This window comes from Prionailurus viverrinus, chromosome D3 (assembly GCF_022837055.1).
Source record: "Prionailurus viverrinus isolate Anna chromosome D3, UM_Priviv_1.0, whole genome shotgun sequence".
Classification (NCBI taxonomy): Eukaryota; Metazoa; Chordata; class Mammalia; order Carnivora; family Felidae; genus Prionailurus; species Prionailurus viverrinus.
The window spans coordinates 28,659,194-28,803,372 of NC_062572.1; the positions used below are offsets into that span (position 1 = coordinate 28,659,194).

Below are 144,179 nucleotides of genomic sequence, written 5' to 3' on the forward strand. Positions count from 1 at the left end.
GAACCCAGTCCAGCCTTTAGTTTGTAGCCCTGGACTGCCCTCAGAGGGGAGAATCCATAGTGGTTGGTTCCCGGGAAGCGTTTAGATGCTTGGACTGTGTGTGTGCGTGTGTGTAAAGCATGCACACGCCTATGTGGGCGAGGACATGTGGCTGGGAGTGTGTGCCTCTGAGAATGTCTGTGCATCGGTCTGGATATATCCAAGTATATCTTCTTATTGCGTATACATGGGTCTGTGTGTTTATGTGTTTTCGTGAGCATGAGGTGTATCTGTGTGGTGCATGAGTCTCTGTGTACATGGGTGAGGCCGTGACCATGTATGTGTGATTGTATGCGGGTCTATCGCCTTCCTCATGTCACTTCACATCCTGGGACCCCGTCACTGCTGAGCTGCCTCACCCCTGTATCTTGAGTCCTCAGCCTGAGACCACAAATGCCCTCAGACCTTGGGGGCTGGCCTCATATCTGTGCCTGTGTATGTGTGTTGAGGGTGTTCGCATCTGGTGTCAGCACTGAGCACCAAGAAGCCCCTCCCTGCCTGGTGGCACACAGCCACCAGAGGACAGGCTTGAAGCCTGGACCTGTGCTGCCCTTCCCTGATCAGAAAGCTCGGGCATATGTCTGCCTATAGGTCTCTAGGTGTGGCATGTCCCGCGTTGTTGAAAGAATCAGCTCCAGGGCTGACTGTACATTCTAGCATTTCTTTTTTTTTTTTTTTTAAGTTTATTTAGTTTTGAGACAGAGAGGGACAGAGCATGAATGGGGGAGGGTCAGAGTGAGAGGGAGACATAGAATCTGAAGCAGGCTCCAGGCTCTGAGAAGTCAGCACAGAGCCCAACGCGAGGCTGGAACTCACAGATGGTGAGATCATGACCTGAGCCACAGTCAGATGCATAACAGACTGAGCCACCCAGGCACCCCTGAGTCTAGCATTTCTGAATAAGGTGGGATGTGTGAAATTCCTCAGGAAGGCCCAGATGTTTTCAGTTTAGCCCTCTTAGAGGCCCTGTGGGGACCTGAAGAAAGCTCTATGTAGATAGACCACCTTCCAACAAAACATACAGACCTACGGTATTCTGATGACTGTGTTAGGGGAGGGCGGGCGTCTCTAGCACCTCCCCCAAAAGCCTTCAGGATAAAAACTTGCAGACTCTTTGTTCATTGTTTAACCAAACCTAGCTGTAATATGTGCTCTGCAGATGTTTGCAACTGGAATGGCTGTGTTTTCAAGGAAATGGTTGTCTGTTCAACTGGGAGTGGGGGCCACAGGCAGAAAAATGTGTGAACAAGGCATCTGCCTCTGGGCAGGGCTCCAGCTGGGACCCTGGTCCCAGCTCTGCCAGCAGCTCCCTCGATGCCCTGGACAAGTCCTTTCCCCTCAAAAGGACTCAGTTTCCACATGTGGAGAAGGAGCGTCCTTGGAGGTCCCACCCATGTCAGTCTAGTTTGGATTATTGGCCGCGGGGTGGGGGGGTGGGGTGGGTATACTTTGCCCCTGGTGACCAGAGGTGTGGGCCTGCATCCTCTCTCCTGGGAGCAGCCGAGTTTGGGGCATGGAATGAGCTTTCTTCCTGACATGAGGCCAAGGCCATCGCCTGATCAGAGGGACCTGTGTGGCATCACCCTTGGTGCCTCAGGGGGGCAGGGACAGAACCTTGAAATTTGGGCAAGGCCTCTAGCACCCATTGACTCCGGATCTGCAGTCAGAAGGCAGGGCTTACAGTAGTGAGTTGGTGGCTGATTCTGAATTCTGTATTTCTTGGGGCACATCGTTTCAGGAATCAGAACTTCCATTTGCTGGGGGCTACTCTGTGCCGTACCCTGTGTGTACAGGTAACTTTCTGAGGTGAGTGCGATTGTCCCCACTTTACAGACAGAGAACCCGAGCTTGGAGGGGAGGCGTGAGTTGCTCAAGAGCACACAGCCGACAGGGTGCGGAGCCAGGGACTTCACCCCCAGGTCTGTCTGACATCAGAGCCAGGCTTTTACGTGTCATAACCCAAACGTGTCCATCCATGTCTACGCAGCACTGCAATGTCAGCATGTGTGGTGCCATGATTTCCATTGCACGGATCGCCTCCACTGTTGTCAACATGTTGCATGACAGTGGTCCATTTTTAGTAGTATGTATTTTTCAGTTCCTTTGTTTAGTTTTGAGCGGGAGAGCATGCACGTGTGTGAGCAGCACAGGGGCAGAGGGAGAGGGGAGAAAGAATCCTGTGCTGTCAGCACAGAGCCTGATGTAGGACTTGATCCCATGAACTGTGAGATCATGACCTGAGCTCAGATCCAGACTTGGACGCTGAACCAACTGAGCCACCCAGGCACCCTGACAACAGTGGTGCATTTTATACAGACACTAACTCATCATTTTCAGGCAAAGTTTCTAATTTGCATTAGTGTTCAGCCTTGGTGTTATACGTTCTATGAGTTTTAACAAATGTGTAATGATGTGAATCCACCTTTGTGGTATCGTGTGAAAGAGTTTCACTGCCTTAAAGGTCCTCTGTGCTGTGCCCCTTTATCCCTACATTCACCCCAACCCTTACCTCCACAGTCTTGCTCTTTCCAGAGTGTCCTATAGTTGGAATCATACAGTGGATATCTTTGTTTAGAAAATTAAATTCCCCGGTAATTGAATGTAGGCATTCAAGATATTCTTTGCCCTTTGTTTTGTTTTGTTGCTCATCAGTAGAGGATCTGATGATACATGCCTTCCATGAAAAAAAACATGATTTCTCTAGATGTGTGTCACCTAGGGGGACATCATGAACCACTACATAGCACTCACATTGGGATCCTCCTCCTCTGTGATGTACGATGGGTCTAGATAGACTCTCTAGCAATGGAAGGAGACAGTCTCAAGAGGTTAGAACTTTATCAAACTGGAATGCCAAATCCTTCTTCCTTAACTTCCCATTGGAAATAAGGCCAGGGAGAGTCTGTTTGCTATAGTTTGGCCATGCTGCAAAGTACAAAAGCTATAGAGCACACTTTGTGAGGGGGTGTTTCGTCCTAAAACTGAACAGTCTGTACCGAAGGGCTGGGGAAGTTCTGCTGTGTTACAGCAAAATTAAACATACTCTCTTTTAACTCCTCTAGTAGTGGAAGTCCAGAAAAATCATGCTAGTTTCAGTTTGACATTGTCAGCTTAGGATAAACATTCACCTAACGATACCATTTTCCTCCTGCGTCATAGAGTCGGTCAGTGATGGTCATTGTAAACATCAGTTCACCTGTAGGTGTAAAATTCTGATAAAACCCATTCTTGCTTTTGGTCAATATAGAGGAGAAAGTAAGATTTCTTAGTGCTTTAAGCCTACCAATGGTACAACTACCATTCAGTGTAGTGTGGTTTCCAGGTGGGGTCCCAAAGCAATACTTTTGAACAAATCATTGGCCATACACTTGTAATTTCCTATATTTTTCGATTGTTGATTTAACTTGTATTTTGCTTTCTTCTTTAGGAGCAGATAAGAATGCCGAGGAAGACTCTATAACCAGGTAGGATTTTTATGGATTTGTAAAAATGACATTTGTTGGGGCACCTGGGTGGCTCAGTCGGTTAAGGGTGTGACTCTTGATTTCAACTCAGGTTTGTGAGTTCAAGCCCCACGTCGGGTTTTGCGCTGACAGCCTCCTAGGGATATCTTTCCCTCTTTCTGTGTGCACTCACTCTCAAAGTATAACGGAAGGAAATGAAATGAAACGGAAAATGAAAGGAAAGGGAATGAAATGTATGAAATGAAAATTATGTGTTTCCTAAAGGAACGCAGAGAACAAAAGCAGTTGTTGAGTGTTCTACCCTGGATGAGACACTATATCCTATGCATAACATCTGTTAAGTTATATAGTCATTGCATAGCTTTGCAAAGTAGCTGTGTTATTGTAGCCTACTTTTTATTACTTTGGCAACTGTGGTTCAGGGCAATTGATTACTTGCCCCATGATTCCATAGTTAATGAGTAGCTGAGGGGTTTGCCCGTCAGCTTGTGTAGCTTCCACATCCATTCTCTGGTTCCTCAGCAGCACTGAGATGAAGACACAGATCCTAGAGCAGATCAACTCAGAATGTCAAAGGTAATGACGTCGGAACTCTAATTTAGGGTTTTCTTAAGAACCCAGGTTAGTCCAAGCATTTGCCCTTATATGTTTGACCACTAGTGCTAACAAAAGTAATTAGTGCAGTGGTAACTAGTCCCTTGGTTTTACCATCAGAGCTTTTAGGGTGGATGTCAGCTATGGCCATGGTGTCACGGCTTTTACATAATAAGCAAGATCTCGTCAGGCAGCTCCTTAGATGTGGTGATATCCCCTCTTCTTGAGACAAATGAGTTTTCTGTAAGGGAAGGATATCTAGTTGTAGACCATGTTTTGTTAATTAAATTCAGCCTTTATTTGGAGGATATTGCTATATGATTCTCTGTTGCCTAAGTTCCCAGTCTGGTTTCCCTTTGGGCCAGTACCCTTGACTTGTTCTCGGAAGCTTTTTCTTTTTTTGGAGATGTTTTTTCCCATGACTTTTCTGTACTGTGTTTTTGCCTTTTTACTTCCTTCTCTGGTTTTCTTGGTATTTCTTTTTTTTCCATTAATTTTTCCACTTCTCCCATCTAAGGACTCCTCCATTTTTCCAGAGGCCAAATCAAAAGCACTTAGAATCTCAAGATTTAGGGAACCTCAGAGATTAATTCATCATAATACCGTCTGGTACTTCAACCTATGTTTAACCTCCTTGCCCAATGGTTGTTTACATGGAGAATTTGAAACTCAAAAGAGATTGAAGTGACCTATTTGGACATGATAAGTGAACAAAATGAGATTTAAATTCGGGTTCATTTCTTCCTTTCTTTCCTTTCTTTCCTTTCTTTCCTTTCTTTGTTTTTGTCTTCACCTTGCAGGCAAATGTTTTAATAATAGAAAGCTGGGGAGCGGGTCTAAGGAATACAATGAAGGAGGGTAAGAATCGAATTAGCAGAGGAGACCAGGTTTCAAGAAGAACAACACTGAGCTGGATAGGAATAAGAGTTTTAGAAAAGATGTCAGAATATGGGGTTTTATGCCAAGTGAGATAAAGGTGAATGACAGGAATGAAAGACCCAGGATTAGGGGAGTTGCTTAGAAAGGCATATTCAAATAGAGAGTTCAAGAGGGTCCTGACCAGGTTTCTGCTTTTGTGTCTGTTGGTTTCATTGAAGGTGTGAGCATACTTCAGATTTTCTGTTGAGAGAGATTAAAAATCATTTGAGCTGCTGGGAAGAGTCTGTGTACAGCAAATAGAAGTATGATATCCTCTACTTCTATCCCCACTTAGGGAGGAAGGCTTAGATCCTCTCAAGGAATTGGGGGTTGGATGTGGAGATTCTGAACTACAGAAATGTATGGCCGAAGGCAAGCTGTCTCCTCACTCCACCTCAGTTCCTAAATCTGTGATGCCCTTCCCATGTACCTGTAGGGCTGGGCAGGGGTAGGACTGACTTGTGAAATCAGTAAGGCAGCTTCATCTGGACAGGTGATAACATGCCTATGTTGAGGTGACTGTGTGGATGACTGAGACTCCCAATTAGCTTGTTCTCCAGGAGCAGGACATGGCTCCTACCCTTGGTCATTTGACCCCATCCTTGTTGTAGGAGTCTGTGCCTTCATAGGCTAAAGATTGAAAGGTTGGAGAATGCCACTGAACCGTGCCAAAGAGTGATGTAGGAGTGGGAGCTCATAGGGAAGAAAATATTCAGGCAGCGAATAGAGAAATAGAGGCACAACTACCAGGACCATTTTGATCGCAGTCTCTCTCCTTGGGTAGCTGAATGCCCCTGAAGGCTTGGAAGGTCTTGCTAGTTCTTATGGACCTCAATAAGGCAAGACCAGTGTAAGAACAAAGTTGGCCTTGGGAACTTTTAATCTTTTAATCTCCAGTTAGTACTTCCACTCATAACATAGAAACCTTCACTTTGGTATATTTACTTAAACGGAGGTCTACCTGACACACAATGTGATAGGTGATGCAACAACTCTGGATGTTCCTCCATGCTCGCCATAAGTGTAGCTCCCATCTGTTAATGTATAATGCTATTACGATATCACTGACTAGATTCTCTATGGTGTACCTTTGAGCCTTGTGATTTATTCATTCTATGACTGGAACCCTGAACTTCCCTCTCCCCTTCACCCATTTTGTCCATCCCCCCACCTCTCCTCCCTTCTGGCAACAGTCAATTCTCTGCATTATGGGTCTGTTTCTGCTTTTTCTCTGTTTGTTCATTTGTTCCCTTTTTTAGATTCTACATAGAAGTGAAATCATATAGGATTTGTGTTTCTCTGTCTGACTTATTTCACTTAGCCTCGTACCGTCTAGGTATATCCATGATGTTGCAGATGGCAAGATCTCATTCTGGTTTATAGCTGTGTAATATTCCAGTGTGTGTGTGTGTGTGTGTGGTCTGTTCATGTATTGGTGGACACTTGGGTTGCTTCCATATCTTGTCTATTGTCAACAATGCTATAATAAAGATAGGGTTGCATATATCTTTTCAAATTAGTATTTCCATTTCCCTTGGGTAAATAAATACCCAGTAGTGGAATTAATGGATCCTATTGTATTTGTATTTTATTATTTGTTGAGGCCCCTCCATACTGGCTTTCACTGTGGCGATACCAATTTACATCCCATGACCAGTGCACAAGGGTTGTTTTTCTCCACACCCTGAGCAACCCTTGTTGTTTCCTGTGTGTTGAAACTGAGCCATTCTGACAGATGTGAGGTGAGAAGTCATTGTGGTAACTTTTATACATTTAATTTTCAACCATTTCAGAGAATTCCCTGCCTGTCACACTTGGTTATGGAAACTCAGACTGGGTCTTTCCTGGAGATTTCACGGGTTAGGAGAGGTGGAGGCAAAATAGCGAACTCAAAGCTGTTTTAAAACAGGGTCCAAATTTTGAAAGACTTGTACTCTGGAAACCGTAAAACACTGATGGAAGAAATTGAAGGTGACGGAAAGAGAAAGACATCCGATGCTCAAAGATGGGAAGAATACGTATTTTTAAAGTGTGTACACTACCCAAAGCAATCTACAGATGTAATGTAATCCCTGTCAACATACCAACAGCATTTGTCACAGAGCTAGACAAACAATCCTAACCGTTATATAGAACCACAAAAGACCTTGAATGTCCAAAGCAATATTGGAAAAGAGGAAAACTGAAGGTAGCGCAATCTCAGATTTCAAGTTTTATTCCAAAGCTGTAGTAATCCAAACAGTATGGTGGGTACTGTTGTAAAACATAGCCACACAGCTCAATGGAATTGAACCGAAAACCCAGAAAGAAATCTACAACTGTATGGGCAGTTAATTCCACAAACAGGAAAGACTATCCAGTGGGGAAAAGGCAGTCTCTTCACCAAATGGGGTTGGGAAAACCGGACAAGCCACATACCAAAGAATGAACTTGGACCAATTTCTTTACCATACACAGAAATAAACTCAAAATGAATTAAAGACTTAAGTGTGAGACCAAAACCATAAAAAATCCTTGAAGAGAGCACAGACCATCATTTCTCTGTCTTTGGCTGTAGCAGCATTTTGCTAGTTATGTTTCCTGAGCCAAGGGAAATAAAGCAAGAATAACTATGGGGACTACATCAAACTACAAAGCTTTTGCACAGTGAAGGAAACCGTCAAAACTAAAGGGAACCTCTGGAATGGGAGAACGTATTTGCAAATGTTTTGCAAAGCCAATGAAGGGTTAGTATTCACAATGTATAAAAAACTGATACAAGTCAACATCTCCCTCCCCCAAAATAGCCCAGTTTAAACATGAGCAGAAGACATAACCAGACATTTTTCCACAGACAACATACAGATGGTCAACAGACACATGAAAAGATGCTCCCGAAAACTACAACGAGATACCACGTTCACACCTGTCAGAATGGCTAAACTCCCATACAAAAGAAGCAAGTGTTTGTGAGGATGTGGAGACAGAAGAAACCTCTTGCACTGTTGGTGGAAATGCAAATGGGTGCAGCCCCTGTGGAAAACAGTATGGAGGTTCCTCAAAAAATTAAAAACAGAACTATCCTATGATCCAGTAATTGCACTCCTGGATACTACCCAAAAGAATACAAAAACACGAATTCCGTGGGACACACCCACCTCTGTGTTTATTGCAGCATTATTTCCAGTAGCCAGCGCAAGCATCCATTGACAAACGAGTGAACGAAGAAGTCCTATATGTATGTATGTATGTGTGTGTGTATATGTATATCCATACACACACACACACACACACACGCACACACACACTGGAATATTACTCATCCATAAAACAATGAAACCTTGTCTTTGCAATGACCTGGTTGAAGCCCGAGAGTAGTATGGTAAGCAAAGTCAGGGAAAGACAAATACCATGTGGTTTTACTCATGTAGCACCTAAGAAACAACAAATGAGCAAAGGGAGAAAAAAAAAGGGAGAGACAAACCAAGAAATAGGCTCTTAATTGCAGAGAACAAACAGATGGTTCCCAGGGAGGAGGTGAGTGGTGGGAGGGGTGAAAGAGGTGATGGGGATGAAGGAGTGCCCTTGTCATGATGAGCACGGGGTGAGTATGGAGTTGGTGAATCACTATATTCATAAACTAATATAACACTGGATGTTACTATTACTGGAATTAAAGTAAAACGTAATGAAAAAAACAGAGGCCAACGTTTAATTATACTAAGAAGCTTCGTTGAAGAAACAGATAGCTGACCTTTCCCTTAATTTTTGAAATTTTGTTTTTAAATAAATGAACATGTTTTTGTTGTATATTTTTGTTCTAAAGGCTTTCCGACAAACCTGGTCCTGATGATTCATGGCCTACATCAGCTAGCCAAGACTTCAATTTTGGTACCAAGGTAAAGTACCCTCCTGTGAAACTCACTTTCCTGCTCTGAATTTAGTTTTCTCCCTTATTTACTCTGAAAATTTAACGGTAGCCTGTGTATCATCATTTTATGTGTGTAATGGAAAGTTAGTAAGAACAAACCACTTTACAGATACATGACGCGTTGAATGTTTTGTTTTGTTTTGTTTTCCTTTGGTAAATCCTAGAGGTGGAGGCTGATCAAAGAATGGGCTGGAAAATATATAATGACCGTGAAATTATATTGGGAAAAGCTTTCCCATAATGGAGGAAATATGACATTTGGTTAAGGGTAAGGATTCTTACTGTGATAGTAGCATGACTGATAATACTCCTGCCTAAATGAAATCTTACTGGATCCAAGTATCTATTGTAGGTTGCCCCCGGCCCTGGGCAAGTTTTATTTTGGTGAGACACAGGATTTTCCTTTGTCTCTATCCTTTGTTCTACATTTAGACTGAAATAATATTAGAAAATGTAGAAACTTAGATGTTTACATTATTTCTCAACATTTACCTTACAAAGGTGTTCCCCTGTATTGAAATAACTCCATGAAGAGTAAGTTACAATTGTGCATCTCCCTGAGGAATACGTATTTTGCTGAAAAGAGTAGCTCTATGAGCAGAGGCTCTTCATAGCCAAGTTGTCAAATTTCTAATTTCAGAAATCTTTCCTATTCTAGCTTTTAAAACTATCTCCTCCTAGTCCTTGTGTCTGATTCTAAAATTTAAAGTTTCAGACATCTGATATTTATTTAAATATTCATTTCAAAGCCCCTAAATCATTATAAGGTACTGGAGGTTAGGAAACATACTTGTTTGACTCCTGGAGCTCCTAGAATAAAGTCTTGCTTGGAAGAAGCAATGTCATAGTTTTTGAATGTGAATAAATGAGTAGGGAAATGGAATTCCGTAGAATGGAATTTGAAAAGTAACGAAATACGCATGATATGTCACAATTAAATATGTGAATTTAAAAAGTAAGGCTTCAGTTTATAATCCGTTTTAGTGTTTAATATGTATCAACGCAAATGAATTATATTGAGGAAATCAGGAGTTACATAAGAAAGAAGGTTACAGTATGTTTTTAGTATCCTCCCATTGTGAGCTTAGAAATGCAGAGAAAAACTCCTCAGCCTTTGTTTTGTTAACCCCATCCGTGTCCCATTACATACATCCTTTGAAGGTTCACATTTCTTCCTAGAATTCTTATTCCAATTCTTTCTCCATAGTGAAAGTTGATGTGTTAGGAACCTTTCTTTTTCTGTTCTTTTGTTAGTCTAGTAATAATTTATAGCTTTTAGGAAGTGATAGATGCCAGTAAGTGAACAATTTACTTTATAGTGAAAAAAATTAAATTCTTTATTACAGTATTTATAACCAGATAACTGTAGAGTGATGCAAGTCAGTATTATTAGGGATATACTGTGAATCGAAGCCTCTGTTTTACATATAGATTTTATATATATCTTTAAAAGGTTTAAAAGAGAGTATTGTTCATAGTATATGCCCAATCCTACTTATGTACCTTTAAAAAGTGTATGTTGTTTCCACTTACCTTATTTTGCTCACATTTTTCCTTTTCTTCCTTGTCTTAAGCTCATGCTTGATTGATTGGTCATGTCTTATTTTTTTTCCTTTCTTCTTCTCCTCCCCCCATGCTTTTTAAGGTATTTTTTGATGTTTTCAAAGTTTATTTATTTTGGAGCGAGAGAGAGACAGAGTGCAAGCAGGGTAGGGACAGAGACAGAGGGAGACACAGAATCCAAAGCAGGCTCCAGGCTCCAAGCTGTCATCACAGAGCTCAGTGTGGGGCTCAAACCCACAAACTGTGAGATCATGACTCATGAGCTGAAGGTGGACGCTGAACTGACTGAGCCACCTACGTGTTCCCCCCACCATGCTCTTTTTTAATCGTTTACCCCTACCCTAATGTTTCCTTGCAGAAAACATTTCTTTAGGGTCTGTTCTGTTAGTACATCACTTTCTGTCAACTCCATTGTCAACATATTGGTTACAGAATTCTACTGTCTGTGTGTGGTTTTCATCCATGACTCATTGCCCCACAAGGTTTCTTATTCTTTTTTCATCTTTGTTGGAAGGAGCTGAGCTAAATGTTTTTGTAATGTTTGTATTTGTCTTGGAAAGGGCGGGAGAGACAGAGAGAACGAGCAAGTGCTCGTAGGGAGGGGCAGACAGAGAGGGAAGGAGGGAATCTCAAGCAGGTTCCTCGCTGTCACCACAGAGCCCGATGTGTGCCTTGAACCCCACTAACCGTGAGTTCATGACCTGAGCTGAAATCAAAAGTTGGTCACGTAACTGACTGAGCCACCCAGGCGTCCCAGAAGGAGCTACATTTAAACAGTCATATTTGACTTTAGCGTTTTGAGAAACAGAAGCAACTTAAACTGTTTGCAGTTTCAACTTACCTACATAAGATACTACTGAAGAGTAAGTTTGTACATTTTCTCTTACAAGAGATAGTTCATGCCAGTATAAATCATGCAAACATTTCACAAGATAACATATTTAAATTTCTTAGCGTTAGTGTTTTCAACATGCTTTCAATTACCTAGGGTTCAAGGTGTATCTGAGGTTACTTTGGTAAAGTATTTACCCGATATTAATCAGTTACAGGTACGGCGAGTAACATTTTGAGACTACCTATGAGATCTCTTGTGTTGCTTACCACATGAGAAAATGGAGACTGGTAATAAATAGTAAACGGCATAACTGAGATTTGAGTCTACATTTGAAAGATTCCAAAGCGTGTGTTCCTTGTGTGAGGGTGCTCATTTTGTAATGGTGAATATTACAATGATTTTATTGAATTGGATTCTCGTAATCCTTAAAGCTGTTAATTCTTTTCTAGAATGTCCCGAAACCACGCGTAGCAAAGCTACTGCATTCTTCTTGGCAATTCATGAAAAACAGTAAGTTATTGGGAGACTTGTATTATTCACTGATTCTTGTCCATTCTCGTGTTATTCACCAATTTGAAGTGACAGATATTTTCATGTCCTCTTTACTTTGTTTTCTACTAAGTGAGAGCAAAACGTGGCACTGTGACACCAGAAGGTGGAACCTTAACTGAGGACAACAGTCCTGATTCTGAAAATAAAGATATGGCTGAAACTCTTTCCAAACCACCAGCCAGAGTTTATGGCGATCCTCTTCCTGTTTTACCATCATCTAAATCTCTTCTGAAACCTTCTCTCAAGACGCTAGCTGTCCTTGGTCTTGCAAAGGTAAGTTGTTTTGTTGTATGCTCCCCCCACCCCATACCATCCTCTTGCTCCTTATAATGGTGGAAAGGATCTTAGGAAGAAATGGAAGTCCTCAAGATCATAACAGAAGTCAGTGTAATGACCACAGAGAGGAAGGTACAGGATTGAAATTTATAAAGTTTGGTGGGAGTAGACAATTCTCGGGGATGCCTTTATGGGAGCAAAGAAGGAGAAGGCAGCTGGAAAGAATAGCTAGATGCATGTGAAGATGAGGAGGGGGTGAAGGGGAAGAATTCATTTTAGAGGGGCGAGATGAACTTAAAAGTATGAAGAGTTGAGAGAAAGTATCATAAAATCACAGCAGCAATAGTGGGATTAAGGCAGAGCAGATGTTCTTTAAATTATAAAATGTGGGAGAAAATATTTTAAGTGCAAATTAAGAAAAAAAAAGCCAGGTAATAAAAAAAAAAAAAAAACCACGCTTAGATTCCTCTGAATGACTTACAGCTGATTTCTGTGAAGAACTGGAAGAAATTTTTGCCCTTACGTTTCAGTTTAATAAAGGTGATATCCTGTATTTAGTTTAGCAAAACCTGTGTTTCTAAGGAATGCAAAGTGAAATCTGTTTTAGGCCATACCAGATCGATGGCGAATTTTCAATTTTTGGCTATTGTCTTTCTTGGGGTTTCTAAGGTTACTTACTGTGTGGTATAATCTTGGTATATTTTAGGTCTTTTTGAGTAGAAAGACAGGAAAGAAACATTTATTCTTTTCATTAAATAAAGTTTCTGGTGACGTAAATAAGGTTCTTTATCCGTGTAATGAAAAACTAAATTTGAAGCTGCAACCCTGAATTTGTTTTTTTGTTTTTGAGCTTATTTATTTATTTTGAGAGAGAGAGCAAGCAGGGTAGGGACAGGGAGAGAGGGGAGAGACAGAGAGAATCCCAAACAGGCTCTTCATTGTCAGCACAGAGCTCGACGCATAGCTCAGACTCACAAACCGGCTTGTGAGATGACGACCTGAGCCCAAATCAAGATGCTTAACTGCCTGAGCCACCCAGGTGCCACTTAAGATGCCACACTCTGAAAGAAAAAATATATAAAATATGTTTTCTGCATTCTGATTTACCTTTTTTTAAAGTGTTCAACTGTTTATGTATTTTGAGAGAGACAGAGACAGAGACAGAGAATCCTAAGCAGGCTCTGTGCTGCCAGTGTCAAACCTGACACAGAGCTTGAATAACCTCAGCCAAAATCAAGTTGGACAGTTAACCAGCTGAGCCACCCAGGTGCCACTCTTTTTTTAATAGTATCTGCATAGAATAGACACATACACACGTACCAAATGAATGAACTCAAAATGTATAAATTTTTGTCTAATATGAACTCTTTGTCATGACAGAATCATAAGGCAGGAAAGGTTGCCAAGAGAGTATGCAAAATTCTTTGTAGGAGATGATTTTTACTTTTTTGAAGATTTCTGACAATAGATACATTTTTCAAACAATATTTATTTATTTTTGAGAGAGATGGAGCATGAGCGGGGGAAGGGCAGACAGAGGGAGACACAGAATCTGAAGCAGGCTTCAGGCTCTGAGCTGTCAGCACAGAGCCTGACACGTGGGGCTCAAGCTCAGGAACCATGCGATCATGACCTGAGCCAAAGTCAGATGCTTAGCCGACTGAGTCCCCTGGGCACCCCAAGATACATTTTATATTATTCAGGGGAAACGTTAGTATTCATAGTTGTTTGATTTAGCATGTAAATTCTTTCATGTCTAAAACTGAGAAAGACTGGTGAGTTTTTTTTTTTTTTTAGTCCGTTTCTTCTTTCCTCCTGAGAATGTTCAGTCCTGCTTGATAATCACACATGTATTTGAAGACTTTAAAATCTTCAAATTGGATGATCATAAATATATTAGTTGCTAATGCTAGATTCCTTCTCGGGTCCTTACCTACCTTCCTATATGGTGTAGATAGGAAATTAGAGCTCTTCATATGCTATTCCCAATAGAATAATAAAACTATATGAAGTTTAAAATCGGTTTTTATATTTTTCTTAGACATCGTGGTAGTAGTGGAAAATGGCTCAAAATTCTGTAATCCTGTATTTCTCTTCTATACTTTAAATCTTGTCCCTTAAGATTAATTTTTTTATTTGTTTTACTATTTTTTTTTAAATGTTGATTCTTGAGAGAGAGTGAGGGAGCATATGAATCGCAAGCCGACTCCATGCTTCATGTGGAAGTGATGCAGGGCTTGATCCCATGGCCTTGGGATCATGACTCGAGCTGAAACTAAGAGTTGGACGCTCAACTGACTGAGCCACCCAGGCGTCCCAAGATTGATTTTTAAAAAGGACTATTCTTATAAAATCCTGAATTAGTGTTTCACAGTTCAAACTTTTTATGACTCTTAATGCCATTCATTACAGAAATGAATATTTGTGTATATTAGTAAACGTATAGTTTGCACCCGTAAAACTAATGTTGAAATACAGACGTGTGGGGCGCCTGGGTGGCACAGTCGGTTAAGCGTCCGACTTCAGCCAGGTCATGATCTCGCGGTCCGTGAGTTCGAGCCCCGCATCAGGCTCTGGGCTGATGGCTCAGAGCCTGGAGCCTGTTTCCGATTCTGTGTCTCCCTCTCTCTCTGCCTCTCGCCCATTCTTGCTCTGTCTCTCTCTGTCCCAAAAATAAATAAAAACGTTGAAAAAAAAATTAAAAAAAAAAAAGAAATATAGACGTGAAATCTTGAATCTCATGTTTTTTTCCCCTGCTTTTGTGATTGTATTATTTTTACTCTTTAAAAATATTTTTAGTGTTTGTTTATTTTTGAGAGAGAGAACGTGAGGGAGAAGGGGAGGGGTAGGGAGAGGGGGACAGAGGATCCAAAGCAGGCTCTGTGCCGACAGCAGAGAGCCTGATGCGGGGCTCGAACTCATGAACCAAGAGCTCATGACGTGAGCCAAAGTTGGAGACTTAACTGACTGAGCCACCCAGGCGCCCCTCCCCTGTTTTCATTATTATTCTTTATTTATTCTTTATTGTTATTAGTTTACAATTTAGTGTCCAGTTAGGGAATATATAGTGTGTACAGTGTAGTCTTGGCTTCGGGAGTAGATTCCCGTGATTCATCACTTCCGGATAACCCCAGGGCTCCTTCCAACATGTGCCCTCCTCAATGCCCACCATCCCTTTTTTCCACCCCATTAACTCCCCACCCCCATCAACCCTCAGCTTGTTCTCTGTCTTTTAAGAGCATCGTTATGGTTTGCCTCCCTCTAGGTATTTGTAATATTTTTTCTTTCCCTTCCCCTATGATCTTGTGTGAAGTTTTCAAATTCCACATATGAGTGAAAACATAGGATATCTTTCTCTTGACTGACTTATTTCACTTCGCATCATACCTTCCAGTTGCTTCCACAGTGTTGCCAATGGCAAGATTCCATTCTTTTTCATGGCCGAGTCGTATTATTCCATTGTATATAGAAACCATCTCTTCTTTAGCCATTCATCAGTTGATGGACATTTGGGCTCTTTCCATAATTTGGCGATTGTTGATAGAACTGCTATCAACTCTGGGGTACATGTGGCTCTACAAATCAGCACTCCTGTATCCTTTGGATAAATGCCTAATAGTGCTGTTGCTGGGTTGTAGGGTAATTCTATTTTTAATTTTTTGAGGAACCTCCACACTGTTTTCCAGAGCGGCTGCACCAGTTTGCATTGCCACCAACAGTGCAAGAGGGTTCCCATTTCGCCACATCCTCGCCAACATCTGTTATTTCCGGAGTTGTGAATTTCACCACCGCACTCTGACCGATTGAGGTGGTATCCCAGTGGGGTTTGATTTGTATTTCCTGGATGACGCGTGATGTTGAGCATCTTTGCATGTGTCCATTGGCCATCTGGATGTCTCCTTTGGAAAAGTGTCCATTCATGTCCTCTGCCCCTTTCTTCGCTTACTTGGTTTTCAGGTGTTGAGTTTGGCAAGTTCTTTATAGACTTTTTTATCCTAACCCTTTATGTGATATGCCATTTGCGAATACATATCTTCTCCCATTCCATCGGTTGCCTTTAAGGTTTGTTGATTGTTGCCTTTGCTGTGTGGCAGCTTTGTATCTTAATGAGGTCCCAAAAGTTCACTTCTGCTTTTATTTCCCTTGCCTTTGGAGACTTGTCAAGTAAGTAATTGCTGCAGCCGAGGTCAGAGAGGTTGTTGCCTGTTTTCTCCTCTAGGATTTTGATGGTTTCCTGTCTCAGGTTAGCTTTTTCATGCATTGGAGTTTATGTTTGTGTAAGGTGTAAGAAAGTAGTCCAGTTTCACTCTTGTGCATGTGGCTGTCCAGTTCTCCCAGCACCATTAGCTAAAGAGACTGTCTTCTTTGCATTGGCTACTCTTTCCTGCTTTGTTGGAGCTTAGTTGGCCACACATCTGTGGGCCCATTTCTGGGTTCTGTATTCTATTCCATTGGCCTCTGTGCTTGTTTGGAGCTAATACCGTGCATTTGAGGAGTCCAGCTTTGTAGTACAGGTTAAGTCTGGGATTGTGATGCCTCCCCCACTCTGGTTTTCTTTTTCAACCTTACTTTGGTTCTTCTGGATGTTTTGTGGTTCTCTCCAAAGTTTAGGATTGTTCTAGTTCTTTGAAGAATGCTGCTGTTATTTTGATTGGGATTGCATTGAATGTACAGATTGCTTTGGGTAGTATTGACATTTTAACAATGTTTGTTCTTGCAACCCATGAGCATGGAATATTTTCCGGGTTCTTTGTGTCTTCTTCAGTTTCTTTCATAAGTTGTCTATAGTGTTCAGCATACAGATCTTTTACCTCTTTGGTTAGGTTTAATGCTAGATATTTTATGGTTTGGTGCAGTGGTAAATGGGATCGATTCCTTGATATCTCTTTCTAATGCTTCATGATTGGTGTATAGACATGCAACTGATTTGGGTGCATTGATTTTTTTATCCTGCAGATTTGCTGAATGTTCTAGCAGTTTTTTGGTGGAGGCTTTCAGGATGTCCACATAGAGTATCGTGTCATCTGCAAACTGTGAAAGGTTGACCTCTTCTTTGCCAACTTGGATGCCTTTTATTTCATTTTGTTGTGTGATGTCTGAGGCTAGGACTTCCATTATGTTAAACAAGAGTGGTGAGAGTAGAAATCCCTTCATGTTCCTGATCTCAGGGGAAAAGCTCTCAGTGTTTCTCCATGGAGGAGGCTATTAGCTGTGGGCCGTTCATATGTGGCTTTTATGGTTTGAAGGTCTATTCCTTCTATCCGATTTTCTTGAGGGTTGTATTAAGAAAGGGTGCTGTATTTTGTCAAATGCTTTTTCTGCATCTATTGACAGAATCATATGGTTCTTATCCTTTCTTCTGTTCATGGGACGTGTCATTTTGATTGATTTATGAATATTGAACCAGCCCTGCCACCCAGGAATGAATCGCACTTGATCCTGGCGAATCATTCTCTTAATATACCGTTGCATTACATTTGCTAGTATCTTGTTGAGAAGGTTTGCATCCATGTTCATCAGGGACATTGCCCTGTCATTCTCCTTTTTCGTGGGGTCTCTGCCTGCTTTGGATCAATGTAATGCTGGTTTCATTCTGGACTTCATTCTGAGTCCAGAAGCTTTCCTTCCGTTTCTATCTTTTGGGAACAGCTTGAGAAGAAGAAGGGTTATCTCTGCTTTAAATGTCTGGTAGAATTCCCCTGGGAAGCCATCCTGCCCAGGGCTCTTATTTGTTGGGAGATTTTTAATAACTGATTGAATGTCTTCACGGGTTATGGGTCTGTTCAAGTTTTCTATTTCTTCCCGTTTGGCTTTTGGTAGTGTGTGGGTGTCTAGGAATTTGTCCATGTCTTCCAGGTTGTCCAGGTTGTTGGCATATACTTTTTCATCGTATCCTCGGATTTCTTGTTGTATTTCTGTGGTGTTGGTTGTGATCTCTCCTCTTTCATTTGTGATTTTATCTGTTTGGGCCTCCCTTTCATCTTTTTGAGAAGTGTGGCTAGGGGGTTATCAGTTTTGTTTATTTAAAAAAAACACATCTCTTAGATTCATTGCTGTGTGCAACCTTGTTTTTGGATTCTATAGGATTTATTTCTGCTCTACTCTTTATTGTTTCTCTGCTTCTGCTGACGTTGGGCTTTCTTTGCTGCTGTGTTTCTAGTTCATTTAGGAGTGAAGTTAGTTTCTGTATTTTGGACCATCCTTGCTTCTGGAGATAGGCCTGGATTGCAGTGTATTTTCCTCTAAGGACTGCCTTTGCTGCATCCTAAAGGGTTTGGATTGCGTGTTTCCATTTTCATTTGCTTCCATATGGTTTTTAATTTCTTCCTTAATCGCCTGGTGGACCCATTCTTTCTTGAGTAGGAAGCTCTGTAACCTCCATGCATTTGGGGGCTTTCCAATTTTTGTTCTTGTGGTTGATTCCAAGTGTCTGATCGTTGTGATCTGAAAATATGCATGGTATGATCTCAGTCCTTTTATATTTGTAGAGGGCTGTTTTGTGACCCAGAATGTCATTTATTGGAGAATGTTCTATGTGCACTTAGGAAGAATGTGCATTCTACTGCTGTTAAATGAGAAGATCTCAATACATCTGTATCAATATCTATGTATATAAATGTATATATAAAGGCCAATATATATGTATGTATATCTGAATACATCTGGTCCAATGACACATTGGATCTGTGCTTCCTTACTGATTTTCTGCTTGATGATCCGCCTATTGCAATGCGTGGAGTCTTATAGTCGTCTACAATCATGGTATTTGTATGTATACATTTATTCATGTTTGTGATTAATCGATTCATCTATGTGGGCGTTTCACTTTGGGGACATAAACATTTGCAATTGTTAGCTCCTCTTGATGGACAGACCCCTTAATTATGATATAATGCCCTTCTGAATCTGTTACTACAGTCTTTGGTTTAAAATCTAGTCTGTCTGGTGGAAGTATGGCGACTCCAGCTTTCTTTTGACTTCTAGTAGCATGATAGGTGGCTCCCATTACCTTCACTTTGAATCTGGAGGTGTCCTGGGGTCTAAAATCAGTGTCTTGTTGACAGCATATAGATGGATCTTGTTCTTTGGTTTTGTTTTGTGTTTTATCCATTCTGATTCCCTGTGTCTTTTGATTGGGGCATTGAGTGCACTCACATTCAGAGTGGTTAGTTAAAGATACGGATTTAGTGTCATTGTGTTATCTGAAGGTTTCATGCTTTTGGTGAGGCCTCTGGTCCTTTGTAGTCTCTGCTGCTTTCCACTCACAGAGTGGCCCCTTAGGATCTCCTGCAGGTCTGGTTTAGTGGTCATGAACTCCATTAGGTTTTGTCTGTCTGGGAAAGCCTTTGTCTCTCTTTCTATTCTAAATGACAGCCTTGCTGGGGAAAGGATTCTTCGCTGCACATGTTCCCATTCAGCACATTGACCGTTTCCTACCCCTCCCTTCTGCCCTGCCAAGTTTCATGGGACAGGTCTGCTGCTACCCTTATGTGTCTTCCCTTGTAGATTAAGACCCGTTTGTCCCTAGCTGCTTTCAGTATTCTCTCTTTATCTTTGTATTTTTCCAGTTTTGCTTTGACATGTCGTGGTGGTGTTGACCTGGTTTTGTTGATTTTGAAGGGAATAATTCTCTGTGCCGCCAGGACTTGGATGCCTGTTTCCTTCCCCAGATGAGGGAAGTTCTCAGCTCTAAGTTGTTCAAATAAACCTTCTGCCCCTTTCTCTCACTCTTCTTCTTCTGGGACTCCTGTGATGTGGCTATTATTTCATCTCACCGAATCACTTAGGTCTCTGGTACCTGCCTCGTAGTCTAGTAATTTCCTTTCTTTCCTTTCTCTGCTTCATCTTTGTCCACAATTGTATCTTCTATTTCACCGATTTTCTCTTCTGCTTCTCCCATCCTTGATGTTACTGCATCCAGTTTATTTTGTAACTCGTTTACAACATTTCATTTTCAACATTCATCATGACGAGTCATTAGGTGCTTGATCTCTGAAGCAGTAGATTGTCTGCTGTCTTCTATGCTTGGTTTCAAGCCCAGCTATGCATCTTATGAGTTTTATTCCAAAAACTTGATCAGATATATTGTTTCTGTCTCTTTTGAGCACTTCTCTGGCTGGCCTTTCTTCCTGGAATTTTTTTTGAGGAGAATTCTTCCAATTTGTCGTTGTGGCTAGATTCCAGCCCTTTATGTGTTTTAATAGCTTGTTCTTTGTCCCACACCTGCGAGTACTACTATATTAAAAAGGGGTCCTACACTGTCCAGGGCCTGGCAGTTGAACAAATGTTTTTGGATTGTGTTGTGTGCACTCTTTTGGTACTTCTTTGGCTGCTTTTCTCACTACTTGGAATGGTGGTTTGGGCCTTCCACCAGGTGTGCTTTGATTTGTTTTTTGAAGTAATCCTGGAAAAAAGGAGAAGAGGGTGGTGAAGAATCCTTAGCCCAAACAAAGAGAGAAATGACAGGAGTGGAAAAAAAGACCAGGCAGTGACTCAAAGGAGCTGTAGGGCTTAATCCAGAAAGAGAGGGAGGAAAATGAAGAAGGAGATCTGGAAAAGTATAGAGAAAATGCCCGATCAAACAAACAAAGAACCAGAACAGAAGAACAAATGAAAAAAATTATATATATATATATATATAGCTTTGACCCAAAGTCAACTCCAGACTACTAGGCTGATTCCAAAGGGAGAAGAGGAAAGAGGAGAGTAGAAAGAGAAAAAAGGGAAAAGAGAAAAAAGGGAAAGAAAAGATAGGCTCATGGGTGGCTCAGTTGGTGAATTGTCTGACTCTTGAATTTGGTCAGGTCATATTGTCACTGTTGGTGGGTTCGAAACCCCCATCAGGCTCTGCAGTGAGAGCATGGATCCTGCTCGGATTCTCTCTGTCTCCCTCTGTCTGCACCTGTCCTGCTTGATCACTCTCTCTCTCTCTCTCTCAAAAGAAAGAAATAAACATTAAAAAAGAAAAGAAAAAAAGAATAATAATTCAAATGAAAACAAACAAACAAACAAACAAAGATAGAAAACCAGAGGAGAGTTGTCTATTGGTGCCTGGGACTGGTGGCTGTGCTGGTCTAGGGAAGGGGCTGTCTGGTCCCATCAGTGTCAGTCTCACTCCCATAGAGAAGCAGTTACCAGGCACAGAGAGCCAGGGTTTGGTGTAATGGGCCTGCCTCAACTGAGGTTCACTGTCCGTTCCCTGAAGCCCCACAATGTTGGTCATGGGGAGAGAAATGGCGACACCCCAATCTCTCCTGCCCACACGAGGTGTCTCAAAACTCACTGTCCTCACAGAATAGCCTGGGGGTCCGGCTTGCCTCTGCTGCAGAGTCTTCTGTGCTCCCAGAGCACTAAGCTGTGATTCAAAACCCTGTAGAATCCTGCTTTGCTCGGACCTGGTTCTGGAGTAGCGCCACTCTGCGCAGTGGACAAAGGGCCTCTGGCTCGTGCCTGCAGGTTCTTTTTCCCTTGGGGAGGCCAATACCTCCTCTTTCCACCATACTCAAAGTGTTCTCTCCCAGTGTAGCCCTGAGATTGCTACCAAGCCTAGGGGCGGCTCTCTCCCCACCAGGCGTGGGAGGTGGCAGCTCTGGTTTAGAGAAAATCTGACAACCTTGAAAATTGTGGTTTTTAGCCTCTAAGGCTGTTTTGCAGAGTAGAAGCTGGCTTTCTGGACATCTCCCTGGTCTACGGTCCAGACAGGTTTTCTCATATCCAAATACACTTCCCACAGCCTCTCTCTCTCTTCCTTTCCTTTCTCCACCAAAGGGCTTCCCCCACTCCATGCCTGCGCTGCCCGTTTTATTTTTCCCAATTCACATACACACCCTTCTGTCCCTCCAAGCTGTCTCTTTGCACCTGTGGAGATTTTCCTGTCCCTCTGCAGCCTGTGTTCCTGGTATTCCAAGTGTTTTGACCTCAATACTGCTGTGTTTGAGGGACAAGGGAAACGCTGATCCCCCTCCTCTGCCATCTTAACTCCTCCCGCCTCCTTTTACTTTCCTTTTCACAATTTCGCAGTTCTGTGTAGGTTTGCATTATTCTATCAGTTTAATATGTTTTATAGATATTTACAATGGGCTTTTCTTACTTGAACTTTATTGATCTGAATTTTCTGTCTTTTTCTTTCTTTAAAGTTTATTCATTTACTAATTGGAGAGAGAGACAGAGAGAGCACACGTGGGCGGGGTAGAGAGACAGAGGGTGAAAGAGAAAATCCCAAGCAGACCCTGCACTCTCGGCGCAGAACCAGACAAGGGGCTTGAACCCATGAACTGTGAGATCATGACCAGAGCAAAATCAAGAGTCAGGTGCTAACTGAATGAGGCATTCAGGCGGCCCTAACATTTTCTTCGTAAGTCCCCTGGGTACTTTAAATTTAATATGCCCTAGTTTCAAGACATTGTTTCTGACCCTTACCCTTTCCTCTTTCCTGAGTCTTTGTAATCTGTTCTGTCATTTGTGTTCCCTAGCCTAATAAATAGCAGCCCTGAAACCGGAAAAGTCCTGGACTCCGAACTTCCCTGAAATGACTGCATCCAGTCACTCACCACATTCGATATTTTGTACCTGCTGACCATTTTTCATGTTATTCCTGTAATTCACTCGCTCACCTATAATTTTGCAGTACTCTTCTGGTTTTGCTTCCTTTACGTTCATCCTACATTGCTGCCAGAGTGACCTTTCTAAAATATACTTGTGACAATGTCACTCCTCTGCTTATTCAGTGCATCCCCATTACCTGAAGGAGAAAATTCCTGTTCTAGCATAACACTGCTCCCTTTTTTTTCTTTCATCCTGATATTCCAGTAATATCTATCTATCCCATTCCCAATAACTCTGTTCCAGTTTTGCCATATTGCATAGGTGTTTTCACTTACTATATTATTTCATACTTGATCCTTTTGCTCATTCTAGAATGCCCTTCACACCCTCCCTGTGCACTTAGTCTGTCTTTTAAGATACAGCCCTATCTTCCCAGCATTTTCTGAGCTTCCCAAATGTAAGTGTTTTCTCCTTTGTGCGTTCACTGTACGTGATTCACTTCCCTTGCAGAACTAGTGGATGGTATTGTTCTGTCCTTACCTGTTTTCATGCATCTCTACCACTGCTAGCATATAGAACAGACTCTGTCCTTTATTTGTATTTCCAGCTCCTCCCTGGATCATGGCTATGACTTAACAGATACAGTATGTGCTTGTCTTTCTGAGTGGTTGAGTGCGTGACCAGATGAATTAATGTGATATTTTTCTGAAGTTGGATTTTTGTTTTGTGCTGTTTTTCTAGGAAGGAACAGCAAAGTCAGCAATGGAAGCAAAGGAAGATGGTGCTGGTATTATTTAAAATGTGCCACTGGAACAAACAGTTAATGACAGTTTGACTTCTGCTGGTGGAGTGCATAAAAATTACAGAAGTGGTAAGCTAGTGAATCTCTGTGAGTTGTTTTCCTATGATTAAATGCTAGTATGAGAAAAATCTGGGGGCGCCTGGGTGGCGCAGTCGGTTAAGCGTCCGACTTTAGCCAGGTCACGATCTCGTGGTCCGTGAGTTCGAGCCCCGCGTCGGGCTCTGGGCTGATGGCTGAGAGCCTGGAGCCTGTTTCTAATTCTGTGTCTCCCTCTCTCTCTGCCCCTCCCCCGTTCATGCTCTGTCTCTCTCTGTCCCAAAAATAAATAAACGTTGAAAAAAAATTTTTTTTAAAAAAAGAAAAATCTGAAAGTATGTAGATCCAAATATATTATCCGTTTTTCGTGAATATATTTTTCTGTTGCTATCTTTCTTTATAGGTATCCCAAGTACTACCGCCTTTTAATTCTGGAGAATCTTGAACCCCCTGAACATCTTTTCTGTTATTGCTTTTATTTTATTGAAATATTCATGGAGATAGACTTGTGTCTGTGTTTAAAATTTATAGTAACACATGTTTTCATTAATTTATCTGTGACCGTATTCTATAGATACGATGTCAGCATTAGAATTAGGAGAAGAGGAAGATGTACAATCACCTTCTCTTCCTGAGGTACTGTCTTCTTATTTTTAAATATAAGCATGGAGTGATGTTAAAACATCCAAGAGATGCTTTGACTTTACTCTCTCATCTCTGCATTTGCCCACAGAAACGATTTCCTTCTATGTTTTCCTATATGTGATAAAATAATTATGTGTTAATTATGAGCATACAGCATAGTAGAGTTCTGCTAATTTGCAGACGTAATGAAAGTTGTGTAGTATTAGTGCAGAAAATGAAGGCTTGGGGGGAATGAGTTTGGGTTTTGGAGTTAAGTTATGTGAAACACTAAAGAATTACTCTAGGTCAATCTATGGCCAAGTGTATGATCCTGTGGTGTATATGGATGTGTCAACCTCCTACTGACATCCAGAAAGAGGCTGGATGATGGTGTTTTACAACTTGAACCTTCCAAAGATAATGCCTGGGACTTGATAATAATATATTAGGATTGTCAAGTAGATCTACAAGGAGCATTGGGATTATGATGACCACAGTTTGGTTTAGTGGTGCTTCAATAAGTAAAACCCATTTTGGAGAATTAAAATAACATCACAGTCATACTTGTAGTAATAAAGTAAAGTAATGATGACCTATTCTAAGGTGACAACTAGGGAAGGAGGTAAAAAGGTCCTGATCTCTTAGGCTCAGGCAGCTGCTGCATAATGCTACAGGCACTGTATTTGAAATCAAAAGACATGCTAGCATCTTGGTTCCGTCACTTCCTAGCTGTGGGATCTTGGAAAAACTTGCTTGAATGTCAGTGACCTCATTCCTAAAAATGGCACTAATTCCCACCTCTTGGTTATGTGTAATGAACAAATGTGGCAACGTTTTGTAAACTGCAAGGGGTGCTATAGAAAGAGAAGAGAAAATGATCACAGTGGCATGTATTGACTTACTAAATATCGAGGATACTTTTTGGGTGAATGTTTGTTTATTGTTGAGAGGGGGGTGGGGGGACAGAAGATCTGAAGCAGGCTCTGCACTGAGAGCAAGGAGCCCAATGCAGGACTTGAACTCATGAACTGTGAGAACATGAGCTGAGCCAAAGTTGGGCACCTAATTGACTAAGTCACCCAGGTCCCCCAAGAATACTTGTTTTAAATGTGAAGATGTCTGAAGGCCAATAAAATGGCCATAGTGTCCAGAAAAGAATGGGAAAGTTAGAATGGGTTTTCGATTTTCTAATTTGGGGCTATGTTATGTTCCAGTAATCTCTTAGTAGAGACATCATATAGGTGGTCCTTTGTTGACCTTTGAACAAGATGGGTTTGGACTGTGGGAGTCCACTTACACACAGATTTTTTTCAATAAATACAGCACCATCCTGTAAATGTATTTTTTCTTCCTTATCATTTTCTTTTTCTTCTTGTTTTTTTAAATTATTTATATTGAGAGAGAGAAAGAGAGAGAGAGGACAGAGCACGTGAGTAGAGGAAGCGGGGGCAAAGAGACAATCTTCATCAGGCTCCACACTGCCAGCGCTGAACCTATCATGGGGCTTGAACCCAGGAAGTATAGATCATGACCTGAGCCAAAGTCAAGAGCCTGACCCTTAACTGACAGTGCCACCCAGCACCCCTTCCTTACGATCTTCTTTGTAACCTTTTCTTTAGTTTATAGTGTTAGAATACAGTATGTAATACATATAACAGAGAAAACATGCATTAATCGACTGTGTATATTGTTGGTAAGGTCAGCATTCCGTTATACTAACCCTGACCTTCCATGCTCTGTTTACAGAGTCAATGGCCAAATGAGGCCGAAATGGTAGATTAGATCTAGAGAGCATATACAAGGGCTTCTACTTTAATGTTCTGGTTTTTGAATATATATATACTTTTTGATTTTTAAGTGTAATTGCTTTTAAAGTAGGAAATTCAGTAGGAGCTTTTTTTTTTTATTTCGTTTTTGAGGATTCAAAGGATATTTGTGGATTTTGGAGTACATGGCCATCAGAGCCCGTAACCCTTGCTTTGTTCAAGGGTCAACTGTATAGAGACTTGGTACTTTTGAGATCTTCTCAGTGAGATTAGTGTAAATGTTTTGACCTTAATAAATTGGTCCTTGTATACTGAGTACATACCAAGCACTTAGATACTGAGTGTACAAGGTGAGGGGTTAAGTTGTAGCGGTCGGAGCAGAAAAGTAAGTAAACAGCAATCCATTGTAACTCAGTATAAAGGCTTCATTGAAAGAAAATGGAGCATGTTAGTTTAGAGAGTATGGGGGAGTTTGCAGTGAGGATGAGGATGACAGTGGGATTGGGTATTTTGGTAGTCAGAAAAGATCTGAGAGTGGCAAAAAGTGTCAGGTGAAAGATGAGAAGGACCAGTGGTGAAGATCTTGGAGAGGGACATTCTGGACAGAGAGAACCCTGGATCATCATTTTACTCCAATGTCTTAGGGTGACCAAGAAGTAGGAAGACCCACTCCATCATCATAATCATTATTATTGTGGTGTGTAGAAAAAATGTGCATACTGATTAAGTGCTTGGCACATTTTAGGTGATTAAGACATAAATGTTCTTATACTTGCCCTTTGAAAGCTTTCTACACACTTTGAAGAGTTTCATACCTATATCTACAATTTTTTTTCCTATTAGTTCACCATAATTTTAAGAAAAGTTTTTCTTACTAAATTGCCATTCGATCCAACCCTTCTTTCATCAAGAAAAAGGTCAAGCCTTTGTTTACCTAAACGAAGCAGCAGCTACAACAGTGTTATGTTTATACTCAACATGATATACTCCAAAGTTTCTTATCATGTGAGGTATGAATTGACACTGAAACAGATGTCTGCCATTTTATTACAAGCAGTTTAAATTTATAGCAAGGACACTTTTAAACAATTTGTGTGAACTGTTATTTCAAATGTCCTTTTATTTTGGTCGGGAATGCAAAGGAAGGTGTTTTGTTAGTTCCTTTTTGAAATCTGCATACAAGTCAGCCTTCTGCCTTTGAAAGTATTTATTCTGGCCTTCCATGTTCAGTTTACAGAGTCAGTATCCAAATGAAGATTAAAAGGTACACTGAATCAAGAGAGCATATACAAGGTTTTGGATTTAAATTTTTTGGTTTTCAATAAGTTTTCCTTATGTGTAAGTCTGATTGTTATTAAAATCGTAAATTCAGATATTTTCTTGGCAAAGGATTAGTAAGTCTTCACGCAACTCATTACTGATGCTACTTTTAACAGAGTATGTCTGAGAATCCCAACAAACATGTTCCTCGGATCTCTGGAGCTGTGGATCAGAAAGTGCAAAGTATATTAAATGGACAAGTAGAAGGTAAGAACTGTATTTTATTCAAAGGTCATTTGACAGAATGTTGATTTAAAACAGGAATACTGATATATACTAATATCTCAAGAAAACCGCCTGTTAAGTGCATAGGAAAGAGAAAGAGATGTCAAAAGGAGATGAGTTGTATATCTTATGTGGTGTCAGCAACAGATTAAATTGAGAGTGCCACCAAAGGAGCTAAATGACTAGTTCCGTTTCAAGATACTGGAAGACCTAAGGAACCTCAGGAAATAAGAAAAGAGCCAAAGAGGGAATGATGAGAACGGCAGAGAGTACAGGGAGTAAATGAAGGAAAGTAAGCCAGTGTGTATTGTGTTTCTACTGGAAGGTGGTAAAATACACTAGTTCTTTAAAAGGAAGAGCAGACTATTTGAAAGGCAGCAACACTATCAGGTGAGCTTCTAGTACCATAATTTGTCAGAGTAGTATCCCAAAATGTTCCCACTCTTACTGTTAACCTCACTGTTGGGAAGACATTAAGGACTGACCTAGCTGATGATGCAGAGTTATGTCCTAACTACCATGGATGAACATAAGCATTTGTAGTCAGCGATAAATGTATATACGTTAATACCACATAAAATTGGGATACTTCATATGGTAGTATCATTTACGGCAAAATAAGAGACCTGGAAGGAGGGTCAGATAGGGAGACATCAAGATACCTCATCTGACATTTTGGGTGCGGGATTTGTGACTTTGGATTATTTTGGCAATAAGTGCCTTTAATAGGTGAACTGTATTTTTCATTTTTTTAAGAAATTAAGGAAAAGAAACAAAAAAACTAATCAGTAGTATGTTTTTATACTCTGTCTGATAGTTCTGATTGTTCTACAGTGATCCCTGTTACTTTTTTGATTCCTATCTTCCAGAAACATGAACTGAGTCCTAGTTAGCAATCATATAGCAATATCCTCCAAATAAAGGCTGAATTTAATGAACGTAACATGGTCTACAACTAGATATCCTTCCCTTACGGAAAACTCTTTTGTCTGAAGAAGAGGGGATATCACTACATCTAAGGCACTGCCTGACGAGATCTTGCTTATTATGTAAAAGCTGTGACACCATGGCCATAGCTGATACCCACCCTAAAATCTCTGATGGTAAAAACAAGGGACTAGTTACCACTGCACTAATTGTTTTGTTAGCACTAGTGGTCAAACATATAAAGGCAAATGCTTGGACTAACCTGGGTTCTTAAGAAAACCCTAAATTAGAGTTCTGACATCATTACCTTTGACATTCTGAGTTGATCTGCCCTAGGATCTGTGTCTTCATCTCAGTGCTGCTGAGGAACCAGAGAATGGATGTGGAAGCTACACAGGCTGACAGGCAAAGCCCCTCAGCTACCCATTAACTATGGAATCATGAGTCGAGTAATCAACCTCCCTGAACCACACTTGCCAAAGTAATAAAAAGTAGGCTACAATAACACAGCTACGTTGCAAAGCTATACAATGACTATATAACTGAATAGATGTTATGCATAGGATACAGTGTCTAGTCCAGGGTAGAACACTCAACAACTGCTTTTTTTCTCTGCATTCCCTTAGGAAACCATAATTTTCAGTCCATTCATTTCATTTCCTTTCCTTTCATTTTCCATTTCATTTCATTTCATTCCTTTATACTTTGAGAGTGAGTGCACACAGAAAGAGGGAAACATATCCCTGGGAGGCTGTCAGCGCAAAACCTGACGTGGGGCTTGAACTCACAAACCTGAGTTGAAATCAAGAGTCACACCCTTAACCGAATGAGCCACCCAGGTGCCCCAGCAAATGTCATTTTTATAAATCCATAAAAATCCTACCTGGTTATAGAGTCTTCCTCAGCATTCTTATCTGCTCCTAAAGAAAAAAGCAAAATACATGTTAAATCAACAATGAAAAGCTACAGGAAATTACAAGGGTACGGCTTATGTTTTGTTAAAAAGTATTGCTTTGGGACCACACCTGGAAACCACACTACACTGAATGGTAATTGTACCATTGGTAGGCTTAAAGCACTAAGAAATGTTACTTTCTCCTCCATATTGACCAAAAGCAAGAATGGGTTTTATCAGAATTTGACACCTACAGGTGAACTGATGTTTCCAATGACCATCACTGACCGACTCTAGGACACTGGAGGAAAATGGTATCGTTAGGAGAATGATTATCATGAGCTGACAATGTCAAACTGAAACTAGCATGATTTTTCTGGACTTTCACTACTAGAGAAGTTGAAAGAGAGTACCTTTAGTTTGCTGTAACAAGGCAGAACTTCCCAGGCTCTTCAGACAGTGTTCAGTTTCAGGATGAAACACCCCCTCACAAAGTGTGCTCTGTAGCTATTGTACTTTGCAGCATGGCCAAACCATAGCAAACAGACTCTCCGTGGCCTTATTTGCAACAGCAGGGTAAGAAGATTTGGCATTCCAGTTTGATAAAGTTCTAACCTCTTGAGACTGTCTCCTTCCATTGCTAGAGCGTCTATCTAGACCCACCTTACGTCACAGAGGAGGATGATCCCAATGTGAGTGCTATGTAGTGGTTCATGATGTAATTTTTCTCAAGCCTCCCCATTAGGTGACACACATCTAGAGAAATCATGCTTTTTTTTTCACGGAAGGCATATGTCATCAGATCCTCTACTGATGAGCAACAAAACAAAACAAGGGCAAAGAATATCTTGAATGCCTACCTTCAATTACCAGGGAATTTTAACTTTCTAAACATTCAAAGATATCCACTGTATGATTCTAACTATATGACACTCTGGAAAGAGGAAGGCTATGGAGGTAAGGGTTGAGGTGAATGTAGGGATAAAGGGGAACACCACAGAGGACCTTTAAGGCAGTGAAACTCTTTCACACAATACAACAAAGGTGGATTCACATGATTACACATTTGTTAAAACTCATACTGTGTATAATGCCAAGGCTGAACACTAATGCAAATTAGAGACTGGGCCTCAAAATGAAAAGTTAGTGTCCATATAAAATGCACCACTGTTGTCAAGGTGCCTGGGTGGCTCAGTTGGTTCAGCGTCCAAGTCTGGATCTGAGCTCAGGTCATGATCTCACAGTTCATGTGATCAAGTCCTGCATCAGGCTCTGTCCTCTGACAGCACAGGATTCTTTCCCCCCTCTCCCCTTCCCCTTTGCTGCTCACACACATGCATGCTCTCTTGCTCAAAACTAAACCAAGGAACTGAAAAAAAATACTACTAAAAATGGACCACTGTCGTGCAAGATGTTGACAACAGGGGAGGCTAGGCGTGTATGGGAGCATGGTATGGTATATGGAGACTGTACTTTCTATTATATTTTGCTCTGAATTTAAAACTGCTGTAAAAAATAAGACTTATTAAATGTATAAAACACCAACAACAAAACATGGTATCCATTGAATCTACTCTTAGCATATATTAATGCATGATACAGTCACCTTGAACATTAAAGACAGAGATCAAAGTAACACAATAGGGAAACTGTCTACCATATGGAAGTATATGAAAATATATAAAGCAAAATACAAAAGTTATTTGTATACTTAGGAAAGAAAACAATTGGTGAATATGATCAAATATAACTATAAACAGGGACTCAGCACTATAGGAATCAAACCTGGGTTTTCCATATAATTAAGAGATTTTATTCTAATTTTAAATCAAAAATCATTATGTTGATCATATCTAAGAATCATAATGAAAGCTTAATCACATTAAAAAAAGATTATAATGACCTAATATTGCCCTAGTAATTTTTGTACAAATACCTACTTCATATGGATGATGAAACTGAAACCAGTACCATGGTAACCATCATATTACTTGCTAGTAAAATAAAATTTTAAGACACCACCAAATATTAAGTCAGGGCTATAATTCCTATACAGAACAGGTTTCATCCAGCAGGCCAAAGATGGTTACCCTCCGAACATCCTCCTTGAATGACTAGCCCTTGGTTGTTCCCTGGGATCTTGGATTTAAGGAGGGTTCCCACCATTCCCTACCTGGTCAAGAGTGGCTCACTATGCCTAAGTGCTGGTAAAATCAATGTGCTTAAGGCCGTACACTTGATTTCCTTCTGGAAACCTGGAACTTTGGGACATGCTAAGGAGAAGATGCCTATGTGATTAGCATTTGATGAAAACCTCGGGCACTGAGTATCCATAAGCCTCGTACTGGCAGACAACATTTCACTTGCGCTGTCCTAATTTCATGCTGGAGGAATTAAGCACATCCTGCTAACTCCATCGAGAAAGGATTCCTGGAAGCCTGCGTTTGGTCTCCTCTGGACTTCACCCCATGCACCTTTTCTCTGTGCTGATTGGCCTTCCTAGCCTGTCCCTATACCAAACCACAGGCATGAGTGCAACTATATGCTGAGTCCTGTGAGCTCTTCTAGTGAATAATCAAATCTGGGTGCTGTTGGGGTGCCTCTAACACAACTGCGTTATATGAAATTTTTATTATTTGGGTTGATGTCTTACACGTGGTTACAGTCAGAAGGTTATGTCATAGAATACCTTTCCTGGAAACTCTTTTTCTTGGTATTTGCCTGGAAAATTCCTACATTCCTATAAATCCATTTGAAGAAAGGTTTCAAAGCAATAGATGAAATCATGATGTCAGAAAGTGTGAAACAAGCAACAATCCTATTTTACTCAGAAAAAAAAAGAGAGAGAGAGAATCCTGGTGACTGCCACTATGTTCTACCATATACAAGTTCCTCTCAAATATGAAAAATAAGTTAATTTTCTCCAACTCACTAGGGCTTAGTTCATTTTTCTGGCCGATAGGAATCAAGAAGTAACAGGGATTGTTCTAGAAAAAACAGAACTATCAGACCCAGTATAAAAACATACTACTGATTACAGGGGTATTTTTTTGTTTCTTTTCCTTAATTTCTTAGAAAATTAAAAATATAGTTCACCTATTAAAGGCACTTATTGCCAAAATAATCAAAAAGTCATAATTCCTGTGTCTTCATTCCTGCTGCTCTCCTCTGTTCATCTGATAAAGTCCTACTCATTCTTCATGTCCAATTTAAATGCCAGCACACAACGTGGAGACCTCTGAATCTTCTGAGAGTTCTCTCTCACCCCCTAACTTTTTATATTCAGGAATCACAAATTCATATTAACTATACTGTTTCTGTCTCTGCTTTATCTTTCCCCTGCCACTGCCCTAGTCAAACACAAGTTCTTAACTGATGATTTTCACAGGAAAAAAAAAACCCACCAAATATTAATGTTATTTCTTAAATGAATAAAAAAATTTTCAGCAAAACAAATGAGAAAGACACAAGGCACAGGAAAAAAAATTAATGGAATATTGAACCCCCTGACGTTTTCAATCTACACAGCTGAAAGTTTCACAATGGACTAATACCAGGCTAAGAAAACAAGAGCTTCCTTTGCCTCCCAGTCTCTTTATGTGGTTTCCTATAACCTATCCTCCATATGAGGGTTCAGCAAACTGTGGCCACAGGCCAAACACAACCTGCCATCTGGTTCTGTAAATAATGTTTTATTGGGGCATAGTCCCAGGTCTTCACTTACATATTGCTACGGCTGCTTTCACACTACAAGGGCAGAGCTGAGAGACCACATCACCTAAAATATTCACTGGCTCTTTAGGGAAAAAGGCTTGGTGATCTGTATTTTATGCCATAACCAGAGTGTCCTAACTCAAATCTAATCTTCTTAGTCTTCGGCTTCAAATTCTCCAAACTCCCTGCATCAAATACTGCCGCCTCCCTCCCTAAGAGCCCTTCCATATTCTTCATTCTTGCTAGAGAATCACAATTTTATTTGGATATTACTGTCTCCATACACAAAGAAGGTGGCCTCACCCTGGCTTCAAAAAGAGAAAGGATTATTCTAAGCTAATCACAGTACCTGATTTACCAGGGACCAGTTTAGGAGTGAGTATGTGATGTAACCTAGTCTTTAAAATGCTAGAGGAAGTCTACTGCAAGCCTCTTCCTAGTGAAAAGAAACACCTAAAGAAAAGCAGTCCTTCCCACCCACTGGATGTTGCCATGTGAGAGTATGATACCTGGAGCTGTTGCTAATTAGCCACCCCGGAAAGGAGAAATAAAAACACCACCAACTCCAAAACTGAACAAGAGACGACTGGGATCCTGATGACATCACCGAACCATCAAAACATTTCTGGTTCCTACTGTTTTCCTCGCTGTTAGAAGTCACCTATTATTTGCCGCTAAAAGCATTCTACCAAAGAAACTTCCCAAGGCCTATCGGGTAAGATCTACTGCTTTCTACAGCACTGACAAACTTCCATAAGCTTGTCTTACCTAGGTATTCACCTCATTCCCAACCATTCCCATAGCACACGTTTTCTACCAGCAAAACCCAACTGCTCATAAATCCTGCTAAGTTCACTCGTACACCTTCACCTCTGCACTGTTGTGTATTCTGCCAAACAAGTAATCGTGATAGTTTACAAACATTGTCAAACATACAAATGTTGGTCCTGCCAAACATTGTCATTCTGCCTCTCTACCTGGCAAACTGAACTACTCACCCTGCATGCTTACCGTAGATTCTACCCAGTCTTTGAAAACTCTGATTCCTCACCGTGAACTTACGGTAACTGGAACAAATGCCAATACAAAATAACAATGATAATTATAAGCTCTACGAGACTCTGGCACCTAGTAAGCACTAAAGGGAGTAAGTAATATAAATGACAGGGATAACAACAAACTCCTGGGGTGCAGAGACTGGTTTTTGAATGTTTGTATTCTACAACAACAGGATAACACTTAGTAGCTAAAAGGCACTTAAGAGTGACTTGTAAAGTGAACAAATGGGCATGAATAAAAATGATTCCTTTGAAAATTATTTTTAAAAACCACAGAAACTTTTCTGTTTCAAAAACCGCAGAGACAGCTCTATTCTGTTATGAGCACCTTCATGATCCAAACGCTGTCTGCTCAATCTTTGCCTTTCCTGTAACTTCCAAAACTCACCTACAGAAGGTCTTTGGTAACAGTCTACCAAGTTAAAGCTTTCTTCCTACTTTCCAGATTGTACAGTGCAGTAGTGTCCAGCTTTGGCTCAGGTCATCATCTGACAGTTTGTGGGTTTGAGCCCCACATTGGGCTCTGTGCTGACAGCTTAGAGCCTGGAGCCTGCTTCGAATTCTGGGTCTCCGTCTCTCTCTGCTCCTCCCCCGCTCATGCTCTGTCTCTCTTTCTCCTTCAAAAATAAAGAAAAACATTAAAAATATTTTTTTAAATAGAAAAAATAAAAAGCAACTGACTGTTAAGCCAACAGTTCCAGAAAGAAGGGTGGGAGGTGTCTCTGGGCAAGGCTGTGACAGGCAGGGATGTGGTTCCTCTGAACCCAGAAAATGGGGAGAAGGAAGAGTAGACTTGACTCCTGGATTTCTAGGCAAAGAGCTTCCCTATGCCACTCCACTGGAGCCTGTCTCTCTGATACTGGGGGGAGATGCTCCCCAAAGAGTTGGGCAGAGAAAGGGAAGGAGAGAGGAAGTCGGCTTTGGTGGGACAGGGGCTTGTCGCCATGCCTCAGGGGGCACCCGTACTGAACAAAGGGCTCACAAACAGAAGACCTGAACTTGTCCTTTACTGGTTCTGTGCCCTTAGGACATCATTTATTCTCTCTGGGCCAGTTTTCACATCTGTGCGATGGAAATCATGGCACCACACGTGCTGACATTGCAGTGCTGCATAGACTTGGATGGACACGGTTGGGTTATGACAGGCAAAAGCCTGGCTCTGATGTCAGACAGACCTGGGGGTGAAGTCCCTGGCTCCGCACCCTGTCGGCTGTGTGCTCTTGAGCAACTCACGCCTCCCCTCCAAGCTCGGGTTCTCTGTCTGTAAAGTGGGGACAATCGCACTCACCTCAGAAAGTTACCTGTACACACAGGGTACGGCACAGAGTAGCCCCCAGGAAATGGAAGTTCTGATTCCTGAAACGATGTGCCCCAAGAAATACAGAATTCAGAATCAGCCACCAACTCACTACTGTAAGCCCTGCCTTCTGACTGCAGATCCGGAGTCAATGGGCGCTAGAGGCCTTTTGCCCAAATTTTCAAGGTTCTGTCCCTGCCCCACTGAGGCACCAAGGGGGATGCCACACAGGTCCCTCTGATCAGGCGATGGCCTTAGCCTCATGTCAGGCAGAAAGCTCATTCCATGCCCCAAACTCGGCTGCTCCCAGGAGAGAGGATGCAGGCCCACACCTCTGGTCACCAGGGGCAAAGTATACCCACCCCACGCCCCCACCCCGTGGCCAATAATCCAAACTAGACTGACATGGGTGGGACCTCCAAGGACACTCCTTCTCCACATGTGGAAACTGAGTCCTTGAGAGGGGAAAGGACTTGTCCAGGGCATTGAGGGAGCTGCTGGCAGAGCTGGGACCAGGGTCCCAGCTGGAGCCCTGCCCAGAGGCAGATGCCTTGTTCACACATTTTTCTGCCTGTGGCCCCCACTCCCAGTTGAACAGACAACCATTTCCTTGAAAACACAGCCATTCCAGTTGCAAACATCTGCAGAGCACATATTACAGCTAGGTTTGGTTAAACAATGAACAAAGAGTCTGCAGGTTTTTAACCTGAAGGCTTTTGGGGGAGGTGCTAGAGACACCCTCCCCTAACACAGTCATCAGAATACCATAGGTCTGTATGTTTTGTTGGAAGGTGGTCTATCTACATAGAGCTTTCTTCAGGTCCCCACAGGGCCTCTAAGAGGGCTAAACTGAAAACATCTGGGCCTTCCTGAGGAATTTCACACATCCCACCTTATTCAGAAATGCTAGAATCAGGGGTGCCTGGGTGGCTCAGTCAGTCAAGCATCCGACTTTGGCTCAGGTCATGATCTCGCAGTCTGTGAGTTCCAGCCTCGCGTTGGGCTCTGTGCTGACATCTCAGTGCCTGGAGCCTGCTTCAGATTCTATGTCTCCCTCTCGCTCTGACCCTCCCCCATTCGTGCTCTGTCCCTCTCTGTCTCAAAACGAAATAAACTTTAAAAAAAAAAAAAAAAGAAATGCTAGAATGTACAGTCAGCCCTGGAGCTGATTCTTTCAACAACGCGCGACATGCCACACCTAGAGACCTATACGCAGACATATGCCCAAGCTTTCTGAGCAGGGAGGGGCAGCAACAGGTCCAGGCTTCAAGCCTGTCCTCTGGTGGCTGTCTGCCACCAGGCGGGGAGGGGCTTCTTGGTGCTCAGTGCTGACACCAGATGCGGACACCCTCAACACACACAGGCACAGATATGAAGCCAGCCCCCACGGTCTGAGGGCATTTGTGGTCTCAGGCTGAGGACTCAAGATACAGGGGTGAGGCAGCTCAGCAGTGACGGGGTCCCAGGATGTGAAGTGACATGAGGAAGGCGATAGACACGCATACAATCACACATACACGGTCACGGCCTCACCCATGTACACAGAGACTCATGCATCACACAGATACACCTCATACTCACGAAAACACATAAAAACACAGACCCATGTACACACAATAAGAAGATATACTTGGATATCTCCAGACCGATGCACAGACATGCTCAGAGGCACACACAGCCACATGTCCTCGCCCACATAGGCGTGTGCATGCTTTACACACACGCACACATGCACACACACAGTCCTAGCATCTAAACGCTCCCCGGGAACCAACCACTATGGATTCTCCCCTCTGCGGGCAGTCCAGGGCTACAAACTAAAGGCTGGACTGGGCTCCCAGTTGGCCCCAAGGAGAGGGAAGGTGCAGAGGGACAGTTGAACCTTGCTTGCTTCCCACTCTACTGCATGTGGGGGTGGGGTAGGGGGTAAGGGAAACCCACCTGCCAAAACAGCAGGGGACAAGCCCACAAATGGAGTAACCCACTTGCCAGGGGCTTTCAGGGATGGGGGGCGGGGGGGAGTCTCTTGGCTCCTGGGGGTGGCTCCAAGCACTGAGAATTTGCGGGAAAGGGGAGATCTGGGATGAGGGACATTTTTCCACAGTGAACCTTTCCCCCCTTCCGAAGTCTGGTCTTCCTTCTGCAGCTCCATTCAGCCCCCCACCACCCAATACGCCCAGTCAGCACCCCCAGGCGCTTGCCTCACCTTACTGAGATCCAACCACCGGCTCCTCCACAAGAGGAGGTCCTACCCAGACATACCCACACCCAGGGAGGGCCCTCCCGCTGCACCCGACCCTGCACACAGCATAAAAACATCCAGAGTCCCCCTATACCCCCATCCCCAAACTCATCCGCCTCCAGTTCCCCGGGAGGTAAATACCCAGCCAGGTGAGCCCCAAACCGAAAATGGCCGTCCCCACCGCCGCTGCCACCGGCCACCTCTCCTTCGGAGACCCTTCCCCAGGTGGCTTGGAAGCCCCCTCCCCCAGGATCGCGCCCCCGCCCCCGCCTCTGGCACCCACCTCCTTCTTGATGGTGCCCAGCAGCCTCTGTCTAGTGTCCGCCTCTGTGGCACGAGACGAGGGGGCAGCCGGTCAGCCGAGCGCTGCAGCGGGGGCCCGGGGCTGCCCTCCCACCGCCCCCGCACCCTGCGCCCGCTTAGCCGCAGCGCTGGAGGCCATGGCCGCACGCGCTGCGTTCCTAGCCCAGGCGGCCTCGGTGCCGGCTCTCTGGCTCCGCAGCTGCAGCCACAGCGGGGCGGGGCCGAGCGCCTGGTGACGTGAGGCCCCGCCTCTCCGGCGAGCCGCCGCCGCCGCCTCCACAGTGCAGCCTGGCCCCTGGCGAGAAGGTCCTCTGGGCGATGCATGCTCTGGGCCCCTACCACCAGCAGCCCCGCCTCCATGGGAAGCCCCGCCTCCCGCGCCCTGCGACCCAGGTCCCACTTCCCCTCTATTGGGCAGGGCGGAAATGTATCCTTCATTCCCAGATCCGCTCCTTGCCAGGCTGCAAGTGGCCTGAGGCAGTGGGGCCTGTTATTGACAGGCTGCAAGCCTCAAGGTTCTCATCTTTAAAATGGATGTAATAGGGGCGCCTGGGTGACTCAGTCGGTTGAGTGTCCGACTTCCGCTCAGGTCATGATCTCATGATTCGTGGGTTTGAGCCCTGCGTTGGGCTCTGTGCTAACTGCTCAGAGCCTGGAACCTGTTTCCAATTCTGTCTCCCTCTTTCTCTGCCCCGACTCCGCTTGTGCTCTGTCTCTAAAATAAATAAACATTAAAATACATTTATGTGTATAAAATGGATGTAATAGGACCACCTCATCAGAATGATACCAGACATAAAAGAGATAGTGAATGTAAAGCACTTAACAGAGACCTAGGGAAAAAGACCAGCAACCATAAAAGCTGTCATTATTATTATTATTATTATTATTATTATGTCTTCCAAGATACAGTGGCTCTCCACCCAGATTGGCCAGGCCTTACGTGGCTCCCTCCCCCACACGCAGGTCAGTGGGAGAGTGACAGAATAGGATCCTTCCAGGACCCCAATAGGGCACTTGTCAGCCAGGATCTCCAAGACTCTTTGCGACCAACGCTTATTCCACCACGTTCCTGACCGCGTCCACCCAGACTGCAACTCGGGTTTACAAACGTTTATTGAGCACCTACCACATGCCAGGTTACTGTACTGAGGATACGGAAGTGAGCAAGATGGGCAAAAGCCTGCCAATGAAAGGGCGGGCCTACGACAGCCGACTCCATCTTGTTCTGTGTCCTTCACCTAGACCACGCCTCCCCCCTTTGAGTGACCTCCCGCTCACCCATTCAAGCTTCCTGATCAAAACACGCCACCAACCCAGCCAATCAGCTGCCCCTAGACCCCTATAAAACCTTTGTGCTTTTGAAACTCGCTCTAGGGGCGCCTGGGTGGCTCAGTCGGTTAAGCGTCCGACTTCAGCCAGGTCACGATCTCGCAGTCCGTGAGTTCGAGCCCCGCGTCGGGCTCCGGGCCAACGGCTCGGAGCCTGGAGCCTGTTTCCGATTCTGTGTCTCCCTCTCTCTCTGCCCCTCCCCTGTTCATGCTCTGTCTCTCTCTGTCCCAAAAATAAATAAACGTTGAAAAAAAAAAAAAAAAGAAACTCGCTCTCTTTCCCTGGTATCTCACCGCTGCGTCTGTGCAGGTAGGGGATTGAGCTCGAGCTAGCTCGAATAAAGGCTCTTTGCTTTTGCATTGGACTCGGCTCCCTAGTGGTCTTTGGGGATCACGAATTCTGGGCATAACACCCTCACAGGGCATAGGAGGTAGACAGAAAAATAAATAAGCAGATGATGTGGTAGATTGGAAGTTTCTGGAGAAAAATTAAGTAGGCAAAGGAGACAGGTGGGGTTTGTATCTTTGAAGTAGGGTGCTTGAGGGAGGTTCCATGAGGAGATTCCATTTGAGCAAAGAAGAGAAGAGTAGATTGGGGGATTTCTGGAGGAAGAGCATTCCAGGCAAAGGGAAGGGCAAGTGCAAAGGCTCTGAGGTAGGAGTGTGCCACTAGGTGTGACAAATAGCTAGGAGGCCAGTGGGGCTGGAGTGGCATGAACAAGAAGGATTGGCAGTCATTAAGGCCTTGAAGTCCACTTAAAGAGCCCCCAGGTTTCAGCCCTCCTGTCACAGCTCAGAGTACGCCCTCTTGCTGTGGGGATTCAGAGTCCCCTTTTCTCCATTTGTCAGTGTCATAAGCCAGAGAAGATGATTTTGACTAGCTTAGGGAAAAGAAAGTAAGCTGGAAGGATAATGGGCATTCCCAGAGTCCAAGGGGGGCCTGGAGGACTGGGTTGAAAGCAAGGTAGCTCCAGAAAGAGAGACCCATGGGAATAGTCGCCTGGCAAGGACAGAGTGGTTAGGGTGCCACCATTCAGGTGGAAGGAGCTCCAGCTGTTGGAGGTTCCCGTTCCAAGGAGGGAGCATCCTATTGGCCTGGCCTGAGACCTACGCCTGCTTCTTGCTGGGCAAGGGGAGTCTCAGTCACAATCCCACCACCCCACTATCTCCAGTGAGAGTCCTTGGGGAGCCCAGAGAATGTGAAATGGTTGTTTGGTAGCAACCCCCCCTCCCCCATATCTTAGAACCATATATTGATGACCTACTGTGTGCCAGCCACTGCATTAAGGGCTTTCGGGTTTGGGTTGCCTGCTTTAAACACAACACAGACATAAGTCCAAGCTTCACTTTTGGCTTCTTAATATTATCTTCTTCAATATATTACATTGTGAAAGGTGAAATGAAATGGTCACTTATGTCAACAGGTTTTCAAATGGAGCCAGAGGCCAGTAAGGAGATGGGCCTTATGCACATCCTCACCGGTAGGAGAACCACAAATGTTGGAACCGGGCCAAACTGCAACTCTTCCAAGGACTTGGCCCAAACACCTGCCACTTGCTATAGTAAGAGACCCTGCTTAGTGATAGCCTTAGACACCAGTTACGGTCACCAAGTTTAGTTTCCTGCCACCAACACCAATCCTGGTCATCAGAATTCTTAGTAAACGACATATCCAAGCATTCCCTTTTGTCTTCAAAACCCTTTTCCTTTTATTCCCTGGATGGGGGTGGGGAGGGTAGAGGCACTATTTTGGTTGCTGCCCAAATGTGTCTTTCCCAAACTGCAATTCTGAGACCCCAAATAAATAACTTTGTTTTTATTTCAGCTCTGCCTCTTCTCTCAGTTGACAGAGTTACATTGTGCTTCGCTAAGTAGGAATGCACAAATGCTTTCTTCACAGCTTCTAGGCCTCTTCATTTTGATACAATTTGAAACATGTGGGGGTGGTGGGCAGACGAATTGAAGCACAGCACAAAGCATCTTGATATATTGATCAACTGAATTCATCAGTTGTTAACTGAGATTCATCAACTGTTAACATTTGCTGCATTAACTTTATGTTCTCTGTCTCCCTCTTTTTACAACAAATTGCACACATTGATTGCATACATCTTGATGAATTTTCTCCTATGCACTCCCCTGTAATACCATCACTATAACAAAGGTACTAAACATATTCATCACGTCCAGAAATGGATGTGTGTTCTTTCGTGGTTATTTCTTTGGGTAGGAACGTGTAGCATGTGATCTATCTCCTGGAAGCAGAGGCGTGGGAACAAGGTGTGGGAGGGAAACATGAAGGAAGCAGAGAGGGAGCAATTGATGTGATTTTATGCAAGGTGGTGTAGACAACCATCCCTTTGACCCAGGTTTCTCCATTACTTTGCAGAGGCCTGCTAATTATTCCTCTTCTCATCCTTTCCTTCTCTGTGATCATTTCTTCATTATCTTTGCAAAGATTTCGGCGCTTTCTTTTTGTCTTCATTAGGCTTCTTGGTGGTTTAGCTGCTTAGCTGCTATCTTGATTTCTTAAAGAACCACCTTAGTTTTTTCACCTTCCATTTTGTCAGCCTCTTCCATTAGGTTTATTTTGGTGTGTGATTGTGTTTTCTCATTTCAGGTGTAAGTAAATGCATACATACGTAAGTTCATGCAAGAATGTGTGTGTAGGTCCAGTATATGTACAAACTGTATATCCAAATTGCATTTAATTGTCTACCACTTTTTGCCTGTGTATCCCCAGTTTTCCAACTTAAATACCACCTTCTCTCCCACTGCCCTCCTTTCCTTTTTTTTTTTTTCTTTTTTTTTTTTTTTTGCCCAGAAAGAACACTGGCAAATTCCTGCATGTCATCAGGAAGGTAATGATAATCAGATCAACTCTGTGGCATTTGGGGTTGTTTATAAGAGTTATAAGTCAGGGACGCCTGGGTGGCTCAGTCAGTTGAGCATCCGACTTCAGCTCAGGTCATGATCTCATGGTCCGTGAGTTCAAGCCCTGCATTAGGCTCTGTGCTGACAGCTTGGAGCCTGGAATCTGCTTCAGATTCTGTGTCTCCCTCTCTCTGCCCCTCCCCCACTCATGCTCTGTCTGTCTCTCTCTCTGTCTCTCTCTCTGTCAAAAATAAATAAACTTTAGGGGCGCCTGGGTGGCGCAGTCGGTTAAGCGTCCGACTTCAGCCAGGTCACGATCTCGCAGTCCGTGAGTTCGAGCCCCGCGTCGGGCTCTGGGCTGATGGCTCAGAGTCTGGAGCCTGTTTCCGATTCTGTGTCTCCCTCTCTCTCTGCCCCTCCCCCATTCATGCTCTGTCTCTCTCTGTCCCCCCCAAAAAATAAACGTTGAAAAAAAATAAAAATAAAAATTAAAAAAAAAAAAATAAATAAATAAATAAACTTTAAAGAAAAAAAAGTTATAAGTCAGTCAGATTTCCCAGGGATTCATCATTAAATGTAATCAATCATTCATGCATCCATCGATTCTCTCTTAACATATGAATTGAGTGCCTAGTCCTGGTCAGGTACTGTTATCTCTATTGGAGAAAGCAGAGAAAGAAGAGATCCTTCCCCTGAGGCCCTTCTATTCTGTTGGTGAAAGACCAGTCATAAGTAGTGATGTAGACTCTATGGAGCGCAGGAACAAATTCAGTGCATGACCCGTTAATGCCAGTGGGCAGAAAATGGTACAACTTTTCTGAAAGGCATGAGAGAAGACTTACTGGGAAGAGTCCCAAGTGCCATGAAGAGGCAGCTCCTTACTGAAGGATGCATCTCAGGTGTGCTTAATACTAAGAACCTGCTATACCCAAGGACTGGGCTGGACTCAGGGCAGGACACCAAGTCCATAAGTGATGTCTGGGAGTCTCATCCAATTTGCTATTCCAGAGTTTTCTCCTCTTCTCCCTACACCCTCTCTCAGGTTACCCTCCACCAGACAAACCAGAATCTGAAACCAGAACACTCAGTACACATGGCCCCCACCATGGGGGTACACATGCCCCCTCAGAGGGCACCTGAACCAATTTCTAGGGTGCTCTCTATACAGCAACCTGGATACCCCCAAACATCTTCCTTGGAATCACTTATGAGCACAAGGATTTTCCAGGAAAACCTTAGTGAAGACTCTGCAATTCAGAAGAACTAAATCGATGTCTAAATTCAATCCAACCTCAGAGTCACCAGGCAACAGCATTTATTATATTCTGGAACTTAATGCACTGACTCAAAAACTCATTTGAAGGAACAGCCAGGGATTTTCAAGTGCTTAGCCAATTTAGCCTTTTCTAGTCTTTAGAATACTTTCAAGGTCAAGGAACAAAACATCATGTTACTGGTACACCAGACAAAGCAGAACTGAGTTTGGAATTAGAGCCAAAGGAACACACAGGTTTCTGCAGAATTATGATGGGACTTCAAAGCAGGGGCAAGGTTAGGATTATTTTAGAAATGTTGTCAGATAACTCTCTCTGAATTAAAATGACTGTCCAGTGGAAACTAATGGAATGCTGTTATGCTAACTGGAATTAAAAAGTTAAACAATGAAATGGTGTGCATCAAGGATTTAAATGCAAGACAATGCAATTACAAAAATTAAAGAATTAGTGAATTAAAAAAACAATTTTAAGTGGCAAAGTCAAAGAATGACAGAAACTTGGAAGCAATGGACAAAAAAGCCTGATTCAACAACAACAAAAAAATTTTTGTAATTACCCCAATACTTAAAAGCTTACAAATCACTGCAAACCCACTTGTAGGGATCTAGGCCAAGGAGACGATGATGGAGGAGCCTAGATTTGGATCCAAGGATAGTCACAGTGGTTACAATGTAGTTTTATTGGGAGCCGTGGGGAACTGGTTGAAATATTAAGTGGTAAGGGCCTAAGTTTCTGGAGCTCCATGTGCACCTCATTTGGTGAAGTCACCTGGCAGGTTAATCGGGGGATGTTTGGTGGGGGAGGTAGGGTGGGGCAGGAGAGCGGGCAGAACCACCCACGCCCATCCCCCTGAGACTCAGAGCACCTTTGAAACCGCCAGGTGCACTACTAGGTAGGCCTCATTTGGGCCCGGATGGAGGCGGTGCCTGAAGGGGCTGGGCCAGCAGGGTTGAAATAGAAATGAGGGTGGGGGCTGGTCAGGCCTTGCTGACTGTGGGAGCGTTCCGCAAGGAGGCCAAGCTAGACCTACTGCCCTTCGGTGGCCAAGGCGAGGTACAGGGCCAGTCCCAGGAAAGGCTGACCCTTTCAGAGAGGGGCTTTGCCCCTCTGACCCCGCGGATGTCAGCGCTCAGGCGCTGCAGGGCTGAAAGAGGAACCCTAGGCTACAGGGCATGAAAGAAGGCAACTAACACCCCACAGATCAGACTAATACTTCAGGAGGAAGGAACGAAGGTGAATTGTGTCAGCAGAGTCAGGGAAGGGTGACCCATTCGGGTGGCGGTAGCCCTGGGTGTGTGTGCCTGTGGGTGTGGGGTGGGGTGTGGTGTGTGTGTGTGTGTGCGTGTGTGTGTGTACGCCAGGGGGATAGGCGGTAGGTGTGAACTCCGTGCGCACTGGACTCCTACAAGCAAGCAGGGTGACCCACAGTGACCTGTCACTTGGTGTGGGGGAAAAGAATCCCAGTCAATAAATTTCTGCACGTCTCTAAGAATATTTTACCAGGTTCCCTTTTACCACAGGATCCTTCTCTGACAAGTTGGCAGTTAGCAGTCTTTTTGGTGTGATTGGAAAACACGTGTAGTTAGCAACCTGATGCCTTCTTCAAAGTCCCGGTTTGTAGAAGGTGACCAGACAACTACCTAGAGAAGTCTAACATAACTGTGTCCCCTTCCAGGGTCTGTCCCCTTCAGGACAGTAATGTCAGGTCGGGCCAGGACCCGAGCCCGAGGCCGTGCGCGAGGTCGGGCGCCCTCTCAACCAGCCCCGCCCCCGGGAGCCGCCGCGCCTCCGCCGCCGGGAGCCGCCGCGCCTCCGCCGCCGGGAGCCGCCGCGCCTCCGCCGCCGGGAGCCGCCGCGCCTCCGCCGCCGGGAGCCGCCGCGCCTCCGCCGCCGGGAGCCGCCGCCCCTCCGCCGCCGGGAGCCGCCGCCCCTCCGCCGCCGGGAGCCGCCGCCCCTCCGCCGCCGGGAGCCGCCACAGCGGTGAGCACAACAGCCTGTTCACTCTCTTTGGTGCAAAAGATGCTTTATCTTCCTCAGCTACTGCTTCCTTCTCACGTGTTTTCTCATATGCAAATATGCCCTAGATTCCTCTCTCGACCCCAAACTCTTCCTGCACACCAACATCCAGGAAACACTGTCGTCTCCCAATTTTCCAAAAAATATCTGGCATCTGACAATGTGTCACCACCTCTGTTACTACCCTCTGGTCCAAGCCACCAGCATCCCTTGCTGCACGTGGCGAGTGGTCTCCAAACTGGTCTTCTTGCTTCCACCCTGGTCTTTCCTTCTGCCTGTTTCCCAGCACACAGAACCATATAAATTGGTCCATGCAGTTCCTCTGCCTGACATCCTGTAAAGGTTCCCGTTTTCTCAGTCAGAGGCACATCTGAGATGGCTTCCCTCCTGGGGTGCACCTGTGGCTCATTCCATTAAGCCCCGACTTCAGCTCAAGTCATGATCTCATGGTTTGTAGGTTTGAGCCCCAAGTGTGACCGTGCAGAGCCCGCTTTGGATCCTCTGTCTTCCTCTCTCTCTCTCTCTCTCACCCTCCCCTGCTTGTTCTCTCCCTCCCTCCCTCTCTCGAAAATAAACATTGAAAAAAATGGCCTCTCTCCCACCACCTCTCTGACCTAAGCTTCTCAACCTCGTGCTCACCTTGCAGCAATCACATCGGCCACCTTGTTCTTTCTTAAACGTTTCTACAGTAGAAATTTGCTCTTTCCTCTACCTATGGCTCGTATAACCTTGTAACTCACTCTCCTCTTTCCAGTCTTTGATTCATTGGCAACTTCTCACTGAGGGTCTTTGTCCCCCATGAATTCAACCAGCCCCCTCACATCCCACCTTCCGGTAATACCCAGTTTTCTGTACTTTGCTTGGTTCTACATTTCTTCAATTCCTTAGCAATTAACACACTAACCTAGAGAAATCATGACTTTTATTTTCTGTCACTGGCATGTGAGCCTTTACAAGGGAACATGCTTCATGCCCTGGCAGTGCCTGGCACCTGGCAGGCAAGCCATTTAGGGATGATGAACAAACACCGTTACTATCACTCTTTATTTCTATCTCCTAAAACATACAGACCCAGCAAACTGGTCAAATTCAGCCTGGCCTCCAGCCACTGGAAAGTCCAGTGGTCAAGCCTGCACGACGAAGAAGACCAAGAAGAACACCTCAGCCTCCAAGTAAAAAGAGGGAAAGAGAGGGATATGGGGGGGGAGGGAGGTGTTTAATACATGAGGGTGCACCACAGCCATAAAACTCTAGGCAGAGAACCTCAGTATGTTTTGGCAGGATGCAAAGAGTGTACAGCTTGCAACTATTTTTCATTTCTGCAATGAATTATCTGTCAATGTTTTAGTCCCCTTCTATTTTAAGTTTAAGGGAAAAGCAATGGAGACTATTATCAATCAGACTAGCCAATTGTTCAAAAGAATTGCTTTTCAGATTTAGACAGTGCATGTGTATACAATAACTCCATGTTAATTAAGAACTCTAGAAACCTTACTGTAAACCACTGTATGGAATGCTTGGGCAGCTCATTGGGCATCTCAGCATTTACCTGCATTTTATTATTTTCATAGATGAAAGATTATCATTATACAGGTGTGCATGCAGCCTAATACTGATTGCCAAGGATTTGGCTCATATAATTACACCTCAAATCTGATTCTCTGATTTGCTGCTATTTAAGTTTTAAATTCTTACTAATTATGGTGAGAATAGTTAACATGAGATCTACCCTATAACATATTTTTAAGTGTACAATACAGTACTGTGAACTAGAGGCACAATGTTACATGGCAGCTATCTAGAACTTGCATAAGGGAAATTTTCCACCTGTTGAGTAGCAACTCCTCATTCCCCTCCCCGAATTGCACCGTTCTATTCTCTGCTTCTGTGACTATTTTAGATGTCTCCTACCAGTGGAATTATGCAGGATCTGTCCTTCAAGGACTGGCTTATTTCACTTAGCATGATGTCCTCAAGATCATGCCTCCTATTGCAGGATTTCCTTTTTAAGGCTGAATCATATTCCACTATGTGTATATACTGTATTAACTTTATCCATTCAGTCGTTGATGGGCATTCAGGTTGTTTCCAAGGCTTGGCTAGTTTTAACAAGGGCTGCAGCAAACATGGCTCTTTAAGATTCTAATTTCAATCCTTTGAAAGAATCCTCCAGAAGTGGGATTGCTGGATTGGTGGTTCTACCTTTAAGTGTTTGGGGAATCTCCATACTGTTTTCCATAGCAGCTATATCATTTTGTATTCTAAGAGGGTTCAGGTTTTTTGACATCTTCACTAACACTTGCTGTCTTTTTTTTTTGGGGGGGGGGTTCTTCGTGTGTGCATGCATACTTTGTGTGCATGCATACTTTGTGTGCATGCATACTTTGTGTGCATGCATACTTTGTGTGCATGCATACTTTGTGTGCATGCATACTTTGTGTGCATGCATACTTTGTGTGCATGCATACTTTGTGTGCATGCATACTTTGTGTGCATGCATACTTTGTGTGCATGCATACTTTGTGTGCATGCATACTTTGTGTGCATGCATACTTTGTGTGTGCACGTGTGCTTTGTGTGTGTGTGTGTGATATAATAGCCATACTTACGGATGGAAAGTGATAGCTCATTGTGGTTTTGATTTGCATTTCTCTGATGAATGACCTTGAGCATCTTTTCATATATCTGTTTGCCATTTATATGTCCTCTTTGGAGAGATGCCGATTCAGGTCCTTTCCCCATTAAAAAAATATTAGGTTATTAGGTATTTGGCTATTGAGTAGCAGAAGTTCCTTAATGTATTTTAAATTAACCCCTTATCAGATACATGGTTTGCAAATACTTTCTCCCATTCCATAAGTTGCCTTTCATTCTGTTGATTGATTCATTTGCTGTACAGAAAGTATTTAGTTTGAATTCCCACTTGTCTATTTTTGCTCCTGTTGCCTCTGCTTTTGTATCCTCTGTTGTAAATACTTTTATAATAAACTGAGACAAATTCCAGACCCCATAAGATGAAGTTATAAACATGAATATACAATATTAAGACACCTATTTTTATCACCTGTCACATCTCAGGGGTTATTAATATTTTATGTATACTGTATGTAGCAAGTACTAATGAATGATGCTTGCTGTTTTCTTTCACTGAAGTTTGAATATGATAAATTTGATTGCTGGGTGTGTCAGGAATTAGTTGAGAGTTTGATAAAAATCATTTAAAAACTTATGTGTAAAATGAAATAAGTTTTTCTATTATGGAAATTCAGACTGTGTTTTTATAAGAGCATCATAAGCTGGGCATAATAGCTTCCAGAAGTAACATTTTGAAGAAAACCAGTTTGTGCAACCCAAGGCATGGACTGTATTACCCATTTATGGAGGTTTCTTTCATAATGTGTGAAAGATTGTCTTGCACTGTGCTCCAAATATTGACCTTTAAAATAGTTAGATGAATATTACAATGTGATAAAAATAACATGAGAGCCTTTCCCAGTTGCTGTTAAAAAAATCGATTAGTTTTTTTAAAAAAAATCATGAAACTGGCTTTTGATAAACAATTTTTTTTTTAGTTTGTTTATGTAGAGAGAGGGAGAGAGCCAGAGCAGGGGAGGAGCAGAGAGAGAATCCCAAGCAGACTCCATGCTGTCAGCACAGAGCTCTGATGCAGGGCTCAAATTCAGGAACTGTGAAATAATGACCTGAGCTGAAACCAAGAGTCCTCAGCTTCATCCACTGAGGTCACTCAAACACTTCTCGTGCATTTTTTTTTTTTTTTTTGAAAGGGCTGTTTATTTAGTCAGCATTTTATGATGCCCACTAGAGGGCACTCTGGTATCAGGTGATTAGCCTATAAAGAAGTTAGAGAAAGGACAAAGTTTCTGATTTGAAGAAGCTTGCACTCTGAGCAAATACCGGATGAAAGGAGGCAAACACCATAGTAGCAATGAATGTGGTGCTAGGGTAGCCACTGACATGGAATGGGGTCTTGTTGGGAAAGGCTTCTGGGTAACATTCACCTTTTCTGGTGATCATTACTGAACTACTGTTGTTTGGATCCTTTGACAACCCTGTTTTCTACCTCCAACAACCTCAACTTAAATTGTACTTAACATTGTCCTTTGTTTACGTTTCCATTTGTTTTTTATCACATAAAATTCATGGTTTTTGCATTTGTTTCTGTGCAGAGGAACTTCAGCTGGGGGCTGGATTGCAGGCATTGTCACTGAAGGGGAAAAGGGGTCTTGGAGCCATTTTTCAAGACCAGGTGGTGAATACCCGACAGTACTTGGAACATGTGAAAGACTCCACAACAGGTAGGCTGGCCTTTAACAACCTAGTGTTATGGAATTGTTCGTGTTGATCTTGTTCTGAGGTTCATTTGTGTTTGAGAGTCTTAGGGCTTCACCCCATCACTGTGAGTGGAGGTACCTTCCCACCTTCTCATGTTGTAATAACCTCCACCTTTGCAGAAATAGAGACCTATTTTGGGACCTGGGTGTACTCTCCAGTTTTCTTTTCCTTTTATAGCAACTAAAATCAAATGACCCAGTTCTTTGGTTGTGCTGAGCCTTTTGTTTTTTTTTTTATGCTAATCACTATTACAAACAATGGCTCCCCACTCGCTCTCCCCTTTTGGAAGCTTTGTGTTACAAGAGGTTTTCTTTTGATCTCTTGTTGTTGTTAATATTTTAATCTTCTATTTTAACTCTAAATGTATGTTTGTGTGAGGATCCCTTTAAAAGGCTACATATTCTGGGCATCAGGTGTGTGTAAATGTTCGTTACTTGTTCATGTCTTTGTTTGACCTAACTTAAGCTCTCAAGATCGTGGTGTCTACATTGTCAACTTGTTTCATTATTGACATGTGGCTTGGTTTTTTCAGGAACGCAAGGTAGAGTGGTAAAGCTATTCACCAACCATTTCCGAGTGACCTCTCGCCCTGAACTCCTCACGTATAAGTATAACATTGATTACATGCCAGAGATTGAAGATGGAAAAGTTCGTACAGATTTGCTTTGCCAGCATAAACATGTAATTGGAGAGTGTCACATATTTGATGGGAACTCTTTATTACTGCCTCATAAACTACAAAAGCAGGTGAAGTAATGTTATTGGATATTTTCTTTTTCTTTAAGTTTATTCACTTGTTTTGAGAGAGAGAAAGCACATGTAGGGGAGGAGCAGAGAGCAAGGGAGAGAGAATCCCAAGCAGGCTCTGCACTGACTGTGCAGAGCCACAGGGCTTGAACCCACAAACCATGAGATCATGACCTGAGCTGAAGTCAAGAGTTGGGCACTTAACCAGCTGAGCCATATAGGCATTCCTGTTAGTGGACATTTTCTTGACCTTTGTTCTTTCTTTCTCTCACATTCTCCCTGTATTATAGCAAATATACCATTTTTATACAATGGTTCATGGAGACCTCACAAAGATCTCTTGCCCATAGGATTTGTAACAAAACCCACATGCCATGTTTGGCTATCACTGATGTTCCCTCATGCCTCATTTTGGTGGTTAAAATGAATTTAGGACCAAAATATATTATTTTTACCTTTTCAATGGCAAATAGGGCTCAAATGCTGATGAAGTATTGAATAAGTTTTTATTTCTTGTTCCAAAACATCACATATGCACGCACACGCGCACACACACACACACAGAACTGGAAGGACTTAATATTCCATTTCTTTTCCTTAATTTAATATTTTTGAGAGTGAGCAATTGGGGGAGGGGCAGAGAGAAAGAATCTCAAGCAGGTTTGACACAGCACAGAGCCTGAAGTGGGGCTCAAACCCCTGAACCATGAGATCATAACCTGAGCTGAAATGAAAAGTCAGAGGCTTAACTCCTTGAGCCACCCAGGTGACCCTCTTCAATAAACTCAAAAAAATTTTTTTCAAACGTTTATTTTTGAGAGAGAGGGAGAGACAGGCAGAGACAGGCAGAGACAGGCAGAGTGTGAGCAGGGGAGGGGCAGAGAGAGAGAGAGACACAGAATCTGAAGCAGGCTCCAGGCTCTGAGCTGTCAGCACAAAGCCCGATATAGGGCTAGAGCCCACAAATTGTGAGATCATGACCTGAGCTCAAGTCAGACATTTAACCGACTGAGCCACCCAGACACCCCACTTCAATAAACTTCTATATTTATTTACCAAGTGCATAATTTACAGGAGCTTGTTTAAGTTAAAAAAAAATCATTGTAAATATTTAATTCTGACCCCCATTTGGGACTCCTAAATCCTATTTTCTACCTGAATGTGCCTCTGGGGGTTAAGATTGCTCCTGCCGGACACCCAAGTGACCTGTTGATTTGTGGTCTAGTAATGAGCATACTCTCCTTGGAAGGAGCACCAGACCTTTTTGTTTTTTCTTTACCTCAGAAAACAGAACTGGTCAGCCGATGGGGCAAAAAGATTGTGAAGGTCACCATTGAATTCTGCAGTGAACTCAAACCCACCTCACTGGACTGCTTACGTTATTACAACATTCTCTTTAGAAAGTGTGTTTGTAAGATTTCGTTTCCTTGAGATTTGGTTGCATGTTAGTGTGTCAGTGGCACTGCACATAGGTGTTTGGTCCTAGAATTTGTGTTCTCGATGTCTCCTCATGTTCTGGGAGGGCAAGCGATCTTTGAGATGAATCAGCACTTGAACCTCACCTAGATTTGAGTTTTGTTTGAGTTCTGTGGCTTATTGTTGACATTGTTCTTCCTGCCTACCCCACATCACATGCCTGCTCCCTGTCTAAGGAGGGGCAGATGTCAACTGTGCACACCGATGCCTCTTTCTCCCTGGAGTAAATGTGCATTTGTTTTCTTTTCCAAGTGTTTGTTTATTTTTGTAAGAGAGATAGAGCACAAGGGGGGAGGGGCAGAGAGAGAGACACAGAATCTGAAGCAGGATCCAGGCTCTGAGCTGTCAGCACAGAGCCCAGTGCGGGGCTTGAGCCCTCAATGCAAGATCATGCCCTGAGCCGAAGTCTGGTGCTTAACCGACTCAGCCAAGCAGGCACCCCTACATTTGTTTGGTGTTCTACCCTTACGGTGATGCACAAATAGTGAAAATGAAAATTGGAGGCACATAGTCTGCAAAAGAGGTTTCAGTTCATTTCTGGGGATGAAGGACCTTCTGATGACCTTCCCATGACCTTTTGTTGTAGATTATGTAAAGGAGGGGAAAATGGAGGTTCAAGGGGCTTTAATATCTACCTTACAATGTCATTTACTTGTTGTATCAGGCACTTCCTGTTAATTGTTTGTAAAACAAAGTCACTTGTAGATTTCTTTCCCCCAGTGTATCTCCGTGTTTGTTAGTAAATGCTTAATAATATTCACTGTGGTTTCAACGAAATCCATTCTTCCAATTTCTAGGATTTTGAAGATGATGGATTTGAAGCAAGTTGGTCGCAACTATTACAACGAGAATGAGGCCACGGAGTTCCTCAATCATAAGTACACAGTGGAAAGTTTCACATTCTACAGACCTGACCATAGAAACATTTAGAGAAAGTTACTCTCATTTGAAGCAGTAGGATTTATAAGTGATGGTCTTTTCAGTGGTACCCACTGGCCATGAACGATTAAGTTAGATTTTAATGTAAATTTGAATCGAAGTGAAAAGATTCACTCTTACAATCCTAGAGTGATAAGCATGAATCTTGAGGTATTTGGTAGTTATATAAACCTCATAAGAAGTCTAAATCTTCTAAAATTTGGATAATAAATTTCTCTTAAATACTTTCAATCATAGTAATTATAGCTACATGTATGTATGTATATATTGTGTATATGTTTATAATTTATACACCTATATCCTATATATTCTCACATACGTATGTACGTGTGTGGATATAGGTGTGTGAGCCTGTGGGTGATAACAATATGGTTTAACAAAGAGGGTGTAAGAGTTATAACTAGCACATCAGGTAAATCTCTATTGGAAAGGTCCTTCAAAAGATCAGTTCTTACTAAAAATAAGAAATTGAAACTGCTTGACTCCTAAGCACCAGTTTTAGACCCCAAGTTCCAACCCTGGGACACTTGCTTCTTTGTTCAGAGCTTGGATTTTGACCCTTACATCTAATGTATTCTGTTTGCAGGCTGGTAATCTGGCCTGGATATAGTACTTCTATTCTTGAGTATGAAACCAGCATTACCCTCTGTGCTGATGTGAACCATAAACTGCTCCGAATGCAAACTGCTTATGATCTAATAATGCATGTTGATAACAAATCCCAAAGGAAAGATGCTAAGGAAATCTCTAAAGAATTAGTTGGATCAATTGTTTTTACAAAGTAAGTGTTTTTTTAATTAATTTTTTAATGTTTGTTGTTGTTTTTTTTTTTTTTTGAGAGAGAAACAGAGTGTGGGGGAGGGTCAGAAAGAGAGAGAGACAGACAGACAGAATCCGAAGCAGATTCCAGGCTCTGCACTGTCAGCACAGAGCCTGATGTGGGGCTTGAACCCACGAACCATGAGATCATGACCTGAGCTGAAGTCGGACACTTAACCAACTGTGACACCCAGGTGTCCTGTAAGTCTGCTTTTTAAAAACCTATCCAATCACTTTGAGAACTTTTTCCCCCCATAAGAGATGGTCCTATAGTTTTCGAATCACTAAACATTAAAGGTCAGAAGCAGAAATAGCATGGAAATGGTGAGAATCCATCCATGCTTTTCTCATCTGGCTATACAGCATAAGAAAAAGATAAGTTTCAGTTGTAGATTTTGCTGTTCTTATGATTCCTGATGTTGGTCCAGTCACCTGCTCTGAACCCTCTCTCACATGTAACAGAATATGCTCCTTCCAAATTTCTTTTCTCTTGCTTTGTGTCTAACTATTCTTAAAAATCAGGGCTTAATTATAATCCATTAGCAAATTTCTGCTTGACGGAAGTGTTTTACTTTTAATCTTCCTCTAGACCAGACATTTTAAGCTGAAGAGCATGAAGATGAGGACTCATCTTAGGAGTCCTCAACTTTATTCTTGCTTCCCAATTTCAAAATTTACTGCAAAGCTCTAGGAATCAGGACAGTGGGATACTGGTATGAAGATAGACCTAAAAATCAATGGAATAGAATTGAGAATCCTGGAGTTAACCCTCACATTTATAGTCCATGATTTTTTTTCAACAAGTGTCAAGACCACTTTCTTGGGGAAGGAATACTCTTTTCCTCAAATATTGCTGGGACCACTGGATATCTACCTGGCCCTTCCTCACAGAAGATACAAAATTAACTCCAATTTATCCCCAAAATTAACTCAAAATAGACCTAAATGTAAGAGTTAAAACTATAAAATTCCTAGAAGAAAATCTAGGAGTAAATTTTCTTGACTTTGAGTTAGGCAAAACCTTATAAAATAAAATGCCAACAGAGAAGGGATGACAGAAGGAAAATATAAATTGGACTTCACCAAATTAAAAACTTTTTAAAGTAAAAAAAAGAAAAAGAAAAAGGGACAGAATGAGAGAACATTTGAAATCACATATCTCTTAAATAACTTGCATCTCCATATGTAAGAAATGTTTACAAGTCAATAATTAGAAGAGAACCTAACTTTTATTTATTTTTTCAACCCAACTTTCAAAAAATGGGCAAAGGATCTGAATAGACAGGCCTCCAAAGAAAATATACAAATGGCCAATAATCACATGAAAAGAAACTCAATATTATTGGCCATCAGGGAAATGCAAAGTCAAACCACAAGCAAATACCTGTTCATACTATGATGGCTTAATTTGAAAAGGCAGAGATTAAGTGTTGGCAACGATGTGAAAAAGTTGGAACCAACCGTCACATACTGCTGGTAAAAGTAAAAATGGTGTGGTCTCTTTGGAAAACAGGATGGTCCTTTCTCAATATGCTAAATATAATGTCACCATATGAGCCAGAAATCTATTCCTAGTTTTATACCCAAGAGAAATGAAAACCTATGTCTACCAGAATTGATACATGAATGTCCATAACCTCATTATTCATAATAGCTCAAAGGTGTTAATAACTCAAATGTTCACCAACTAATAAATGGAAAAATAAAAATGTATATCCATAAAATAGTGTGTCATTTGGCAACAAAAAGGAATGAAATACCAATACATGCTACGGCATAGACAAACCTTGAAAAATAGTACACTAAGTGAAAGAAGGCTGTCAGGAAAGGTCACATACTGTATCATTCAATTCATGTGAAATAGGGTGGGTAGGCAAATATATAGGATTTACAACTCTGTGAATATACTAAAACCATTGGATTGTACCCTTACATAGGTGAATTATATCTCATATGAATTTACTAAAGTGGATATATCCTGAAATTTCTTGTAGGATTTAAAGCTTCTCACTTCTTACATGATCCCATGCCATAAATATGTTAGGAATAATACTATATGTTGTGACCATTCCACAGGTATAACAATAGAACCTATCGGGTGGATGCTATTAATTGGGAGGAGACTCCCAGAAGTACGTTTAAGAAATCAGGTGGTGAGGAAATCACCTTTGTAGACTACTACAAGGAGGTAGGAAATCTCCTGTCTTTCCATGTATTTAAATCTCATTTTTTTCTTATTATGTAGTCAAATATGTCTCATAAAAATACATGTGCAATATAGAGTCTTATATGTTAGATTATAATAATATAACATACTCTTTTAACCTATAACATATATAATAATCTATTATAAAATTTCTCCTTAGAGGTATTGTAACTTGACAGATCTATTATCCATGCATTCGAGTGCCTCATATAGGAGGGTAATGTCACATGATTAGAATGGCTCCAATATGGCCTCTAATGTGGGCCTAAGAAGAGGCTATGGTAGTTTGAAACATGTTGATGGATCATTGGGTAGAAAATAGAATATGGCAAGACTTCATATATGAACACTTTCCTTGTATAGAAGTTTGAGCCCTATAGAATTTGGTTTGAAAAGAAGAAACAAATGACTAATTACCATCTGGAAGGATGTCAGCTGTGTGCTGAATCTCAGAACTCATGGATTCCTCAATCTTTGTTCACAAAGACATAAGTAAACTTAGCTTGGTGCACAAAGATACAGTAGTTGACGAGATTAGTCTTATAGCTTTGGCAGATGAGAGAAAGGAATTACAGATATCTGTAGCAAATGGAAAGAACTTATAAATATTTTTTAAAAAAACAGCTTGTATTTTTATACTGGAATCCAAACCATGGCTACTTGGAACCACCAAAGCTATACAGCCCTCTGGCATCCCTTCAAGGGGATGGTGCTATTACATTATCCTCACTTGTGGTTCATACTTAGTTCTTGTTCATTCAATCCAAAAAAGTACTTAATGAGTGCCCATTACACATCTTGGGTATACATTGGTAAGACCACTGAGTTGTCTGTTCTTAAGGAACTTGCATCCTTATGGCAGGAAGAGAGACAGACAAAAAGACTATTCTAAGGATTATGAGGGATATATCCAGATAATTAAAATTGAGAGGTATTATGGACAGTGTCTGGTGGTTCAGAGTAGGAAGTCATGGAAAGCTCTGAGAAGCTGGTATGAGAAAAGGCCCCACTTTCCAGATGGGCAAGATGTATCCAGATCCCAAACAAGGCTAGATTATTCTGTGAAGAAGTGCACATGGTTGCGGGGAGGACATCCTTGGGTTGTAGGATATGAAATCAGAGGATGAAGTGGGGGCCACATTGTATAAAGTTCTGTCCACGGAGACAAATCAGATATTGTGAGGTGTTATACAGATGGATGAAGTGATATATTTTATTTTACAGATATGTGTCTAATTACAAGGAATGGGCTGTATGTGGGTAAAAAGGGAGGCAGAGTCATCAGTCAGGAGGTGGCTAAGTCACTTTAGGTCAATGATAATGGTGACCGGAATTAGGGTGGGAGAGGTAGGAAGTGAGTGGATGCCAGAGTTATTTATTACAACGGGGGAGTCGGTGTGAGGAGATTAGGGATTTTTGGGTTGACTTAGGCTCTGATGGAGGTGGTAGATGGAGATACCAGGCTGATATTTGCTTGTTCATTCTCCAAATTTGACCTTAAATGTCATTGATTGAGAAGAGCCATGCTGGGTATCCAGAGTACATCCACCCCACCCCACACCAACCTGAAACCTCAGGCCTCTGTGGGGTCCCCCTGTTCTGTTGTGCCCTTGAATTTCATAGCATCTATCCCAATTTGGAATTCTGTATTTGAGTGGTTATTTTACAAATCTCTCCCCTCTCTGTAGACAGAGTTCCACCAGGGCAGGACAATGTTGGTTTTGCTCCTTGTAAATACCTCTTCTGTCTTACACCACGACTAGCACATAGAAGTTCAAATATATATAGGTTGTAGTAAATTCACACATGCTGGCATCACAGAGCAGTGGGTTTGGGAATAATTAGAGGATTTGTCACATGAAGACAAACTACCTTCTTGGCACGAGTTGATAGGCAGGAGCCTTGGATGTAAAAGAAACATAAGACTGTGGTTTCAGCAGGTTTAATTGAGAAAAAAAACAGATGGGCTGAAATATTCGAAATGATTTGAGTCGTCTTGGGATGCCCTGGTGGGAACTCAGTCTAATGACAGATGGCAATTTAGTTGTCCTGTTGTCATGAGATCTAGAAAAATCCTGGAATCCATCGATGAGCCCTTAGAAAGAAAGTACAATCCTGGCCTTCAAAAAAGATTTCATAATGCTGCAAAGAAGGACCACAGAACTCCTGTTTAGGTGCAGAAGTTGATGTTGGAGGAGGAGATCCTTCTAGGATGTTGCATGGCAGCTATGGGAAATAAGAGGCGTGTTTCCCAAAGTTTTTGACAGGAAGGCTTTCGTCCAAAGGCTTTGATAGATGAGGCCCTAAAACGATGCCATGATTCTACACACATGTAGATACTTGCACAAGCTGGGACCTTAAGACTCTAGAACTAGGAAAGTGGGGGTGAATCCCAGCTGTCTTTCAAATAACTAAAGACCACTGTAAGGTTGAAAAAAAAACATATATAGTCTGCAATGAGATCATAAGAATTAAAAGCAATAGTTCAGCTTAAGAGAAAAAGAGCCATGAACACTGGATGTGTGAAGTTTTGTCTCAGGTAGGAACTCCTTTGGAGTTCTCAGGATGTTTAGCAGGCAGATAACACCAGAATTCATGTGGCTAACTTCTTACTGATGAGGACCTTGCTGATCGGCATGGAAGGATCTTTGAAGAACCATTGCTGTGTGTTAGAGAGTAAAAGCAGTTTGTGGCATGGAAATTGCAGCCCAGGGGTAGGATGTCTTGGCAAATATCTGTTCCTCCTGGAAGCAGGGACTGAGAGTTTAGGGGAAATGATGCAGGAGGCATGTTGGGAATAGATGTGGAATTGCAACTCTAAAAAGTTGACTGGGTTTGTTTTCCACCCCTTCGTTTGGGAATCCTCTTGAAAGTTCTCAAGTATGCTTGAGGAATCTTTAAGACAGTGCTGTAGTGAGAAATACAGATCCTAAGAGACTGTCATATGTTTACATATATGTAGTGAAAGGATGGTACAATGACCCCCAATATAATGTCTGTAAGAATCCCTCTCTCCTTGGCTACGTGTGTTGATAGAGAGAAAAAAAGAGGCCATCTGTGGGACGTCTAACTAAGAGAATATTAAGAATATCTTTAATGCGTTCTTAAACCTGAGGAAACCGTATCACCAGCACACCCCCAGGCCTCTGTTGGTGACCCCAAAATGCACTTCTGTACATATTTATGTGACTTTGCTGAGGCTTCACTGATAGTTACACCAGTGTTCTTTCTTGTTTCTGTTGAGCAGCAACATGGTCTAGTGGTTACTGACCTAACTCAGCCACTTTTGGTCAGCAAAGGCAAATGGAAAAAGAGCCAACAGGACACGCCCCATGAGCCTATAATGCTGGTTCCTGAGCTATGCTACCTGACAGGTACTGTAGATTTATGCAGTCTTCAGAGAAGTCCACCCCTTTTAAGCTCCAGGTATTAGGATGTAGAAGTACCGGCTTTTCATAATACTCCATATGGCCCAGAGCTGCATTCTCTATGCTGGTTCTTCCTCTTGCAGGTACAGTGGTCCAGGCTTCTCTCATGTAAATCTATTCTTGCTTCTTTAGCTATATCGTTTCTAAACTTTTTTTTGTAAAGGTCTAACAGATGAAATGCGTAAAGACTACAGAGTGATGAGAGACTTGGCTATGCATACAAGGTTGGATCCAGAAAAAAGGCAGCATGAATTACGAAGATTCATGAATATTGTACAAAAGTAAGTGTTATTTTTCTCTCTCTCTGTGTGTGTGTGTGTGTGTGTGTGTGTGTGTGTGTGTGTGTGTCCTGAAGCGGAGACTGCGTAGAACCTCTGGCATCTCAGATTCTCCAACTAAAATGTGACAGTTGGGACGAAAATGATATCTTGGGGGAAACAACTCTATTTTTTTCTGTCAATGCAAAGTTAGGGGAAGTCTGGAGGGGGAGAATGATATAGAAAGATCCTAAGACCCTGTGCAAATGTGAGAGCGAAGACATCATGATTTCAGGGACCAGGGACCTTCTTTGTACCATGTCAGCACAGAGGACAATAGAAGACATCTTTAGATTAGAGGAGAATTTTATAAGTGGATCATTGCCTTTGCTTATTTCATTTGGATTGATTTTTAGAAATTTTAACTTTCAGAAATAAGAGTGCACAAAGGGAACTCCAACTTTGGGATTTGAAATTTGACCCCAACTTCGTGTCCTTCTCAGGAAGAATTATGAAAGAAGTAAGAATTCTTCAAGGAAGCAGAGCGGTAAGACCATTTCAAAGTGGCCATGTTTCACTTACTCATTTAGTTATTTGAGGTCAGGTGAATAATAACACAGAGGAACTCACTCAGGTCAATACCTGGGACTACTCTCTCTTCTTGGGTTACCTGTCCTTTCTCTATGAGACAGTAGGCAGATGTTCAATGAGAATGCATGTAACGTGGTTGGCATGTAGTAAACTGTGTTTTATCTTTATTAGTACTGTGGACATTGCTCATGGCAAAATTATCTTCCAAATGCATCCTTACGAGTCAACTACCTAGAACCAAAACAGCCCAGAATGACCCATGATGGAATTCCAGTATTATTCTCTATCTTAAGGAAAAAGATATCATTCAGTTATGACTGAAGTTTAAAATTGTAGTGTTTCAATAGGAAGTAGCACAAATTTACGATGGAAAGGCTCTTCGATGTATAAAACTTCATTAAAAAAATATATATGTATATATGTCTGTCTGTCTGTCTTGGAATTCTCTTCCAGTTCAACTCCCATCCACAATTTGCAGATTGGTCAAAAGAAACTAGAAGTGGACCTTTACTCAATGTGAAGTCACTAGATCATTGGCTAGTGCTATATCCTAGGAGAAATTATGGAGCAGCCTTGTCCTTGCTACAGAGCCTACGGAAAGTTACACCCACCATGGGCATAGCTATGAGAGATGCAAAAATGTAAGTACGGCAGAAATTATATCCGATTTAAAAATTAGTTGTCAGCAAGGGGTGCCTGGGTGGCTCAGTCAGTTAAGTGCCTGACTTCGGCTCAGGTCATGATCTTACAGCTTGTGAGTTTGAGCCCCACATCAGGCTCTGTGCTGACAGCTTGGAGCCTGGAGCCTGCTTCGGATTCAGTGTCTCCCTCTCTCTGCCCCTCCCCCCCCTCTCAAAAAATAAACATTAAAAAAAATTTAAAAGCAGTTATCAATCTAAAATTGGAATCAGAAGATACTAAGTTATAGGAATCAGTCACTTCATCAAAATGAAAGTTTGTAAACAAAAAAGTCTATTCTAGTCAACAGGTATTAAAATAGGCTTTTGTAATATATGGTTTGTGGCTATTGGGATACATGTTGAGGAAGCCAAAAATTGACCTTATTTTTCAGAACAAACTTTCAACTGAAGTACTTGACTTAACATAGTATCTTGTTTTATCTTATATCATGCTTCATTGGCTGCATAAAATGTTACATGTTCACTATTTGTCACCTGTTGAATATAGAGTATATATACTTATTTTCTAGGCTTGAAGTAAATGATACAGTCCAATCCTATACAACCACCTTAGAAAACCATGGGTCATCCAAAACACAGATGGTAAGTGTCTATTATATATGTATATATGCACACTACCTAGTGACTATCCTAAAACTGCATTTGTATGTATTTTTAAATTTGAAATGTTGCCAGTGGTTTCCAAAACTAGCAAACAAATATAAATTTACCCCTCTCATGTAGCTGAATACAGCCTTTTGGGTTTTAGCCACTAGGTAATGTTGGGTTTTAGCCACTAGGTAATGTTACCATGTTATAATAATTCTTTCAGGCTTGAGAACTTGGAATTATTATTTTTTAAAATCTCACAGAGGCACCTGGATGGTTCAGTCAGTTAAGTGTCTGACTCTTGGTTTTGGCTTAGATTATGATCTCACAGTTCATGGGATTGAACCCCATGTTGGGCTCTACACTGACAGCTCTGAGCCTGCTTGGGGTTCTCTCTCTTCCTCTCTCTCTCTGCCTCTCCCCCACTTGTGTGCGCGTGCGCTCTCTCGCTCTCTCTCTCTCTCTCTCTCTCTCTCTCTCTGTGTCTCTCTCTCTCTGTCTCTGTCTCAATCCTTAAAAAATGAAAAAACATCTCGCAAACTGAAAACCACCATATAAATGTAAAGTAAGGTGGATTATGGTAATCACATTCATCCTGTCTCCACCCCCAGCTGTATCCTTTGAAGTCCATGATCTCGTTCTAGTCCAGCATGTGTTCTCTACTTTGGTATTTTTCTGAGGACTTTTCCTTACCTTTTCTCCATCCAGTGTCTTAGACTAAGTTGTCATTATGTTGTATCTGAATTACTAAGGCAACTTTTTTCTTCTTCGTTCCTGGGGTTCTTTCTCCTAATCCATCTTGCATTCCTTCTTCCTCCTCCAGGATGATCTTTAAAGGGATCTTTGTTTCTTGATCATGAAACCAGGATGTTTCTCCTATTGTCCTTTACAGAAAGGGTAGACTTTTCTCTTTTTAGTTTCTACTATGGAGGCTTTTAGGCTACTCTGAAGCCTACCTTGTATGAGCCATACACATTCTTAAATGAAAGGTCTCATTTTTGAAATCCTATTGTACTTAAATTTTGTGTATTGCCTCCTGTTCCTTGTTGAGTGCTGTGTTTTGTTCTGTTCTTCAGTGTTGCAGCCTTAGATCCTCAGCTGGAAGCCTTCATTGGGAATCAGCAAAGCATAGTGTTTCCATTTGTTAGAATCAGAGTTGAAGAACCTTGGTAGTTGTTTAAATCCTCTAAACAGGAATTTCGTTGCTCATTTAGCATCTGCCTGAAAAGCTCAAGACTGCCTTTTTAATTGTGGGAATGTCTTAAAATATGTCTTTATCCCTTGAATGGGATCTTGTCCCACTTTGAGTCATTTGTCCTAACTTTGCTTTTTTGCTTTATCTTCTAGTTCACGTATTCTCTCCTCTTTTGGAACAGTATCTTCTACTCAAGGTAGCTCCTTCAATATTGTAAGGTATTCTGTCAGATGGAGTTGGGGGGAGCATGTCTACAATCCTTCTTATGCACGCCACACAATTGGGGATGACCACATAACACAAGGATTGACAATTATGTGTAAAATGGTCTTTAAGTGCAAATGGAAATCTCCATAGATCGAGTAGAGAGGGAATTCATGTATGTGAACAGGGGTGAAGCCATGCGGCTAACAAATCTCAAAGCAGTGTGGCAGTAAGGTGGGGGGGCCAGAGGACATCAAGCTACAGATTTATATTACATCTAAAATAAAATTTTAACGTCACAGATATGCAATATGGACTGGTGGTAACACTACCAACAATTCACAGATAGTTTGGGAATATATTCTCCTTATGGTGTATACAGATAACCCCCTATAGCTCACTGGTTTAAACAAGGCATGGTGAGGAAGCACAAGTGTTTGAATAATTAAATTCCTATAAATGTGTGAGTTGGAAGAGTAAGGCAGTAACAGGAAATAAAAGTGTGTTCAAGCTATGGGGATTTCTTTGGTTTGATTTCCTTCCTGTGAAAAACAAATCTAGGATTTTGTTAAAAACTTAAGGCTAAAAGAATAAAAATACATTCACTCACCTGTAATAACCGGTTCCTGAAAATTAAACATTTGCAGTAAAAAGTGCCAACTGGAAACATTGTCCCCATTATTTTAAACAGAGAACCTTACTGTGTTCCTTTTCCAAATAACCATTACACATCAATCTGAAACTTCCAGTTTCTGTTCTCATGAATATTTAGAACCTTAAGTTCTTTTAACTTTATATTTTAATGCAATTTCAGACTTACAGGAAGAGTTGCAAAGGCAGTACTAAGCTCTCTACAGCCATCATCTGGATTCCACAAATAATACATTCTAACACATCCATATAATTGTTCTCTCTCCCTCTCCTTTCCATCTACCTACCCCCTTTTCTGCAAATCATTCTCTCCCTCTCCTTATGTACAGAACATACACACATATGTCCATTTATGCATGTGTGTCATTATTAACAGTATGTGTGTTTTCCTGAGCCATTCATCCATCTACCCGCCTAATTCTGATTCTACCAACCATCTCCTTTATAGGAAACCAAATTATTGGGTCCTTCTAGGATCACCTGAGGCATTTAAGAATTTATTTTGTTTTAAATTAATGTATTTATTTTCCAGAAAGAACACAACCGGGGGAGGGACGGAGAGAAAGAGAGAGAATCTCAAGCAGGCTCCTTGCTGCTAGTGCTGAGCCTGACATGGGGTTTGATCCCATGAACTGTGAGATCATGACCTGAGCCCAAATCAAGAGTCAGACATTAAAGCAACTGAGCCACCCAAAGTGCCCCAAATCACCTGAGGCATCTGATGGGCGTGTCTTTTTAGTCTACTTTTAATCTGGAAGATTTTTTTGGTCTGCCTTCGAGATCTATGGCCTTGACATTCTGAAAGTATGCTGGTCAGTTATTTTGTAGAACAGTCCTCAGTATGACTTTGCCCGTTTCTTTGCAGCTGGAGTCAGGTCACGTGCTCTTGCAGGATTACCACAGAAGCCACACCATCTTGTTTTCAACTCATCATGTTTGGGAGCATGTGGTGTTGACTTGTAATTTTAATTTGGATCATCTGATTGAAGATGAGGTCTGGTAGTTTTCCCCATTTTTAAAGTGACAATTCCCCCCCCCCTTGTAATTAATCAGTTAATTGGGGGGAGACATTTTGACACCATGCACATTTCCTGTTTCTCGGTGGTTTCACTCCCCAGTTTTAGCATCCATTGATGATTTGTGCCTGAAATAGTGCTTATTATGGTGCTCCCCAGTCAGTGCTTTTTATGCTTTTGGCATCTCTTCTGTGTTTGTTAGTTGTTTTTCTATTAGGAAGACCTTTCCATTCTTCTTGACTCGTGCCAGTATGTATTTATTTACTTATGTAAACATGGACTCATGGATTCTCATTTAATGGATTATGATCTTTTACCCTCCGGTGAAGTAGACTGTTTCCTTTATGCTTACTGTTCTCCTAATGCATCTACTATCCACCCCCAACTGCTGTCACCAGAGCTTCGTGTTGTGTTTGTTTGAATTTTGCCCCTAAAGAGTCCACCATATAGTCCTTTTTTTAATGTTTATTTTTGGGAGGGGGGGGGGAGGGGCAGAGTGAGAGGGAGACACAGAATCCGAAGCAGGCTCCAGCCTCTGAACTGACAGCATAGAGCCCGAAGCGGGGCTTGAACTCATGAAACGCGAGACCATGATCTGAGTTGAGGTCAGACGCTTAGCCAACTGAGCCACCCAGGTGTCCCTACATAGTTTTTTTGGTCTGTTTTTCTTTTTGTTCAACCTTGAGCTTCGCCTTTAGTGGGATATAGCTGTGGTTTATTTGCTCTCTTGCTCTAGTAGTATCCCATTTTTTTTTCCACTTAACCCATTCTATTCTTGATGGACATGTGGAATGTCTCTAGTTTTGCTATGATCTAGAGTACTGTTTTGCATACTTTAGTACATGTCTTTTGTGCACATGCATTTCTGTTGGCAATTTACCTTGGAGTAGAAAGGTCCCTTGTCATTAGATGCTACTTATCACTTTTCCAAAATGGTGGGTGTGTACATTGGTACAACTATCAGCTTGAACATTCCCGTGGCTTCACACCTTAATATGTAGTGTTCTAAAGCTCATCTGTTTAGTTTTGAGTGGGAGAGACTCAAAATCTATCTCTAGTACTCTTTCCTTGACAGGGCATTGCCTTCAATTTCTGTCCTCCTCTCTCTCTCGGGCTGTCTGTTCATAGTCTCCAACCTTTCAGAGGGTGGGCAGACACTTTGGGAGAAAGCATCCCCACTTGCTGGGATCATCTCTCTACTTCTCTCCTATCTTAACTCTGTAAATCTTTTTAAAAAATTTTTATTTATTTTTTTAAATTTGCATCCAAGTTAGTGCCACAATGATTTCAGGAGTAGATTCCTTAATGCCCCTTACCTGTTTAGCCCATCCCCCCCTCCCACAACCCCTCCAGCAACCCTGTTTGTTCTCCATATTTAAGAGTCTCTTATGTTTTTGTCCCCCTCCCTGTTTTTATATTTTTGTTTCCCTTCCCTTATGTTCATCTGTTTTGTATCTTAATGTTCTCATACAAGTGAAGTCATATGATGTTTGTCTTTCTCTGACTTCACTTAGCGTAATACCCTCTAGTTCCATCCACATAGTTGAGAATGGCAAGATTTCATTCCTTTTTATTGCTGTTAACTTTATGGCCTTGTTAAACTGGCTGAGCTCTAAACAGGCATGCCCCTATATTAAGCTTGAAAAAGTTCTCCCCAGGAGGAGACAGGTCCATGCTACTCCAGAAGCTGGTTGTAGGAGACAATGTTAGCTGACCACTCTCAGAAAACTCAGAAATCATCACATAAAAATTAGAATCTAGAAGATTTTAAACTCATATTTAAAAGCCTGACTTACCAGATAATATATAAATATATACATATAAAGAGGGAAAGGTGTGTGTGTGTGTGTGTGTGTGTGTGTGTAATCTGTACCCAAAAGATTAGGTGCTTTTCAAAATGTATCTGTAAGTTAGTTCAGCTTTATACTTAAGTGATCCCAATGGACATGGAGAAATCCTAAGCCAATAATGAAGGACTGACATTACTATCAAAAACACACAGTGACTACAGTCCACTGCAAGTAGAAATCATTAGTCCACGTACATTTAAAAACTGAAGAATTACTTGTAAGTAGCAATTATATTAGAATAATATCAATGGAAGGGCACCTGGGTGGCTCAGTTGGTTAAACATCCAATTGATTTTGGCTCAGGTCATGATCTCAAGGTTTGTGAGTCTGAGCTCTGCATCAGGCTCCATGCTGACAGTGCAGACAGAGCCTGCTTGGATTCTTTCTCTCTCTGCCCCTCCCACACACTCTTCTCAAAATAAACTTTTTTTTCTTAAAAAAAGAAGAATATTAATGGAAGTTAAAAAAAAAAAAAAAGCTTAGACCATATAAGTAGTATGTATCAAGACCTGTATAAAACAGCAAACTAATAACAATGGGGGACTCCTGGCCCTCGGTGAATGCATTGGGAATGAAGTCTAAATTTTAATGCACTAAGAACAGAATGAACCAAAATAAAGTAGGAGGAAATAACAAAAAGCAGAAAGTAAACAGAACAACAAATCTGAAGCCAAGAATATTAAAACTTGAGGTTGTCAAGTGTGAAGAAAAGAGGCCAAAAGAGACTTGACAACATTAAGAACAAGGAGAGTTCATGATTAAGATTCCTTGGAGGCTAAAAAAATATTAGGAGAACACCATGGTCCAGGGGGGTGCTAGTAGATCTGAAAACTTGAAATTCAGTTTTTAGAAAGAGAAGTAATTAGCTGGTTAGTATTGTGAATTACAGGAAAAATTATTGCAACTGAAAAAAATGCAGATAATGCATTTGATAGAATTCCACATTTCTTATGTGAAAAGAAAAACTCATTTTATCTAGAATAAGAATTTCCTGGGGTGCCTGGGTGGCTCAGTCAGTTGAGCATCCAACTTTGGCTCAGGTCATGATCTCATGGTTCAGGAGTTCGAGCCCCATGTCAGGTTCTGTGCTGACAGCTCAGAGCATGGAGACAGCTTTGGATTCTGGGTCTCCCTCTCTCTGCCCCTCCCCTGTTCTCTGTCTCTGTCAAAATAAACATTAAACAATTTCCCTAATCTGATCAAGGATATTTGCCAAAAAAATCTTGCTGAAGGCATCATCATGGTAAAAATAATATATTGAGGATTTTCCCATTATAGTCAGAAACCAGCAAGCAGTAATGGCTCTTCCTCATGGCTCTGTGTCCTGCTGGAGGCTTGAGCACATGTAGGAAACCTTGCTCTGCTGCCTGCGAATCTGGTGGTTCCCATAACTCCTGAGCATGTTTGCTTGGAGATAAGATAGGGATACTAGTATTCATCTCAGTAGGTTGTTGAGGAATTAATTGAGTTGAGTACAATGCTTGGCAAGTGCTTCTCACATAGTCTGCAACTGGAAGTGGTGACTGTCCTGAGAATGGTATGCTTCAATCTGTGTTTTAACCCTTCCTTGATAACTTCATGATAAACTCCTAGAAACAGAATAACCAGGATGTACAGACTTTGCAAGTTCAAACAATCGATGCGTATCGCCTGTGCCTGGCTCCCAGACTCTCTTCTACACACTTTACAATTATTTAATGTAACAGGATTCCAGACCTTTCACAGATCAGCTATTGAATAAATGGACTCTGCTTTATCAGTGTTCCACCTAAATATCTTCCTTGATATTTCTCCTGTCCATTTCTCCTGTCACTGTGGTTGCATCTTGGACAGTTTCATCTTTGCTTTCTTTCAAGGTCCTTTGTGTGCTGTCCAGTGACAGGAAAGACCTGTATGATGGCATTAAAAAATACCTGTGCGTCAATTGCCCCATCCCAAGCCAGTGTGTGGTGGCACGGACCTTAGACAAACCCCAGACGCTGATGACCATTGCTACAAAGATTGCCCAGCAGATGAACTGCAAGATGGGAGGAGCCCTCTGGAAGGTGGAAACAGGAGTATGTTGGATTTCTTTGCCTTCTCTTTATTTCAGTTGTTTCATTGAATTTGCTAAGACTGTATTTGACTCTCTTTAACATGTAATTGCTTAATTTTGCTCACGTTTTGTCCTAACTCAATGGACTCCCTTCTTAAACCTTTCAGTTACGGAATGCAATGTTCGTCGGTATTGACTGTTTCCACGATATTGTAAATCGACGGAAGTCCATTGCAGGCTTCGTGTCCAGCGTCAATCAGGAATTAACACAGTGAGTGGGCTCTGGCAGACATTGTTCAGTTGGCAGCTGGCTGGACAAGCAGGAGAGTGGGCGTAACTAATGCTCCTTAGCAAGGTCCACAGACAATGTGTTCTTAGCCACCTTGTACTGCTCCTCTTCTGGCAAGGTTATGCTCCAAAAACATTTTGTGTGGAAGCCTCTGTATGATTTTTCTATAGCTGCATAACAAATGATGACAAACATGGCAGTTTAAGATGACACTCATGTGTCTGCACACAGGTCTGTGGGTCAGCCATCTGGCACCACATGGCTCTCAGGTCCTCATACGGCAGAGGTTAAAGTGTCAGCCAAGCCACATTCTGGTCTGGAGAATCCAAGGGCACGTCCTTTTGGCAGAATTCATTTTTTTTGTAGACCAAGGACAGAGGTCCTCATTTTCTTGCTGGCTGCCACCTGCCGGCCAGTCTCCATTCCTAGCATTTCATCCACATTCCTTCTTACACGCCCTGATCCCCCAGGGCACCTTGAGTCCTTGTTCTGCTTCAAACCTCTCCTTCTCCTCTGCCATCAGCTAGAGAAAACTCTCTGCTTTTATTTTTTTTTTTTAATTTGTTTTTCAACATTTATTTTTATTTTTGGGACAGAGAGAGACAGAGCATGAACAGGGGAGGGGCAGAGAAAGAGGGAGACACAGAATCGGAAACAGGCTCCAGGCTCTGAGCCATCAGCCCAGAGCCCGACACGGGGCTCGAACTCACGGACCGCGAGATCGTGACCTGGCTGAAGTCGGACGCTTAACCGACTGCGCCACCCAGGCGCCCCAAAACTCTCTGCTTTTAAAGGGGCTCATGAGATTAGATACAGTCCATCTGGAAAATCTCCTTATCATAAAGTCAACTGTGTCACAGGACATAATCACGGGGCAATATCTCCTGATAGTCACAGTCCTGGGGATTAGAACAGGTAGGATTCTGCCTACCAAAGGCTCTTATCAGTGGGTCTCGGCATGGGACCATCAGCCACAGGAAAGAACTGAGTGTGTACATGGGGAAGACCAACTAGGAATGCAACCAGTAGCACATAGATATGGGATGTTGTCTTCATACGTTCATATGTAATGCACCTGCCAAAGAAGACCTGCTTCCATACCCCGTGCTTCTCCTTTGCTCCAGGAACACTTCTGTTTTCTGGGCTTAGAATAGAATCCACCTTTAGATGAGTTTGCACACACTTTATAGTTTCCTGAGCATTAGGACATGTATGACCGTCACAAATCACTGCTATGTTTAATGATGAATGTGACCCACTAGGTATAATTCGAGAGTTTTCTTTTGAGGATTCATCTTTATTTTCATAAATGACCATTTTTTTCCCAGTCATACTCTATTTCCATACAGTAACATTGTTTTGCTTTTTTGTGTGGGGAAGGGAATTTGAAAATAATGGGGAGGAAATTAAGCTTTCATTCAGTTCATAGATAATTTTTAAAATTTTATTTTGAGAGAGACAGAGAGAGAGTGAGCAGAAGAGGGGCAGAGAGAGGGAGAGAGAATCCCAGGCAGGCTCCATGCTGTCAGTGCAGAGCCTGACACGGGGCTTGAAACCGTGAACTGTGAGATCATGATCTGAACCAAAACCAGGAGTCAGATGCTCAACTGACAGAGCCAACCAGTGTCCCTGGTTCAGAGAGCTTTTTGAGCACTTGCTATGTTCAAATGCTGCGAAAAGAACAGTGAAAATGTGCCCAAAAGCATCATCTCTTCTCATAGAATGTAAATACCGAAAAAGAGGCAGACAAACAAATACATTGTATCATGTCAAGTCATTGTAATACTTTGAACTAATTAAATCACAGGGGATAGAATACTGAGACCAGAGGTGCCTGGGTGGCTCATTTGGTTAATTATCTGACTCTTGATTTTGGCTCAGGTCATTATCTCATGGTTCATGAATGGGGAGCTTGATTAGGATTATCTCTCTGCCTCTCTCTGCCTCTCTCTCTCAAAATATTTACAAAAGAAAAAACAATAACGTTGAGACAACTATTGATCTATTGGGACATGGTCAAGTAGCTATTACCATTCCAAAGCAGATTGCTCCTTCAAAGCAGATTATTATGGATGAACCATTGTTTAAGGCATCAGCCTGGAAGCAGGAATCTCCAGGAAAACAGTCTGTTTATTTTGTGGTGTCCACCAGTGGGTGAGATAGCAGTAGTCAGCACTTTGAAAGTATGAATAATTTGTAGCAATGTTAATCAATGCTTCCATTCTATATCACTATTTGTGTACATTCAGAATCTTATTAAATGCCTAAGATACCAGAAGAGACTAATGCTTTGATCTCTGCAGGGAAATGAAAGAATGGATCCTCTGGGGCGCCTGGGTGGCGCAGTCGGTTAAGCGTCCGACTTCAGCCAGGTCACGATCTCGCGGTCCGTGAGTTCGAGCCCCGCGTCAGGCTCTGGGCTGATGGCTCAGAGCCTGGAGCCTGCTTCCAATTCTGTGTCTCCCTCTCTCTCTGCCCCTCCCCCGTTCATGCTCTGTCTCTCTCTGTCCCAAAAATAAATAAACGTTGAAAAAAAAATTTTTTTTAAAAAGAAAGAATGGATCCTCAAATGGATCCTCAGCTACTGATAGTGACTTTTTTTTTTTTTTTGGAAGTCCTAGGTTAACTCTGCATCAAAATGATGAAATTTTAAGGATCCTGTTTGCCAAACTAATGGCTTATGTTTCTCCAAACAGGTGGTTCTCTCAGTGTGTCTTCCAAGAAGCGGGGCAGGAGCTTGTGAGTGGGCTGAAAGCCTGCTTGGAAGGTCAGTGTCCCCTGGAGGTTGGAGTGCCTGACTTTATAGTTGTATATACTAGTTGGCCATTAGTGGAGAGATTATCCCCCAGGAGATTTTTGGCAATGCCTAAAGACACTCTTGGTTGTCACAACTGGGATGGAAGTGCTACTGGCATCTAGTTAGTGGGTAGAGACCAGGAATGATGCAGAAGACAACAACACGCCTACCGTCACCACCACAAAGAATTACCTGGCTCAGTATTTCAGTAGTGGTGCTGTTGAGAAACCCTGAGCTAGCCTGAAGGCCTAAAAGCTGTGAAAGTGTCCTGGAGGCTACAGTGTTGAAAAACTGAACCTAGGAGTTGTTACAAATAGCAGTGGCCAGTTTGTTCCCAGTTACTGTCTATTTATCCGTGTTTCTCGTTTCCTTTCAGCTGCCCTGAAGCTCTGGTATAAACATAATCTATTTCTGCCACAATCCGTCATTGTGTATCGGGATGGAGTGGGGGACGGTCAGCTTCAAGCACTGATTGAACACGAAGTACCACAGATTCGGTCCTCCTTAAAATCTGTTTACGGCGACGAGTCTAAGTATATAAGTTGTAAAATGCAGATTCTTTGACATTCTGCTCCACACCCAAGTCAAGAGTGCAGAGCAGAACTGAAACATTCCAGATTGTGTTCTTCCTTTGGAGCCCCCATGAACTTTCCTTTTTCCTAATCTCCCTGCCACCCTTCATGTAGCGGGGGCTTCTTAACCTCAGATATTCATTAAAATCCATGATCATAGCTGGTCGATGGTTCGTGTTTATGGAACTCCTTTCTTCTGGAGTTGTGTCAGTCGAGGGCTGGAGAATTCCTCTCAACTGCCTCCTCTGGCCTCATCTGTTTGTGGGTGAACACTGGTGCCCAGCATAGGTAGGAGGGGTCCTGACCTTGTGAAGAAGTTCCTCCCCCTATGATGTGGGTGGCTGTGAATAGGAACCTCTTTTACTGCTTGAGTCGGGCACACAGAACTAGGACCGTAAAACTGGGGTGTGTGGGGAGCAGTCTTTTGCAGATTCTTCTTAATCCTGTCTGTGTGGTGTTTCAACCTCTGAATGCTTCTGAGATTATGGGGCACATCTAGTGACACCAGTCGTAACTCTTAAGGGTCCGACTAACTGTCGTTGTGGTGAAGAAACGAATAAATACCAGATTTTTTGCTGAGTATCAAGGAAGACTTCAAAATCCACTTCCAGGAACGGTTATTGATGTGGAGGTGACCAAGAGGCAATGGTAAGCCATTCTTTTATTTATTTAAATAAAGGTTCCCTTTTATTCAAACAGAAATGTTATTTTTTTTCTTCTAAAAAAAGGTTTGCATGGTTTGGAGGAGAAAGAATTGACCTAAAGATGGTGAAAAATTATATAAACAGATACACATGGAATTATAGAGGTTTCTGTCTTCAGTTGTCTTCTCCTAGAATTTAAATATGCTTACCATTCTGAGATTCTTCAGTTGTTGGGAAGGATGGCAGGACTCCTGGTCAAATGGAGACTCATCCATTCTGCCAAATGAAAGAACTATGCAGAACCCTGAATGGGAAACAAACAGGACCTTCATAGCATCAGACAGGGAGAAACATAGTAAGATTAAGGAAGGACAAACATCGATCAATCTAGGAGAGGGCAGGAAAAGAATGAAGAGAAAAGCAAGTGGAAAGAAAGTAAGATCAACACCAAGCAGAACATAGTACACATAAAAACCCGTGAGCTACAAGAAGTTGATGAACCTTGCCATTTCTATCATTGGGGACTTTGAATGGATTCTGGTGACTTTCTGGGAAGAAGAGAAGGTGTTCATCCCTGGAACTCTAAACTCAGTGTCCCTACGATCGTATCCAACATGCCAACTTCAACTTTCTGCATCTAGGCATTAGCACAGATGCTTTTGTAGAAATCATGAGAGCATTATTACTTGTTTGCTTGTATTGATGGTTGCACTGCCCTTTGTAGACTTGCTTTCCCCAATCATTGCTCAACAGTCAGGCAGGCTTCTAAATGTAAAGGACATTTGTCCATAGAATGGATTTCTGTCCATTCATGTCACGTCAGATACTAGGTTTGCTATGTTGTTTTTTCTTTCTGAAAATAAGCTGACATGCTGTATTCCTGTGTTGTGTGATTCCAGGTATGACTTTTTTATCGTGAGCCAGTCTGTGAAAGATGGTACTGTCACTCCCACTCACTATAATGTTATCCATGACACTGTTCACTTCACCCCAGATGGAATACAGTGTCTAACTTACAGACTATGCCACATGTATTATAATTTGTCAGTAAGTACTTTTTTTGATATGGATTTTCCTATAGATCTGTAAAATTGTTTGAAATTAAATCTATACTTTCTGAACCTTTGAATTGGTATCTCTGAAAAGTTACATTTAGGGAAAGGAGAGAGAAGCTTAATTTTTTGTTGTTGTTCTTCTTCTTCCCACTAAAGGGTGTCATTCGAGTCCCTGCTCCTTGTCACTATGCCCATAAACTGGCTTATCTTGTGGGCCAGAGTATCCACCAAGAACCACACTATTCCCTGGCAAGCCGTCTCTTTTACCTGTGACCCACAGAAGAGAGCCTGACGACTTGTTGAAAGCCACCATTTGTGAACTTATTTTTCCTTTTTAAGCTGTCCTTCTGCGATACTTTCCTTGATGCAGTTTTAAATTATAATCATTATTGGTTAGACATGAGGGTTCAGAGTGGCGCATGCTTTGGGCAATACTACCACTGACTGAACATGACCCTTCTATTTTCCAGGCAGGAAAATGGGCTGTGAGGGTTTTGTCTTGCAATCCACCTTTGAAATGTGTTACAGTGACTTTATGATTGACCATGCCTGAACACTTGGTGTTCTGAGCAAGTTACTGTACTCAGTGTAGTGGCTGGACGTTAGTCACGTGCACAGGTAGATTATACTTGGAAAATAATACCTTTTTGAAACACTTAGTTCTTAAAGAACAGCAAAGCTCTAAAAAAAAAAAAAAGAGGCAAAATTAAATGGGGATTTATTTGTGTTAATTAAAATTTTGTATGAAAGAAATAACATGTATGTAGTATCGATTACTCTTTGGACTGGGGTGGAAATTTGAAATGTATCTCTGGTAGAGATGTAATGAGGAGAGCCTTTTGCTTTAAGAGTTGACAGCTTAGGAACATCAAAATGTTTTGTCACTTTTTCCACAAGGAAGCAAAATGAAGAGCTCTATTAGCACTTCTGACTAATTCATTCTCTTGTGTATGTTCCAAGTGGGACGTTATTGTTAACTGGACTGTAATCAAAAGGGTCCTGGGTAATTTGTTAAAATGAAGCTATTGTGTCTTTCTTGAAAACAGATAACTTTTTTTCTCTCTCTTCCCTTAAAACTATCTTTAAATAGATTCAGGAAATATGTGAAACTTTGTTGTTTTGTTTTAATATTCCTACATAGAATCATATTTTTGGGGAGCAGTAAGGAGTTGATTTGTTTCAGACATAACAAAAAAGGATATGTTTAAAAACAATAGAATTTCTTTGATCCTAAGTTAATCAGTTTAGGTTTGCAATTTGAACCAGTTTTCTAAGAAATAAAATTAAAACAAAAGTCATTTTAAAATATATTGTAATCCAAGTAATAGCTTACCTAGCAGGATTGGCAATAATGATAAATAGAATATAGAGGATGGGTCTATAATTAAAGATAAATTAAAGTAACATGTTTTTTTCTGATGCTAGATTTTGACTTAAGATAATACATTTCTAGAGATCTATATAAAATGGAAGGAACAAATTCAAAGTAGTTATTAAAACTTTCTGAACATTTCCCATAAGTATAAGACAAATCATTTATTTATAACAGTGTATACAAATTTCAAGATTTATAAATTTAAAATGATGTAATAAAGGTGTTCATGTTACAAACATTGAAATTGGGTTTTGTTATTTTATTATATTTTTAATGTAACTTATTGTCAAATTGGTTTCCATACAACACCTAGTGCTCATCCCAACAAGTGCCCTCCTCAATGCCCATCACCCACTTTCCCCTCTCCCCCACCAACCCTCAGTTCTCAGTATTTAAGAGTCTCTTTTATGGTTTGCCTCTCACTCTTTGTAACATTTTTTCCCCTTCCCCTCCCCCATGGTCTTCTGTTCCAATGGAATACTACTTGGCAATGAGAAAGAATGAAATCTGGCCATTTGCAGCAATGTGGATGGAACTGGAGGGTATTAATGTTAAGTGAAATAAGTCAGTCAGAGGAAGATAGATACCAAATGTTTTCACTCACATGTGGATCTAGAGAAACTTAACAGAGGGTCTTGTTACTTTAAAAATATAGTCTGGGGGCACCTGGGTGGCGCAGTCGGTTAAGCGTCCGACTTCAGCCAGGTCACGATCTCGCGCTCCGTGAGTTTGAGCCCCGAGTCAGGCTCTGGGCTGATGGCTCAGAGCCTGGAGCCTGTTTCCGATTCTGTGTCTCCCTCTCTCTCTGCCCCTCCCCCGTTCATGCTCTGTCTCTCTCTGTCCCAAAAATAAATAAAAAACGTTGAAAAAAAAATTAAAAATATAGTCTGGTCTTAAATTTTTTAATCTACTGACTAAAAGAAGTTGTTGGTTTTCTAAGATACATGGAAATAGTTTTGTGATTAAGGTGCTATCTGACTTTATTAGCTTACTAGCACTTTATAAATTAGGTGAAGGAGGCTGGTAGTCAATATTTCTAGGAGAAAGCCTCACTGTTCCAAGAGCTTATAAATCCCACTTATATATCACTGTGCCTGAGTTTCCTATTACGGAGTAGGTGTTGAACTAATTAAAGGTCTTTTGGGAATGGGTTTGGCCTAAGTAGCAATGCAATATGTAAGAAAAATGAACTTCCTCTGGCAAAAGTTAATAAATATATATATCAAACCTCCCACTGAGCACAACTCAAAGAGCTGGACAAAATATCAGAATGTTAAACAGCATTGAGGAGATGGTGAGACACAGAAGAAAATAGCACCAATATCTAGCATAAGGAAATCTAGAGGGATGACCCTGGTATTTGTTATGATATTTATTTCATAAACTATAGATTCTTTAAGTGTCCTTCATCAAGTTGACAGTATTAATTCTTATTTATTCTTTACCATGAATGGATGTTGAATTTTGCCAAATGCTTATTCCGTATCTATTGAAATGTTCATGATTTTCAGCCTGTTGATGTGGGAATTGCTGTGTCAGCTTTCTATTACTGTAACAAATTACCACAAAGTTAGCGCCTTCAGACCTCATAAATGTGGTATCTTCATTTTGTAGGTTATAGGGCTGAACTGGGCCTCACACTGGGCTAAATTAAGCATGTCAGCAGTGTATTCCTTTCTGGAAGTGCTGGCAGAGAATGCGTCTCTTGTGTTTTCTGGCTTCCACAGGCTGTTCCTTACCCCATGGCTCCTACCAACTTCAAAGCTGGCAATGGCTGATTAGCTCATTCCCCCATCCTGTCTAATGCTGACTCCTCTTCCCCACTTCTACTTCTTAAAAAAATTTTTTTAATGTTCATTTATTTTTGAGAGAGAGAGAGAGAGAGTGCAAGTGGGGGAGGGGCAGAGAGTGAGGGAGACACAGAATCCAAAAGCAGCCTCCAGGCTCTGAGCTGTGAGCACAGAGCCCAATGTGGGGCTTGAACCCACAAACTGCGAGATCATGACCTGAGCTGAAGTAGGACGCTTAACTGACTGAGCCACCCAGGTGCCCCTCCCACTTCTACTTTTAACGACTCTTGTGATGACATTGGGATCACTTAGCTAATCCAGGATCCTCCCCCCTATTTTGTTAGCTGATTAGCAGCCTTAGTTCCATCTGCAGCTTTTTTCATTTCTTTTTTAAGAAAGGCAGATTGCCACATGCAGTGCCTCATTTGGATATGTCTGGAGTCTTGGAAGCTTGACCACCCAAGTTCTCCTACGAAGGGACCTGGAGAGCTTATTGAGAGGTTCTAACAGGAAAATTGCAGCTACTTGTAAGGCCTTGACCAAAGAACGGTTCTCCTCTATTAGGGAAGGTTGTCCTCTTGGACCGGGCGTGCAGCTTGAGGAGGAATGTATATGGAGTTGTGAGGGAGGAAGGGGACATCTGTCCAGCCAGACCAGCTGAGTCAACCCTCGTGATCATTGGGGTGGCAGATATCGCAGCCAGTTTGCTCTCACACCCCAGTTTACAACTTTACCTTTCCCCATACAAGGCAACATCTGGGCAGATTCCAAGGATTAGAACATGAGTATCTTGGGGGGTGGGCATTATTCTGACACAGATAATATTGCCCAGGAGTGTCTGGAGCAAGTACTATTTGAATGTAGAAACCCCTCCCTCCATAGGTACCCAAGGAGAGAATAAGAGACACTCGGCGGGGGGGGGGGGCGCTGGAGTCTCAGCGGGGGCAGAACTCTTGAGTATCTGCACCATGTCCTGTGTTCCTTTCGCCCTTGTCCTCCTCAGTCTGCACAGGTGACAGCCGACCTGCCCTGGGTGGAAGATTTGTGGGGGACCTCTCAGCTGTGTTCCATCCCATCACTCACCTGGCTTTCTGTTCTACCTGTGCCTCCCCCTGCCAGGGTGTGTGGCCCAGACAGGGCTGACTCAGCCACCCTCTGTATCCAAGAGCCCAGGACAGATGGCTACCATCACCTGCACGGGAAACAGCAACAGTGTTGGCAACCGGGGAGCAGCTTGGTTGTAGAAACACCTGGGCCATGTTCCCAAACACCTGACCCACAGAATTATAACAGATTTTAAGGGATCTCAGAGAGATTCTTAGGCTCCAGGTTAGGCCGCCCAGCATCTCTCTGCAGCTTGAGCCTGGAGATGAGGTTGAGTATTCCTGCCCAGCACGAGGCAGTGGCTTGGGCCTGCATTGTGCTCAGGGCTCACAAGGAAGTGAGATTAAAACCCATGGGCTGCCTGCACCTATTCACTGCCCAGAGCCTTCCTTGACACTGTTGCTTAGTGGGTAAGTGCCTGCTGAGTTCCAGGGATGTGTCTGTGGGGTGGGGGGTGGTCACGCATGGCCATCCTTTCTCTTCTGGTCCCCCGGAACTGGGTGTGTTGCTGCACCTCCATTTCTAAAGTCCTGAGTGTGGTCTGCTGACTCAGCCGTCCTCACCGTCTGGGGCTCTTGGTCAGATCACTCTGTCCTGCACTGGAAGCATGTTAGTTCCTAGGACCAGCTTGCCTAGGGAAAGAGTTCTCCCCTCGAAACTCTTGCTCACTCCCAGTATCCTGGTTCTATATGTACACCCCCAAACAGTAGCCCCAGTTGATCCCTGGGTCCGATCTTAGGCTGAGGGTAACCGGCTTGTTACAAGGAGGGCTCACATCTGCCAGAGTGGAACACCCATGAAATATGCTGAGAGCTGTCTCTCTGTCCCTGAGGACACATCCCTGCATTGTCCCCTCCCCCCAATCAGGGATGACAGCATGGGAGGAACCACAGGGTGAGGTGAAGATCGTCCACCCCTCATGACTGCCATAGTGGGAAGCTGGTTGGTCTTGGCCAGTCCATCACTGTCCTTTGTCCTTCTGATGTCCTCAATCTGGAACAAGTGCTGTCTGAGCGCGGCTTCCCTCTGCCCCCCCTCTACAGGGATCTGCACCATGGAGGCCATTTCACTGAGGTCAGGCCTTCACCATGGAAAAGAGGTTGCAGCCTGAAGAGGAAGCTCGTGGGCAGTAAGGAGACCCCTGACTGTGAAGAGGGGGCAGCGGACAGAGCATGGGGTGCAGTTCTGTCTCTCCAGGGTCCCCTTTGTGTAGGTGCCTCTGGCCCTCAGGCAGCAGGGGGTGCAGTGGGCCTGCCCTGCTAGAGCCGCTGGGGCACAGTCTTGGCTCAGAGCTCAGATGGGGCTCCCTCCGAGGGTAAAGGATCTGCATGTCCCATTGAATAGGGCAAGTGGGTTCCTCAGGAAGCAGAGCTCCAGGGGCATGTCCATCACAGCCTAGGAACCCATCTCCCCTCCTCCTCCCTCTCTGTCCAGGTGATCTGCTGTCCATGAGTCAAGGGAGGCCCGGCCATTTCCTTCTTATCTGAGGGCACAACAGCCTCACCATCCCCATGTCTCTCTGCCTTTCTTGCAGGGCCCTGGGCACAGTCTGCACTGTCCCAGGAATCTCAGTGGTGGAGCATCCTGGCCAGAGAGGTCCCTATCTTGCACTGGGCAGGGCAGCATCTTTAGACTGTGCTGTGCAGGCTGGTATCAGCCGCTCCCTGGTGCTGCCCCCGAAGCTGTGATGCCCAGAAGTTCTTGGTGCTCACCTCATTCTGGGATTATGGTTCGGCTTGCCCACTTTGGTTAGTTGTGGAGTGAACCATCTTGCATTCGATGGAAAACTTTGAGTCTGTTTAAAATGATATATGTTCATTGAAGGAATGACGTAGGAAGTGACCACTAAGGATTCAAGTGTGAGTTCTGTTCCTTAGGAAGTTGTCTTGATGACTTATCCCATGTCTTCAGTGACTATGGGGCTAAACAGGCTTTTCTGCCTGGCTTTGGACAAGGAATTTACTAACCTCTCTTCAGGCAGGCTGCGTGCAGAGGTGACTAAACTCACTTTACAAGTTTGGATTAAATGGACAATTGCCAGTTAAGTGCTTGGGACATGTGGGGGAACATGGAGTGTGGGGGGGTTTGTGTTCTTTGGAAGAATCTGAGAGACTGTACAATGGACGTGCCAGGAGGGCAGGGACACCACAGCACTACTGTGTATCCCATGTCCCCAGTAGAGACATTCAGCCCCTAGACATCTGTGCTTTAAGGAAAACAAAAGGCAGGCACACAACACAGAACTGAGAAAAGAATGCCCATGGTAGAGGCTGACTGGTACTGGCACAAAAACAGATCAATGGAACAGAATAGAGAACCCAGAAATGGACCCACAAACGTATGGCCAACTAATCTGTGACAAAGCAGGAAAGAACACCCAACGGAATAAAGACAGTCTCTTGAGCAAGCGGTGCTGGGAAAACTGGACAGTGACATGCAGAAGAATGAACCTGGACCACTTTCTTACACCATACACAAAAGACAGAGTTTGGGGTTGGCTGTGGCAATGGGGGGGGGGGGGGTGACAGCTGTGGTGACAGTGGTCCTAGCATGGACCTCAGAGCTGCATGGAGGCTCAGGCCTGCTGAGTGAGGTCGTGACCCAGTAATGCGGGGCCAGGCCTCCGCACATTTAGTGATAACAGGACAAGCACCTTGCGAGGACCTTAGGCGAATACTTCTCTCTGTCTTCACAAGCACCCCTTGAGGATGGTACTGGAATGACTGTCACTCCTATTTCAGACATGAGGAAAGGGACTCCTAGAGAGGTTTGTTGAGCCTGCCCTGGGTCATGCGGTGTGAAGGGCAGAGCTGGGCATGGAGCAGACTGCGCAGATACAGATTCTGCACCCTCCCCCATGTACACCCGTTGTCCTGTCTCTGGAGAGTCTCTGTCCTGTTCACCAGGTGCAAGTGGGTGTGTGCAGCATGCCTAAGAACTTTGCAGCCTCTGCCTCCATCGATCCTAATTATTCTCTGGAAGATACATATGAAATAACCACGCAATAAAAAGTCACCTAGGAGGAGATCCCTGAAACAGATCACCTGAGCACAGCTCTAGTCAGGGAGCCCCTGGGTGGCTCTCTTGGAGGGGCTGACTGTGCCCCCAGCTGAGGAATGCATTCAGGGTAACTGGGGTGCAGTGTGGGTCATGGCTGGGGTGAGCAGTGGCAGAAGCAATGTCTCCTGCAGAGGAAAAAGCATATGGATGGAATCAGGAGGTGACAAGGAAAATTTGAGAAGGAAGTGATGGGAGGCCTATGTGACAGGAGCTTTACCTCAACAAGACAACTTGTAACCAACCCAGCAAACTGCAGGGTGTGCTGAGACACAGCTCAGGGCAGTCAACTTGAAGCCACAATAATGGTGTCCTGAGGCTCAGACTTCCGTGATAGGAGATACAATGAGAATCTGAGTCCTCCCCAACCTCTCTGCTATACACACATCTGTGTGATACAGGTTTGGAATGGTCTCTAGGAAAACAGGATACAAAAGTCAGCTTCATCCTCTTGGCTGCTGTAGACAGCCTTTGAGCAGTTTGGAGCAATTCTGCATGTATTTTAAAGATGCAACATGGAGGGGCACCTGGGTGGCTCAGTCAGTTGAGAATCCGACTTTGGCTCAGGTCATGAGCTCATGGTCCGTGAGTTCGAGCCTCGAGTCAGGCTCTTTGCTGATAGCTCATAGACTGAAGCCTGCTTCGGATTCTGTTTCTCTCTCTCTCTCTGCCCCATCCCCTCTCGTGTGCACGTGCACTCTTAAAAATAAAAACATTAAAAATTTTTTTTAAAAAGATGCAATGTGGATCTCCAATGTCTGGAAGCTTTACATTGTATCTTGGAATCCCTGGATATGTTCACATTTCTTTTCCATAAATCTCAAGTCTCATCAAGATAGTTTTTGATAAAACATTCCTGGCCAAAAATAATTATTTTATTTTATTCCAAAATATCCATCTCTGTGACTGTGAGGATGAGTGAAATTTATAAGTGAAATAAATCATAAATATCCAAATTTGACCACTACAAAATAATATATATAATAAGCTTTGAACAATTGTTTGCTTTTTCCAACTTAAAAATAACACAACAAAACCACATCTAATAACCTAAATTCAACTGTAGGATACTGTCAATATTAGCCACAAGTGCTGGGTTACATTATTCAGTATACTGTTTTAAGAAAATTCCTTTTATTCATTTATTTATTTTTAATGCTTATTTAATTTTTGAGAGAGACGGTGAGCATGAGTTGGGAAGGGGCAAGAGAGGGAGACAGAACATCTGAAGCCGGCTCTGCACCGAGAGCACAGAGCCTGACACAGGGCTCAAACTCATGAACCATGAGATCATGACGTGAGCTGAAGTGGGATGTTTAACCAACTGAGCCACCCAGGTGCCCTTAAGAAAGTTCCTTTTAAAGTGAGACTAGCCTCTGTTTTTAAGTTTAATTGCATGTATTTGACCTAACAGTGTGCACACAACTTCAAGGTGAGTTTTCATCTGAGATACAGTTTATATTGAACTGTGCATATTACAAAAACCCGAGGACAATCCGTCATGCATGTGGCCTGAGGATACTCAAAAGAATATGATTTGGTGAATGACTTCAGTGGAGAGATGGCAGCTGACAGACCCACAAAATTCTGCCCTCCAAAAAAGCAATGAGGAATCTGTCACAAATTGCCGCCATCAACATTTGCAGAACTCTGGAAATGAACTGGGATTTGCAGCAATGGAGGGGATGCTGGTTCCAGGAAAACGGCAGCTAAATCTCAGAACAATGAGTTTCGTGCTGTTCTCACATGCCTTGCCCCATGCCCTGCTCTGTGGTTCCATGCAATCCAGAAAATGAAGAGCCCACATTCACAGTGAGAGTCAGCACTGTGCAGCCAGCCACCAGACAGAGCAAAGAGGGGCTTAAGCCTCCTCAAAACCTCATTCCTAGGAAATAATCACTACTGGACCTATCTGGTAGGTCTCTATCAGGCCCTACTTATTCGACTGCATCTAATTGGACTTGGAGCTTGCCCAGCACAAAAAGCCTTTTTTCCCCTGGAATCATTGTCAAAACACAACAAAACAAAAATACAGGCAATTGCTTAACTTGCACTTGCTTAATGTAATGGATAATACTTGGAGCAAATAACAGGCCAACAAAAAGCCTAAAAAAGGAGCTGAGAAATGAAATTTCTGTAGGAGTTTTGAAAAGCTCTTAGTCCTAGGAATCTAGACCACGTGCAAATGTAGGGCTGCGCGCACGCTCAGAAAAGACTCCACAAGCCCCCATGTTGTCACCGCTGGCTGACCTTGATGCTGTTCTTCAGCAAGTGAAGGTTATGGCAGAGTTCTCTGCTGCCAGCTGAGTGTTGAAGACACGGTTCCACATGCCCACACAGCCCCTCAGCAAGGACTGAGTGACTTCTCAGTTCTGGGCTGCTAATGCAATCTCGATCCAGTCAATGGCTGCACCACCAAGTAGCCAAGCAGGTACTACCACGGTCATACATGACAAAGAATACAGACTTCTTCAGAGGATGAGTTCAGAAAGGTCACTCACAAGAAAACAGCAATGACAAAAAAAAAAAAAGCTAACACAATCAATCATAGGGAGGGGTGAGATCCGATTGCCAGAGTTGCCATATTATTTAAAATGTTTAATTTATACACCACTTCACCCCAAATAATTGTAATTATAAGAGACCTACAAGGAAATTACTAAGTCTGGCTCTATACAGGAAAGAGTTACACAGCAGGTTTGAGACTGCTTTCCTTAGAAAGTTCTGCTTGCTCGATTAGCCACTGGCTGACGTCTGGGAACTTGGAACCAGGAGGGTCCCCACCATTCTCTGGCAAGAGTGGCTTGGTCTGCCTCAACTGTATGAACACTGTGGTTTATGCTAAGAATCTCTTACTTGCTGGAATTCTGGCCTTCAGTTATGTGCTAAATGACTGGTCTCCACTAAAAACCTTTGGGCACACAGTCACTAATGAACTTCCCTGGAAGACAATGTTTCACACATATTGTCTCGAGTCATTGCTGGAGGAATGAGGTGTACCCATGAGACTCCATTGCAACAGGACATTTTAAATTATTTTTTAATGTTTATTTACTTTTGAGACCGAGAGAGAGAGCGAGCGAGCACAAGCTGGGGAGGGGCAGAGAGAGAGCAAGAGACAGAATCTAAAGCAAACTCCAGGATCTGAGCTGTCAGCACAGAGTTGATGCAGGGCTCGAACTCACCGACCGTGAGACCATGGCCTGAGCTGAAGTTGGGCACAAAACCAACTGAGTCACCCAGGCGCCCCCATTGCAACAGGATTCTTTTTTTTTTTTTTTTTTTTTTTTTTAATTTTTTTTTTTCAACGTTTATTTATTTTTGGGACAGAGAGAGACAGAGCATGAACGGGGGAGGGGCAGAGAGGGAGACACAGAATCGGAAACAGGCTCCAGGCTCTGAGCCATCAGCCCAGAGCCCGACGCGGGGCTCGAACTCACGGACCGCGAGATCGTGACCTGGCTGAAGTCGGACGCTTAACCGACTGCGCCACCCAGGCGCCCCGCAACAGGATTCTTAAAAGCCTGTGCCTGGTGTTCTTTGGGCCTCCTCCCATGCGCCTTTTCCCTTTGCTTCTTTTGCTGGGTGTGCTTCTACTGTAATAAACCATAGCAATCAGCATGACTGTATGCTGAGTTCAGTGAGTCTTCCCAGGCTGATACACAAGAAAAAAAAAAAAGCAACCAACAGAGCTGTCCCTGAGAGAAGTCCAGACATTGGACAAATACTTTGTATCAGTTATTTTATTTTTATTTATTTGTTTATTTTGGTGCTAAGAGAGTAGATTTTTTTTTAATATGAAATTTATTGTCAAATTGGTTTCCATACAACACCCAGGGCTCATCCCAAAAGGTGCCCTCCTCAATACCCATCACCCACCCTCCCCTCCCTCCCACCCCCCATCAACCCTCAGTTTGTTCTCAGTTTTTAAGAGTCTCATGCTTTGGCTCTCTCCCTCTCTAATCTCTTTTTTTTTCTTTTTTTTTCTTCCCCTGCCCCATGGAACTTCTGTTAAGTTTCTCAGGATCCACATAAGAGCGAAAACATATGGTATCTGTCTTTCTCTGTATCAGCTATTTTAAAGACATTCAAGGACTTCACAGAGGTCATAGTTAAAGAACTAAACTATAGTACAAGAATTGTGCCTCTCCAAGTGGAGAGTAACAATAAAAAGATACAAATTATAAAAGAGAACCAAATAGAACTTCTGGAGTTGAAAAGAATAAAATGTCACCAGAGAGGCTTGAATTGATTTTCTGGGGCTGCTGTGGCAAATTACTATACACACTATGTGGCTTTAAACAACAGAAATTTCCTGTGTTATGCTGCTGTGTGAAAAGCTAGAAGTCTGAACTCAAGCTGTAGGCTGGGAAAGAGGTGGGGAATTATCCCTCTTCACCACTATCTTGCTTTCGGTATTTTTCTGGAAACCCATGGCTTCCCTTGGCTTATATCTGCAGTTCTTCTATCTCTGCCTCAGGCAGCACATGACATGGCCTTTGCCCCTCTGTGTCCAAACCTCCCTGCTCTGGTAAGGACAACAGCCTTTGCATTAGGGCCAGCCCCAATCCAGGGTTGATAATATCTGGAAAGACCTTACTTCTACTTTCACAAGTACTGGGGGTTAGAGCTCTGATACTTAATTTGGGATGGGATACAGTTAAATGCACAACAGAGCTGAACAGCAGCTTTGAGCAAGAGGAAGACAGAACCAGCAAATTTGAAGGTAGGAAAATTGAGATCCAGTCTGATTGACAGCAAGTTAAGAAAAATAAAAGTGGGGGGGGGGGGTGGATGAACAAAGCCCCAAAGACCTGTGTAATACTATCAAGCATACTAACACACTAACTGAGAGAGAGAAAGTCCCAGAAAGACATAAAAGAGAGAAAGGACAGGGAGAATATGCAAAGTAATAACAAAAATCTCACTGGATTTGATGAAAACATTAATCAAATATTCAAGAAGTTCAATGAACACCAAGTGGGATAAACTCACATCCCACTAAAATGGTTCAAGGCCACAAAGGATTGTGAAAACAATACAAGAAAAGTGATTATGTATAGAGTGTCCTCAGTAGGTTTAATGGCAAATTTTCATCAGAAACCACAGAGGCCAGAAAGCAGTGGGATATCTACTGAAAGTGCTAAAAGACAAAACCTGTGCACAAGAATTCTGTATCTATCCAGGATGTCCTTCAGCGATGGAAGAAGACATTAAGACATTCCCAGGTAAACAAAATCTGAGAGAATCCATTGCTATCACCAGCCCTACAAGAAACCCTAAGTCCTGGGGCACCTGGGTGGATCATTCCATTTCATATCTGACTCTTGATTTTGGCTTAGGTCACGATCTCATGGTTTGTGAGTTCAAGCCCTGTATCGGGCTCCACATTGATAGTGTGGAGCCTGCTTAGGATTCTTTCTCTCTCTTTGCTCCTCCCCTGCTAATGCGTTATCTCTTTCTCAAAATAAATAATAAACTTACAAAAAAAAGAAATCCTGAGTCCTTCCATCTAAAATGCAAAGGCATTTATTTCTAGATGAAGAAATAGTTACATAGGTAAATATAAAAAAGTACAAATGTGTGAGTGTATAAGCACATAAACTATATATAGCCTAAGTATATAAACAATAGACTTTCTTCTAATTTAAAACTGTGAAGTTAATATTATACATATATATAAATTGCATATATTATAAATACAGAAAATGTAAATATATATGTTAATGAGCACAGACTGTATAAAGAGGTAATTTGAGTGAAAATAATGGCAAAAAGAGAGGACATCAATTAGATATATTAAGAGTCAAGTCTCTAGGGGTGCCTGGGTGTTCAGACAGATGAGCGTCTGGCTCTTGATTTCAGCTCAAGTCATGATCTCAGCGTCAGGGGATCAAGCCCAGAGTCCACAATCAGTGCAGAACCTGCTTGAGACTCTCTCTCTCTCTCTCTCTCTCTCTGCTCCACACCCCCACTCATGCTCTCTCTCCCTCTAAAATAAGTAAGTGAAAAAAAATTTTTAAAGGGGTCAAATGTCTATATGCCATTGAAATTAATCTGGTATGGGGCGCCTGGGTGGCGCAGTCGGTTAAGCGTCCGACTTCAGCCAGGTCACGATCTCGCGGTCCGTGAGTTCGAGCCCCGCGTCGGGCTCTGGGCTGATGGCTCAGAGCCTGGAGCCTGTTTCCGATACTGTGTCTCCCTCTCTCTCTGCCCCTCCCCCGTTCATGCTCTGTCTCTCTCTGTCCCAAAAATAAATAAACGTTGAAAAAAAAATTTAAAAAAAAAAAGAAATTAATCTGGTATGAATCCAATTAGAATGTTGGAAATTAAGACATTAGTTGTAATCTCCAGTGAAACTACTAAGTATTCCCTGAATATATAGTAAAAGAAACAACATGGGAATTTAGTTGGTACACTAGAAAATAACACAGAAGAAAGCAGGAATGGAGGAATATTAAAACAAGAAGATATAACATACACAGAAATAATGAAAAAACAATAGATTTCGATGCTACCTGATGAGTACTTAAGGGCACATGGAGTTTACATCCAATTAAGAGGCAGATATTGACAGAATGGGTAGAAAACAACAATCTCTCTCTATGCCATCTACAGGAGAGTCATGCTTTAAACCTAAGACACAAAGGCATTGAAAGTAAAAAGGATGGAAAATATATACCAAGCAAATAGTAATCAAGAGAACTAGACTGGCTTTGTGAAGACAAATAAGCTTTATGACAGTTTTTTTCTAGAGACAAAGAAGGACATGGTACAGTGACAAAGTGTCCATCCTTCAAAGAGATCATTGTAAACATTTTGCACTCAACAGGAGAGCGTCAAAGTACATGGAACTGACAATTAAAAGGAGAAACTGATCTCTCAACAATAAAACTAGGAGACTTCAATATTACACTTCTAATAGTGAAGAAAACCTGTTAATTCTGGTGATGCTCATGAATGGACTGTGGGGTGGGCAGAGAAGGGGCTGGGACCTATATTTTATGGTTCAGGGCATTGACATTTAGAGAGATTAAGTGGCTCACTCAGAATCACAGCACTGATGACTTATGGTTCAGAGGCAGGGGATACAGACAATTCCCTGAGGACAGAGATCTCTGATCACCTGGATAGGAGATCATGCCCTGCATACTGAAACCAAGCCCTTTCCTCACTCCCTGGCCCACATCCTTTGGCCGCAAGGTTGCTGCAGGGAGACAGCTGGATCCCTAAGGAGGTGCTGGCCCAAGAGAATGGCCCAAAACCCAACCCAACTCCTGCCTCTCTATTTCAATCCCTGACCCAGAAAACAATGCCTTTTCCCCCTGATGGATGGGGCCTGGGGAGGTGTGAGAATGAAAAACACATCCCCATCTCCCCATCCCATGCCCCCCAGTACTTGATGCTACTAGCTGCCTTGCTGGTGGCCAGGTGACCACCCTGAATGACCACTGGTCTGACTCCCAAATGTCTCAGAACCCAGAACATTCCAAACCAACTGCCCACAGGACAGTTGCCCAGTGAATTAGCGTCATCTTCAACTGACCAAACCTGGGTGATGAGCAGTTGATAGTAGCTAGGAAAGGGGTCTGCTAGGTTGGTGCTCTGGAAGATGAAGTCTAGAGGCCCCGGTGTCTCCCTGATGAACAATCTGACCCACCATCTGAGCAGCCTGGATAAAGGCATGGCTAGGAGCAGGCAGGGGCTCCCTGCCTCTGAGTGTACACCTTCCCTGCTCCTTTCATCCTCACCAACATCCAGTCTCCACTGTACAAACTACCCTTACTCCTCTTGAATCTACTTACTGATTTTATACCTACACTACCTTCTTCAATGGAGTAGTCATTCATTGGGGTATTATTTGTGGCTCGACCCTGTTGTTTGGAAAGATGTCCATCTTGATGCTGCTGAAGCACTGCTGGGGAAAGCCAGTAGATTGTCTTGAGCACAGATGCCTTTCTTGTGAGTCCTGTGTTTGAATCACTTAGGATCCTCTCTTTTTGTAATCTGAGCCATGATCCTAGAAAATACACTAAAAAGGGAGAGAACTGTTAATATGCACCTGGAATATTCATGCATCCCTAGGTCACACTCCCATTCTCCTTGTTCACCAGTGACTGGGGAGCCAGCTGAGTCTGAGCTGGGCTTAGAAGAGGGGTATTGCGATGTGGTATGCACTTACCACCCCCAGCAGACTTGTGCCTAGGGACCTGACATTAGATGAGACCATGTAGAAAGGACAATACAGAGGACAGTGACAGAGAGCCTGGGAGCTGGTGCCTGATAACCTGTATCAGATCATACTAGAAACCACACATACTTGGGAAAGTTACCTAACCCCTCTGACCTCAGTTCCCTGTTCTGTGATATGGGACCTACTTACTAGTATTATAAAGCTTACTATAAGAAAATCCAAATAATGCCTAAAGAAAATGATTGGGACCTCCTAAGTGCTCCATATGTGACCCGATATTACATGCCTGGAAGAACAAGCAAAAAATATAGGAGTGGTTGCCTGCAGAGAGGAAACCTGGATGGCCACAGGGCAAGGGTGGGTGGAAGGTAACCTTTCCGCCTTAATGTGGGCATGAGGCTTTCCTGGTCATGGAGAATATCTGGCATCATCTCCTGTGATCCCCATCAGACTCCATGGAATGCACAGGGCAGGGCATTAACCCATATTTTGTAGTTCATGACACTGAAATTCAGAGATTTTAAGCAACTAGAGTGAAGAAGCTGATGACAGGACAGTCTGGGACAGGAATGTAGTTGGTTTCTAGGGACAGATATCCCGGAGCCCCCAGAGTTCTCTAGCTCCTGTTTTCCCTCTGATCCCCAAACTCTCCTGCTGTGAAATTCCAAAGGGAGCACATGCCTGCCTCAGCCTCCACCCATAGGTTTCAATCCCTGACCCAAAAGCAACGTCGCTTTCCGAAAAGGAAGTCCCTTGAAGGGTCAGGGTGTCCCCTCTATGACTCTCCTCCTGAAGCATCTTCACACATCAGCTGTCCAATGTGAGCTCCTGGGCATCTGACTAGTGGTCTACATGCCCCCATGCAGCTCAGAACGTGGGCATTTCCAAGCCCACTACCCACATGACAGCTCTCTAGTGAATGAGCTTGGTCTTCAACAACCAACCCCGGATGAACAGCACTGATTAATGAGGGCATGACTTGCTGAGCTGGTGTTTGGTGCTTTAATGGATGAAGCTGGCATGTACCCCACTGCCTACTGACCACTAATGTGAGCAACTGTCAGAGCAGCCTGGCTGAGGGAGGGCAGGGGCTGCACTGGCTCTGAGTGTGCAACTTTCCTACTTCCCTATGTGACAAAATCTCTCCAGACTCCTTGTCCTTCTCTGGCCCTGGCAGTGGAAGGGGACAGAGTCCCATGTCCTCTTAAAGCGTCCCCTCCATAGCCACAGCCTGTGACACCCACCCCAGGGCTCTCCCTGAGAGTCACTCAGATTCTCCTTCCCTCTGTCATCAAATATTTATTCCACCAACCCAATGGCACTGTCCCTTCTCACCACCCCTGGAGCAACATGCAAAGTGCCACTGACCCTGTCCACATCCACCCATTGGAACCCCACTGTGAGATCTCAATTTGCTTCCCAAATCTCCAGATTTATGCTGTATGGTTTTGGATTTTGACATCTACATCCAGGAGAGTTGACCTGTGTGCCCCCCTTTCCTGTCATGCCTACTGCTGGGGTGGCATCAATTTTCTTCTGATCCAATGAAAGCAATGTGGGCATATTCCCTCTGTATCTGTTCTCTGGAAGAGTGTGTATTTCCGTGTCTGGATGCAAATTTCTCTGGAAGAGACAGGCATTTCCATCTTCAATGTTTGTTTGAAATTAAAGGAAGCCACCTGGGCTTGAAGTGTGCTTCATGTGAAAATTTATTTCTTATATTGCCTTTTTTTTAATGGCTGCTTTATCTATTGTATGTATAGTGCACACATCTTAAGTACAGCTTTATGGTTTCTTATAAACATATCTGCTGCAAATCCTAGTTCCACATACAGAATGGCTCTAGCACCCTGGCAGCCTCCTGTAGAAGGAGATAAAAATAATTGCTAACTTATTAGGTTAAGGAATGAAATCGGTTACTATGTATTTCCCGAGCATGATGATTATACACAATTAGGGCACAAAAGAGTGTGGTGGCACCCTGGGAAGGTAGTGGAACAAACTGGAGAGCTGGGAGGATCCAATTTCCACTGTGCAGGCATGGGGGCAGAGCAAAGAAGCTGGAAGACGCTTCTCAAAAGCATTTGTCTGAATCCCCTTACTTGGCAATGAGAAAGAATGAAATCTAGCCATTTGTAGCAACGTGGATGGAACTGGAGGGTATTATGCTAAGTGAAATAAGTCAGGCAGAGAAAGACAGATACCATATGTTTTCACTCATATGTGGATCCTGAGAAACTTAATAGAGAACCATGGGGGGAGTGGAAGGGGGGGGAGTTACAGAGAGGGAGGAAGGCAAACCATAAGAGACTCTTAAATACTGAGAACAAACTGAGGGTGGATGGGGGGGGAGAGGGGAAAGTGGGTGATGGGCAGGGAGGAGGGCACCTGTTGGGATGAGCACTGGGTGTTGTATGGAAAGCATTTTGACAATAAATTATATTTAATATAAAGAAAAGAAAAAATTTAAAAAAAAACCTAAAAATCTATTTTAAAAAAAGAGAGAGAAGCATTTGTTTTTCACAGAGGGAAAATCACCGCTACAGAGTGTGGTGCCCACGGTAATTCAGCTTCTGCTACCTATGCATCATGTGCTTTTGTGTGTTTTATTTTACATAAAAATGACTTCAAGATAAAGCAGGCAAAAGATACATTTTTCTTGATGTAAAATCCTCCAGAATTAACTATAAAACATATCTCTGCAACTAAGGCAGAATCTATACAATTCACATGCTCAGAGGCTGGCACTGAGTTAGCGGGTAGCCCTTCGTCCATGACCTCCTGTCTTCTTTTTAAGCTTCTAGACACTTAGGTGGTCTGAGACCCCAGCCGACACTTGCTTAGTGCTTCCTTCACAGGTGTCAAAGCAGCAGCAAACATGGGTACCCTATTCCCTGCAGAAGCACAGAGGTGGAGGGAGGACGGGTGCCTGGGGTGGGTGTGTGGGACCCCGAAGATTCCTCCAGTCTTGGAAGGTGACCTTGGGTCAAGACACCGCCAGGGGCCTGTTTGGGGTTCTTGGCTAAGGGGATTGTCGTTGGCTGACAGTGTTAAGTGTCCTCCAGGAGAGATTTAACCTGGGCATGTGGCTGTGCAGCCCTCAAGCATCTGGTCCCTTGAACAGAGTATTGGAGCAGAAGAAAGGGGAGGCTCCGGACTGCAGGAGGAAAATCCCAAGTCCCACCCCTGGCCTGTGAGGAGCAAGAGGTCTGATGACACAGGCTGGAGGGGGAGAGGTGATGATGTCCCCTCATCCACCTGTGATAGGGCCTAGCATGACACCTGCACCATCAAAGTGACACTTAGAGGGCTTCCCTTTTCTTCCTCAGTATCTTTTCTCCCCTTTACATCCAAATGCCTGACATGTGCCTTTCCATTTAAAGAAGCTTATGATGAGGTAGTTAAAAAATAATAATCTTTATGGCTTAATGTGTTTCAGTGCGAAAAGGCTACAGAAGACACTACTGTCTAAGATGTAATGAAACCTTAAAAAAATAAAAATAAAAATAACACAAATGGAATTAAACCAGTTATATTTGAATTAATTTAAAAAATTGGAAAATAAAAGAAACATAAGCAATTTGCAGTTCAACTCCTTACAAATTCCCTAATGGACACTGCACTGAATTTCCCTTCATTTCCATGTGTGTGTTGATTTTTACATATACATATATATTAGAACAAAAAATTATAGAACCCCAGTTTGAGGTGATCCAGGCTGTCCACCGGGCTCCGCAGAAGCTGACAGACCCCAAGGGCTTGGGCTACTCCCAGCCCTGGCTGGAGGCTGCGGTGGCCCCTACTTGATGCCCAGGCTGCTGTGTGGTCACGGGTCTGCAGATCTGGACCTGGGGAGCCGCCATGCTTGCATGCCAGGGAGCGCAGGGCCTCGGCCTTCACTTTTCCCAGGAGGCCTGACTTGGGCAGAGTCAGGGCCATGCACCCCTGGAAATATGGAGCAGGTATCCGTTTCCAGGAGAGATGTGCTCAGGGCATCCCTCCCCTTTCCTGCGCTGGTTGTTACCACCCTCCTGTCTCTCCCTTGCACGATCACGTGCAATATGGCCGCCACGGGGCTCCCTTCCCTTTGGTTGCCTTTCCCGAAGGGCCAAGAGAAAGTCAGGGAAGCCACGGAGATGTGGGCCCTTATTTGCCTTCTGCTTTTGCTCCCGCCCTCTCCACATTCCACATTTCCTCTTATTCTTCCACTTTATTGCCTCTCACCTTCTTCACCCACCCCCCTCTTGAGCCTGGGGGAAGAGACTTTCTGACCCCTGCCAGCTGGTGAGAAGAGAAGGATGGAGCCCGTCCAGAGCACCATGCCCTTCCCCGGGGCAGGAGAGCACCAATTGCGCGGTTCCTGGAACCCCCAGTCTTCTGGGGGAGCCTCTCAGGCAGGTGGGCCCATCCATCTTCCGCCCCCACCCTGCTCCCAGTCCACCACTCAGGGTGACTGAGCAGGATCCAGGAGTGCAGACTCAGGTCTGGACCCAAGGCGCTGCTCGGAAAGCGGGTGAGGGGGTGGCGGGAGATCTTATAGACACTGGAGATGTGAGGATGTCCTGTGCCTGGACAGGACCAGGTAGGTTCTTCAGGATGAGAATCATTCAAAGAGGGAGTGGTGAAGAGCCACAGAAGAAGGAGCTTAAGGATGGGAATGCAAGAAAGTGAAGGACATGACAGAGGAAAGAAATTAGGTGCAGGATTTTGCTCCCTTTTTCTGAGTCTTCATAATCTGCAATTAATCTCTGGCATGGACCATAGCAGCTGTGGCCCGGAAGGGGTGGCCTTGGGAAAGGACAGGGGACAGTGAGAACTCATACTCACTGCTCCTGGAAGGATAAGGGCTGATCTCGGGCCCCATTCTGACCTCAGCTCTACACTCCTCCCTGGGGCCATGATGAGGGACTGGGTCTCTGATCTCCAATGTACTTTTCCGGCCCTCACATTCCGTAATTGTGGCCTGGAATGAACGCTGGTGTCATCTTGTCCTTCTTAGAAGGCAGCCGCTGTCTCCATGCATTTCTGTGCGTGACGTTGCCTTCCTCAGTACTCACAACCTGCTGCTTCCCTTCTATCTCCCGTGATCAGTGTCCTTTCCCTTCTCCGTCACCTCCACCGACCAGACTGTTGTGTCATATGGGTGGAGGGGGGGAATGATCACGGATATACAGCCAGCCTCCCTAACCAATCAGTTGATCAAGTAACCAATGCAGCCAACCCCCCTGGGATACCTGCCACAGGCCTGGGGTTGTGCTGGGCCCTGTCAGAGGGAATGGCAACCACTGCCACACACAGAGTGTGTGTTCTGTGCCTGGGGTGACCTTGGGTACTTGGAGATACTTAATCCTCAGAACAACCCTGTACCTTTCCTAGACCCTAAGAGGATAAACATGAAATTAAAAGTACTTGGTCCAAATTCCCCTAATCCACAAGCAGCGTGATAGGGGTTCTATAGTAGGTGAAGCCACATGAACACTGTACCTGCCAGCCTTTGCCTGAGCCCTGGAAAGACTGGGGGGAGACCCCGGGCAGGCCTGAATGGAGGTCACAGGATGGGCCAGGACCGTGTGGCTGGAGCAGCAGGTTGTGACAGGGGCAGGGACTCCTGTCTGCTGCTCGGAGTCTCTGGGCCTGGTCAGTCCCAGGGGAGAGTTCAGTGGGGCCGTTAGAGCCAGTGTGTGTGGCCAGCCCAGCAGCCGTCACACAGGCTTCTAGAATTCCCACCAACCAGGGAGGGTCTCAGGGCAGCTGCACACAGTCCTCTCTCACATGGACTCACATGTGCAGGATTTATTCTGATCCTGAGAGAAATGTGCTCCAGGGTGCACCTCCCACTTCACTTCTGCAGGAGGCTGAGAGGGTACATTTTCTGTGATGCCCACTCCGGGAGCATCCTTTCACCCAGGGGCAAGGCTGAGGGTGTCCCATGCAGGTGCTGGTCTGAGACCTGAAGGTGCAGAGAGAGGGTCCCCACATCCCCAGCCTCCGGCTCACATGGTAGCACTTGGTCTCCAGTTCAAGTGTGTGACAGTGTGTCTCCCCAGACTTCTTCTGTCACAGGTCATACCAAACCCAATGTAGTAACTTCCCTGTTCAGTTTGCAAAATGTGCAAACCAAATGTAATTGAGGCTTTGATGCTCGGTGGAAAAGCAGAAAAGAGCTGGTCTTGGGGGAAAGATAATCTTGAAGAGCAAAACACACTTGAAGCCCATACACATAGTATCTCCTACTGTTATGATGCTGACACATGAAAAACAAAACAAAACAAACCTTCACATATATTTCCTCCTTCTCTCGGATTTCATACCCCATTCCTCAGTCTCCAAAGTAGCAGGGATATTCAACTGCTTGAATGTTTAACTTCATTTACTTTAATTAACTTAAGCATAAGCAGGCACATCTGATCAGTGGCTGCTCCCCTGGATAGCGCAGTTAGGGACACTGGTGTATGGATTTCTGTAGAATATTGTCACGGTGATGCATGACATTATGCATTTGTGAAAACTTATAGAATGTCAAAGCACAAAGAGTGAATTTCAATGGAAGCTGCGGACTTGAATTTAATGAAAATGTGCCATTATGATTTTGCTAGTTATACCAAAGGTACTACACTCGTGTTAGATGTTATCAGTTGGGGAAACTGGAGGGGTAGAATATGGGAACTTTCTACATTATCTGTTCAACTCTTACATTCATCTAAACCTCCTGTTCTAAATAATGCCTATTAAGGTTCTTAAAAATCTGTAAACACTGTTTTAAGAAGAGATCTGTTAGAGCCAATGTTCACAAATCAGCTAAAGGTCTATACAACAGCTAGAGATGTTGTTTAGTGTAAAACGTGTGCCCAATCTTGAGTTAGAAATGTATCTCGACTTCTATACAGTTACAGCACAACTGATTGCCTTGATCATTCCCCTTTGCATACAGAAGAATATGGTTTAGATTTGTATGGTTTTCTATTAAATATGGGACACTGACTAAAGTAGAATCCTTCTTCTGGAATGAGCTTAATGAGTGAATTTCCACAATACCTCAGTGGGGTCATTTATAGAGTACCCCCTGTTGTTTGCCAGATGTGGAGTTTTCTGAAGCACTGCCTGGTGCCAGTTGATATTCTTGACCTCAGGGGAACATTTCTTCTTCTTCATCCTTGAAACAAGATCCTGGGAAATGCATTGCAATAGAGAGAACTGCTGACACCTTGCTGTAGAAGTCCATAGGGAAATTAGTGATAATGTATTCACAATCAATCTTTTGATTCCATTATTCACCAGCTGACCAGCAGAGCCTTGTGAAGCCAAGTTGGACTTCTAGAGATCTTGCAACTGGGTGTATACTTCGAACACCCAACAGACAGGTTTTGTGAGCAAATAGCTTTATTTCCCTGAGGCATTATAGAAGCACAGCAAGTACATAGTCCATGACTGAAGGCCTGGGTCAAAACTCTGCTTAGAAGCTCCATGTACCTGAGAAAGTTGTATAGACCCCTCTGTGACTTGTTTCTCTGTTCTGAGATATTGAAATGTTAATAGGGCCTAATTTTTAGTATTAAGTTGTGAGCTCAAAATGATTAAATACAAGTAAAGTCTTCAGAAAAATAAGTGGCTGGTGTTTCATAACTACCCTAGGTGTTCAATCACTAAATAAGGTAGACACTTGGTAGTGGTTGAATCCAGAGAGGTGTTGTGGATGGCTCCACAACAGGCGAGGATGTAAGCTTCCTGTTAGCCTTTATATGGAGAGATGCTTACAGCTCAAAGAGAATATCTGTGATCTCCTGTGGTTTCTGTGTCAGCCCTGTTGAGGTGGGAGGCGGCAGAGCAGGGCCTATCATCTGTATTTTACAGTGGGGGCATTCAAATTTAGAGAGAAAAAGTGACTCACCAAAAGTCACTAAACTGTTTAGTTGGGTGTTCAAGACAGAAATTTAGCTGGTTCCCTGGAGAGAGAGATCACTGAACACCTGAAATCATGCCCTGCACCCCTAACCAGGGGCCCCTCAGTCTCTTCCTCAAATCCTCCTGCCCCATTTTCTGTGAAGGAGACAGTTGATGCCTTGGAGGAGGTGCCTGAGCCAAGAGAAAAACCCAGATCCTAACTCAGTTTCCCATCTCTAGGTTTCAATCCTGGACCCAAAACACGATGCAGTTGCCCCCAAGTGAAGCCCCTCTGAAGGATGAGGGGAAGCCCAATGTGGGCCATCCTTCCCCGGCATCTTCACACAATCAGCCATCTCACATGGTGCCTTCCAGGTGACCAGTTGAACACCCTCACTGAGCAGGGTTGTTTGGCTCCCAAGCTGACTCAAAAGCCAAGACATTCCAAACCAATGGTCACATGATGGCTCTGCTAAGAATTAGCTTCCCTTCAACTGACCAGCTCTGGATGAGCAGGTATTGTGAAGTAATTGGGAGAGTGGCCACCTGGGCTAGTGCTTTGGTGGCTTCATAAATTGTCTGTGGCCTTCCATGTCTCACTGGCTATTGATTGAAGTGTCTAAGCTGCATGGACTAAGCCTAGCTGTTCTGGCTCTGAGTATCCACTTTCCCTGCTCCTTCCTTCATCCCCCAGATCCAGTTTCTACAGACTCGTCATCCTTTTGATGAGTCTAGACCCTTTTGTGGCAGGGGACAGAGCCTTATCTCCTCTGGGAGTGCCTTCCCCATAACATCTTGGAGACCCCCTCCCCAGGACACTACTTGAGGATCACCAGACATATTTTCCTACTTTCTTTTTCTTTCAGGTAGCATCTATACTGATAATTTCCAATCTTTCTGACCTAGGATGGCCTCGATTCAATTTTAAAATCTCTAGCCCACACCATCTCGACTTTCTTACTCAGCAGTTCCACATGGTTGTTTCAGAACTTGGTCTCAATGTTTCCAAAGCTGAACACCAAGACCATAGAACTTCTGGAACCAGATGCTTGCTGGAGAAGTCTAGGGAGTTGAAGGGAATGGGAAAGTTATGCATTTCCAGAACCACCCAAATCAGGAAAATACCAGTGTAAGGAGTACTTGAGCTAGAAGCAGACTTCAGTGGGTCCCCAGCAGGGTGGGCCCAGCACTCTTGACTTAGCCCAGCTCCCTACCTGAACCATTCAGTGTTTTTTGACACTACTCAGTGTTGCTGTGGATACAAATAAAGACGAAACAAATGATAATAAGTACAGGTGATTTCTTCAAAATTTGCTAGAGCAAGGGAGTCAGCCACTATCCCTTGCCTTTGGGCAGACTCAGAGATGGACAGAAGTTAGAGAAACTTTGTAGAGACAGAATAATACAAGGCCTCAGTGATGCAGGAGACTATTGGCATAAGGAAGCTATGGTGAGTGTTCTAGAAGAAGGGCATCCTATACCATTGTTAGGGGTGCATCTGTGGTTTTATCTGCTGGTCTTAAGTTGCAAGTGAGGCAAAATTCAGGGATACTCGCAGTGGCAAATCAAGTCTTGGCCATTTTGGGCCAGTCAATTCAATACAGAGGTTATTATTTAGCTTCCGGGGCTGTTTGCTCGAGAGAGCGGTCTGACACCTACACGTCTGACTTCTAGGTAATATGCCAAAACTGAAGAAAGTGGGTTGATTTCCTGGGCTGGTTGCTGCAGACCTCATGTCAGAGTCCTATTTTTATATATGGCCAGGCCACTGTTCTTTTGTATCTTCCATTCTCAGTCCCCCATTTTGGTTATGATCTCACTTTTGAGAGGTTGGCCCATTCAGAGAAAACCTGAGATCCCATACTTTGCTGCTGGACACTGTCAGCCATCTTCATAGTTAACTGTCTTGGAGGATGACCTTCATGACCAGTTTGTTCTCATCACAGCAGTCACCTGATGCGAGATCATTTTACACAAATGCATTTAAGACTCCAGATAGAATGCAATGGACCAGCAACATGACTGCTACGAAACAAAGAAACAAACAAGCAAGAACAAATAACAGTCCATGTTAGGGCCAAAATCATAACCTCTATGAAACAAACAAACAAAAAAACTAGAACAATTAATACTCCATGTTAGGTGCTTCAAAACCAGGAACTCCAATGGCCTAACCCAGGCCAAGAGAACAAATCCCATAAGCCCCGAGGGTCAGCCTTGAATCCAAACAGCTTTTTCTCAAGCACTTTATACCCTATTTTGCCTACCTGACTTTATTGGTCCAAGCACAAAAAGTGTTAGCAATGGCACAGATGCCACCATGACTAGCCAACAAGAAATCTAGGGCAACGTGACTCTCCATTACTACTCATGCCAATTGGTTGAGACTGGTGTGTATTCCAAACAGGGCATAGATTTTATTATCTAAATTTTGCCAAAATTCAAGATAGGTTTCTTTTTTAAATGTTTATTTATTTTTGAGGAAAGAGACAGAGCACGTGAGAGTGGGGGAGTGCAGAGGTACAGGGGGACAGAGGATCTGAAGCAGGCTTCACACTGTCAGCAATGATCCTGACACAGGGTTTGAACTCACAAACCATGAGATCATGACCTGAGCCAAAGTTGACACTTTACTGACTCAACCACTCAGACGCCCTTTAGAGGTAGGTTTCTTACAGGTATGTTTTTGTTTGTTTGTTTTTAAGTAGACTTCACCCCCATCATGGAACCCAGCATGGGGCTTAAACTCACGACCCTGAGATCAAGGTCTGAACTGAGATCAAGACTTGGACCCTTAACTGACTGAACCACCCAGGTGCCCCTATAGACATCTATGCAATTTCCACCAAAGGGAGCATTGTCCTAATATTTTTTATAAGAACTAATTCCTCCAGTAGTGCACATATAATAATGACAATTGAAATATTGAAAAACTGAAATATTAAAAAATATGAGAAATGAAATGTGGCCTCATTTTGGAGCTCATATATGAGTTGGAATTTAAACCCTTGGTGATTCATTTCATTTGATGAAACCCATATTTCCCAGAAGTATTTACCATGGGGTCTGATGATGGATGGCATATCCAGCATTCAGGAAGACTGAGGGTGATGGCAACTGTTTGGGTCTCTTCTGGCCAACAATGTTTATAACTAGCATAAGGATTATGTTCTCAAAATAAGGATTATTTTTAGTAATCCTAACTATACTATAGTATACTATATTTTTAGTAATCCTAACTATACTATAGTATACTATAGTAATCCTTACTATAAGGATTATAGTAAGAAAAAAGGAGGGGCGCCTGACTGACTCAGTCAGTAGAACACATGACTCTTGATCTCAGGGTTGCAAGTTCGAGCCCCACGTTGGGTGGAGATATTACTTAAAAAGAAAATCTTTTTTTTTAAACTTTTTTTTTAAATGGGCTGGGGGCCCACAGAGAGAGACAGAGCATGAACGGGGGAGGGTCAGAGAGAGAGGGAGACACAGAATTTGAAACAGGCTCCAGGCTCTGAGCTGTCAGCACAGAGCCCGACGTGGGGCTCGAACTCACGGACCGCAAGATCATGACCTGAGCCGAAGTCGGACGCTTAGCCGACTGAGCCACCCAGGCGCCCCGAAAAAAGAAAATCTTTTAAAAAAGAGAAAGAGAAAAGGAGTAAAGGGGTAATGATGGGTGGATGTCAACAAAGAATTTATGAAAATGAGCAGAATTGTTTTAAATAAGCAGATGCAAAACAGAAAAAGAATTAGATGGGAGGTTTTGCCCAACATCTTGGGTAGAAGCTGCTCACTATCCACCACCATTTGCCTGATTTTAAAAAATATTTTACGTTTATTTATTTATTTTGAGAACAAGAGAGAGATCATGGGAAGGACAGAGAGAAAGGAACAAAGATAATTCCAAGGAGGCTCTGCACTGTCAGCACAGAACCTGATGTAGGGTTCAAACCCACAGACCTGTGAGATCATCACCTGAGCTGAAAACAAGACTCGGACGCTTACAAAACTGAGTCATCTGGGCATCCCCATTTGTCTGTTCTGAAAACCTTGGGTCAGCTGTCTGCTTACAGAAGATCTCCAAGAAACCTGTTTGAGGTCTCCCAGTTTGAATAGCCTTCTAATTCTGAATATACAACTATATATGCATATTTAATTACACACACACACACACACACACACACACAGATACACATACACATGGTGAAATATGATGCCAAGGGTGAATCCCAGGAGTTTCACTGCTTTATTTAATTTAAACAGTACCTGATTGGGGCCCATTCCAATGACGTGTAAGAGCAGTTTTGCTCTGATGTCTGTTCCCACAGAAAAATCTCCAGTTGAAGATCATGAAGAAGCTTCTAGGAAGATGTTGAAGGAAGGCAGCCTTAAGCTGTTGGTGAAAAACTTGGGTATTAGTACAAGAGTTCTTTGCAATCTTTTGCCTTGTCTGTATGCAGTAGGGCAGTCTCGTCTGGGTGGTGAAGTTCGCAGATACATGGGTCTTCCAGCTACTAAGGTATAGTGGGTTATCCAATGTGTTCCCAAGGGAAGTGACTGGGTAGCCATAACTGCTTGTGTGTATTTGCACCAAGGGAGCTCACAGGTTTCTGAGAGTTTTTGCTAATCTTTTTATTTTTTTTTTCAACGTTTATTCATTTTTGGGACAGAGAGAGACAGAGCATGAACGGGGAAGGGGCAGAGAGAGAGGGAGACACAGGATCGGAAACAGGCTCCAGGCTCTGAGCCATCAGCCCAGAGCCCGACGCGGGGCTCGAACTCACAGACCGCGAGATCGTGACCTGGCTGAAGTCGGACGCTGAACCGACTGAGCCACCCAGGCGCCCCAGTTTTTGCTAATCTTTTTTTTTTTAATTTTTTTTCAACGTTTTTATTTATTTTTGGGACAGAGAGAGACAGAGCATGAACGGGGGAGGGGCAGAGAGAGAGGGAGACACAGAATCGGAAACAGGCTCCAGGCTCTGAGCCATCAGCCCAGAGCCCGACGCGGGGCTCGAACTCACGGACCGCGAGATCGTGACCTGGCTGAAGTCGGACGCTTAACCGACTGCGCCACCCAGGCGCCCCATTTTTTGCTAATCTTAATGGAAGGATGGAAGTGTTTCCCCCTCTTTAAATAGGTTATGTCTGAAATAATGAACTGTGTCTGGCAAAAATGTAATTTCTTTGGAAACTCAATTATTTCTCTCTTGCTAAGGTTGAGAGCAAGTAAATGGAAGCCCTTTTATAGGATTTTTTTTGTTCTCTCGACAAAGTGGGAGATCATTTACATATTGTATGAGAACTGAATTACAAGGGAAACTTAGGGTTTTTTTAAGTGTTGGTGGAGCCCATGGGAAAAGTACATGGGGCATCGAAGTTCCTGGGCCATGGCCCTCCACTATGCTACTGTTCTTTCCAGGAGAGAACAAAAAGTATTGACTCTCCTGGTCTAGAGAGACATTGAAAAAGGCAGAGCAAAGATCCATGATGCTGAAGCAAGTAGCTTTGAAGAATTGACAACAGGATGGTATTTGGGTTAGGTACTCCAGGGAAGCAAGAAATAACAATTTTGTTGATGACCCTGAGGTCATGAACAAATCAGTATCCTCATTCATTTGGTGTCTTTACTGGCATAACAGGGATATTACAAACACTAGTAGAGGGTGTAGGAGGACTTTCAGATAAAAGGTTTTAAACTGCAAGTTTGATCCTTTTTTTTTTTCTGGCTTGAAGGGATATTGGAGAAGTTCAAGTAGTGGTTTGGTAGGCTCTACCTAAACTTTTATAGGTTCTGATCCAATTGTTATGCCTATGTCAATGGGATTTTTAGCACATGGAGTGTCAGGTACAGCAACAATATCCTTATCTAAGGTATGCCTTACATATCATGGAAGAGGCAAAGGTACATCCAGAGCAGATACAACTTGATTATACACAGACGTGTAGGATCTCAAGAAATTGTCCTTGTGGTGTGCCTTCAATATTACAATTCCACGTGCAGTCTCTCCCTATTAAATCTGCCTGGCTGGAATCCTGGAGAAGCGGAGGTTAATTTTTTCAGCTAAGGGGTCTCAGGTTGTGGTTAAGGGTAGGGAGACAAGGAAAATATTTGGGTTATTTGAGGCCAATCACATGCATAACATGTTTACTCCAAGAAGAGGATAAGCAGCAATGGCAGCATTTAACATCCAAATAGTAGCACCCTTATCTGCTAGGTATTGATGAAGACGATCCTGTCTATTTGTATTTAAGTCTTGCATGCTTAAGCATGTAGCAAGATTGTGAAAGCTTCTTTTCCTTGGAACACCCTCACTTATCTGATTGGAGGGATGTTTCTTGGGTCTTGGTTTCCTTTCAGCACAAGGGACCATCTAATTCCCAGTGCTGAATCTGTTGACAATATCTACAAATGTCCTTCTCCATAGGTAGTTGGTTTAGGGAGTGGGCCACCTAACTGTGTCACCCGCATGGCCACCACTTCTCCTTGTCTTGTTTTTGTTGTAAAGCCCTTTCCAAACGTTCTCCCAGGTCACTGTCGTTCAGCTAAAGGGGTTCTTTTCCCTTTTAATTTATGTTATGAAGTTAGGTCTCCAATTTCAGGTGTAACTCCATTGACAGAATGAGATGAAAGGGTTACTGTTACAACAGCACCTTTTTAAACTCATGGATGAGAATGAAAAATATTTCCTAAAAATACCTGAATTGGTATTTGGTATTTGGCTTTTTCATAACCATCACCACCCCTTTTTTGACCCTTTAGTTTATGGTAGAAAAGAGGGTCGTGTAGGTGTCTTTCTAGGTCTGTCCAATCAGCTTTTTCCGTTCAAGATTTATCATCTGAGAGCCCAACCAATATGTGTACTGGTTGATATATGTCTGTTAATCCTGGGTCATATATGCACCTAAAAGAATTCTAAATGCTTCTATGAATATTTGCTGGTCCTCTTTGGGTTATAAACATCTTGAAGTATAAGCTCTTACAGAAGTTCAGTTTTAAGATTTACACGGTGTGCTGTTGCCTTCACACCTTGCTATGGGAGGGACAGATCTTTAGAGGCCAGGGGCACTTTGGTGTTTTAGGTGAATTTGGAGGGCAAAGTGAGGGATCTATAGAAGGGGAGGGACAGGGAGCAGGTGCAGGAGAGAGACCAGATGCATAAGAGGAGAAGCAGATACAGGGACACAACTGGGGCATGAGGAGGGGAGGATTTATTAAAGAGGTTTTTCTACTTTATTCTTGTTTAGGTGTGTCAAATTGTTCATTAGTTTTGTCCAAACAATCTTTCAGTGAGACCATTTTTGATTCAGAATTTCCTTTGGAGGTCTCAACATAGCAACGAAAAGGTATTGCCAATTAGGGTCCTTCCTTTTTCTAAGATGCTTCTCAAATGAATGATTTTGTTCAAATCAGCTAGTCCAGAGTTGGCCGTGGAGATCCAAATCATCATCGGTGAAGTCGTGGGGAACAAGAATTAAGATTATAATGAGGAGTGCCTGGGTGGCTCAGTCGGTTAAGCGTCCAACTCTGGATTTGGGCTCAGATCATGATCTCACAGTAAGTGAGTTCAAGCACCACATCAGGCTCTGTGATGACAGCACAGAGCTTACTTGGGATTCTCTCTCTCTGCCCCGTTCCTCCCTGCCCCTCCCCCACTGACCATCTCTTTCAAAACTATATAATCATTTTTTTTAAAAAGATTGTAATGAAGTATATGTGAGAAGCAGTAATTTTTTTTTCTGGCAGGGGAGAGGGTTTAGGTTTAGAGGATCCCAAAAGAGCTGGTGACATTTGTTAGAAATAGAACATTTGTGGACCTCATGCCTTGGGCCCCCAAAGTGACAGTTGGCCAACTGCCTGAACACAGACCCAACAATATGTACTCCCCAGCCTGTGGGAAACCAGAGGGAATACTCTCAGGACACAACAATCAAGGTGGTGAGAGAACCTCAGCTGGCTTGATTGGTGACTTTCAGCACAGTTCATCCGGGTTGATACCAGTCTGGTGAGATCATCAAAGTCACAGTTCTGTGAGGCTGGCTCAAAGGGTTTAGACTCACAAGGACCTGTTTGTGGCTCTATGCTCAGATTCTTCTTATAACACACAACACTTTTACACAGCACAGCACAAAATAGTAACACAAAAGACAGCATGAGGGGACAACAAGGGGCCAGATTCCACTAAGGAGACCAAACAAACGGGAACCAAGAATAAGACCCAGGCACCAGAATGAGTGTCAATAGCCTAGAAACTCACTCCAACAGAGCAAATTTCAGATGCAGTGTTCACTCACCATGGCATCAGGGACTCGACAAGCTGCAAGCAGCAAGGCACAAGGGGCTTCTGTGGGCACCACACTTGCTTGAAGGTTGGGGTCTTGCAGCAACAGGCAGCTCAGACTGGGTCTCAGTGGGGCCTCTGTGATGAACTGCCCAATAAACAAAGGCCAACCAAATGAGCACAAGCAAAGAATATTTGTCAGAGCTTGCTAGAACAAGGGAGTCAGCCACCATTACTTGTGTTTTGGCAGAGATTCAACATCATGGAGGAGACTGGGAATTCATTTGAGTGGGGCAAAGCGAAGGCTTTAGCTATGCGCTAATGGGAGGCTATTAGCATGGGGAGCCTATAGTGAGCTGTCAAGAAGCAAGGTATCCTATGTGAATCTTAGGGGTACATATTTGTCTTTTCTCTGGTTCGTTGGCCCTCTGTTGGAAATGGGGACCAAAATTCAGGAATGTCTCTGTTATAAATATGGCCATTTGAAGCCAATTGTTACAAGGTTGTGGTGTACAGTCCCGAGCAAGTTGCTAGATACAGCAGCCAGATTTCCTACAAGTCTGACTTATATATAGTAGACCTGCTTCCTCAGCAGAAAACAAGATAATGGGTCGGTTCCTGAATTAGTTGTGGGTCAGAAACCTATTTTTACATATGGTCTGGCTATGGCCCAGTGGTGTATTCAACCTTTGGTGTGGATGTGGGGGAGGGGGTCAGAAACCAGGGAAATGCTAGGGAAGTTGTTGAGCATGGCTGAAGGCAGAGGATATAGATTTGAAGATCTAAGGACATCAAGTGCCTAGATGGGACTGGTCCTTCAGGATGAGAGTCACAAAATGTGGGAAAAAGGAAATTAGTCAAAGCTACATAAAGGAGCTGAACAAGAAGAAAGAGTGAGGGTAAAACAGATGAAATAGAAAAAAAAAAGTACCTACCTATTGTTGATCTATGTATCAGAATCTTCCAAATCACCAGAGACGTCTTCCTTGTGTACAAGGACAGGAATGGGGATGGGTTGTCCTTGGGTAAGGAAAGGGGACAGTCAGGGTGAGGTGAGAACTTGAGCTGGTGCTCCTGGGATTAGGTTGCTGACCCCAGACCTCAATTCTGTCCTCAGCACTGCAGTCCCCTCCCCCCTCCCCCTGTCCCTCCTGGGGCCATGATCCCTTCTTCTCTGTGATGGGGAAGTTTTCTAGGATCTTTGGGCCCTTCTCAACTCTCAGACTCCATACCTGGGACCAGGGAGCAATGCCTATCACCCTGTTCCTCCAGGAAGCAGTCACTGTCCCCATGATTTTTATGCATGGCATTCCTTGCCTCCCACCTCCTTCCACTTCCTCCCTGTCTTCCTTCTTCTTCTTTCTCCTACTCATTTATTTCTCATTTCCCTTCTCCTTGTCACCTCCTACAGCTAGATTGTCCTGTAATAAGGGAACAGTGGAGAAACAATCATAGGTTTACTGTCACCTTCCCTAATCAATCAATCAGTTGATCAATTAACCAATCCAGCCAACACAAGAGCACCTGCCATGGGTCCGGGGTTGCTCTGGGCCCTGTCAGAGTGACCACTAACTCAGCATATCAAGTGACTGTCCTGTGCCTGAGGGATCTTAGGTACTTGAGACACACTTATTCTTCATAACAGCTCCTAAGTTTCCAAGCCCATTGTGGGGATAAACATGAGAGTAGAGGTAAAGTAACTTGTCCAATTTCCTACAGTCTAAATTTCCTATAGTCTGAAAATGGGATGATGGAATTTCTAAAGCAGGTGTGGCCACATAAACACCGGTGCCTGCCTGCATTTAGCCCAAAACTGAAAGGACTGGGGAGAAGCCCCAGGCAGGCCTGAAGGAAGGTCACAGGGTGGACCATGACCGTGGTGTTGGGAGCAAGTCCATCACTGTGTGGCTGGAGCAGCAGGTACTGGCAAGGGCAGAGACCCTGGCCCCACTTCAGGGAGCACCTGTCCTGGGCCTGGTCAGTCCCAGGAGACATCTCAGTGGGGCTGCAAGAGCCAGTGTGTGCATCCAGCCCAGCAGCCTTCACACAGGCTTCTAGAATTCCCCCAACCAGGGAGGGTCTCAGGGCACCTTCACACAGGCCTCTGTCACATGGAGGCAAGTGCAGGATTCATTCTGGTCCTGGGACTGGGATTTGGGTGAGGAGAGGAGGAGAGAAATGTGATCCAGGGGTTGCCTCCCACCTCAATTCTGCCAAAGGTCCCGGGACAACTTGCAGGAAGCTGAGAGTGAACATTCTCTGTGATGCCCACCCCAGAAGTGCCCTTTCACCCAGGGGTAAACCTGAGGGTGTCCCATGCAGGTGTTGCTCTGTGACCTGAAGGTGCAAAGGGAGAGGGCCCCAGCTCCCCAGCACCTGACTCACAAGGAAGCACTTTGTGTCCAGTTCGAGTGTGTGTGACAGAGTGTGTCTCATGAAATGGCCTCAATATTAGGTCAATGCCAACAACCCAAACCAAAATCTCTCATGCTCTATTCCCAAGAAATTCTAATCAAACATAACCAAAGACTTTGATGCTTGGCAATGGCAAAGGTACCCTGAACTGGTCTTCTGGGAAAGATCATCTTAAATACCAAACAACAAAAAAAATGATTACACCACTGTTGTTCAATGACAGCAGTGAAACAACAGAAAGAAATAAAAGGCTTACACATTGGCAAGGAAGAAGTCAAACTTTCACTCTTCGCAGACAACATGATACTCTATGTGAAAACCCAAAAGACTCCACCAAATGAGAGACCTGGGAAGATGGCGGTGTAGGAGGATGCTGGGCACACCTCATCCTGCTGATCACTTAGATTCCACCCACATCTGCCTAAATAACCCAGAAAACCACCAGAAGACTAGCAGAATGGTCTCTTCGTAGACAAGAGGCCCACGGAAGAGGGTAGGAAGGGCGGAGAGGTGATGCGTGCTACACAGACTGGTGGGAGGGAGCCGGGGTGGGGGAGGGGCAGCTCGCCTGGCAAGGCACAGCCCCCAGAGTCTGGCTTGCAAAGGTGGAGGGGCCGGACTCCATGAGTTCTGACAGCCAGCAGGACTGAACATCTGGAATGTTAAAGGTGAACAGCTCTGCTCTTGGAGAGTGGGGAGGGCAAGAGGATGCCAGGAGGAAGAGTTGTTGAGCCCTGGAAGACAGAGCTCAGCTCAGCGGGGAAACAAAGGCACTGGCAAGTGCTATTTCCCTCTCCCATCCCCCCAGCCGAAATTCCAAAGGGAGCCAGTTCCCGTCACCGAACTTGCTTGCACTGCGCAAATGCCCAAGGCTGTGCTTCTGAGGATCCATCCTTCTGACAGGCCTGCCTCCCTCCAGGTGCTGCAGGGCCCCTCCAGAAGGGGAAGACCAAGGGCAAAGTGACCTAAGCCTGCCCCTCCTACCCCTGTGCACCTTGCGGATCCACCCCAGCTAATATGCCCTTGGCCAGATCCCATCAAAGCAGCACCACAAGCCTGGCAGTATGCAAGTAGCCCAGACAAGTAGCCCACACTACTCCACAGTGAGTCCTGCCCCTGGGAGAGGGGAAACTAAGGTACACAACAGTCTGAGTATGTCCCCAGTGGTGGGCTGGGGGAAGACATCAGGTCTAACTGGGGCCCCACCCACCAACACAAGTTACTCCGGACAGCACAGGGGAAGTGCCTTGCAGTTTGGAGCTATCTCAGGGACTACCCAAAATGACGAAATGGAAGAATTCTCCTCAAAAGAGACTCCAGGAAGTAGCGACAGCTAACAAATGGATCAAAAATGATTTAAGCAATATAATGGAACAAGAATTTCGAATAATAGTCATAAAATTAATTGCTGGGCTTGAAAAAAGCATAGAGGACAGCAGAGAATCTATTGCTACAGAGATCGAAGGACTAAGAAATAGTAATGATGAAATAAAAATGCTATGAATGAGGTGCAAAATAAAATGGAGGCGGCCATTGCACGGACTGAAGAGGCAGAGGAGAGAATAGTGAATTAGAAGATAAAACTATGGAAAAAGAGGAAGCTGAGAAAAAGAGAGAGAAAAAAATCCAGGAGTACGAGGGGAGAATTAGAGAACTAAGGGATGCAATCAAACGGAACAATATCTGTATCATAGGAATTCCAGAAGAAGAAGAAAAGAGAGAAAGGGGCTGAAGGTGTACTCGAACAAATCATAGCTGAGAACTTCTCTGATCTGGAGAAGGAAAAAGGCATTGAAATCCAAGAAGCACAGAGAACTCCCTTCAGACATAACTTGAATCACTCTTCTGCACAACATATCATAGTGAAACTGGCAAAATACAAGGATAAAGAGAAATTTCTGAAAGCAGCTAGGGATAAACAGGCTCTAACTTACAAAGGTAGACACATAAGAATAGACCTATCTACTGAATACATAAGTAGACTTATCTACTGAAACTTGGCAGGCCAGAAAGGAGTGGCAGGAAATCTTCAATGTGATGAACAGAAAAAAATATGCAGCCAAGAATCCTTTACCCAGCAAGTCTGTCATTCAGAATAGAAGGAGAGATAAAGGTCTTCCCAAACAAACAAAAACTGAAGGAATTCATCAGCGCTAAACCAGCTCTACAAGAGATCCTAAGGGGGATTCTGTGAGTGAAATGTTGCAAGGACCACAAAGTACCAGACACATCACTACAAGCATGAAACCTACAGACATCACAATGACTCTAAACCCATCTCTTTCAATAATAACACTGAATGTAAATGGACTAGATGCTCCAACCAAAAGACATAGGGTATCAGAATGGATAAAAAAATGAGACCCATATATTTTCTGTCTACAAGAGACTCATTTTAGACCTGAGGACACCTTCAGATTGAAAGTGAGGGGATGGAGAACTATCTATCATGCTACTGGAAGTCAAAAGAAAGCTGGAGTAGCCATACTTATATCAGACAAACTAGACTTCAAATTAAAGGTTGTAACAAGAGATGAAGAAGGGCATTATATAATAATTACAGGGTCTATCCATCAGGAAGAGCTAACAATTATAATGTCTATGCGCCGAATATGGGAGCCCCCAAATATAAACAACAATTAACCACAAACATAAGTAACTTTATTGATAAGAATGTGGTAATTGCAGGGGAATTTAATACTCCACTGACAGTAATGGATAGATCATCTAGACACAGGATCAATAAAGAAACAAGGGCTCTGAATGATACATTGGATCAGATGGACTTGACAGATATATTTAGAACTCTGCATCCCAAAGCAACAGAATATACTTTATTCTCGAGTGCACATGGAACATTCCCCAAGATAGATCACATACTGGGTCACAAAACAGCCCTTCATAAGTATACAAGAATTGAGATCATACCATGCACACTTTCAGACCACAATGCTATGAAGCTTAAAATCCGCCACAGGAAAAAGTCTGGAAAACCTCCAAAAGCATGGAGGTTAAAGAACACCCTAGTAAAGAATGAATGGGTCAACCAGGCAATTAGAGAAGAAATTTAAAAATATACAGAAACAAATGAAAATGAAAATACAACAATCCAAACGCTTTGGGATGCAGCGAAGGCAGTCCTGAGAGGAAAATACATTGCAATCCAGGCCTATCTCAAGAAACAAGAAAAATACCAAATACAAAATCTAACAGCACACTTAAAGGAACTAGAAGCAGAACAGCAAAGGCAGCCTAAACCCAGCAGAAGAAGAGAAATAATAAAGATCAGAGCAGAAATAAACAATATAGAATCTAAAAAAAAAAACTGTAGAGCAGATCAATGAAACCAAGACTTGGTTTTTTGAAAAAATAAACAAAATTGACAAACCTCTAGCCATGCTTCTCAAAAAGAAAAGGGAGATGACCCAAATAGATAAAATCATGTATGAAAATGGCAGTATTACAACCATTCCCTCAGAAATACAAGCAATCATCAGGGAATACTATGAAAAATTATATGCCCACAAACGGGACAACCTGGAAGAAATGGACAAACTCCTAAGCACCCACACACTTCCAAAACTCAAACAGGAAGAAATAGAAAACTTGAACAGACCATAACCAGTGAAGAAATTGAATCAGTTATCAAAAATCTCCCAACAAATAAGAGTCCAGGACCAGATGGCTTCTGGGGAATTCTACCAGACATTTAAAGCAGAGAAAATACCTATCCTTCTCAAGCTGTCCCAAAATATAGAAAGGGAAGGAAAGCTTCCAGACTCATTCTATGAAGCCAGCATCACTTTGATTCCCAAACCAGACAGAGACGCAGCAAAGAGAACTACAGGCCACTATCCCTGATGAATATGGATGCAAAAATTCTCAACAAGATACTAGCAAATCGAATTCAACAGCATATAAAAATAATTATTCACCATGATCAAGTGGGATTCATTCCTGGGATGCAGGGCTGGTTCAACATTCACAAATCAATCAATGGGATACATCACATTAATAAAAGAAAAGATACGAAACATATGATCCTGTCAATTGACGCAGAAAAAGTATTTGACACAATTCAGCATCTTTTCTTAATAAAAACCCTCAAGAAAGTCAGGACAGAAGGAACGTACTTAAACATCATAAAAGCCATTTATGAAAAGCCCACAGCTAATATCATCCTCAATGGGGAAAAACTGAGAGCTTTCCCCCTGAGATCAGGAACACCACAGGGATGTCCACTCTCACCGCTGTTGTTTAACATAGTGTTGGAAGTGCTAGCATCAGCAATCAGACAACAAAAGGAAATCAAAGACATCAAAATTGGCAAAGATGAAGTCAAGCTTTCACTTCTTGCAGATGACATGATACTATACATGGAAAACCCAATAGACTCCACCAAAAGTCTGCTAGAACTGATACATGAATTCAGCAAAGTTGCAGGATACAAAATTAATGTACAGAAATCAGTTGCATTCTTATACACTAACAATGAAGCAACAGAAAGACAAAGAAAGAAACTAATCTCATTCATGATTGCACCAAGAATCATAAAATATGTAGGAATAAACGTAACCAAAGATGTCAAAGATCTGTATGCTGAAAACTATAGAAAGCTTATGAAGGAAATTGAAGATGATACAAAGAAATGGAAAAACATTCCATGCTCGTGGATTGGAAGAATAAAATTGTTAAAATGTCAATACTACCCAAAGCAATCTACATATTCAATGCAATTCCAATCAAAATTGCACCAGCACTCTTCTCCAAGCTAGAACAAGCAATCCTAAAATTTGTATGGAACCACAAAAGACCCCGAATAGCCAAAGTAATATTGAAGAAGAAAACCAAAGTGGGAGGCATCACAATACCAGACTTTAGCCTCTACTACAAAGCTGTAATCATCAAGACAGCATGGTATTGGCACAAAAACAGACACATAGACGAATGGAATAGAATAGACTCCAGAACATACTTAAACATCATAAAAGCCATTTATGAAAAGCCCACAGCTAGCATCATCCTCAATGGGGAAAAACTGAGAGCTTTTTCCTTGAGATCAGGAACACGACAGGGATGCCCACTCTCACCGCTGTTGTTTAACATAGTGTTGGAAGTTCTAGCATCAGCAATCAGACAACAAACGGAAATCAAAGGCATCAAAATTGGCAAAGATGAAGTCAAGCTTTCGCTTTTTCCAGATGACATGATATTATACATGGAAAATCCGAGAGACTCCACCAAAAGTCTGCTAGAACTGATACAGGAATTCAGCAAAGTTGCAGGATACAAAATCAATGTACAGAAATCAGTTGCATTCTTATACACTAACAATGAAGCAACAGAAAGACAAATAAAGAAACTGATCCCATTCACAATTGCACCAAGAAGCATAAAATACCTAGGAATAAATCTAACCAAAGATGTAAAAGATCTGTATGCTGAAAACTATAGAAAGCTTATGAAGGTAATTGAAGAAGATATAAAGAAATGGAAAGACATTCCCTGCTCATGGATTGGAAGAATAAATATTGTCAAAATGTCAATACTACCCAAAGCTATCTACACATTCAGTGCAATCCCAATCAAAATTGCACCAGCATTCTTCTCAAAGCTATAACAAGCAATTCTAAAATTCATATGGAAACACAAAAGGCCCCGAAGAGCCAAAGTAATTTTGAAGAAGAAGACCAAAGCAGGAGGCATCACAATCCCAGACTTTAGCCTCTACTACAAAGCTGTCATCATCAAGACAGCATGGTATTGGCACAAAAACAGACACATAGACCAATGGAATAGAATAGAAACCCCAGAACTAGACCCACAAATGTATGGCCAACTAATCTTTGACAAAGCAGGAAAGAACATCCAATGGAAAAAAGACAGTCTCTTTAACAAATGGTGCTGGGAGAACTGGACAGCAACATGCAGAAGGTTGAAACTAGACCACTTTCTTACACCATTCACAAAAATAAACTCAAAATGGATAAAGGACCTGAACGAGAGACAGGAAACCATCCAAACCCTAAAGGAGAAAGCAGGAAAAGACCTCTCTGACCTCAGCCGTAGCAATCTCTTACTCGACACATCCCCAAAGGCAAGGGAATTAAAAGCAAAAATGAATTACTGGGACCTTATGAAGATAAAAAGCTTCTGCACAGCAAAGGAAACAACCAACAAAACTAAAAGGCAACCAACGGAATGGGAAAAGATATTTGCAAATGACATATTGGACAAAGGGCTAGTATCCAAAATCTATAAAGAGCTCACCAAACTCCACACCTGAAAAACAAATAACCTAGTGAAGAAATGGGCAGAAAACATGAATAGATACTTCTCTAAAGAAGACATCCGGATGGCCAACAGGCACATGAAAAGATGCTCAACGTCCCTCCTCATCAGGGAAATACAAATCAAAACCACACTCAGATATCACCTCATGCCAGTCAGAGTGGCCAAAATGAACAAATCAGGAGACTATAGATTCTGGCGAGGATGTGGAGAAATGGGAACTCTCTTGCACTGTTGGTGGGAATGCAAACTGGTGCAGCCACTCTGGAAAACAGTGTGGAGAAAATTAAAAATAGACTTACCCTATGACCCAGCAATAGCACTGCTAGGAATTTACCCAAGGGATACAGGAGTACTGATGCATAGGGGCACTTGTACCCCAATGTTTATAGCAGCACTCTCAACAATAGCCAAATTGTGGAAAGAGCCTATATGTCCATCAAGTGATGAATGGATAAAGAAATTGTGGTTTATATACACAATGGAGTACTACATGGCAATGAGAAAGAACGAAATATGGCCCTTTGTGGCAATGTGGATAGAACTGGAGAGTGTGATGCTAAGTGAAATAAGCCATACAGAGAAAGACAGATACCATATGTTTTCACTCTTATGTGGATCCTGAGAAACTTAACAGAAACCCATGGGGGAGGGGAAGGAAAAAAAAAAGGTTAGAGTGGGAGACAGCCAAAGCATAAGAGACTCTTAAAAACTGAGAACAAACTGAGGGTTGATGGGGGGTGGGAGGGAGGGGAGGGTGGGTGATGGGTATTGAGGAGGGCACCTTTTGGGATGAGCACTGGATGTTGTATGGAAACCAATTTGACAATAAATTTAATAATTGGATAGCACTTCTCTCTGTGCTTCCACATTAAAAAAATAATAATAATAATAAAAGAATAGACTCCAGAATTGGACCCACAAATGTATGGCCAACTCATCTGTGACAAAGCAGGAAAGAATATCCAATGGAAAAAAAGACAGTCTCTTTAACAAATGGTGCTGGGAGAACTGGACAGCAACATGCAGAAGAATGAAACTAGAGAACTGTCTTACACCATTCACAAAAATAAACTCAAAATGGATAAAGGACCTGAATGTGAGACAGGAAACCATCAAAACCATAGAGGAGAAAGCAGGAAAAAACCACTCTGAACTCAGCCACAGCAATTTCTTACTTGACACATCTCCAAAGGCAAGGGAATTAAAAGCAAAAATGAACTATTGGGACCTCATCAAGATGAAATCTTCTACACTGCAAAGGAAACAATCAACAAAACTAAAAGGCAACCGACATAAAGGAAAAGATATTTGCAAATGACATATCAGACAAAGGGCTAGTTTCCAAAATCTATAAAGAACTCACCAAACTCCACACCTGAAAAACAAATTATCCAGTGAACAAATGGGCAGAAGACATGAATAGACACTTTTCCAAAGAAGACATCCAGATGGCCAACAGACACATGAAAAGATGCTCAACATCACTCCTCATCAGGGAAATACAAATCAAAACCACACTGAGATACCACCTCACGACAGTCAGAATGGCTAAAGTGAACACATCCGGAGACTATAGGTGCTGGAGAGGATGTGGGGAAATGGGAATCCTCTTGCACTGTTGGTGGGAATGCAAACTGGTGCAGCCACTCTGGAAAACAGTGTGGAGTTTCCTCAAAAAATTAAAGATAGATCTACCCTATGACCCAGGAATAACACTGCTAGGAATTTACCCAAGGGATACAGGAGTGCTGATGCATAGGGGCACTTGTACCCCAATGTTTATAGCAGCACTCTCAACAATAGCTAAATTATGGAAAGAGCCTAAATGTCCATCAAGTGATGAATGGATAAAGAAATTGTGGTTTATGTGTTATAATGTTTAAATAACTTCCAACTAGTAAGACTCCAACATGTATAAATTAGACCTCACTAAAATGTAAAATTTTAGTGACTCAAAGGACACCACTAAGAAAATAAAAAGACAGGGCGCCTGGGTGGCTCAGTTGGTTAAGTGTCCGACTTCGGCTCAGGCCATGATCTCATGGTTCCTGAGTTCAAGCCCTGCATCGGGCTCTGGGCTGACAGCCCAGAACCTGGAGCCTACTTCGGATTCTGTGTCTCCCACTCTCTCTGCCTCTCCCCAGCTCACACTCTGTCTCTCTCTCAAAAGTAAAAGAAAAAAAGAAAAAAAAAAGTAAAAAGACAACTCACAGTATAGAGAAAATTTTGCAATTCATATATCTAATGAGAAACATAGTTAACATATATTACAACTCAGTTATAAAAAGACAAAGAACTCAATTTTAAAATGGACAAATGATTTCAAAAGAATATTCTCTAAAGAAGCTTTTCAGATGACCATTAAGCACATGAAAAGGTGTCCAACATCACTAGCCATCAAAAAACTACAAATCAAGGGGCGCCTTGGTGGCTCAGTCGGTTAAGCGTCTGACTTCAGTTCAGGTCATGATCTTGTGGTTTGTGAGTTCAAGCCTCGCATCGGGCTCTGTGCTGACAGCTCAGAGCCTGGAGCCTGTTTCAGATTCTGTGTCTCCTCTCTCTCTGCCCCTCCCCTGCTCATGCTCTGTCTCTCTCTGTCTCAAAAATAAATAAAACATTTTTTAAAAATTAAAAAAAAAACTACAAATCAAAACCACAGTATATCCTTTCATAGACACAAGATAGCTATAGCCATAAGGACAGATAGGTGATTGCCAGTGAAATGACAGAGAAATTTGAAGCCTCACACATGGCTGGCAAGAATGGAAAGTGGTAGTCACTCTGGAAAACAGTCTTGCAGCTATTCAAATAGTGACACAGGGACTTACCTTATTACCCAGCAATTCCACTCCTAATTTTACAGCCAAAAAAATGAAAGACATATCCACACGAAAACTTATATATAAATGTTCACAGCAGCATTATTCATAATAACCCCCAAGTAGTAACAACAAACATCCATCAACTGAGGAATGAATAAACTGTCTTGTATCTATACAATGAAAGATTGTTCAGCAATAATAGAAGAAATGAAGTGCTGGTCTATGCCACAGCATGGGTTGACTTTGAAAACATCATACCAAGTGAAGAAGCCAGACAACAAAGGTCATACATGGAATTATTCCATTTATATTAAATGTTCATAATAAACACATCAATAGAAATAGAAGATAAATTAGCTGGGGACTTAGGGATTAGGGGAAATGAAGATTGTCTGCTAATGAGTATGGAATTTCATTGGGTACATGATGTAAAGCATCTAGAATTTATTGTGGTAACTTGGCACTATTTTGTGAATACACTGAAAAGCAGAATTGCACACCATGAAGTGTGACTTGTGTGTGAATTTTATCTCAATGGGAAGTGAATTTGCCAGAGAGGATTTCTATATGAATGGCTAATGTCTCCTTTCCCCTCCCTTCCATCAGCACTGGCAGACTTCAGTGAGCAAAACAGCACCATGGAGTGGAGGCTGGAGCCATTTACACCAAGTCTCACACCCCTGTGCCCTGCAAATGCATCATCACTAGGACAAGTCCACCTGAGAATCAGCACAGCAAGCCACAGCCATAGCCTAGCACAAAACCCATGCTCCCACCAAATCTACTGATCGTAGAGTGCTGCAAAGCTTCAGCTCCAGGGGAAATAGGATTTACCTTCCTTTGTTCATTTGTTTTCCTCTTAATATGGCCATTATTATCTCAGAAGCAGGAATAGAAGTTTTCCCTAACAATCACACAAGAAATGCAGTGACAAAGAACTTCCACTCAAATCCTATGGTTTTATAATTCTTTATGCCTTGTTAACCCATTGGTGCAAGCCCAGGGAATTTTTAAGCTTCTAAGCCCACAGTTTTCTATGACTGAATAATATTCCATTGTATACATATACCACATATTTATCCATTCTTGTATCGATGAACACTTGGGCCATAATTTGGCTACTGTAAATAATGCTGCTATAAACACAAGGGTCCGTGTATGCCTTCGAATTAGTGTTTTTGTGTTCTTTGGGTAAATATCCAGTGGTACGATTACTGGATTGTAGGGTATTTCTATTCTCACCTTTCTGATGATCCTCCATACTGTTCTCCATGGTGGCTGCACCAGTTTGCATTCCCACCAACATTGCAAGAGGGTTACTTTTTCTCCACATCCTCACCAACAATTGTTGTTCAAGAAATTTTTAATCACAAGATGATTATTTAATTTGACTTTAGTGATAGGTTATCTGAGAGGTCAAGCTCCTGTGTACATGGAATTGGTGGATTTAAAATTCAATGACATGCCTCTTCATGTCTTTTGCAGATTTTGTAATCAGACCATTTGTTTTTCACCACTGCATTTAGAGAGTTTTTGTAGCTTCAGACACCTGGCCTTGGTTGAGTGTGTGGTTTATAAATACTTCCTTTCAGGATGTATTTTGTTGTTTCATCTTCTTAAAATGGTCTTTCACAGAGCCTCTGTTGTTAATTTTAATAAATTTCAGTTCATCCCTTTCTTTTTATGGATCACACTTTTGGTGTCAAGTCTAAAATCTCTTTGCCAACCCTAGACCCCTGACTTTTCTCATAGACTTTTTTTTCCTAATGTTTTACATTCTACAAATAAGTGTGTGATCCATTTAGAGTTAATGATTGTATGGGGTGTGAGTTTTAGGCTTTTAGCATAGTTTAATTTTGCCCTGATGTCCACTTGCCCTACTTCCATTTGATGGAGACACCATATTTCATCCCATTAATTACTTGGGCATGTTTGCCAAAACTCAGTTCAGCATATTTGTTTGGGTTTCTATTCATTGCCATTGATCAACATGCCTATCCCTCTGCCAGTACCACACATAATTTACTAGCTATGTAATAACTGTTAAAATAGGGGAGATTTTATCCTTATGTTTCAAAATTGCTTTAGCTATTCTAATTCCATTGCCTTTCCATGGGGGTATTTAAGGTGCATTTTTTTTCCAAGAGAAGCTCTGAAACTTGCTATTTTCATTATCAGGTCATCATCAACCTCTTTCCATGTCAATACCTGTAGATCTACCTCATTTATTTTAAGTTTATTTATTTATTTTGAGAGAGTGAGAATCAGGGCAGGGCAGAGAGAGAGAGGGAGAGAGAGAGCATCCCAAGCAGGCTCTGCACTGATAGTGCACAGGGCTCCCCACCAACCTGAGCTCATGACCTGAGCTAAGATCAAGAGTCAAATGCTTAACCAACTGAGCCAACCAGGGGCCCCTGGATCTATCTCAATTAAAAAGCAAAAATCAAAATAAAATAAAATAAAATACATCTAGTACATCATGGCATTGATGTACTAGAATTTATTTAAGCTGGTCCTTCTTAACAGCAATTATTTCCCCCCAATTTCCTGCTATATTAAGTAATGCTGAAATCAGTATCATATTCTACATGTGTTTGCACAAATGTTCCCCAAACCTGTTTGTTGCCATTTGACTTTGTTTGGGCTTTGTGCAAAGATCCATTTTGTTTAAACGTTGTGAGGTCAAGTTTATTGATCATTTGCCTAATGGCTTCTGGGCTTTGTGTTATGCTTTAGAAAGAACTTCCCCACTCCAAAATTGTAAATAACAATGATTCATTCATGTTCTCTTGGGGTACTTTCACGGTTTCAGTTTCCCAGTCCTTGTCCCGCTGAGCCCCCTCAGAACTGACCAAGTCTCCCTGGAGACCAGAACCGCCTGAGCTGCTCTGGGGAAGCCCACGTAGCGCACCCTGGCCGCCAGCCTCTCAGGGAAATGTTCCAAGAACCTCGTGCGCAGCAGTGTCGTGCCTTGCCGGCCAGCAGCTCTCAGGAGGAGGCCCCGGGACGCCCTGGACGCCTACTGCCCACCCCCAGGAAGACAGATGCCTTGCGAGGTGGGCTGGGAGGAAATTACCCTATTAGACTGCCAAGGTGCACCCTCTCCAGCACCTAGACTGTGTCGTCCCCTCGAAGGCTAATAACTGTTCTATGGCGCCATCTGGTGGCCACTTTTATATACTTTTCCACCGGCATTCAGGCGAAATCTGCAAGTGTGGTGTTTGGCCTCTGTGAGCCAGGCAGAACTCCAGGAGGCCTGTGACACCTGCGGCAATCTTCCGGGTCCTACTGGGAGTCGGAGCATTGACGCCTATCCATTTGCTGGAAAATAAACAGGCAGCGTTTTGAGGAGTGACCGTCGCTGTCCTGCCAGGTGTGGACCACAACCTGAGGGTGCCCCTTCACACGCGGGAACCAACCAAAGTCGCTATGGTGTAACGGGAAAAAAAGTGTTCGGCGCCCAGACACCTTCACACACGTGGCTCCGCCATCGGGTCTTTGTGCTATCCGTTTTTTCCCACTCCCGCCCGAGGTGGGACTGGGTCATAATGGGAGGACAGGCTTGGACATCGCAGGGTCAGACGCCAGCCCGCGTGTGTCCCAGCTGTCAGCAGCGCCTCCTGAAATTGTTTTCCAAGGCCCCATTCAAAATGGTAGGCCGGCACGAGCCGTCTGTGAGGGACAGAACAGGGCTCTGGCTGGGCTCAATTCCTTCGTGGGGTCCGGTGATCGGAGGTGCCTCCAAGGTTTCCCGAGTTCCATTCCAGAGACACGGACCTGCTATTCCCGCACAGATGGCCCGGGAAGGTGTGTGTCCGGGCCTGGAATCGGCCCTGCGTGGGTATCGGTTGCTGGACTTTCCCATCAGCTTTTCCGAGTCCCGCTCTGGAAGTGGAGACCAGCTTGAGCCCCATGGGTTAAGTCTAGGTAGGGCCCTTCATTCCAGGTGCCTGTCTGTGTGGAACGCGGCCTTCGGAACGCCCCCACATATTCCAAGTCCCTTCTCCGGAGCTGTGGCCTGGACAGGACGGCCGATGCGAGGAGGCCTGCGAAAGGCTCTCCTGGGCCTCCCAGTCCTCCGTCATCTCACCCTGACGGACCGCGACAAGGCCAGGCCATGCCCACAAGACCAGGGGATGCGCCCTCCTGCTTCGTGACCCAAATCCGTCCCGGTGCGGTCAGCGAAGGTGGTACTACGCCACCTGGCGGCCCCTTTTATATCGTTTTCTCCCAGAGCTCAACTTGAAAAGCGCTAGGAATTAAGTGCGGAGGCAAAGCCCAGAGAGTGGCCACAAACAAGGGCAGGATCCTTCCAGTGACCTCCTGAGCCCATGGGGAGCGATCCCAGAGATCGGACCGAAATCCCGGGAGGGGTGGGGGGCCGGGGAGCAGCGTCCTTCCCTCCATCCTCCCAAGAGGCTGGCTAACGTGGCGCTTAAGGGTCGACCAGCAAAAGGAGGCGTGGGTGGTTCACAGACTGGATCGCGTCCTGCATGGGCTTCACTCATTGGAGGTGCAGCCCAGAAAATTTTCCAAGTCCCCATTTACAGTCAGGGACCAGCACGGGCCGCCTTGAGCCGTTGGAAGGGGGTCCCTAGCTAGGCTGCCGTCCCTCTTGGGGTCCAGTCTTCGGAGGCACCTTCTGGGGAATGTTTCCAAGTCTCACTCTGGGACACGGACCAGCCCCTGCAGGTGGGGTAGCTGAGGAGGACACCCCTTGCTGGGAAATACTAACTGGGAGGAGGCTGTGCACACGGAGGGGTCAGGAGGGAAAATAGTGTCTTTGAAGATAAGTTATTGAAGGGGTTTACTGTAATAGAAAATGAAAATCCTGAGATTTTTAGGAATAATGATTGCTACTATTGATGTTACTATTATTCATCATTATCGTAATTATTACTGTTTTTTTTTTTTTCTGGCTAATTGTAGTTGTTGTAAAAACACTGAAGTTTCTACTCTACCCAAGAAGAGTGTCTGGTTGACTTAAAATGATGAAGCATGGGTTTCAGTCCACAAAATTTTTAAATATTGAAATACAATTGGCATAACAATGTATATTAGTTATAGGTGTACAACGTAATGATTTGATATTTGTATATCTTGCAAAATGATCACCACGGTCCAGTTAATATCTGTCACCATACATAGTTAGAAAAATGTTTTCTTGTGATGAGAACTTTCAAGATCCACACTCCTAGCTACTTTCAAACATGTAGTATGATATGATTAACTATAGTCACCATGCTGTGCATCCCCATGGCATTCATTTTATAACTGTTAACTTGTACCTTTTGACTCCCTTCACCCATTTGGCCCCCCTCAGGCCCTCCATTCCCTCCTCAAGTAACCACCATTCTGTTCTCCATATCTCTGAGCTTGTTTGTGTTTTTTTTCCCTAGATTCCACATATAGTAAGATCATATGTTTCTGTTTCTGTCCGACTTATTTCACTTAGCATAATGCCCTCAAAGTCCATCCATGTTGTTGCAAAGGCAAATTTTCATTCTTTATTATGGCTGAGTAATATTCCATTTGTCCCACAGAATTTTCTAAATCCCCTCAGAAGCCCAGGAGCTTGCTTGCTCCAACCAGTGAGGCCCTACCCTGAGAGCTGCAAGACCCAGCCTGGAAGGCCAAACCACAGCCTCCACAACTGGACCCAAGCAATCAGGACCTGATCAATATCTGACATTTTCCCCTCAATGTCCCTTTTCCTCAAAAAGCTTCCAAAATAGAAAATAGAAGAAAGCCAAATTTTCTCCCCCTCACCAATCTTGTCTGACCTTGAGTCAGCCTGACCCTCCCATCAGGACGTGTCTTCCTTTTGTTTCCATCAGAAAGTTCTCCCACTCCTCCACCTGCCTTGGAGTCTCTGCAACTGCTGGTGGCTGATTCCCTCTCCATGTAGAGCAAGCTCTGAATACATGGTGCTTGTTCTCATTTGGAAGGTCTTCCTTTATCTCAGTAGTGGGGGAACCAAACAAAGCACTCAGAGAATCATACTGTTCCCCATGTTAACTCTTAAAAAAATATATATGTATGTATTCATCATATAATTTTTTAATTGAGATATAATTCATATACCATAAAATTCACCCTTATAAGAATGAACAATTCAGTGATTTATTTTTTTTTTAATTTTTTTAACGTTTTATTTATTTTTGAGACAGGGAGAGACACAGCATGAACAGGGGAGGGTCAGAGAGAGGGAGACACAGAATCTGAAACAGGCTCCAGGCTCTGAGCCATCAGCACAGAGCCCGACGCGGGGCTCGAACTCACAGACCGCGAGATCATGACCTGAGCTGAAGTTGGTCGCTTAACCAACTGAGCCACCCAGGCGCCCCAACAATTCAGTGATTTATACTCTATTCACAAAGTTATGTAAATGTCACCACTGCCTAATTCCAGAATATTTCATTGCCCTAAAAAAGACATTCCTTCCCATTAAATAGTTTCTTTCCATTCCACCCCCTCCCCAGACCCTGGCAACCACCAATCTGCTTTTTTATCTGGATCTATGGATTTATCTGCATCTCTGTATTCTGGATATTTCATGAAAATGAAACCATACAATATGTGGCCTTTATGTCTGGCTTCTTACACTCAGTGTCATGTTTTTGAGACTCATCTATGCTTTATCATATATCAGTGATTCATTTCTTTGACCTAATATATTTACACTTGAAGCCATTGGCACATTTTTTTTTTCCTGCATGTTAACAAATCCCTTAAAAAAAAAAAAAAAAGGTAGTAAAATGCCCATTACATTACATTTAGATTTTTAATCATTTTAAGCTTAACTACAGTGGCATTAAGTGTCACCCTCCTCCCCAGACCCAACCTGCCCCACATACCTGGAGCCACTGGCATGCCCAGTGGACACCATTCCACCCCAGTTGCTCCGACTCAGAATGCTCTACTGCACCCATCTACCTGGACTAGAACCTCATGGGTGGGCATCCCAAAGAGTATCCAAAAGGAATGCTATTAAAGGGGAGAGACAAAGAGAGGTTCTGAGGAGGTTGGCAGCTTCCCCAAAGGACCATGGCCATGCACGGGCTGGCCAGAACAAGGAGACTATCCCTTGAGGCTGGCAGTCACCCAAAGAGCTTCAGGAGGTACAGTGACTATCACTTAAGGTGTGTTCACCTCTGATTCCAGTGCCCATGAAGATCCAAGGGTGCTTGAAGGGTCAATGGCAGAGATGCTGTTTGCAGCCTTTGGCAGGCCCCTATTGGTGAACTACAGTGCAAGCCTTCAGGATTTGGGAGTAAGGCCTGCCATCATCTACAGATAATTACACTCCTTTTGAGAAACAGCTCTTAGCCCACTACTGAGTCTTAGGAGAGACTGAACACTGAACTATGGCCACCAAATTACCATGAGCTGCCCATCACCTGAGCTGCCCATCATGAACTGGGTGCCATCTGACCCACGAAGCCACAACACTGGGCATGCACAGCAGCACTTCATCATCAAATGGATGATGTCATTGGGCCTGATCAGGCCCTGAAGACAAGTAAGTTACATGAAGAAGTGGCCCAAATGCCCATGGTTCCCACTCCTGCTACACTGCCTTCTCTCCCAGCCTGCACCTATGGCCTAACATGGGGAGTTTCCTATGACAGAGAAAGAGAAGATGTGGGCCTGGTTTACAGATGGGTCTGCTTGACCACCTGAAAATGGACAGCAAGAGCACGAAAGGTCCTGTCTGGGGCATCCCTGAAAGACAATGGTGAAAGGAAACCCTTCGAGTGTGTGGAACTCCTAGCAGAGCACCTGGTTGTGCACTTTGCTCAGAAAGAGAAATGGCCAGATGTGCCATTACCAATTCATAGGCTTGGCTGGATGGTCAGGGACTTGGAAGGAACATGACTGAAAAATTGGTAACAAACTTGGGGAAAGAGGTGTGTGGACAGACCTTCCTGAATAAGCAAAAGAAGGAGAAGGAGAAGAAGGGGAAGGAGAAGAAACGTGTGTCCAATGTGAACGCTCACAAAAGGGTGACCTCAGCAGAGGAGGATTTCAATCATCAAGTGGATAGGATGATCCATTCTCTGGATACCAGTCAGCCTCTTTGCCCAGCCACCCCTGTCACTGACCAATGGACTCATGAACAAAGTGGCCATGGTGGCAGGGGTGAAGGTTACATATAGATTCAGCAAAATGGACTTCTACTCACCAAACTGACTTGGAGATGGTCATCACTGAGTGCCCAATCTGCCAGCAGCTGAGGCCAACATGGAATGCCAATATTGCACCACTATACAGGAGTAATGTCCAGCTACCTGGAGGCAGATTGATTCCACTGGACTCCTTCTACCGTAGAAGGGGTACTGTCTAGTCCTTACTGGAATAGACACTTAACTCTGGATACAGATTGCCTTCCCTGCACACAATGCTCCTGCCAAAATTACCATCCGTGGAATTACAGAATGTCTTATCCACTATCATGTATTCTACACAGCATTGCTTCTGATTAAGAAACTCACTTTATAGGGGTGCCTGGGTGGCTCAGTCGGTTAAGCATCCGACTTTGGCTCAGGTCATGATCTCGCAGTCTGTGAGTTCGAGCCCCACGTCAGGCTCTGTGCTGACAGCTCAGAGCCTGGAGCCTGTTTCAGATTCTGTGTCTCCCTCTCTCTCTCTGACCCTCCCCTGTTCATGCTGTCTCTCCCTGTCTCAAAAATAAATAAACGTTAAAAAAAATTTTTTTAATAAAAAAAAAAGAAACTCACTTTACAGCAAAAGAACTACAGCAATGAGTCCATGCTCATGGAATTCACTGATCTTACCATGTTTCCCATCATCCTGAAACAACTAGCTTCACAGAATTTTTTTTTTCTTGATAGAGAGAGAGGGAGAGAGAGGGAGATAGAGAGAATCTTAAGCAGGTTCAATGCCCAGTACAGGGCCTGATGCAGGGCTCAGTCTTACAACTGTGAGATCATGACCTGAGCCGAAATCAAGAGTCGGACACTTAATCAGATGCTTAACTGACTGAACCACCCAGGCGCCTGGACAGAATGATAGAATAGACTTTTGAAGACTCAATTACAGTGTCAGCTAAGTGGCAGTATCTTGCAGGGCTGAGGCAAGATTCTCCAGAAGATTGTATACTCTCTGAATCAGCATCCAATGCATGGTGCTATTTTTCCAATAGCCAGAAGCCATAGGTCCAGGAACTGAGGGATGTAAACTGAAATAGCACCACTCCCATTACCTTAGTCACCCACTAGCAAAATTTCTGATTCCTATTCCCACAACCTCATGCTTTGCTGGCCTGAAGGTCTTGAAACACAGAGGGAGAAAGGCTTCCACTAGGAGACACAATGATTCTATTGAACTGGAGGTTAAGACTGCCACTCAGCCACTTTGGTCTCTTCATGCCTCTGAATCAATAAGCAAAGAAGGCTGGTTGGGGTGATTTACCCTGACTACCAAGGGCAAATTGGACTACTACTCCACAATGGAAGTAAGGAAGAATATACAGGAGATCCCTTAGGGCCTCTCCTAGTGTTACCATGCCTTGTGATCAAGGTTAGTGTAAAACTATAATGACCCAATTAATAGGCAGGATTATTAATGGCCCAGACCCTTCGGGAATAAAGGGTTAGGTTTACCCACCAGGTAAGGAACAAAAATTAGCTGAAGTGCTTGGTAAAGGCACAGGGATACAGAGGAGTAGTGGAAGAAGGTAACTATAAATACTAGCTACGACCACATGATCAGTTAAATGAAGACTATAATAGTCATGAATATTTCCTCCTTATTTTACTATGAATACATTTGTGTCTGTCTTTGTTTTCTTTCCTCCCTTACATTATTATCATGTAACATAAGATGTACCAATTTTTGTCATAGGATTTAAGTATGGCCAATTCTACATCATAGTGTTTAAGTTACATGGTTTCAAGGAGAAAAGTAAACATCACTCAAGGACTTCCCTCCTCCTCTAGGGAAGGAGTTAGTGCCTTTTTGGTCTTAGAAAGGTTGTATCATGCTAGACAGAATCATGACCTTGTTACTGTCCTTATTTGGCATGTATTTATGGCTTAAAGATGTATATGGGTGCCAAATTGACAAGGGGTGGGCTTAGGATGGTTAATTTTATGTGTCAACCTGACTAATCATCGGGAGTCTATATTAAACATTATTTCTGGGTATGTCTGTAAAGAAATTTCCAGGTCAGAGCAGCATTTCCACTGAATCAGTGGCTTCCAAAGCATATTGTCCCCACCCTGTGTGTGGGCATCATCCAACCCACTGAGGGCCTGAATAGAAACAACAGAAAGCAGAGGAAGGAGGAATTCAACCCTTTTTCTTTGTCTTGCTGTCTGAGCTGGAACATCTCACCACATCTCCTGCTCTCAGACTGGGATTTTTATCATTGGCTCCCCTGTTCTCAGGCCTTCAGACTCACACCAAATTACACCATCAGCTTTTCTGGGTCTCCAGCTTGCAGATGGCCAATCATGGGACTTTTCAGCCTCCATAATAACATGACCTGACTTCACGTACTAACTTCATAGATATCTGCAGCGCACACTGACAAACCCATCATGTGTTTGTCCTTGCCTCACACACCAAAAAGGATGACAAAGAAACAAAAGGGCCAGAACTGCAGCAGGGGCTGTGGTATGCCCCATCACTGAGAAGCCCATTAGGGAGCCCACACCTCAGCAGAACTCCTCAGGAGTCAGGCTGTGAGTAAAAAGTGACCTCAAAAGAGCCTCCACAGGCCTCCCCAGCATTCTAGAAGGTTCACAGATGTTCTGCCAAGACTTCCATCAGCTGTGGTTCATGCCTTTGTCTGCATGGCCTATGTGGATGTGTGCAGGGTGCCAGGACACCAGGGCAGAACCATGTCTCTATGTACACAATAAGACACTCACACACAAAAGCTCAAAGCACACACAACACTCAAGCACCAACCCCTATAAAAACCTCACAGTGAAGCTTTTAGCCCCACACACATAGATACACACCCCCTCACGCCACAGACTCAGCTGTGCCTGTTCAGGCACACAGTCAGAGACAGGGACTGTAGCTCCCCAGCACACAATACAATCAACCGTACCCGCCTGATATTGAAGAGTCAGCCCAGTGTGCTCCAGTCACCGAAGTGCTACCAGCCAGGTTCTTAGGCTTGGGAGGTCAAGTGGAGTGGATAGTGACTACAGAGTGAAAGTCCATGGTAGACACTATCCAGTGTGTGAGTGTTATGTGGCTCCACTGAGTCCAGATACACAGGGGATGTGTACCCCCACTGCATGTCCCAGCTACATGCCAGTCCCCTGTTCCTGCAGACAGAGCTCCCAGTGGTGCCAAAACCATCAGCCCTGGGGATCTGGTGGTCAGAACACCTCCCTCCAGACTGGGCCCTTGTGATGACCCTGAGGTAGCCCAGGAGTCCCTGTGCCTGACTGACCCACTGTCTATGTCCACACTGGGGAGAAGGACCCCTAATGCAGGTCAGAGTAGGGTTGCCAGAGAGGGCCTTCCTGCTCCAGCAGCAGAACAAGACTGTGGAGCAGCCTCCAAACCAGGTCTGCCTGACTTTGCCCACCTGGCCTTCCCAGGACTCGGAACAACCAGATACACTGAGCTTGTATGGGCAGAGGGGCCTTATGGTCACCCAGATGACACAGCACAAATCCCTATCTTAGACTCCAAGCTTCATGCAGGTACCCTTCACAGATGGGGAACTGAGAGGTGGGCCCAGACTGAATCCCCATCACTTCCCGTCACCCAGGTCTCCTTCAGAACTTGGGTGGGCACCCTCAACCAGATGCTATCACCCTCTAACCATGACCTCCAGGGAGGTGACAGCATCCTGGCCTAAACCAGCCCATTCCTCCAGCCACTCACAGCTGCTCAGTGCCCAAGTCGCAGCTTCTGCTCCTGCCACCAGCTAGGAGTGTGGTGCAAGGTGCCAGTGTGCACCTCCAGCTATGGGTTTTGCCTGTCCTCCATACTCTACAGCACTGGCCTGAGTGCTTGTCATTCATTCATTGTATTCATTCCTGGCCCCAGACTCAGAGCACATGTGGGGAAGGGAGAGCCACTCCTGCCAGGACTGAGGAAACATCGTGGAGAAAACTGTGAGGACTAACTGGGGACTTCAGTACAACCCCAGATGACTCTAGAACCCCACCTCCCTGTGTTGCCTTCCCCTGACCCTGACCCAGGTGAAGCCCTGTCATCTCACCAGCATGGTGCCTACTGAGTGGCTTGTGAAAGGCAAATCTGATCATGTCTGTGCCCCCAAACCTTCAGATCTCCCTACTGCTTAGGACAATCCCTCAGGAACCTCTGTAACATGTACCCCGCTGCAACTCTCCCTTTGGTTGCTGCAGCCCAGCCACATGGGTCCTCTTGAGAATAGGAGAGTAGGGGACAAGGAATCTGATCGGTTTCAAGGACAATCAGATGTCAAAGGTAGGGAATTCTCTCTAAACTGACTTACCAGGATTCTTGCTGCAACTAGACTAGGCAGGCTTAAGACAGGGCCCAAGCATGAGGCCTAGTTAAAAAGAGAGCTAAAGGGAGCCTGACCAAAGTTTGGTTAAGGAGTCTTCTTCAAGGAATCAATCACCCCAGAAAACGCCCTAGTTAAGCTGCCTCCTCTCCTTGGTGCTGATCCTACATAGCCCCCAGGGGGTCAGCATGCGTTTCTCCTCCAAAGTCTGGGCATTCTATCCATAGTCAGTTGGATTTGTCTGCTCAAGTTGGCCACACAAGCCTTCTTTCTGGTTGTCTTCTTCATGAATCTACCTACTTTTGCATTTCGCTATACAGCAGCCTCTTCCCAGTTTTTGGCAGCACTGAATACTCTCCCACTGAGATGAAGAAGACATGATGCTAGTTCTCCATGGCGGGAATCCCCTGCCCCCATGAGTTCAGCAGGATATTCAGCAATCCAAACTTTGTTTTGTATATTTTTGTGGCTTATGAAGAGTGTAATTGTGGATTCCAGGACTTTTATTCTCAATGTTGGATTGAGGCATTGGGCCAGGTTTTCTTCGACATGTTGACGACGCTGGTGGAGGCAGATAAGGGGGTGGGGGTGGGGGTGGGGTTGGGAACAGAGCTCTCCCACGAAGGTGCTGGGGTTGGGGAGGGCGAGGGACTCACCGCCATCCTTCCTCCAGCGCGCAGACCCTTCCTGCACCGCCGCTGCTGGAGCTCCCAGACCCCGTGTCAGAGAGGGAGAGAGGGGTCTCGCTTGACAGGTAACCCGGAAAAAAGCCCCATGAGTGGAAGACAAGGAGACTGAGGCCTGAAGGTGACAAAAATGCCCCAAGGTCACGCCGCTAGTATTGGTGGAGCTCGGGACTCAGTGACTCAAGCGCTTTTGAGGGGGGAGCAAAGAGGAGCAAACACTTTGCGACAGCAGCAACCACGCGGCATCCCAACAGGCGCATGCGCTGGACCACACCCACACCCTTGCTGAGTTAGCCCAGTGGGGCGGGGCCTCGGTCCGCGCCGACTCAGGGCGGGCAGGGTGGGCTTCTTCGAAATCTCGCGATTTCGAGGCTGTGGTGTTATGCCTCAGGTCGCGTGGGCCAAATGGCAGGATAAGGGGCGGGGACAATGAGGGACCCTCCTAGGAACCTCTGCGTAAGAGCGGAGCGAGCCTCGTACGGGAGGGCGCAGGAGGTGGGCCGCACCGCCTCAACTGTCGTAAAAGGGGGCGGGACGCGCCGCGTTCGAGATGGTCGTAAAATGGGCGGGATGCGTCTCACTCGGGCCTGACGCAGAGGAGGCGCGGGTTGTTCCGGCCGGCGGCTGGCTGGTCGCGACCACCATGGAGCGCTACGGTGGCGCCTTCGAAGAGGCGGTAGATGGGGCCCGGCAGCAGGAGCGGCACTACCAGCTGCTATCTGCACTACAGAGCCTAGTTAAAGAGCTTCCCAGGTGCGCGGCCGCGGGGTGGGGCGGAGCGGGCGGCTGAGGCGGCCCTGGGTCCCGCCCGCGCTCACCGCGTCCCTCTGCCCGCAGCTCTTTCCAGCAGCGCCTGTCCTACACCACGCTCAGCGACCTGGCCCTGGCGCTTCTTGACGGCACCGTGTTCGAGATCGTGCAGGGGCTGCTGGAGATCCAGCACCTCACCGAGAAGAGCCTGTACAATCAGCGCCTGCGGCTACAGAATGAGCACCGAGGTGCGCGGGGGAGGCGGGACGACGCACGCTTCTCCTCCGGGAGTTTAGCTCTCGGTGTCTGTGTAGGCCGAGTCCTTCCCTGGGTGTCGCTAGGATGAAGACCCTAAAATTGACCAGGTCAAGCGCGCGGAGACCGCTAGCCCTTTTTTGGTGACAAAAAAGGTCAAGGCAGTTTAATTTTGTCAGTTGCACGACCCCGCATCAGCATAACATCGACACTCCCTGCCCAGACTTAGCCTTGTCTCCACCCTCGTCCACGCAAGATGGCCCAAGGCCTTCCTGTGTGGTCAGTCCGTGGGCGGATCCTGGTGGTGGCGGTCAGCGGTAGCGGCTGACTACCCTCGGTGATGCTCCAAAGTGTTGACAGTTCTTCCGTGCTTTAGGGTCAGTTCCCCTTCCAGCGGCGCAGAGCCCCACACCACCCCTGCCCCCTCACCCGCACTATGCCCTGTGTCACCCTTTGGAACCAAGAACTTCTTCACTCGAGCCACACCCTCAGCCCTTGGCTCCTCCCAGGCGTACCCACTCAGGGGTCTCCGGAGCCCCTTCCTGCAAGGTATGCTGGGCAGCTCTCCCTGCCCCCATGAGATTTCCTACCTTTGTTATTGTATTTTTACCAGACTTACTTATTTAAAAAAAAAAAAAAAAGGTTAAAATATTTAGTAACGTTGGAAGAATAATGTATACCTGTATCCCCTCCAGGTAGATTCAATAATTAACATTTTGCCGAAGTTCTTAATACCTCTAAATATATATGCAACACCATAGGGTTTCACCCTGGATCTTCAGCATTCCTCTAGACTGGGGTTTTCTAACACAGCACTGTTATTTGTGGCTGAACAAGTCTTAATGGTGAGACAGTGTCTTGTGCATTGCAGGATGTTTAGCAGCATCCGTGGCTTTTACCCATTAGATGACAGTGGCATATTCCTCCAGTGACAGCCAAAAATGTCTCCAGACATCATTGGGGGTCAACTTTGGCCCAGGATTGAGAACCAGTGCCCTAGAACAAGAACACTCCAACGTGACCAGGGACAGCATCCTGAGAATTTAATCATTCCAGGTGTCTTCTGACCTTCAGTCCACAGTCACATTACCCAACTTGTCACAAACTGTCTCTGTAAGGACAGTGTAGGTTTATGCATTGCATTTGGTTACTTTGGTCTCTGCTCCTGGAATAGTCTCAAAACATTTACTTTGGCATTGACTTTTTGAAGAGAATGTCCCCATGCTGGGTCTGTCAGATTGCTTCCTCATGCTGTCATTTAACCATTTCTCCACCCTGTTTCCTGTAAACTGGACAGCAGTTGCAGACCCAATGATATGCAACTTAGACGTTTATGGCAGAAATTAGCATTTCTCTCAGAAATCGACATTGGATTTTGTTGAATCCCTTTTTCTATATCTATTGACATGATCATGCGGCTTTTTGGTTACTATGGTGAATTACACTGTTTTTAATTCCTGGGATAAATCCTAGTTGGTCAGGATGTATTATCCTTTTTGTCTATGTTGGATTTGATTTGCTAAAATCTTGTTAAGAATTTTTGCTTCTGTGTTCATAATGAACATTGATCTGTAGTTTTTTATAATGCCTTTGCATGGGGTATTAGGGTAAGGCTGGCTTCATAGGATGAGTTGGGAAGCGTTCTCTTCAGGTTTTTAAGTTTTTATAGAATTGGTGTTACATTTTCCCTGCTGTTGGAGTGGTTGTCTTTGTAAACATTTCCATTGAGGCATAAAATGCATACAGTCAAAAATCCAAAGTACATTACATAGCTCATTATTCTTTATAATGCTCAAATTGGGCCACATACAGTCAGTGGGGAGAGCTCTTGGGCTGGCTCCTGTGTTCTTTTGATGTGTCCCCATCATTCTTGGAGCACTTCCTTGCTTTCTGGTACAGGAAGGTGTTTAGGCTCATCTTTTCTTGTCTTTCCCTTCCTCAGTCTGTTTCCAGCTTCAGCAGCCTCCCATCAGGATGGACCTTTCCCTTTGGCCACCAAAAAGCTTTCCCATTCCTCCTGCCTGTGGTTGAGTCTCTACAAAATGCAGGCAGTGATGGTCACTTACTCTTGCTGTCAATAAGTAGTTCTCATTCTCATGTGGGTGACCTTTGTTTATCCACAGAGATTACTAGTTCAGGGAATGAATAAAGCACTCCGAATAATAAAGGGGGGGGGGGGGGCAGGGAGGGCAGCAGTTTCTCCAGAGTCCTGGTTCCTTTTAGTGAAGATTTTTTGATAATCCTCTAGACACCTTGCTACTTGTGCTTCAGAAGTTTTGGACAGGTTTTGATGCCACCAGCAATCGGTGAGCACCCTGTGACTTTCTGCTTTTCCTTCCCTCTGACTCAGCAGGTGGTGGTGATTGGCTGCCATTGCTTTCCTTGGTCACTGCTAAAGCCAGGCAGTGGCCACAGCTCTCGTCTCACCCAGTGGAAGCTGGATGTTGTCCTGAGATTTGCAGCAATGTTTGATAAACAAAGTGAAGGAGATAACGTGTTCCTGCATTTATCTATTTATTTCCTCCCATCCTGCCTCCACGTGGTGTAAACATTAACCAGGGAGCATCTTCCTTGTCCTTGTGTGTATGCAGGTGTCTCAAGGGTGGTTCTTGGTTTCACACTCATTTAATGTGATAAATGCCATTGTTGAGGTGTACACAGAATGCCAAGAAACAGGAGATTGGTAAGGTTCGGGGCACAGCAGGTGCCAAACCACTGGCTAAGAGGTATCTGCCTAAGACCTAGTGTTGGGTTTGTTTCCTTATGGCCGAGGACCCCTCCTTACAGGAGAGATCTAGCCATTTGACATGGGTCTAGGATCTATGCTGTATAGTTTTGTATATTGTTTTGTGATTGGTTTCTTTCCATCCCATGATACCTTTCTCCTCAGTCCAGTCCTATCAGACTAGACAACTTTGCTTATGTTTATGGTATGATTTAGTGGCAACTGTAGGAGCTTTCCTTAGTGGCCTTGGTGAACTCCTCTCCAAGTAACATAGACACCCCCCGCCCCCAGCAGAGGACCTCTAATGGCTCATCTCGTCCTTGGGCCCATCCTACTCCCTCTGGGAGTGGTGGATGGGGTGGGGCAGGTCTGCCCACCCTGAAGGGCAACTCTGAGGGAGGGACACAACCATGCCTCTGGAAGCAGAGACCATGCCATGCTTTGGCACAATGACTCCTCATCCTCCTTTTCCCAGACCTTTGCCTGGGTGGTCTCCTGGACATCACTGTATATATCACATGGGTGATGGGCAGCTCACACCCAGGAATGCTGGCCTGTGGCCATCTGAACCTAGAAGCCTCCAGACCGCAGTCTCCCACTCCTGTTGGTCTTCTGACCCCGGGCTATAGCCCTGGCCCCACCCCTACGCCAGCCTGCCCTCGCTCACCCTCCTCTGTTGCATTCTTGCACTGAGTCCCCTCGATCCTCGCTGCTAGAGAATGGCCCTGCCCTGGTTGAGGGAAAGACTGAGTAGGCTAGGGGATTGGGCATCCCCCAGAACTCCATCCAGCTGCTAGTGCAGGGCTTCGGGCAGGCTGGGTCATCAGGCAGGGCTTCATGTCTGCGCCTTGTCCTCGCTGCCCCATGGTGGGACAGCCAGGGCAGGTGCTGAGGCAAGAGGTGTTCCCTGACCCCCTCCCATCTCACCTCCCACTACCTACCTGACTTCTCTGGTCTCATCTCCTCCTAGTGCTCAGGCAGGCGCTGCGGCAAAAGCACCAGGAAGCCCAGCAGGCCTGCCGACCCCACAACTTGCCCGTGCTCCAGGCAACTCAGCAGCGTGAGCTGGAGGTAGGGGTGTGGGCAGGGTGGCTGGGCCATGGTGGAGGGGGCCCAGGGTGGAATGGGAGCTGCTGTCTCCTCTGGGCCTCAGCTTGGGTGGTCCACTAGAGACCTGATGAGCCCCCAGTATGGCTCTTCACTGTGGGGGTTGGGATGTGGCAGAACTGGGTAAAAGCATATGATTCCCTGCTCCCTGGGGCTGCAGCTGCTCGTGGCCCGGGCCTGTGCAGGGCAGGTGCTGAGTGGGAGGCCGTTGTGCTTCAAGGCTTTAGAGGTGCAAGGGCAATGGTGGGATTATGAGGCCTGTCCTGTTCCCAGATTGCTCAGGACAACCAAGAGACCCATATGTAACCGAGAAGCCATGGGTGGTAGGAGTGCATGGAGGGATTTGTGCAGGGTCCCAGACGGCCCCGAGCCAGGGCATACAGGGAAGAGCTGGGGTTGGCTGGCAGTCCCAATGGGGAGGGAACATATGCAAAGGCACAGAGGTGGTTGGCAACTTGATAGTAAGCAGAGGTGGATCTGGCATCTGGCCAGCTCATGGTGGTCCTGAGCGGTCATGGCTGGGCAAAGTCTGGCACAGCAAAGGAGGGACACCTGACCGGAGGTCCTGGAAGGGAGAACATTTGGGGTGGGGCAGCCGAACTTTTCTCCAGGGTTCAGTGTGGCCGAGGAGGGAGCAACCTGGTGCAATAAGGGCACCATCAGTGGCCTTGGAATGATTGGGAAGGCGGGGGGCGGGGGGGGGGGGGGGGGGCTAAAGGAAGTGGCAAGCCACCAGTGTATGTTTGAGGCATTGATGGGCAGGGGGCTAAGCCCCTGAGCTGCCCTCACCGTGCAGGCAGTGGAACACCGGATTCGTGAGGAGCAGCGGGCAATGGACCAGAAGATTGTCCTAGAGCTAGACCGGAAGGTGGCAGACCAGCAGAGCACACTGGAGAAGGCAGGGGTTGCTGGCTTCTATGTGACCACCAACCCACAGGTCAGTGCCTCAGGTCTGCCCTGGTGCAGCCCAGGGGATGCTGGTTCCCAAAGGTCCAATTCCCTCTGGGGTTTTATCATTGGTCACTGGGGAGCCAGGCCCAGGGTGTGTAGACGGAGGGGAGGAGGGAGAAATTAGTAAGGCAAGTCCCACTGCCTCTGCCTCCCCTTCCCCAGGCCTGCTACTCACAGGACCCTCATCTCCTCCCTACATACATCTCCGTGTGCACCAAGCCTGGACAACTGCAGCCTTGTTGGGGGTGGCATCCCCACTTTTTCCCCTTTCTGGCAAGCCATGGGCAGGATTCACTGGAAGTCAGTCCCATGGGTTCACTGCTTGGCACTCTTAGGCCCCGGTAGCTGCCTGTGGGCCTTTGGGAAAAGGAGGCTTCTGCCTGGGGCTCTTGCCAGTGCAGGAGAGTCTAGGTGTCATGCTGGCCTCACAGCAGCCCTTCTGCATCTCAGGAGCTGACACTGCAGATGAACCTATTGGAACTCATCCGGAAGCTGCAGCAGAGGGGCTGCCAGGCGGGGAAGACAGCTCTATGACCAGATGGGGTCCCTGCCAGTTACCTGCTGCCCATCATAGCTGAGAAGACAGCCCTGTTCCTCAGTTGCTACAGGCAGCAGAAAGCTGAATGGAACCTGGCCACCACCTTCCCAGCTGCCTGCAAGAGGAGTCAACCCTCTGAGGAGAGGCCAGATGGGACTCTGGCTGCACCTGCCATCCACCTTTGCTTTTGTCCAAAGCTAGGATGGTATGGTAAAGGGAAGAGTGGGCCTATCCTGCTAATCGGATGCCTCAGAGCTGAGCACAGTAGGGCTGGAGGTCCTAGCACCTTCTCACTCCACTGGGCGCACCCAATCTCTGCCATGCTTCAGGCTTCATGCTTGTTCTGGTCTCAGCCCTTCCCTTGGCAGATGCAGCCCAAGTCAATGGGAGAGGCTCCAAGGCCCAAGCCCTCTAAGGCCCAGAGAAATAAAGGTGCCACAGTGTGGCCTGCACGTGGCTTATATGACAGCTCTGTGGTATCTGCCATGACTGGGGCCCTCACCTGGTAGCTCCATGGCCTATGGAGGAGCCAGCAGATGCCCCCACTCCCCATGTCACAGAGGTTCCTCCCAGGGGCACCCCCCTCTGGAGCTCCCTCATGGAGCTGCAGGCCCAGCCATACCACCTTTCCCCCAGGGCACTAAGACTACATCTAGTCTGCTCTGGGGCTGAGGACTAGAGGGAGGAGGCAGCTTTGAGTCAGCTCTGGTCACAATACTAGGAGCCTGATGGGTCATTAGGACAACTGGGGCAAAGGGCACCGAGCAGCAAGTGTCGGGGGGGCAGGAGTCCAGGGTGGGGAAGCAGCAAGCCCACCCCAGGAGCATCCTGTCTGCATTGGTCTGTGCCCAGGGGCGCTGCTATCTGTCATCTTGGGGTGGGAGTGTCTAGCACCCTACATAGCCAAATCTGTGATACAGCCTGAAGGAAGGATTGGTGGGTCCACTCCACCCATGGTGGGCCTCACTCCCAGGGACACATGGTGCCAGAGAGGCAGAGCCATCAGAACCATTCTGTCTTTGATGCTGACCCCACAGGAGGACTTGAGGGGGAAAAGCGTTGCAAGAAAGAAGTTGGGGGCTTCAGGAATAGTGGTTTATTGACCAGGCCAGCTTCCCCACTGGTGACTACCCGAGGGGCTCGGTATGGGCTGGATGAACTGTCAGAAGGTGGTCCTTTGGGTCCAAGGTCATGGGGTTGTGCCCACTTATTGAAGGGCAGTCCCTGACAGTTCCCAGTGGCTCTGGCAAGCATCAGACATGGTCTAGGTGCCCATGTCCTGGGCAGAGGCCAGAGGGGCACCGAGGCCCGACTTCCAGTGGATCTCATAGTCTTGGGCATAAAAAGGTGAATCCACGTGAAGTTTTGGTTGGGCTATAAATGTGGCATTGGCCTGGGAGGCCACAACCCAGGCAAGGGAGCATCTGAAGGCCAAGTCTGAAGGTGGGTGGTGCCCCACGAGCACTAGGCTGGACGGTGAAAGAGGCTGCCTGTACGGAGCCTCCGCTTGAGCTCCTGCCACAGCAGCTGCCTCTCCCGCCAGGCACCCTTCATGACACCACTGTTCTCCAGGGCGCGGCGGGACAGGTAGGGCAGCACTTCCATCACAGGGCCATAGGGTACATACTTGTACACAGGAAAGCCCGCCTGACCTGTACACACAGGCAGAAGCAGTGAGTCCCAGTCCTAGACTTCCCCACCCCTGCTCCCCTGGGAGACTCAGCTCACCTAGTGGGAAGCTGATCTGATCACACATGCCCAGTAGCTGTCCAAAGTACACCTGACGGTCAGCAGGGTGCAGGCCCAGCTCCTCCATCCTGTAGACAGACAAGATGGCAGGTGAGCCCCCAGGGCAACTTGAGCTAGCTCTGAACCCTCCACTTCCACTCCCAGATCTTCATACACTTTAGCTTCCATCCCCTGCAGGGTGGGGCATAGGTTTAGGCTCTGTGATGCCCAGACCAAGCATCTGCCCTGCAAGTCCCACCTCAGATCATGGCCACCAAGTTCCCTCCTCTCCCAGCCAGCCTCCCCCTCCCACTATGCTTTCTCCCCTTGGCCCCTTCCCTCTCCCCTCTCGTCTGCCCTAACCTAGTGAGGCAGGCCTGCCCCAAAGCTTGGCCTGGGTAAGCCATCAAAAGACCCTCCTCCAACCCCTTTTTGAGCCCCTCTCCTTCAGTGCCACATCCCCTCCGTCCCACCCGGTCTCTTGTCCTCCCCTTACTGGCTGCTCTGTCCCATACAGCAGCACCAGCCACTGGTGCCCACTGAGTCTCTGAAAGTCAACTGGTCTAAACTGAGATGTGCTAGAAGTATCTAACACACATGGGATTTTGAAAACTGGAAAAAAGAATGTATTGTTTTTCTGAAATACTGAATATAGGTAATATTTTGGATATGTTGGCCTAATTGAAAGGTATTACTGAAATTAATGTCATCTCTTATGTGGCTAGTAGAACATTTAGAATAGATGTGGCTCACATTTCTCTTAGTGCTGCCCAACATCTGGCCCCCAACTGTGCCCAGCACCCTCTCCTGACTTCATACCTCCCTTGTATGGTCTTAGAAAAATTTCCAAGGTTTGCAATGTCTACTTACTGAGGATTCTTATATTTTTACCTCCAGCTTGCTGTATCCACATGTCCAGACTCAATTACCAGCGCTCTGGAATCTGCCCTCATCCTTCCACCTCCCTCCAAGGGTATGTTTAGCCTGGGTCCTCCTCACACGCACCCAGGCTGCAGGCCAGCAGTGTGCTTCCCTGTCTCCAGGGTCCCCCTCTTCTCACTGTCTCAGGCCCCTCACTCCTAGAGCATTGAGGACATCTCACCCCGGCCCTCCACATGAGGATCATCCTCCAGAGGTCCTCTCCCTCTTTCTGTCAGAGTGGCTCCAGTGTGGGGGCCACCTACTCTAAAGCAGGCCATGGTCTCTACCATGTGGCCCCAGTCTCCAGTTTAAGTATCTCTGTCCCTCACTGGAACATGAACCCTGTGAGAGCAGGGCTGCCACCACATTGCTGCCCACCTGACTGGCAGTGGTGGGGACATTCACGCGGTTCCTGCGGAAGTGGCTGCTGACCCCTCTCCACCCGCTAGGCCATGTGACTGCAGCTTCTCCCAGCAGGCAAGGTTCTCCACCTGGCTTCTGAGCTAGGCCTCCTGACTTCCTCTGGCCAAAAAGAGAAGAGCAAATGTGATGTGGGCAAAGGCTTGCCCTCTCAGGGCTTCTGGAAGCCTGAGACCACCATGTGGCAAAGCCTGCACTGGCCTATAGGAAACTAGATGTGATGCAGTCCCTTTGCTGCCCCAGCCATGAATGAAGCCATTTAGGTCCAGTCAGGCCTTAGCTGACCACAGATACAAGTCAGATCTCAGGGCAGGGCCAGCAGAAGCAGTCCCCAGCTGAGCCCAGCGAACACTGCTGGCCCATAGAACATGCTGTTGTTCAGGCCTCTTGAGTTCTGGGTTGGCTTGCCACTCAGCCAAAGCTTACACAGGCTGTCTGAGCTCCCTGATGTGGCATCAGAGACCCACACTACTTCGTCAGGGAAGGTAAGCCCAAGCTGCCATGGGCTCCCCAGCTCCCAGTGCAGGAACACAGAACCATGTCCTGCAGGAGCCAAGCCTTCTCCATGATAGTATTTGTGGAGCGTGGCACGGGCCCTGGGGGCTATGAGAAAGGAGAGCGCACTCAGCTGGCACTTTAGACAAAGGAAGCCGCGTCCAGGGCAGGAGCCTCCTTGGCTAAGATGCCAAGAACAGGCTTATTCTCGGCAGGAAGATTCAGAAAGCAGAAGAGAGGAAGCCCTTCTGAAGGCAGGTTATACCTTTAGAACTTTCACTCTTTTCTGTCTAGCTGGTGAGTGGCCTACCTGTGACCCCTACCTAAAATGGGAGTGGTCAGGCAAAGCCTGCTGAGCTCATAACTGAAACCTAAGAAGATGCCACTTGTACATCACTGACCCTGTGGGCCTGCCACTTGTGTAGCGGTGCAGGTTCCCAAGTGCCAGGCCAGGGGCACAGGGAGGCTCTTTGTGTACATCATCTAGTGGATGATCAAGTTTCCATCACGGAGTAACAGAATATTTTTTAAGTCTAAGGGAAAACCAGGTTTTAAGATTTGCAACTTAAACCATCTGTTTTAAAAGTCAAACCAGAATTTTTTTTTTTTCACCAAGCACAAAAGGTACCCCTGGCTCTCTGACATCCAGTCACAAGGCTGGGGCATCCAAGGCAGTAAATGAGCAGCTGGGAAGTCCCCAGGGATGGAGGGAAGAAGGTGGAGCAGTCCTGTCCAGCTAGGACTCCACTCAGCCCCTCACCAATCCCACAGAAACAGCCAGACCCTGATCCTGGCAGGGACTCTCAGGAGGGAGACTTACCACAGTCTTACTCGGCCTGGGTGGCACTGGTGGCCTCAGCACTCACATCCCCACCCTGATAGCTGCAACTGCTGTGCATTAGAAATCATGGTTTTCACTAACGGGAAAACATGCTCAGCATCACTCATCATCAGGGAAATATAAATCAAAACCACAATGAGGCACCACCTCACACCTGTCAGAATGGCTAAAATTAACAACTCAGAAAACAACAGATGTTGGTGAGGATGTGGAGAAAGGGGAACCCTCTTGCACTGCCAGTGGGAATGCAAAGTGGTGCAGCCACTCTGGAAGACAGTATGCAGGTGCCTCAAAAAATTAAAAATAGAACTACCCTAGGGATGCCTGGGTGACTCAGTAGGTTAAGCATCTGACTCTTGATTTCAGCTGAGGTCACAATCTCAGAGTTCGTGGGATCGAGCCAGCTTGAGATTCTCTCTCCCTCTCTCCCCCCTCAATCTCAAACAAACATTTAAAAAATAGAGCTAGCTACCTACAATCCAGCAATTACACTACTATGTATTTATCCAAAGGATATAAAAATTCTGATTTGAAGGGGAACATGCACCCCAATGTTTATGGCAGCACTATCAACAATAGCCAAATTACTGAAAAAGCCCAAATGTCCAACTGACGAATGGATAAAGAAGATATGGTGTGTATGTATGTATGTATGTATGTATATTATATATATACACATACATACACACACAATGGAATATTACTTGGCGACCAAAAAGAATGAAATCTTGCCATTTGCAACAATGTGGATAGAACTAGAATATATTATGCTAAGCAAAATAAGTCAGAGAAAGACATATCATGATTTCACTCATAAGTGGAATTTAAGTAACAGATGAACATAGTGGAAGGTAAGAAAAAATAAGACAAAAACAGAGAGGAAAAACAGTCCATAAGAGACTCTTAAATACAGAGAACAAACTGAGGGTTGCTGGAGGGGAGTGGGTTGGGGGAATGGCTAAATGGGTGATGGGCATTAAGGAGGACACTTGTGATGAGCACTGGGTGTCATATGTAAGTGATGAATCACTAAATTCTCCTGAAACAAGTATTATATGTTAAATAACTTGGATTTAAATAAAATTTTTTAAAAATAATAGTTTTCAGCTGCAATTTTAGGCTGTGAAAAAGCAGTGCCATCACAAGCAGAGAATAAGCACTGCTTCACCAAATGGGTGTAGAGTGACCAGAGTCAGCTTGTCAGGCAGCTGGCTGTGCCATGCCTTGGCTGTTCATTCACTGCTTCTTCTGGAAGCCCTGCTTGGCCACAATTTGGCTGCCCTGCTTTGCTCTTGGAAAAGGCGAGGGCCACCAAGGCCACTGCCACCGTGCTTCCTGTAGGGCCTCAAGCCCAGGAAGGTGGAGACTGGGGAGCAGGAGGAGTGGCTAGGACCCCTCATGTGGTGCTCCTTGGGTTAAGATAGAAAACACAAAAACAGGGGCGCCTGGGTGGCGCAGTCGGTTAAGCGTCCGACTTCAGCCAGGTCACGATCTCGTAGTCTGTGAGTTCGAGCCCCGCGTCGGGCTCTGGGCTGATGGCTCAGAGCCTGGAGTCTGTTTCTGATTCTGTGTCTCCCTCTCTCTCTGCCCCTCCCCCGTTCATGCTCTGTCTCTCTCTGTCCCAAAAATAAATAAACATTGAAAAAAAAAATTAAAAAAAAAAAAAGAAAAAGAAAACACAAAAACATGGTGATAACACTGGAATATTTAAGAATTTACTTCATGGGGCACCTGGGTGACTTGGTTGAGTGTCCGACTTTGGCTCAGGCCATGATCTCTGTGGTTCACAAGTTCGAGCCCCGTGTCCGGCTCTGTGCTGACACCTCAGAACCTGGAGCCTGATTCAGAGTCTGTGTGTCTCCCTCTTTCTATGCCCCTCCCCCCTCTCATGTTCTCTCTGTCTCTCTCAAAAATTTAAAAACATTAAAAAAAATTTTTTTTAATTTACTTCACCTTATTCCTATATCAGACTTGCATGGATTCTACCAAAGTTTTGCCCCACAAGACACACACTTAAAGAGAAAATAGACTATATTAAGTTCCAAATGCAGTTTAAAATGTTAAGAGTAACTATTTATAAATAAGATGATTATGCTGGAGGCCTCCTGAAGGGATCTGACATTGCACATTGTATTTGTGCACTTCAGTAAGCTATTTAAATCACCGAATGAAATTTAATTTCTGATTTGAAATTTCAATAAGTCAGGTATTAATTTTTAAAAACCCAAGTCACTGCAAATAGCCTTTTTGCTACTGCAGTGCCAATGGCCAGCTGGACCTGGGGAGACAGGAAGCTTGCAGGACACTAAAGGTGCCACTCTAGCTCATCCCACAGACATCACCCCTAAATGCCACCACTCTGCATAGCTTCCACACCACCCATCCCAAGCCTTCCCTCACTAAGGAACACCAGACAGCTGAAGAGGGTACCTACCTGCGCAGCGTGAAGCGAACTGTGTCCTCATTGTGAGAGGCCACCATCACTTTGGCCTTGGCATTGTGCTTCAGCTCCTCCAGGACATAATTGAGGCACCTGAAGGGAGTGCCACGTAAGCCCCAGCCTGTAGAGGCCACAAGCAGGCCCATGGCTGTCCAGCGAGCCCACTCCAAGTGTGGCCATGGTAATGGGACCAAGGCTGTACTTGTCATTCCTCAACACCTCGTAGGTAAGAAAGAAAACGTGAGCAGTACCTGGGGCTAGACATTCAAAAGGAGACTACCTGGGACACAGTGCACTCAGGACAGATGGAGCTTTGCTTCCAGAAGGGGTCCATAAGGAAATTGAAGCCTCCCTGAGCATAGAGAGTGTGAGGGTTCTGCCATCTGGCAGCAATGGTGTGTGTCCTTATGACCATTTCCAGGAACATGTGACAACTATGTCTTTGCCCGTGAGTACAGGAGACAGGGGCAAAGTGTGCTATGAGTCACTACTGTAATGACCTGACAGCAAACCACCAAAAGCTCACAAAGATGGGCACTCTGCTGGCTGTTGGGTTAACACTGTGGGCCGGCATGCTGACACAGGAGGATCCAAATACGTGTTACATGGAAAAGCAAGGGCACAGGACTGAATGCACAATGCCAAAGCAGATGTGGGTATACCCATGGCACACTTGGATACTCCCAGAAAGCAGGGCACTGCCGGGGAGGGAGCAGGAGCCCAGGCACTCAGAGTCTATTTGCGACACACACACACACACACACACACACACACACACAACCTCACAAAGAAAAAGCATGGGATC

General features: G+C 44.2%; 3 protein-coding genes and 2 long non-coding RNA genes across 10 annotated transcripts in view; 3 read left to right on the forward strand and 2 right to left on the reverse strand.

The window, feature by feature from the left end:
- The first annotated feature begins 793 nt into the window (after positions 1 to 793).
- On the forward strand, positions 794 to 29,114 carry LOC125148721 (uncharacterized). The gene is made up of 8 exons (XR_007145677.1): positions 794 to 1,845; positions 3,467 to 3,503; positions 8,821 to 8,893; positions 11,773 to 11,833; positions 11,946 to 12,148; positions 23,438 to 23,567; positions 24,109 to 24,170; positions 27,361 to 29,114. It is a non-coding gene; the product is annotated as an uncharacterized LOC125148721 (long non-coding RNA).
- Positions 29,115 to 38,223: 9,109 nt separating this feature from the next.
- PIWIL3 (piwi like RNA-mediated gene silencing 3) lies at positions 38,224 to 75,532 on the forward strand. Its single transcript, XM_047826655.1, has 22 exons — positions 38,224 to 38,420; positions 45,079 to 45,367; positions 46,473 to 46,575; positions 49,591 to 49,719; positions 50,289 to 50,503; positions 51,788 to 51,906; positions 52,777 to 52,857; positions 53,505 to 53,699; positions 55,814 to 55,925; positions 59,191 to 59,317; positions 59,535 to 59,652; positions 60,061 to 60,175; positions 60,673 to 60,860; positions 61,430 to 61,502; positions 64,424 to 64,552; positions 68,281 to 68,481; positions 68,627 to 68,730; positions 71,445 to 71,515; positions 71,922 to 72,078; positions 72,640 to 72,765; positions 73,661 to 73,808; positions 73,973 to 75,532. Exons 1-22 carry the CDS (start codon positions 38,224 to 38,226, stop codon positions 74,087 to 74,089), a joined length of 3,114 nt encoding a protein of 1,037 aa, XP_047682611.1. The 3' UTR covers positions 74,090 to 75,532.
- A 20,384-nt stretch (positions 75,533 to 95,916) lies between these two features.
- Positions 95,917 to 130,675, reverse strand: LOC125149673 (uncharacterized). 3 transcript variants are annotated; one of them, XR_007146006.1, is made up of 5 exons: positions 130,174 to 130,675; positions 106,438 to 106,522; positions 105,516 to 105,650; positions 101,487 to 101,613; positions 95,917 to 99,242 (listed from the first exon to the last, which is right to left on the reverse strand). It is a non-coding gene; the product is annotated as an uncharacterized LOC125149673 (long non-coding RNA). The 3 variants fall into 3 exon arrangements; XR_007146007.1 differs by lacking the exon at positions 130,174 to 130,675 and having other exon boundaries at positions 95,917 to 99,239; positions 106,438 to 106,591; XR_007146005.1 differs by lacking the exon at positions 130,174 to 130,675 and having other exon boundaries at positions 106,438 to 106,591.
- A 59-nt stretch (positions 130,676 to 130,734) lies between these two features.
- Positions 130,735 to 136,997, forward strand: DGCR6L (DiGeorge syndrome critical region gene 6 like). The gene is made up of 5 exons (XM_047828818.1): positions 130,735 to 130,956; positions 131,041 to 131,201; positions 134,904 to 135,004; positions 135,837 to 135,977; positions 136,442 to 136,997. The coding sequence occupies exons 1-5, from the start codon at positions 130,754 to 130,756 to the stop codon at positions 136,523 to 136,525; spliced, it is 690 nt and encodes a 229-aa protein (XP_047684774.1). The 5' UTR covers positions 130,735 to 130,753; the 3' UTR covers positions 136,526 to 136,997.
- Positions 136,998 to 137,610: 613 nt separating this feature from the next.
- The window catches only part of PRODH (proline dehydrogenase 1), a 24,014-nt gene continuing 17,445 nt past the window's right edge, over positions 137,611 to 144,179 (reverse strand). The window contains exons 12-15 of one of the 4 annotated variants that reach the window (XR_007146004.1): positions 143,369 to 143,467; positions 139,557 to 139,700; positions 138,258 to 138,346; positions 138,164 to 138,181 (exon numbers count right to left, since the gene is read on the reverse strand). Coding sequence is in view for 3 of the 4 variants with exons in the window: in XM_047828815.1 (XP_047684771.1) it covers positions 137,794 to 138,346; positions 143,369 to 143,467 (652 nt within the window). In the remaining variant the exon portion in view is untranslated. Of the gene's footprint in view, positions 138,347 to 138,614; positions 139,701 to 143,368; positions 143,468 to 144,179 lie in introns of those variants that run through there. The other 3 variants (XM_047828816.1, XM_047828815.1, XM_047828817.1) reach the window with 3 other exon arrangements.

Bases quoted from the DNA above. Each gene is read 5' to 3' on its own strand.
- DGCR6L (XM_047828818.1), top strand. From the start codon at position 130,754: ATGGTCGTAAAATGGGCGGGATGCGTCTCACTCGGGCCTGACGCAGAG. The intron at 130,957-131,040 runs GTGCGCGGCCGC...CTCTGCCCGCAG, and splicing joins CTAGTTAAAGAGCTTCCCAG to CTCTTTCCAGCAGCGCCTGT. The intron at 131,202-134,903 runs GTGCGCGGGGGA...ATCTCCTCCTAG, and splicing joins GCTACAGAATGAGCACCGAG to TGCTCAGGCAGGCGCTGCGG.
- PIWIL3 (XM_047826655.1), top strand. From the start codon at position 38,224: ATGCATGCTCTGGGCCCCTACCACCAGCAGCCCCGCCTCCATGGGAAG. The intron at 60,176-60,672 runs GTAAGACCATTT...ATTCTCTTCCAG, and splicing joins TTCTTCAAGGAAGCAGAGCG to TTCAACTCCCATCCACAATT. The intron at 68,731-71,444 runs GTGAGTGGGCTC...TTCTCCAAACAG, and splicing joins GTCAATCAGGAATTAACACA to GTGGTTCTCTCAGTGTGTCT.